The sequence below is a fragment of the Streptopelia decaocto genome (assembly GCF_964273445.1).
Source record: "Streptopelia decaocto genome assembly, chromosome: 12".
NCBI classification, from domain to species: Eukaryota; Metazoa; Chordata; class Aves; order Columbiformes; family Columbidae; genus Streptopelia; species Streptopelia decaocto.
The window spans coordinates 7,097,971-7,237,741 of record NC_138667.1 but is presented as its reverse complement, the minus strand read 5'-3'; the positions used below and the strand labels follow the sequence as shown (position 1 = coordinate 7,237,741).

The window sequence follows — 139,771 nt, the reverse complement described above, 5'->3', positions numbered from 1 at the left end:
TTTTCCTGGCAGGGTACGGGGAAGAAGAACATGAAGCAGAGGCAGTGTGGTGCACTGAGGGGCTCCTGCCCAGAGCTGGGCTGCAGAAGAGGTCTGCCTGATTATTCTCTCTTCCTTTTGAAGGATGTTTGTTTCCCTCCTTCTTCTTTTTAGAGTTTGTTTTTTGAGTGGGTTTTTTTTTTTTGGTTTTGAATTTTTTTTTTTCCAGGAACAAGTGCCAGCTCAGAGAAAACTGACTCACCAGCGTGAACAAGTATTAAACCAGACACGTTTAATATGGAGAAGGGAAACAATCTCTCAGCCTCCCTTCTCTTTGAGGAAGCCCCTTACAGAGCGTCTCTGATGGCAGTGGTCCATAGGTGACAAGTCACAGCCCGTGCACACAGGTGTCCAAGCTGGGCTGGGCACACCTGGGGATGCTCAGGCTAGCGGGACAAGCTGTCTGCTGGGGTCCCCCCCTCACTGGTGGCCACCTCCTCCTGCCTGCAGGCTGCACCCCAAATCCTGCGGTTGCAAGCAGCGGCTCAGCCACAGGAGTGCTGCTGGGGCCCTTACGCCCAAGCGGCTCTGAGCAAGGGACAGGGATGCTCTCAGGGGAGCTGCAGCCTTCCTTGGAGTATATTCAAATCCCAGGGATGTCTGTGGAGGCCCTGATGGCCAGGAAGGTGTGCTGGGAGATGACACGAGACTTGCTCAGTGCCTGGCTGTGGAGGCTGCTGTGAGCCCTGGTTGGGAGCGCTGGGAGCTCAGGCACGTTTCCCAGTCTGGGAGCAGGGCTGGGCCATTCCACACAGACAGGACTCCTGCACTGAGCACAGCTGGCCATGGCTGCCTATGCTGCCCTGCAGCAGTCTGGGGACACAGGTGGAAAACCCATCTCCCAAGTAAGCTGTTGATGCCCGAACTGCTAAAAACCCAGGGCTTGTCTCCACAACCTGAGCTTTTCCATGAGGTGCCTTTCTCATCACTGGAGAGAAGACTTGTCTTGGGGTGAGAAAAATGCCCTGCTGGCTGTCCCCGTGTCTGCCTACTCATTCCTATCCCCATGACGGCTCCTCAGTGCATCTCAACATGCAAAGAGCCTGCCAGACAGGCAGGGATTGAGTGGTGGGAGCTAGTTCAGGGCTGAGGTCTACCAGTTCCTCTCCCTGCTTCCCCCCAAGCCTTTGCTACAGCCTCTCTGGAGACAAGGTGATTTTTTTTTCCTGCTGATTCAGCTTCGGGAGAAAAATGCCCTGTCTGCCTGTCGTGGCTGAGCTGTGCCAGGTGACTCAGTGCATATCTGGGGAGAATCAGCCTGAGCTGGTCAGGGAGCCTGCAAACCCCCTCTCTGCCAAACTGAGTGAAGACAGAAGGCCAGAAAAGGCCGTGATGGAGTGGGGAGCCTTGCTGGGACTTGGACATGTCTCCAGCTGCAGCCTGCGCCTTTGGGTGCAGGACGGGTTTCAAGGAGCTGAGGGAGGCACAACTGTTGCCAGAGGGGACTTGCACCAGGCTGCCTCACGCAGCCTGAAAACAGTGTTAACATTGATATATTTGAATCTCAATTCAAAATCTCCTCTTTGCAACAACCCCAGGCTTTTTAAGCATGTGGCTCAGTGCTGGCTGCAAACAGCTCAGCTCAGCAGCTGAGGTTGTTTTCAGGAGGAGCAGTTCCATTGCAGCCAGAGAGAGGAGAAAACTTTGGGCTGGACTCAGGAGGTGCCTGGTCTCCTATGGGGCTGGGGGACCCCAGCACTTCTGTAGAGGGGTCTGGGGAAGGTGAGGGAAGCAGGGGGACATGTGGACATGAGGGAATGGTGGTGTGGGGAGCCACTATTTTGGGGTTGCATCTTTAAAGAGTGTCAGAGGGAGGGGAGGGGAACCCAGCTCGGAAGAGAGCTGGACATGGGCATCCCTCTGTGCTGCAATGTGGCTCCTGCTGCTGCCCTGCCCCATTGCTACCTCCAGTCTCCCCCACTACCCTGAGCTATTGAACTGTGTGGAAAAATTAACAGCTGTGGTGTACCCCAGTTCCTTCAAGCCAGCACTGGTCAGTCTGGCAGCTCCCACATCCCTTCCTTGATCTGAGCACAGATCCAGCAACACATCAAGCCCTTGTTTGGGGCTGCTGGCCCCAACCTTTGGCACTGGGGATATACACAGGAACCATTCCCGGTGTCCTTCCCTCTATCCACCTCCTCCCAGTGCCACACAACCCACAAGCTGCCCAGTTACCAGACAGACAGGGCAGATCCTGCCCTGTTTGCAGCCCCTTTTCCTTACCACATCTCTGGGCTCAGCTGTTGCCTTGCTGTGCTTCTCTCTGCCTGGCTCCCATCTTGGCTTTTGCTAAGCGTTGGGGTCACGCACAGCGTATTAACACGCTTAGCCTTCACACACGACAGGGTTAAGCTGTATTCGCAGCCTCATATTAGTATGAGAAGGTGGCAGCAACCAGCACCAGACAAACAAAGGAAGAGATGGAACTATGCAAAAAGAAAAACACCTTTATTTTATTTTTAAACTCTTTCTTTAAAAATGTATTTGTAAAAGTTTACAGCATAAAAATAATATCTCATGATTATAAATGTGACATAGTACAAATCCTAAAAATACATCTGTAAACCTAGGAAAATGTTAACTCTTTGGTACCTTAGTCCGAACTCTGTTTTTCCTTGGCCCTCAGGATGTTCTCTGACAGACAGTGTGGAGGCAGGTACTGCTTCTGTTCAGAGATGCTGCAGAGTAACAGTGAGGTGCCAGAAAGCCATCCCAGCAGGACAGGGAGAGAGTAGAGGGCATGTTTTGGGCAAGCTTTGCGCTCCTGGTACAACCCATGAAGCAGGAAAGGACAGGAATGATGGGATGCTGCAGGCCTCCCACCACGAGTTGGCTTCCCTGCCTCCTCCCACCCCTACAGGAGTCACTGCTCCAAAAAGTCACTGGAGCAACACTGGAGCAGTTCCCCTGCCTTTGTCAAAGCCAACTGGATCCATCTCAGCAGGTCCCAGAGACTTCAGCCCTCTAGGTGAAACGTGGGAATTACGGTGGGAGCCCAGCAACCCATGTGCTTGACCACAAAATCTGATTTTTAACAATACCTGGCCTGCCCTGGGCAAGTCCTGAAGAAAATGTGATGACTCCACCGTGGCAGTCAGCCCTGGCCGCTCAGCACCGAGGCTGGGCTGGGATCTGCTGCGGGAAGGACCTGGAGCTGCTCTCTGCCCATGCGATGGCCCAGGGCAAAGGCTGCCAAAAGGCTGAGGGGCAACTTTCATGTGCTCCTTCCTCATGCTTGTGCCGCGGAGAATGGGGTTTGCCTCCTTAGCACATTAGCTGACATGTCATTTTAGAAAAAACCTCCAAAAAGAAGACATCTGTGAAATCCCCTTCTCCAGATCAGCCCGGCTTTACATAGGCAGATCTTGGGCTTCCCCCCAGCCAAAACCCAACCCGCTGCCCAGTACCCTGTATTTGAGGTGCTGTCTCTCCCCCAGCCCCGAGCCCTGACTGGGAAGAAGGGGAAGAGCCATTTCTCACTTCTGGCTTCCTCCTGGCTGCACATCTGCACTGCGCTTCTGCGTCCCATCCCCATGGGACTCCACCACAGTCCCCTTGGCAGGTGAACAGAGGCAATTTAGTTACAAGTGAAATCCGCTGTGCTCTAGATTTCTCAACACGACACAAACAAACACTAAACGTGACACTCTCACTTAAAAAAATAACAACACGCTCAAACCGAGAAGGACAAAAGGATTAAAACCTGTGCACACATCAGTCTGAGAAGCATCTTAAATGTGGAAAGAAACACTGGAGTGTTACATTAGTTTCTGAGATACACTTATGAAATGTATGTATACTTTATGTATGAAATAGTGACTGGCAGTAGGATTATGCATATACTGGTGCTGATAATGATGTAACAGCTGTAGAGTAAAATATAATCTACAAATAAAAGATATTGCACTAGAGATGGGCCCGAGCTGTGCCCCTTTTTGGAGGGCTCAGTGTGGGTCCACCTCTAAACACACCCAAACAAAACCACTGATAATTGAAACTAAAACCTCAGAAGGACCAGTTCCCTTCAGAGCCTCACCAGAGAAATTATGGCTACAAAAGTGGTGGGCCCAGAACAGCCGATGACTTAACCTGACCCGCACCTATTGGGGCCACACAGGGACCGGAATGTTGGCAGCAGAGAGAGAGGGAGCAGAGCTGGAGCTGGTTCCCCGAGCAGAGCACGCTTGCCTGGAGAAGACTTGCAAGGATTCTTAACAAAATAGTTTTGCTTTCCCCAGCTGCCAGCCTGTCCTGGCTGAGAAGACCCGCTTGCTGCAGTGGGTGTGCATGCCCTGGCAAAATGGTGATGGGAAAAGTTGGGGGAAGACAGGAAAGTACCACAAAGTGCAAGACTTGGCCCTTGCAATTACAGAGCCAAAGGCAAACGTTTGGTTATATCTCTTTGGAGCAGGGAACGGTACCATTTTACAGAGTCTGGCGTACCTACTTTAAGAAGGAAGAGGGAGGTGGGGATAGCACCCCGTCAGCAGCCAGAACAGGTTTTGATGCAAAGAATAATTGCAAAAAGTCTACAAATGGGCCAAAATGCAATAGGCATCCAAGTGTAGCTAATGCCCAGCTAATAGGACAGGATACCCGAGTTCCCCCAGCAGGGAGAAGAAATAGATCTCCTCTTTCAGGACCACGGAAACTATGTGATAGTGGGAAATTAGTAATATAATTAGTAATTAATCTGTACAAGAGATGGAGTTTAGTGTGGGATTTATGAAGTAAATAACCAAATGGCCAAAGGGAGGGTGAGGAGAGGTTAATTGATAGGGAAAACTTTGAGCTGGATGGAGGTAGTAAAAGTAGCTCTCCAGGGTTGTTCTTGATGCTGGAAGCATATAATATTTTTATTAGTCAGTCCAGCCCAAAAATGAAAGCTTGTTAACAAAATGTGCTGATGACCCAATGTCTGGAACAGCAGGGAGTATCTTGGTTAGAAATGCTGGAAGAGTAGAAAGACGTAGGAGCTTAGACTGGTCAGAGGATGACTCCAAACTACCAGTATGTTGTGTCTGGAAAAAGGCCAACATTATCCAAAACTACACCAGCCAAGTCAAATCCAGTACAGACCAGAACTATTAATGCCCTATGCGAGGTCTAGATTTGACCTCACCTGGAGTACTGAGTACTTCTGGTCATTTTTGTCGAAGAAGTACTAATTAAAAATGGAGCTGGCGCAGACAGGGGCTACTAGGATGATCTGATGTGCCATCCTATGGGCTCAAGTTGCAGTGACATGGACTCTAACAAGCACCTTACATGTTAGAATAATAAAGTGGTCTGATCCCAAGGATCTCATAAGTTACTGCTTCTCTGCAGTTAGGATCATTTCATGAGCTGTGGCCACAGAAGATGGCTCCTTCATTACAAGCAGGAAGAACAGAGCATGGAAAAACAGTTGTCATTCACAGTGTGTTTCCTATGGATGGTGGGGAATCTGACCACATGGGCTGAAAATATACTCCACTGGCTGCCAATAAAAGTGTTATTTCTTATGTTCACATTTTACCAAGGACATCAGCCCACAAAATATCTACTATTTTAGCTGCATAAATGGCAGCATTGCAATGACAGAAAACTTAAAACGAAGCAAGCTGTTTTGCTGAGAATTTCTGGCAGAAGTTTCATACTTTAGAAAAAAAAATTCTCAGTAGCTCTGAAGTGGCAGAAGCCCAGCAAGTTGCTGATTGAATTTCTGAATTTGTAAACCTGCCTGTGCAGTTTTTTCTGTAGGATGCATAGAGAGATGTGCATGAGAAGGGCAATGAAGGGGTTAATGGGAGTGGGGGGCATGCAGTGAACAGAGCTCTGTGCAAGGCAAAACTTCTCCTTTCAGAAAAAAAAACCCTGCTAGTTTCTGTAGTGTCAGACCTGTCATTTTGGGGTCCAGCTTTCATCTCTGCAGAGGCGTCATTCACAACTGATTTCAAAAGCCTGGCATGCCTCCTGCTTTGAGTCTCCTCATTCAAGTGCCAGCTGACAGCACGAGAAGTCCCAGGGGTGCCTGTGAGAAGCAAGGAAGGAGGCGAGAAGCTGGAGGAAGGTCTCTGCCTTTTTGTTCTTCAAAACACTTTCCAAGAGAGAGGAATCCTCCACGATTCCTCTTGCTCTGCTTGGTTCCACATGACACTTCATCCCCAGCCCTGGCAGTCTGCAGGTGCTGTACCTGGCCCTCAGAAGGTGGCAGGTTGTGCGATACAGTTCAGCTGTGACCAAAGAGCTTCCCAGCCTCTCCCCCTCTCTCTCTCTTTTTGTTGGTGTCCCTGGGTTGGTGTTCTGGCATCCTTATTGCTCGCCATGGTCTTGCTATGACGCAGGAGGGACTGCTGAGACCTCCCAGCCTGAGGAAGAGTGTTTGGGTGAACAGTCTATCAAAAGGGAGCCCTTGCTTCCCAAAGATAAGGCACAAAGATTCTGCAGCTGTCAGGGTTATATGATTGCCCAGCAGATGAGCTGGGCCTAGTGGCAGTAGATTAATGAATAGCCATATTGCTTCCTTATACTGGCCCTGGCTAGTGGATTAATATATTTGTTCCCTTTAAATCTTCAATGGAGAATTATTAGCTTAGTGACCACACAAACGACATGAACAACACTGGACTGCCCTCTTTGCTACTACAACAGAGTCATTGTGAGAGCATTTCGAGTTCCTCACATGTCCTTGGGGTCCTGGTGCCATCCTGGGCACAAAAGGTTTTAGGGTGTGACAGCGCCTGTAGGTGGGTGCAGAGCTGTGCCCCAGAGCCATGAGTACCTGTAGTGCTTGTGAGGCTCTATCCACCACAGAAGAGCTGTCAAGAAAGGAAAACAGTGATTCAGTATCTCTGAGACGCTGGCTTGTCTGTCCAGGACTTGGCTGTGCTTGGAGGAGAATCTACCCAATGTAGTCTTGATCTCCAGCAGCTGAAGGTTGGTGTTGCAAGTTCTCTACACCCCAGAAATGGGATCCAAGCAAGTCATCTGTCCCAGAGGCATTTCACAGAACCACAGCGTGGCTGGTACTGAGACCATCAGAGAAGTGCTGGTACAGAGGAGATGAAACTCGTTGCCATCTAAAGAGCATGGAGGGGGAAGAGGCTGGAGCATCATCTTAGCAATGCAGCAAGTGTCATGTCTTGTGGAGATCTAGCCCACATCTTCCACTTGAAAAGAAGATGTTGGTCTGTGAGATGTCTCTTTCCTGCAGTGGTTCGATCACTGAGGAGGATGTGGCAGTGATCTGGAAGGTTCCTAGCACTGAGCCACCTCTTTGCAAGGTGGAAGGGGATGACAGTGGGGAAAAGTCTCTAATTCCCCACCCAGTGCTGGGAGATGCGAGGGAAGGAGGAATGCTGGGACAGGTGGGGATATCCCCAGGTACAAGCACGAAGCATGGCTTTCTGCAATGTCTGGGTGAGCCCCTCAGCTGTGGGGCCGTGGGGATATGCAGACTCAGCCCAGCCCTGACTACAGGAAGCTCTCCTCCACCTCTTGGAGCCCTGTGGTCAGCTCCTGGCAGCCTGCCTGGGGGTCACATTCCTGCTCCTCGTCCTGCCGAAGGCCCAGAGGGCTGTCACAGGATATTGTAGATGATGTGTTGGCCTCGTTCAGCGTAGAGCTGAAGGGAAACAAGAGACAGAGAGAAATGAGTGCCTTGTCCCAAGTCTCCTGGTGAGAGAAGATTTCCAATGGCTGAGAAGCACGTCAGTCTCCTGACAGCCTCAGTCTGAGTATCTTTCTACAGGGTGACAGACAATATCACTTGGGTCTATTCTATGATTCTATTCAGCCCTCAAACACAACATGCAGCCAGTTGGGCTCTGCAGACCATGTATCCCAGTGTGCCCTTCTCCTTGTAAGTGGTGTCTCTTGTCCCCAGTTGTGCCAGCTGATGTACATGGATGTGACATGACATCCTATCTCGGTTCACATCCCAGCTCCTCTGATTCGTCTCTGGCCCTGCAGGCTCATGCAAGGTTGCAGCACCTCAGCTGGGGATGACACTGCCCTTCTCTCCTGGTAAACCCACCCCGGTCTGTCCCACAGCAGAGCATCCCTATTTTCAGATCTGGGCACTCTGGGGATGGAACAACAATCAGAAGTGATATTTTTACCTGGCCCGGCTGATGGAGGCCTCCTGAGGGAGATCAGAGGTTGCCTCAGGTTTGGGGTCAGGAAGAGGGATGATATAATCATTCTCGCCCCCGTTCTGGTGCACGGCTGTGTAGAGGATGCTGCTGGTGGGGGAGCTGGGAGCGAGCCTGGTGTTGTTCAGCCCAGGGATTGTGGGTCTTGTGCGGACAACAGCGGGGTGGTCACTCTTCATGAACTCTTCATCCACCTGCTGGTATCTCTGCTCTCACAGAGAAGGTTACCAAAGAAAAGGGAAGGTCTTGTGAGTGGAGAGAATACAGTCATGTTGTGTTTACTTTCCCTGTTAGCTAGGGTTTTTCTAGAGGGCCTGGCACCTTCTAGCTGGGTTCATCTACCTTGACTCCACCAAAGACAGGCCATGAACATAAAGGAGAAATCATGGGCACAACTCCACAGTTCCAAACTACCAAATAGTTGGAGGCAGCTTTTTGATCTCCTGCCAGTTCTGATTTGTGCAGTTGCTGAGATACCAGCTGCCTGTCTGGTGATGCCAGTTGTCTCAGCAATGTCCCTGGGATGCCCAAACCACCTTCATTGCCTGTTCAGACTAATGCAACCTCAGTCACAGCAAAATCCTTAGGCACAGCAGCACTAAACACTATTCTCCAAACCCTGGTTGAGGGCCCTAACCAAAGCAGCATTCTCCTCAGAGCACTGAACCTCCTCTGTCCCTCCAGCATGGGGTCCTTTGAACATACCTTTCTGTAGCAATCCACCAAGAGGTTTCCCATAAGCACCACCAGCTGTGAGAAGGATGGTCTGATCTCAAACTTCTCCTCCCAGCACTTCTGCATGATATCGTAGCTAACAAGAGGGAAGGAAGAGCACTCCAGTGAGTGAGAGGGTGGGGAAAACATAGGCAGAAATGCTTCTGTAGTTTGTGCAGGGCAGGCCCAGGGCAAACATGTATGGGCAGCACTTACATTTCATCAGAGGCGTGAGTGGGTTTGGACATCCGATAGCCACGTTTGATGGCATTGTAGAACTGTTCATTCATGGGTAGTTCAGGGTATGGAGTCCCCCCTGTGTATAAAGGGAGAGCAGAAAATCAGGCTGGTGGATTGCTTGCTGCCCCCATGCCAGCATACATTTCACACCAAGGTTTCCTTTTTTCTTTATCTTTCCTGTTTCACTTAACTTCCAAATGGCAATGTCAGCATGGGCAAGGAGAGGGAATGAAGTGCTAATTAATGCTGGTAAGGTTGGGACTTAGGGATTAGAAATGAATTTCTATTGCCTCAGTTTGGGAAGGGATCCTGCTAACCTATTTTCAGAGCTATAGGCACCACCATGATCTCCAGGGCACTTACCTAGAGTGAATATCTCCCAGAGGAGAATCCCAAAAGACCACACATCACTCAGGGTGGTGTAGAGGTTGTTGAAAATGCTCTCTGGAGCCATCCACTTAAGCGGCAAGAAGGTCTAAGAGGAGAAAAAAAATGGAACAAGAGAGTCAGCTTCATCTCCGGCACTTGTTTCAACAGGTGAGAGTCTGATACCCAATTTACAAGCAGAGAAGACCCTTCACAGCTGCCCATCCGCTCAACACATCCACTGACGTCTGCTGTCAGTCACTTCTGAGAGGGATCGGTTTCCTTTTTCCTTGTGCAGGATGAACCCAGCAGGCAGGAGGAAAGAGTGGATGTGCTACATCTGTTTCCAACACTATGTGCCATGGTGAGCTGTCATGAAGTGTGTTCTCTGTTCCCTAGTTCTTGGGGAGTTCGGGGGCTTGCACAACTTGACCGCAGCACTCCTGAAGGGAACACAGGCCCATCTGGACTTCGGAAACCTGAGACTAAGCTGGAGACAACTATGGGATGACCAGAAAAGCCAAAGGACACGTGCACCTTTTCCTGCTCTTTCTCACTCAGAGTGAAACCCAAAAAGAAGCCTTCACCAGCTTGTATGCAGCACTGGCTGTGCTGTTCCTGGGATTCTCTTGCACAATGAACACCAAAATAATCTCCAGGAAAGATTGCAAAGGGGCCCAGTTTCATTTCCCATTTTGGAAGGAAAAGCAGCTATGCCAAGGCTGGACTGGAAAACCCCAGCCCCTCTCTGTCAGAGGATCTCTCTGCCCAGGCACTGAGTGCCTGTCTGCCATCCCATGCAAATGGGAGAAAGCAGGAGAGAAGTTAACTAGTTCATAGAGTAGATAAAGATTGGGGTTTGAAGAGCCTGGCTTCACTCTCAGCTCCCCCAGCCCCACCTTGTCTGTTTGGGAGTTACATGGTTGCTTTGCTTGGGGTTGCGTGTTCCCAAATGCCCCAGGGAGTGGAGTGGACACACTGTTGTTGAAGTTACAGGGAAGGTTTCTGGGGAAGCCAAATTACAGCCTCATCCTCTCCTGCCTCCAAAGACTGGAGATGCCTTTCTGGAAAGCAGCTGCTCGCAGGGAAATGCTTCCTCTTGCCCTGTGGTCTAGCGGTTAGAGCAGAATTCTGTGAATCTCTTCCCAGAGCGGCCACTGACTCGCTGCAGCACTGCCAGCTGCCCAACCTCGCTCTGCTCCTGCCTGCTGCTCTGGACCAGGCTCAGTGCCATGCGGGGAAGGGATGCAGCTCTGCTGCCAGTGATGCCCACACGGGGGACAAGCCTTAGGTTTGCTGCTACTGCCCAGGTTCTTCTGTAAGAGCCTGGACACATCAGCATGCAATTCTGCTACTCCAAAGCATGCAGAGCACATCAGGGGCAGGATGGTTGGCTGCTGACATTGTCTCCTGGGAGTCCTGCCCTGTCACAACCCTGGGCACAAGGATGGACATGCAACTCCCAGGAGAAGCATGTAGGTGGTGCCAGGCCCAGAGCCCCAGGAAAAAGCATCTTGCACGGCTCCTGGTACTCACACTGCCTTTGGAGATATAGTTGGAATCCCTCATGATGTCTCTCGCCAGGCCGAAGTCACATATCTTCACCAGCTTCCCCTCGCAGATGAGGACATTCCTGGCAGCCAGGTCACGATGCACACACTGTAGGGGGGGACAGGGCAATGTCACTGTGAGGGGCCCCCAGGCAGCCCAAGGAAGCAGCCCAGCTCCAGCACTAGCCCATTTCTGGGGCTGCAGGGACAGGAGTCACCTCACATACTTTGGGGCATCTCCTCCATCTCTAGGGACAACCATGGCTCAAAGCCTCTAGCAGAGCTACCACATTTTCTCTTCTGTGCTCCATGAGGGAGCACTGACCACGCACTTTTGATGATCAAACTGTCTGACTGGAGCCAAAGAGCCAGGAATTTCTCTGCACACATCACTGATGCCATCCCTACCCTGTCTTTTACCCTTGCACTGTGTGATGTTTCACACAGACTAACTATATTACTGCTTGCCCTGGGCTAAACCAGACCTTAGGAAATTCCAGAGCCTGGTCCTTTGTGGTGGCTTAATTTCCACTGAACAAGCTCTTCTGATGAGGCCTGCGGTGCAACAGGAGTGTCCATGGACAATAGTAACTCTGCTGTGGAGTCCCTTGTGCTTTAGCGTGGAGATGCCATCACTGTTTGGTCATTCTGGCAAACATGAATGATGTAACACCACAGCTGTGCTGCACAGGGCTTGGGAGGAGCTCAGAGTCAGGGAATTTGAGGTCCGAAGCTCAATCTAAGCCAGGCTTAGCTGTCACATGCAAATATAGTCATGCTGATGCCTAGGACTATGTTTCCAAAGAGAAGTGGTCAGCAGGTCTTCAATTGCATGGCCACTTCTCCCACGAGGAGGTTGGCATGAACAGAGGGACAGCGAGCAGAAGCTGACCACAGGACACAGTGGATCACTGTTGGCCTCCACCACCACAGGCAGCACAGACCAGCTGACATACGTACATTTTTGGAAGCCAGGAACTCCATCCCATTGGCCACCTGGAAGCTGAAGCCCACCAAGTCCATGTAGCTGAGGAGCGGAGACTCATTTATCAGTGTCACTCGTTCTGTTCTTTCAGGAGCTAGAGGACAAGCGGAGATAGACGTTGGTGTTACTCGGCATACTGGTGGGCTGCCCAACGGTGAAGGGGCAAAGGGACAGAACTGGGAGCTCCCATAGTGAGGGCATCTGACACCACTGCTGGAGTCATCCCAAAGGTGACTTTTGCAATACAGACCATCTGTCTCTGCAAGCAAAGACATCCAGTGCCCAAAGTGCAAGCACCTCTCCCTCCCACTGTGGCTGAGCTGTTACCTGACGGGGAATAGCTGTCCAACTCATATGGGGTGCCGTAGTTAGAGGACTCAATGTCAGCATACTTAATTTCACCCTTCATGTCAGACATGGGCACATAATCCAGCGAGTCATCCTTGCTCATGTCCATGTAGCCCCCATCGCTCTCAACAGATACGGAGAGATGACTGTCGGGGAAAGCAAAGAGGCTGTTCAGATCCAGGGGAGAGGAGAAGAAACAGGGGATGAGGACGACGATTTGCAGGAGGGCAATACCTGAACCCTCAGCCCCACACAGCAGGGAAAGAAGCCCTGCATCATGCAGGGTGGCCAATGAAGTGCAAATAGCAGTGGAGACCTCCTTCCACTACCTGAGAGCTCTGGTGTCCTCAGTGCTAGCTTTAAACAGCCCTGCCATGGTCCCCTGAGGGTCTCCATGTCTCCTGGCCCACAGGCTGAAGCTTCTCATGCTCACCTTGCCTGGCAGAGCACAGGCTTGGCTCAGCACAGGAGCTCAGCCCTGGGGAGGGCAGGAAGCAGGGCCAGGGCCATGCCAGCTCCACAGGTGCCCACAGGACAGGAGAGCATGAGATCCAGGCACGCAAAACCCTCCACCTTGGCTGTGCGTGTTCCCAGGCTGGACAGGACTGGCCTAGAGAAGGATGAACTGAGCAGGCAGGACATGACCCTCTGTCCACAACAAACCTTCTCATTTTGGATCAGCAAACACCTGCACCCTTGAGCATCTCTTCCTTGAGTGATCAACAACTGCATCTGGGAAGCAGCATCTTGAGGGTTTCCATGTGCCAGTGCTGGGCAAGGGAAACCTGCTGCATGGCCAGAGGAATGGGCCACATTCCCATGGGCTTGGGAGGCTGCACTTAGTGCTTAGGAGGATCTCAGCTGCATTCAAGCAGAAATGCAGGGGCCAGCTGTTCCGATGTCCTAACACTCTTCTATTTTACTATTGTTTGGTGTGCTGGAAGGAAATGCTGCTTTCTAACTTCCCATGGGACTATTTCTCTGCGCTGATGTGCCTGCATCCCTTACAGCTGGCAACTGGATGAAGGACTGTTCCCTTGTAGCACCTCTTGTGCAACCACATTCCTTCTAGCTCTTCTCCCTTATGCACAGTAGCACACGACCTACCCTGAAAATGCAGAGCTGAGGTCCCCAAGGATTAAGACATGCTGGGAAACCCTTTGCCTCTGTACTCCATGCATATCTATAGTTATAGCAGTAAAGTTAACGATGCCAGGAAATATTCCCAACTGGCATGGAGCTGCCAGCATGTGTGCTAGCAAACTCAGCCTCCAGGACACACAGATTGCCTCTGCTAACTCCACATCTGCCAGGAGCTGTTTGGAGATGGCTGGTTGGCACATAGATTGGTCTCACAAAGCAACAGAGCATCCAGCTGTGTCCCAGTTCTGGGCCAGCATTAGTTTTACGGGTCTGGAGGAAAGGTGGGTACCCTTCCTGGCAGCACCAGCCCCCCTCATTGACGGAGGCCAGGATGGGGTAGGTACCAGGAAGGAGGAGAGTGCTGCTTTCCAGGTACCTCTGCACATGGTCCTCCTTAGGGGTGTTCCCGTACAGCTCTGCCTCTCGCCGTGCCTTCTCCCCATAGGACTGCAGGAAGGTGTGCTTGTTGCGGTGCAGGTAGTCCACCAGGTCCCCATAGCGGCAGTACTCAGTGATGATATAGATGGGCCCTGGTAGGAGAGAGCACCTGTGTCAGCCCTGCCCACTCCCCAGAGCAATGAATTTCATCCCACAGTGTCATTAACCAGGTTGCAGGATGTCTAGGCACAGCCAGAGGGAAAAGCTGCCTTTTCTGGTACCAACTGATTTTGGAATTCAAAATTTGTGTTTGTGGAGGGAGGTGGGGGTTAACAGAAACATGTCTTCTCAGTTTCAATCAGGTTGTAAAGAAAGGATTTATAGCCCCAAGAATCTTCCCTAGGGGGAGGGTGAATCGCTTCGCATCAGAAAACAGGAATTATTCTGAGGACAGTTCTCCTCCTCAGCACAACCCAGGACAGCAGAGGGATGAGACAAGGCACACAGGGCTCAGCTACCTCCTTTAGTGCAGGCCCCCAGCAAGTTGACGATGTTGAGGTGAGGTCCCAAGTGGCTCATGATCTTCAGCTCGGACATGAGGGCTTGCTTCTCGCTGCTGCGGGCAGTGGCTGTTGGAGAGAGCCCGTGTGAGTGACAGGGGGAGGAAAGGAGTGCGTGGGCACTGCTCAGCCTTGTGGCTTTGGGATGGGGGAAAGGGATAATGTGAGGGCAACTCACACTTGAGCATTTTGACTGCCACTTTCATGGTGGCCTGTGAATGGCTCAAGCCATGGGCTGTTGCCTCCACCACGCGTCCAAAGGCACCGGAGCCAAGAGTGCGTCCTGCAAAGAAACAGTGAAGAGACAAAGTCGGTGATGGTCCTTGAGGAGAGGTGAGGAGATGATCTTGGAGAAGACAAGTCTCCTGTCTGAAACCACACCAGCCTCACTACAGCCATACCAGTGGTCATGGAGGTGGTTGTGAACTGTGATATCTGGGGTTGGGGCTGCTTTCCATCTGGCTGGGAAGGGAAGGAGCTGCCAGCCACATGAAAGGATAACCAGGAATAACCCAGTGCTTCATGCCAAAGGGGGCAGCTAGCTTTCCATCATGGTCCCAAATGGTCCCCCTCTCCCAGGACCACATCGTATCTTCAAGGATCTTTGTGCCTTTTCTGGGTTGTCTCTTTTGGAGATCCCAAACCTATCACCCCCAGCAGCCAGGACCCTAGAGGGTCCGTCGGTGAGACCTGCACAGGCTTTACCTAACACCAGCTTGTCCCTGGGCACCTCCCAGCTGGAGTCGTAAGGGAGCTGCATGGGATCCACGTAGATGTACTCGTGCCCATCAGAGCTGACTGACTCGATCACCTTCCAGCGGATTTCATAACGAGGTTTCTGGAAAGGGGAGCAAAGGGGAAAGAGAGATCTGAGAGACTGAGGGTCAGGGAGGATGTGGGGGATGTGGATGGGCGTGGGGGCGTGGGGGATGTGGATGGGCTTTGTCAGGGAAACTTTTGTCCCTGCAGCCACTGTCTCATTCCCAGTCTAGCCTACAGACTGGGGGGATGCAGGGGCCGATGGAGGGCCATGGTGCCTGGCATGGATGGGACATTATTAGGCTTATGCCAGCAGCAGCTCACAGCTTTGCTTTTTCCAGCCACTCTGACATGCAGGTACCACTGTGCAAGCCTGGGAACAGTCTCCTCTTTTACCTTCTGCCACAGGACGATCAGGATGATGAGAGAGATGACGGTGAGGACCAGCAAAGCCAGGATGACAGAGATGATGACCACTTTGAACGGCAAGGCTACAATGATAACAGGGATAGCAATGACATTCTTCCAACCCTGCTTGGCCCAGGTACCCCGGGGAAAGGAGGGGTCAGCAGCACAGAGGGAGCCCTGCACCCTTCTCCTTTCCTCCTCTAGCTACCATTCCCCAATCCTGCTACACACTTTACCCCCAGACATTGACCCTGAGCCCTTCTCTGGCTAGGGGTAGTCCCTGTCCTCTCCTTCTGGGCAGACCTGCTGGCACTTGCAGGACTATCAGCCCAGGGTTGTTGGGGTGATGGGTTGTTACAGCCTGCTGAAGGGCTTGTTGCCTTGGGAGAGGTTTGACCATGGGAAGGTGTAAAGAGCCAGAGGGATGAGTTTGCTTGTGGGAGAGCTGGCAGCTCTGGGCCTGGGCATAGACCATTCTTCGTCATATATAGGATGTTCAGCGCATGGACGTTCAAGTCCGTGGCACCATCTAGTGACCCACATACTAACAACAAGACACTGGGGACCTGCTCAGGCACTCTCATCTTCCCATCTTGCCACCCCACCACTGGTGAGAAGATGTCCATGGCCAGGGGACACATGGGCTCCAGACTCCTTCTGGAGGATCCTTTCCTTCTCAGCTCAAAGTGGGCTTCATGTCAGGCACAAATAACCAGGCTTCCTGCTCTGACAACTGCAGACATCAGAGGACAGTCCTGGTTCCTAGCACCTCCAGACTGGAAGCAGGGAGAGAAAAGCCTATCTCCCCACCACCAGCTCAAACACCTCCCACAGCACTCACCGTGTGGGACCAGAGTGATGTCCTGGGAGCTGGCACCCAGTAAGTTTTGCACGGTGCATCTCAGGAGCAGGGGCTCATCCACCCTGTGCAGCTGCAGGGTGCTGTTCACCCGGTACACCTGCAGCTCCACATGGTACGTGGCGTTAGTCTGCAGACCGATCTCCGCAGACTCGTTCCCCAGCAGCCGGGTGGGCTGCCCCTTGGTGCTGCACCTGGCCAGGGGAGGATAAAGGCACCTGAGAAGCAGCTGGGACCACGCACTACCATGGTATGCCTGGACATGTGGCCCAGCAGAATACAATAAAATAACAGCCTATTATTCTAAAAAATGTGAGAGCCCAGCTGTTCCTATGGGCTCCATCCCTCCACGTACCATTTGATGTCGCTGCAAGTAGACCAGCTGATCTCTGGCTGGGGCATCCCTTCGGCAGAGCATGTTACAGTCTGCTCCCCGCTGCTGGCACTGCTGTTCTCCTTGAGATCTATCACTTTGGCTGGCACTGAAACCAAGAGACACTGGTGAGAATTCATCCTGCACTTTGACTGCAGGATGGAAGGGAAACATGATTCCCCTTTACCCCTCACATGGCTTGGGTGTGAGGGGATGGTGAGGTAGGACTCATCACAGCAATCATGTTTCATTTTTGAAACCTAACAGCAAAAAGAGAAAGGTTTGAGGGGGTCATGGAGGAGACGTGCCCTCACGTAGCTTGCTAGGAGAGCGGAAGTGAGCACAGGGGAGACCCATGGACACCAGAGCTGCCCACCTGAACCTACATCTACTACCTTGGGTCAGGGCATGAAGGCCAGGCTTCTGATGTCTGCACTTCCTCCCTGTTACCTTTGCTTTGAGACCAACTGTGACATATTTCAAGTTAGCATGTTTCTGGCTTTAATATTCTTCCTCTGTCCAAAACAACTCTGTGGCAGTCAGAAGAGTGAGGTCTTCAGCCCAAGGGTCCTGCAGCAAAGGCTGGAGCCATCCCCTGAGACTGTCCCCACACTCCTCAGCCCCATGCTTGCAATGTCCATACTCACCATTTATCTGCAGATGGAAGGACAGTTCCTGCTCATCATCCTCATTGGAAGCCCGGATGGTGTAAAATCCTCCTTCTTCCTGCTTCACCCGCACCAGGACCAGAGCCGTCTGGTACCTGGAGGAGACACAGTCCCAGAGTGATGGGTGTGGGAAAGTACCTGGGGACTGACAATGCTCTGAGACAACCAGCTCCTCACCCATCTGGAGCAGGTTCAAAATCCACTCACAGAAAAGCATTCAACCACAAACCATGTCCAACCAGGAATTTGGAGGCTGCTTTGTGAATTAACCCTTCCCTGCACCCTGGTGAAGAATGATGGGCCCTCACCTGGTTTCTGACAGGTTCCTGCTGGTGATGGTGAACTCGCTGTTGCTCTCCATGGTCAATGTCTTGTTGTTCTTCAGCCAGACGATGCTGGGTTGTGGGTAGGCCTCCACCTCCACCTGGATGGTGCGGCTCTTGTGGACCTCAGCATACACCGTGCTGGGCAGGCGGGTGTGGAAGTGCACAAAGCCACGCTCTGAGAGGGAGCAGGAGGGATAGGGGTTTAGAGAGACAAACAAGCCCATCTCCAGCTCTTTGGGCAAACATAGATCTGGAACAAAACACTCTGAATAGCCAGAAGTGGTGGGGCAGCTCCAGATCCACCTCTCAGGGCTTTGGGCTCTTGTCTGAGGGGAGTGTGGGTGCAGAGCCACACTGGAGTGGAGCAGCTCATGAGGCAGGCAGCATGCGGGAAAAGGCTGTTATCCCGTGGAGATGGGGCAGGTTCCCTCAAATTACATGAAAAGACAGATGCAGATGGGAGCTGACAGTGTGACCTCACATCACCCTGGCACTGCACCATGCAGAAGAGCTCTTATCCATACCCTCAAGTGTCTCAAGGTGTCACAAATGCAATGGTGGGAGATTTGGGATGTTTTGCAGCCAGGAAGTGGGCTGGAGTGACATGGGCTGAGGGTTGTTTTTTTGCCATGGTTACTTAGGGTGGAGGGGAGACAGCTGGAGGTGTTATGGAGAAAAGAGGGTGCCACCCTTGGGCAGCCTGCCTGGACACCCATGTGGTTTGCTGGCATTGGGTGTGTGGGCAGCAACATACCGATCACGTGGACCGTGATGTCTTTCCGGTCCGTTTTCTCGTGGTAGCCCTCAGAGACATTGCAGACATAGGTCCCACTGTCTTCCAGTTCTGCATTCTGGATGATGAGGATGGAGCGGATCTCGTGGGTGGATCCGGGCAGGAAGTCGGTCACCGGCTCCACAGGCTTCCCTGCCTGCACAACAGGGACAGGAGATACAGTCTGAGAAGTCAAGAGCATGTTCTGCCATTGGAGCTACAGAGCCGGGCTCACAGGGAGGGAGGAGGAGAGGGTAGAGGACCTCAGTCTGGATGCAACAGGAACAGGGAACATGCACCGATCAGAGGCCAGTGAGACAGACAGCCCTGATCCAATGATCTCCCATAAAGTCTCCCTGTGTAGCAGCATCCCATAGCTTCTGCCCTGGGGCGTAGCTTCCTATGAAGCTTTACTTAGGATTTTGATGAGTGGTTGCCATGGGACATTTGGGCGAAGGCTGGACCTGCTGAGCGGAGCCCATGGGGCTGGAGCACTCACTTGTTTGCGGGGATAGTCCCAGTTGAAGTTGACCAGCTCATTTCCGCTCACTGTGCACATCAGGGTCACATTTTCTCCCTGCCGCACTATGGTCTGCACTGCACTGATGGAGACGTTCACAGATGAGACTGTGGGAAAGGCGAAAGAAAGGAATGAATAATGAGGGAAGGGATGAGTGGGCACCCACTCTGTTTATCCTGAGTGAACTGGTCCTCTGGAAAGTCTCATCCCTGAGAGATGGAGCTGGCACTTTGTCAGAACCCATTCTCTAATGGAGACAGGGCTAAATCCAGCTCCAGGTTGTTCAGGAGTATTGCTAAGGAGACAGGGGGAGAGCTTTGCTGTCCCCTGCCACTGGGCTGAAGGAGCAGCCACAGCAGGGGCAGAGGTATGTTAAGACAATGGCAGCTCACCCTGGATCCTGTAAACATAGAAGGTGTCTGAATCCACCTCCTGGTCATCCACAATTGTTCGGCAGAAATAGGTCTTGTCCTCAAAGAAGCCTTTGAATCCCTGTTGTGGGTCATAAGCAGCTGGGATGGGATTCTCCACCTTTTTCTCATAGAGGGTCACCTGCATCTGCGGGTTGGTCACGCGGCATGGGATGACAGCCTCTGTGTAGCCCGTGATGAAGATGAAGAGCTCTTCAGAGGTGATTGTGGGGAGGAAGACTAGGGAGGGATCTGTGGGAGAGAAGGAACAGTGGTTTCAGAAAGCTTCTGAGATGCTGGAATGCTTCTTCCCTTACTCCCCATGGCAAAGGAGGGCTGCTGTGTTGTGGACTTGCCAAAGTTCTCCTGGGAGGGTAAGAGAGACCCAAATGCTGCTGCCTGACACCATTGCCTCCCCCACCACTTGTCCCAACACACCACACACAGGCCTCTCCCGTGACCTGGCATACCAGAGACATGCCATGGCCAGATCATCTGCAATGAGGGCTCTCCTGCCACGGCAGGAAGGATTTTGGGAGGCCTGGTGCTTGTAGACAGAATGATTATTCAAAGCCCTCTTCCTCTCAGTTGCTAAACCCCATGGAAATGCAGAGACAAGGTCATGCTGTTCCCTACCTGGAACATAGATGTAGATGGTTTTCCTCTCTGCTGGCTCTGGAGCCTGGTCAGGGCTGTAGGTGCACACGTACTCCCCGGTGTGACGGCCCGTCACGTTCCTGAGGGTGAGGTTGCTGATGAAGATGCCGTCCCTGTGCTCCAGCAAGGCAGCGAGGGGCTGACCCTCCCGTTCCCAGGCCAGGGCACCATCCCCATAGCAAAAGAGGGAGAAGGTGCTGTGGAGCCCAAGGACGAGCTCAGCATCTCCGGGTTCGATGTGCAGCCCGCTGCCGCTTGATGTTACCTCCAGCAGACCTGGGAGAGGAGTGAGATGAGACCAAGTTGGATTCCTCTGAAATCCAAGGAGAAGCATGCTGGATCACAACCTCATGCTGATGTATGTGGTCTGTAGTGTCAGGCTTTACGCTGAAAAATAACTTCCCTGGATTTGTCCTCCTTGGTGCAGCTACCCCCGACAAAAACATGCTCTCCTTGGAAATGTCCTGTCAACCCAGGCCTTGGGGGTTCATCCATTATAAGTCCCAAGACACAGACATCACAGGTTTAGCAACATTCCATGTTGCCCTGTCTGTCTGTGGAAATGCTGAGTGGAGAAATCCCAGTTTCATGCTTTCAATATGTCTGCCCCATCCAACCTTTCTGCAAGGTGAGTGCACCCCCAGTGCCACCCAGTGCTGCCCAGTGTCATCAGGTGCTGAGGAGCAAGAGGGCGGCTCTGAAACAGTGGGTGTGAACAGAGCTGTGCTGGGGGCAGACGTGCCATGATACTGTTGTGCCAGCTCAAGGGGCATCCTTGGTCAGGACAAGGCTGGAAATGGGGGTGACCTGGTCCTCCTGCATGTGTTTGCACCTTCAAAGGCTGAGAAAGGCCCCCATTTAGGGGGTACAGGGGAGAGGAGGAGATGAGGCAGTTCCCTGCTCTGTTGGCTGCCTCTCACAGAATGACAGAATGGTTGGGGTTGGAAAGGACCTCTGGAGATCATCTGGTCTAACCCACCTGCTAAAGCAGGTTCACCAGGGCAGATCACACAGGAATGTGTCCAGGCAGGTTTTGAATGTCTCCAGAGGAGACTCCACAACCTCTCTGGGCAGCCTGTTCCACGGCTCTGGCACCTCAAGGGAAAGAAGTTTCTCCTCTCCACAGGGACAGTGTCAGATAGGACACAGACAAAGCTGAAACAATGTCAGTTTACCACAAATTGAAAAAGGAATGAAAGTAAAACCCTGCAGGAAATCCTGCGGAAGCAATAGAGCAGACAAGGTCTTCCTGAACGGCTCCCCATGTCTCTCCCAGCCTCCTGGCTTCATCCTTTGCCCAGATATCCCAGTGACACTGAGTCATGTGCTTCCCCACACGGTGTCCCCATGGGTGGGCAACATAGTTGGGCACAGCCCCCAAGGACTCACAGCAATGCCGTGAACAGCCCAGATGCAGTTAGGTGCCCTGTTGCCTTCTTGTGGGGGGTTTATTGTATATATGGAGTCTGACCAAATCCCTCCCGCTGTGGGGGTGTCTGTAATGTCCAGCTAATGTGGGTTCTCGGGTGTCTGCTGAGGGGTGAGCACACCTAGCAGTGTCCCCTCTGCAAAGGTCCCCTCCTGCCACCCAGCTGTGCATTGCATGAAGCAGGCAGGGACTTTACATCCACCCTGCCGTAGGATTGGGTCAGCATAAGCTGAGGGACCTGAGTCATTAGGAGGGGTGGATGCTCCTGGAGTGTGCTGTGTACCCCTGTGCCTCCCCACACCATCACCCCTTCCCTCCCCCTGGCCCTGGGATGAGCATCCTGGGGCAGCGTTCCCACCCTGGGCCCAATCCTGCACACACCTCCCCACCCGCAGCACTCACCGGTGAGGACAAGGAGCTGGAGAGATGCTTTCAGAGAGGCGAGCAGCATGGTGGGCTTCACAGCTGGATGGCCAGATCCTGCCAAGAGCAAACCAGAATGAGCACAGCACTGCCGGCAGAGAGGGCTCCCACATCCACCCTGGGCAAGGGGGTCCCTAAGCCCCCAGCTGAGCCCCAGACTCACTTCTCCACCTCAGAAACTTCCCATCTCTTTCCAGTTTTCAGCTTTTCCCTCCCAGGAGGGTGGTTGGTTCCCCACCGAGCTGGATCTGCAGGAGGAGCTGTTTCTAAAGCATCTCCCACCGGTAAACAGGGATTTTGCTGGAGGATCCAGGAGTTGTGTCAGCTCTCGCTCATCTCTGCTGGAAATGCCGCTCCCCTCGCTGCAGAGCCCTCCCTTTCTCCCACTCTCTGTCCCACTGCCTGCCTTTTTTTCTTTTTTTCTTGTTTTTCGCTTCCCTCAGTCCAAGTGAGATGAAATTTGCTAGAAAACAGATCCCCCTCCAGTCCTCCCACATTTTCTGCTCCTTCCAATGAAATCAAACAAGCCCAAAGAAACCTCCAAAAAAAAATGAGTTTCTTGTATTTAACTTTTAAGTATATATACTTTAAGGAAATATTTAGCAGAGTTTTTTCATTAAAAATTCCTTTTTATCAACTTCTCTCAATAAATCTTTTCACTTTCAGCCCTTTCAAGAAGTCTTTTCCACAGACCATTTTCAGCCCTCTCTGGTGCAAACTGGCAGCTCAAAAGACTCGAGGCCAGAGGTCCCTAAGAGCAGTGGGGTCTGTCCCCTGTGTAATGGGGTGACAGGTAACTCCCCCATTAGCGCCTGCAGGTATGGGGATAAGTATATTGGAAAAGCAAAATGAAGACACTAAGAAAGGGAAGAGTAAGGGGAAAAGGCTTCCTCTCTGCCCGGACAGAGTTGAGGGGAAAACAGTTCAGTAGCACTGAACCTGGGGATGCTCCTGAGTGAAGCTGAACTTCACGGCTCAGACAGGCTGCAATCCGGGGCCAAGCTCCCGTCCTGCTCTGGGCCACCTCCTCTCTCCCAGCACAAGAGGCGTTTTGGACCTATTCCCATAGAAGACCCCAAGGAAAAGCCCCTGTGATGCTGGCCCGGTGCTGAGGATGGCTAGTGGCAACCTGGGCTCACTGACCCAGCCTCAGGCACCGTCTCTTACTGAGCGGCTCTGCTGCTTCTTGGCCCCGGAGTGGCCTCCTGGTTTGCTTGATGTGAAGGAGGAAATGGTTTTTAAATGACGTGCGTTTGTCAGATGTTTTTATTATTCTCTTGCTTTGGCTCAACAAAAGTCTGATCTCCCAGCAAACCCTTCCAGGTCTCCAGCTTATTCAGCAGCTTCCCTCTCCCCGCTCCAGAAAACCTCTCTGTGACTCCTTCTCTTTTCTGCATTTGCCAGAGGGGATGAGAGCCCTTCTGGGGCAGAGCTGGGGGTGGGTAGGATGAAAGGACAGAGGTGAAATTCAGGCTGTAAATGAATGTGACCTCGCTGCTCCCTCCCTCAGAGCACCAGCCTGCAGGAGAGAGGACAGACAACCTAATCTCGCTGCCCCCCAAGGCACTGCCATGAGAACAATTAGCTTTGTTTCCCAGTTCTCCTTTACAGAGGTGTGTGATTCATCCATTATTCAATGTTCAAGGTTGCAAGGACAAGTGGGATCCTCTCTCTTCACCCCTCCCTGCCTGCATACACAAGCTGTATTCGCCTGCCCTCCCACCCGCCTCAGATCTCTGCCTGCCAGCACCCAAGATTTTCCCAAGCTCATGCCCAGCTTTGAGCTGCCTGCCCAGATTCACGGCTGTCACTGTTAGTCCTGCTGCAGGTGAGATTTTGGCTTCCTCCACCCACGCAAAGAGGTCCCTCACTCCACCAGTGATCTCCGCGGAATCACCGATGGGGCAAACCACAGCTTTGCCAGGGAGCTGGATGCAGGTGCATGGTGGTGCTGGGCTGGCACGGGTGTTCCTTCAGCAAGAAATGAGAGCCCTGCAGCCTCCGCCTGATGCCTCCCCCGTGTTCAGAGCTGGTTTTAATAAAGCTGCTGGTTTTGCAGAAAGGCATTTCTCTCAGAGATGCTTCCCAAGCAGAGTGGGAGGGTGGCAACATCTCACAGAGAGTGCTGACCTCTCCCTTGTTTGTCTGCTCTGGTCAGGGCGAGAGGCACGCTCGAGATGCTGAGCTTTGCCTGTCCTGCAGGATGCACACAGAGCCTAGCTAGCAGAATGACAAACCTTTCTCTCCCTGCCACAGGGACACATGTGCTTGGACATGTGGGTGCACACAGGCATTTCACAAGGGATGCAACTGCACCCAGATCACCACCAGCCTTGAGAGCACTTGTTGTTTCCCTCCTCAATCGCAGCTTTTGTTCTCAGCAAGAGCAATAAGACGCACTCTAGGAGTGCCAGACAAGGAGGAGCTGAGGTGGGTGCAGCCCCACTCAGTGATCCAAAACCAGGCACCCAGACATTATCCCAGCCAGGGACTCAAACACAAGCACCTATGCAATGCCCAGCTGCTTCGGACTGTCTCCTCCCAGCCCTGTGTGTCAGCAAGGTGCCTTGGACCCCTCAGACTCCCACATCACTCCCGAGGGCCAGGACCTGTGCATCTTCAAGGGACCATTTGCCTCCACCCATCCTGGCACACACCTGGAGGCCAGGGAGGTCCTGCAGCAATGCCACATCCCGTGCCCTTTGCTCAGCCCTGCAGCTTTGCAGCAGCCTCCCACCCTGCAGCCACCAAGGTGAAGTCCCAGCTCCCCATCGCTGTGTTACATCCCCCACTATCCTCTCCTCCCCACCCGCACGGGTACAGACTTTCTCTCTGCCCCTCTCCAGCACCGCAATGCAAGGGCCAGCTATCCCTGGCCTGGCAGGGAGCTTTTCTCTTGAGCTGCACTGTTTATTATTCTAAAAGAGGAATTTGGCTGGGAGAGGAGACAAGAGGTCAGCTGGCTTGCAGGGAGGCTGGGCTGGCTGGGTGATGCAGCCCCACGCTCAGCCCCACATGCCTGTGTGGTGGCTGTACTCTCCTTGGGGACACAGGTCCATGGGGCCACACTGGGGCTTTGCTGAGTGCCGGGGGGAGGACGGGTCCCCCCAGCCTGCTTGCTGTGTCTCTGGTTGCCTTTGCACTGCCGCCCGGTTAGGCTGGGAGCAGGACACTGAAAACCTGGGAGGGTTTTGAGTCCAGATGAGACACAGATACAGGGTACTGTCCCTGCCCCATGACACAGCCACATTGTCTGTCCTTATCTCTCCTCTGTAATCACATCAGCCTGGCGGGCTGGATGCATGCCTTGCTGCAGGATTGCGCCCGGCAGCCGCTTCTCCTGCATGTGCCAAGAGCTGCATGGAAGGCTTGCAGGCAAGATGAGGGAGAGCTGTCCCAGCTCTAGGGATGCTGGGTTCCCCAGCTCTCTGCTGAAAGGAAAGCATCCCATAGCCAGGCACCATGGGGGCTGGCAGGGTACCCACTGAAAGCCTGTTTAAGCATCTCTAGCTTCATGCTATTCCTGTGTGTTGCATGGGGTGATGGGATAAATAAGGCCCTCCCTGCCATCCCTGAGCAGCAGCGGCACTGTGCAGAGGGCATCCCAGGCTACAACAGACCATGGAACCTTTTATAGATGGGACACAGGTGAGAGAGCCAGACCACAGAGGTCAACACCACAGCCAAGGCCATGCAGCAGGACCACAGCTGCACCAGGACCAGGATTCAAGTCTCATGCTTCCTTGTCTCATGACTTCGCAGCTTCTCCAGAGCAGCCCGCTCCCATTTCTCCTGCATCCCAAGCCTGATGACAGCTGAGCTTTCTCCTCCACCTCCTCTTCACTCCCCCACTCGCTGCTGCGAGCCACAGCCGGCGGCTGATGCCTCTGTGACTGATGAACTTGGATGGGAATTTCTGTGGCTGGAGCAGGGTTACACCCAGCGCTTTGGACATGAGGAAGAGCTGTATCCAGCCTCTGCTGGGGATGGGCCCAGCTTTATTTCTGGAGGAGTACTCCTTCAGCCATCTCTGCCATTCCTTCCACCTCATAGCACCTTGCTCAGGAGCTCAAGCATCACCAAACGTTATTGATTCATTACCATTCCCCCACTCCAGACCGATCTCTTGCTTAAGGATGCTTGTATGCCAAACACGCCTTTGCTAATGCCCAAAATATGTTGTGTGGGCTCAATCTTGACTATTCCCGGGTAACAAGGCAAGAATTTCCTTTGACTTTGCTCATCATGCCCTGCCAGACCTCTGAGCCCACTTCCCTCTGTGTTTGCTCCCAGCGTGTGTATGGTGCAGTGCTCCTGGCAGAGCATCCCAGCAGGCATGGCAGCCCATCTCCAAACACAGATCATGTGGGACAGGGCCATTTCCAGCCCTGCAGATGCCTTAAACTGAGGGAGATCTATGCAGACAGGTACTCACGCCAAGGAGACCCTCCTGATCCACTGCCCTCTTCCCGAGCACACCTAGACCACATTTCTCACCTCTCCTCCGCAACCATTAATGCCCTGTGGAGAACCAGCATAGGCATCTCGCAAGCACCCCCAGAGCTGTGGGAGCTGGGAACAAGCCTGATGCACATGGCTGCCCTGATAGCCACCTTGGAAGGAGCTCTGGCCCCTACAGACCATCGATCACCAGCAAGGGGATGTGCTGTCTGCTGGCAATCAGTGTGCACAGTCCCCTCTCAGCAAATCCCCTTTGCATTTCCAGGGGCAATTCCTGCATCTGTTGCCCAGCATTGCTCTTGTCCCCTGGCCATGTTCCCCTTGCCCGAGCCTCTCCGCTCTGGCAATGCTGGGCAGAGGTGATGGCTGCCATTCCAGCCCATAAGGGCATCTTGGCTGGTGGCAGCATGACTGTGGCAAAGGAAGGAGCGGAGAAGCAAAGCCAGACCTCTCACACAACCACTGGTCCTTTCTCTTCCTCTGCCTTCCTATTTTGAACCCCTTGTCTTGCTGGGGCTGTGCTTCCACGCGCTCCCACAACGCTTGCCGGCCCCGCTATCCTGCCAAGCAGGCCAGGGACATCTGGTGCAAATTAGCGGGAAGTACAATATATTTTATTTCTTTTTTGTCTAAGCACATCTGAGTCATTAAAGTGAGATCATGGGTGCCCGTATGCAACAAAATAAGCCCGTATAGATCCCATGATCTATGCCACTTGCAGCCAGGGAGTGAGGGCTTCTCCTGGCTGGGGGGGCACCACCCCCCCCCTTTTGAAGGCAAAGAGTTCCCCAGGCAAAGGCTGGTGACCCCTGAAATCCAAGCCCTGCCTGTCCTGCAGTGAAACTCCTTGGCTTGTCCTGTTTTCCTCTGCCACCCTCCCCCTGGCCTCTGCAACTGCTTCTTTCCCACCCTTTAATCTAAATAAAACTGTGCTTTTTTTTTCTCCCTCTCTTGGCTGGAGCTGTCCGGAGTTGCAACATCTCTCCTCTGGGGTCCCTCGGCTCCCATGACACCGAGTTTACTCACAGACCAGATGATCATCACAGAGCCCTTTTTCTTTTTCCCAGCACATGGCTAGAATTAGGCAGGGCACACACATGGGGAGCCTGTCTTCCCAAGGCCCATAAACAGCTGCTGATAAAACGCAGAGGTAGGAAATCTGAAACCAGGCTGAGGAGCAGAGGGGCTGGGGAGTCCCTGGGGTCCCACAGACCATTCCTGGCAGGGCTGAGAGGTCCTGAGGCTTTACCCAGGCACTGGTGAGGCCAAGGGATGCCGAGAGCCCTGGGTGCCTGTTTGCAACGTGCTTGGGTTTGGGGGTTTCTTTCAGTCGCACCAGGCAGCATTGCAAACACCTAAGGCCCCTGAGCAGTTTTGCCAGAGCTCATTGATCTGCAAATACATTATTAAAGCCACAACCACTGATCCCTGCTATGGATCAAGCTCTCTAGATGGTCAAAGCAGGGGTAGATGCCACCTCTGGGGCAGTATGAGTTCAGAGCCACCATGCCCTTACAGGAGGATGGCTCTCCTGTCTGCTTCTGCTGCAGACAGCAGGGCTGGTGTGACCAGAACCCCTGTCCAGAACCACAGACCCTGGTCCCCAGCTTTGGTGTCACCTGAAGAAGGTGTTTGTGGTGATTCTGGTCCTGCAGCAGATGGCAGGACACAAGCTGGCACAGCCAGCCTCCTCCAGCCCAGTCTGCCACAGGTTGTCATCAGCTCTGAAGGCATCTGCCAGAAAGCCAAAAATGAAGATCGTGACTCCAGAGCAGGGGGGAAGGCTGCTGGGAAGGATGACAAGTCCACATGGAGCCCCAGGAGTGTGATTCAGCAGCTCTGGGGTCAGCCATGCAAGGAATGGGGTGGGGAGGCAAGCCCCACACAGCCCCATTTCGGCTGCAGACACCCTCCCTCTCTGAGCACAGAGGGACCTCAGCATCCATGCACATGATCCAGCACATGTCCAGCCATGGGCTCTCCGCAAAGTATCGCTGCGAGGAGCTCTCACGGGGGGACGTGGGACCACGGCGAGCCCTGCTCTCTCACCCCTTATCCGCCCCGCTTTCTCCCTCTGTTAAGCCCATGGGAGACAGAAGAAACGAGTGACCTATTTAGTGCAAGTTCAAAATAAAATGAAACATCTGTTTGGAGAGTTGCCAGCGTTATAAATAATCCCCCAGCCCATAGTGTTGGTATTCGTGGCCCTTTCGGCTGCGCATGCTCCCCCGCTTCCGCTGTCAGAGGAAAGGCTGAGCCCCAGCGCCGGCAGTAGCTGCTCCCCCGAGCCGCGAGCTTGGCCCAGGCTGTGGGAAAACCCCGGGCGAAGACCAGAGCTCACCCGGGGCTGAGGAAGGAGGGATGGGGGCGTTGGGAGGAATGGCTGCCCCGTGCCGGGAATGCTGATGTGGTGCCTCGCTGTCCCTTGCTGCACACCCTGGCCAAACCCCACTCCCCTTGGGCTTCCCAGGGCAGTGGGTGGGGGTCAGGGCCATGGTGATGCTGGGGCTGGCCCATGGTGGTGCTGGGGGCTGGCTGGTGTTTTGGAGCATGGCCCTGACGTCTGGTGTTGTGTGTGACTGGGGGGTGTTCACCAAGGGTATGGGGAGCAGAGCTCTGTTCAGCCTTGGGGTAATGACCCCCAGGGGAGGCACAAATGTGCCCCTAGGGAGCATTTCAGCCTTTCCCAGTGCCCTTCTCCAGCAGGATGCTCTAAAGGACACAACAGAGCCCAGCTGGGACTGACCATGACTGTCCCCATCTTCTCCATTGCCCCAGCACACCATGCTGCTTCTCAAGCACACAAGCAACACAAGTAATGAACACGGCTGCAGGACACCCAAACCACAGGCCAGGACCCACACAGCTCCCTGATTGCTTCACCACTGGCCCCTCCAACCAAACAGCAAAGCCTCAGGGCTAGGGGACAGCAGGGACTTAAAGACCTCTCTGGCCCCTGCACCCCCAAACTGGCAGATTCAGGGGTCCCAGTTTGCCAAGACATGGGCCTGGGTAGGGCTTACCTCTCTGAGCAGAGTCCATATGCTCACCCACTGCTTTCCCCACTGCCAGCAGAGTGGAAAGGGAAGCAGGGTGGGACCAAGGGTCAGGCATTATCCTGGCGGCTCCTTCCATGTCCTGGCACCCCCAGGGCTTTCATCACTCTTGTGCCACAGCTGCCAGAAAACCACATCTGCCTTCTCACAACAACTCAATAGAAGCACGCTACTAAAGTATACATGACAATAAAAGCATTTCCTAGCACGTTACCATCTCCACCACCTGCTTGTGGCCACTATTTGAGGGTGGATCTAGGGTGGGGCGAGAGCCAAACATCCCAGCTGGCTCTAATTAACCATCAATCATCAGCTGCAAGGGCAGGGTGGTAAAGGCAGGAGGAGAAAAAGAGTGCTCCTGAGCCCTAGTAGGATATAGAGGCTTTGCAAAGCCCCAGGAGCATTCAGTGTTGTGGTCTTACCAGCCCCACATCCAAGCAAAGGATAAGCAACCTGATCCTCCTCTGAAAATTTCTGTGAGACATAGATCTTCTGAGAAGGAGGAGACAATCTGCTTGAATGCGTTGGCTCTTCTCTTCTCGGCTGCCTGCAAAGCATCCGAGATTAATTGCTTTGTTCTGGGGTTTTAGGCTCTCGTGGCTGGGATTAGGCACTCACCAGCTCTGCGGTCAGGGCACCCTTTGCCTGTCTGTGGGACCTGGAGAGGAGCCTGGCACCATGGCCAGAGTGGGAGAGAAGGGGGCCAGGCAGTGCTGGGGTGCAAAGGGAAGAGGCTGTTTTCAGAGGGGTTGTGTTTGATTTGGCCCCGCTACTTCTGAGTTCCTAAGAGGGAGCAAAAGGCAGCTGCTGGTGCAGCTCTTGGTGCCAGGGGCTGATCCTGCCACCTCCTCCATAAGCCCAACTGTGGGGCGAGAAGACCGGGGTGGTGGAACCCAGTGTCAGCACTGCCGAGACAGCCAAACCGCAGCGCTGGGGACAGCCACCCTCACCCTGTGCCTGCCCACTAGGTCAGACCCCAGCCAGCAGGCACACACTGATGGGGCTCTGGCCCTCATCTCCTTATAACAGGTCCTGGGGGCAGCGATAGAGCTTTCTGGAGTGGGAAGGTACAGAAAGCCAAGCACATCCCACAGGTTGCATGAGGGATGCCTCCCTCTTGGATGATCTCTTCCCACGTGTTCTGCTGAAGGAGCACAAGCCGTGGTCACCATCCTGCACATAGGGTCCTGTATAACCTCTGGTGGCTCCTCTCCCTGCAGTCATGGAGCAAAAATCAGCTCCCCTCTGCTTCCAGGCTCTGCAAACAGCCCCTGCCCCCAAAACCCCATGGATCCTCCAGAGGAGAAGCCAAGGCAGGAACCAATGCCAGGGCTGGCAGCTGCCAGCACCCCTTGCCCCTCCAGAGTGTGGGTTTAAAATGGGCACCGAGTCCTGCCAGGAATTCACCTCGTTGAATCAGACCATATTCTCCCAGGCTGGAAAGGGAAACTTGGCAGCTGCCTGCAGGGATACAGGAGGGGATCCCTCTGGCGATGCCGGCAGCACTCGGCCCCAAGGAAAGCGGGGTTTCTGTTCTGCCACTGTTTGCTCGGCAAAAGCTGAAACCGAGGTGACTTCCAGTTTGCGAGCAGAGAATGTGCTTTCAGAGAGCGAGGCTCGAAATGGTGTGTTTTCTGCTGGCCCTGGTTCAGACAAACCCACAAGCAAACATATTTTTTTGTATAAATAAGACAGTGTGTCTCGCCAGTTAAAGCAATTCAAACATGAATGTAGCAATTTAATTGGTGCCAATTACTGTGTCTCGGTAGCATTAAGATTTCAGTCACAGACTCTTGTGCATGGTAGAGGAGCCAGAAGGGAGAAGGCAGAGAGACTGGCAGGATGGGGCCTCACACCAAGGGGCAGGTTTGCCTGTCACCTGCTCGTCTCTTCCTTGCTTTGGGAGCCACATCTCTCCGAGCAGCCCTGGTGCTGCCCATTGGGATGTGCTGAGAAGTCCCCTTCCATAACAGGAAGAAGGTACATCCTACCCCATCTGTTTCCTAGTTTACAGCCTGTGGTTTGACAGCCAGTGCAGGGCCCTGGTTACAACCCTGCATTCTCCAACCCTCCCCTGCTTCTGCACCCCAAATCCTCCTGCGAGCCCCATCACACATCAGCTCTCGCTGAGCCCAGGGAGGAGCGTAGGGTGGGTGTCAGCAGAGACCTGGAATGATGAGCAGATGTCCCCACAGACATGTCCTGGAGGGGACGAGTTCTCCACGGTGCAGGACATGCAGAACTCGTACCACACCAGCCTGGCTTTCCTGGCAGCAACCTTTCCGTGGGGGATTTTGTGAGCTGCCTTCTCCCTGCACCGGCTCTCCACACCTGGCACTGCAGGGTGGTGGTTGCAGAAGGAGGGTACGAACACAGATAAGGCCATGTCCCAGCCTGTGTCCCAAGTGTGCGCCCAGGGATGATGGAAAACCAGGGTGTGAGGGGCAGCACATCACTCTATGTCTCCTGCTACCAGACTGGGTGGGCGTCAGACCTGTGGGACCACCTTGCTCAGTGCATGACCGTGTTCCAGCACACCTCTGTGCATCCCCGGCACATGTCCCTGTCCGGCTGGGTCTGTCCCGTGTCCCCTGTGGTGCTGGGAAAGCATTGCATTTCCAGGAACAGGCATCTCGGTGGGAGCGGAGCAGGGCAGAGGTGTGCTTGGCTCGGGGAACCTAATTAGGCAACCGGAGAGAGGAGGAGGGGAAACAGCCACCCCTAAAACAAGCCTTGTTATGTCCAATTTGCCTGGTGGAACGGAAGGAGCCTCCTGGAGCCACTCCAGCCTCTCAGGAAACAATACCCAGTCTATACCCTCCCCTTGCAGCTCCTCTCCAGGGGATTTCTTTCCCTTGGTTAAAGTACAAACAAACAAACCCCATGAAGTGTTGGGCCCGGATCGTCCCTCGCAGCGATAGGATGCATCCAGCCAGCACCGAGCCCCCATGGTCCCCAGCAGCCCCCAGCTCTGGGCCAAAGGCAGCCCTCGCTGTCAGCCCTGGTGGCTGCGCTCCCATGGGATCTGGCCACTGCGCAGCCCCTCTGCTCCCTGCCCCTTGCTGCTGCATCCCCGGAAGATGCCTTGCCAGAGACAGACCCTATGAAGATCATTGCAATCCCATCCTGCTTCAGCATGGCATCAGATACCAGGGCCAGAGGGATTTTTGGGGACCATCTGGCCCCAGCATGGAGTCAGGTGCAGGGGTCTCTGCCCTGACCCTCCAGACACCTGTCTGTCACTTGGGTGATGCCATGTTTTTTTCTTGCATGGCATCGCACTTATGGTTAGAGAGCATTTCCTAATCTCAGCTTTCCCCTGGTGCTCGCTAAGACAATTTAATCTTTCCCTAGTGCTGATGAAGGGCTCAGTGCTCTCCTCTTCCTGACAGTTCTGTTCTGAACATGTTGGAAATCCTGTCACAGACCTATCAAAAATGAGGCTGAAAGAGATCATGGGGTCATTGCCCTGCTGCAGTGTCCACATCTCCTCAGCCAGAGGTTTTCCTGATGTGTCCTTTGAAACCTTTAGGGCTGAAGGCACCCAGCCTCATGTCTTTAAACTTACAGATGTCTTCCCTAAAAGCTAACTTTTTTCTTTGCAGTGACCTTTCCTGTGCGTGAAGACTGTGCTACCTTCCCCCAGCGCCCAACCAGCCCCATTAACCCCTCTCCCAATCCTTCACAGACTATTCTGAGCTTCTCATCACCCACCATGCTCACCCCACGTCTTTCCACTCTGGGCACATCCTTGCTGAAGGGCTTGGCATTGCTCGCTGGGGAGGACCCGTTCCCCCCACCCATGTGCTCAGCCTGCTTCCCACATGTCCCATGTTGCAGGTCTGCCTGCACCACTCCGCAATCTGCTTTGTGTCCACTGTAGCCCCCAGGTCCTTTCCCACCATACAAGCTGCTGGGCTGTCAGCTCCCAAGATGATGCACAGCGCTTTAATATTTCCTTCCCAAAGGCAGCATGCCGTCACAGCTCGCTGTTGCCTGGTTGACGCTGGACTCCTCTGGGATCCTCCCACGCTCTGATCTGCCTGCACACCAGCTGCCCACCCAGCGTGGTACCAGCCTGGAGTTTCATACATGTGCCAGAGCCCCACCAGACCCTACAAGAAATGCCCAGGACTTCGGACAACAAGCTGTGGCTGACTTTTCCCTGGCTGCAGAGTTACATGCATTGCATGCACACATGCATTTATGCAAATGGTTCACTGTGACTTGATGCTTCTCCAAAACAGTAATCCCTCTTGATGGACCAACTGAATTGAGGTTGTTTTCTGGACACATGAACACTGTCCAGGGATGAGAACTGCCACCAGGGCCACAGCACACCTGAGCCTGTGTGACAGCAATGTCAAGGAGTGACTTCAAACCTCATGTCAGACCATGCCCAGGGCTGGGTGCAACTGGGATGGGTACCTGGCAGCTCCCCTGCTGAGCCAGCTTGGCATGTGCCCTCTGCCAGGATGAGCCATGTCTTTGCCACCAGCTCTGGCTGCCTGAACGAAACGTGTCCCTTTCCTAAGAACATGAGGTGAATAGACATCTTCTCCCTGCAGCAAGTTGAGGGAGAAATGACCCTTCAACCAACCTCTCAGTGGCCCCTGGGAGACTTTGGGACTCAACATTGCTGGTCTTTGTCATCAATGTGATACCCTCTGAAAATATTTGGGACTGGAAAGACCCTGCAAACAGAGTTGCATGTCAAACCAACTACTTATAGCTATTTGCACACCGCTTTAGCAGAAGGCTCAAGTGTTCTGGGGCAGGGATGGAGGGAGCAGCACAACATCACCCTCCACCACAAGCCCTGCTTTGGAAGTCTCCCTGTTGGCAGGTGAGTGCAGGAGCTGGATGCTCTGAGCCCACAATGGCCCCAGTGTGAACACCAAAGCCCCACAGGCCATGCAGCCCCCTGTCCTCAGGCTGTCAGGGCTACCTGAGGTAGCACAGCTTCGCTTCAGACCAGCTCCAGCCTAGGACAGCAGAGAGGTTGCCCACATCCGTGCCTAGAAGGGTTTTGCCAGGCTCTTCCCTCTCCAGTACCCGCTGAGCAGGGCTTGCAGACATCTCTCAACACGCTGGCCTGGCCCACGGGGACAGGAGTCCCACCAAGAGCAGAAACCTGAGGGACGCGGTCTTAGGAGCACCCTGTGTTTAGGGATGACCATGGATGTGTTCAGACGGTCTGGCAATACAGTAACACTGCTCTGCAGCAGTGCACACATCTCTAAAAGATGTCTTGCTGTGGGGGGTGAGCAGCCCCTTCCCCAAACACACCACATGCTTCCAGCAGCCGCTGGGCTGGGAGAGCTGGGGTAAACCCCCAACCCAAGGTGGGACTGAGAGCTCCCCAGGAAAAAGCAGAAATTACCTGGGTCCCATTTCCTCTGCAGGGGGGTCCCTCTGCCTGCCCTACAGCCACAGCGTCCCCTTGGCTGGGACAGCTTTTCCTGCAGGACGCTGCAGAGCTCAGCCACTCTCCCCCAAACACCACCTCCCCACGGCTTACAGGGGTGTTTCGGGGTGCCAGACCCTTGAAAGGGGGCAAAGTCCCTTCCAGAGCAACAGGGCCGGCTCAAGGAGAGGGTCCTTGGGGTCCTGCATCACCTCCAGTGCGAGGTTTCCTGGCTGGAGCAGAGCGGGAGGATGAGCCAGCACCCGGGTGGCGACTCGAAGGCTTACCTTGGGCAGGGTCCCACCAGGTGACTGCTGGTGCCGCAAGTCCCACAGGCGCTGGCGACACAAAATTCCTTCGTCTCTTCCTCCACACGCTATCTGCTGCCTGCCGAGGCTCTCCCTGCCCTCCCAGCCCTCCCCAGTTGGCAAGGCTTTTCCACTTAAAGGAGAAAGAGAGGGAAGGGAAGAAATGAAGTGGGGGGGAGGAGGGGGGAAAAAAAAAAAAAGTAAAGTCAAATAAAAAGGCGAGACGAGGCTGTGCCAGGGCTGGGCTGCAGCCAAGCCCTTGCTCTGCTCCTCTAGTGCATCTCAGCAGCGCCCTGGGCAGCCCCCAGCCCACCTGGGAGGGGGTCCGGCCGCCCCGGGCACAGGGATGTGCACGCGTGTGTGTGCGTGTATAAATAAAAGAGACCTCGGGAGGAGGAGAAGGGGGGAGTTGGCCTCGCCAATGAGGAGCGGAGTCCCTCCGACTTCCTCCCTCCACCCTCGGCAGAGACCCTTTGCAGAGCAAAACTTGTGGTTAAAGCCCGGCAGACAAGCGCGATGGGGAAAAAAGTAAAAATTAAAAAATAAAAGTAGGAGAAGCCCAAGTGTCTGCAAGGAGAGGGGAGTTTTGCCGCCGGCTGCCGACGGGGAGCGGCGAGGGCCCGGCAAACGGGAAACAAAAGGAGCCCGGACCGGACCGGCTCTCGCCTCCTTAAACCGGAGGGAAAGCGCTGCTCTCTCCCTGTGTCTGCTTTCAATTCTGGCCCTTTTCCCTGTTTTCTTTTTTTTTTTTTTTTCCCCTCCCTTAAGCACCCCCTCCCGTTTTCTTTCTTTTTTTTTTTTTTTTCTTTTGCTCCCTTTCTCAGGATATGAGGGGATGTTTAGAAAATCCACTGCCCACGCCAGCAGCTGACTCATGTTTTTATTAAAGAAGGCCTGTGCTGAGCCGACTCTGCGTATTCCCCCCGGACGCCTCCCCGGGCCGTGCCGTGCCGGCTCCGTGCCTCCCACCCCACTGACCCCCGGCCGCCCGCGGCCACTTGGGGACCGCCAATGTGCCCTCCCAGCCCTGTTTTTTACTTTTTGGAAAGGGGAACAAAAGGTCTTGTGTGACTGGGATGCTGTGGCAGAAGGTGGGTTTGGTTGGGGACTCGGGGCCGGTTGAGCTGCCAAGGGGCACAGGACAGGGAGAGGTGTCAGGAGCTCCTGTTTGCACCTCAACCAGGGCATCATCTCAGATGTCCTGCACCCCTCCTTCCCGGGGGGGTGGGAGTTGACTAATGAACCTGCTTTAAATCCTCCCCATACCCTGATGGGTTCAAATAAATTCTCTGAGATTCTGTCAATAGGAAAAACATTATCATTTGGCCAACAGGGAATTTATTTGCAATTAGTTTCGGCATTATAACAAGGTGCAGAAGATCTTTGGACCAAAACTGTCTTTTCACTCATCAGTTCTTGCCACCATTTACATCTTGGGGATGTCCTTTTGTCTGATCCAAACAAGAAAAAGTGCAAAAAAGCACTGGCTATCCTGAAAAATGACTCTCCTGGAAAGATACCTTTCTCTCTTTTTTTTTTTTTCTTTTCCAAGAATGAAAAAGTCCTTCCCATAAAGACAACACTGCTGAAATCTGTGTTCCTGGCTTGTTTGCAAGGCAGACTCATTCCCTCCTGCCTCCCTAACGAACACCTGCGCAATGGGCACAGCTAATGATTCCTGGCTGGATAAACCCAGGAGATTGCTGCTTATCACCCATTATCTTGGCGTTTTCTTTGCACTGATGAAAAACCAAAGGGGAAAGTCTTTATTCTGTGCAGCCATGGAGGGCAAGGAGAGCCGGGCTGCAGCATCCCTGGTTATCTGCATGCAACAAATGGCATTTTGCATGAGGGTCCTCCTGGGTCAACTCCGTGCCCGACGGGGTCAGGCAGCTGGGCAGGTACGGCCCGGGCAGGGCAGGGGACATGGGGCCTGGCTGGGTCTGGGAGGAGACGGGGACCAGGAGAGGAACGGTGATGGAGAAATGGCCTCCCAGAGCTGGAGGGGCTGTTGCTCCAGGCTGTGTGGTGGGGTGAAGCTCTGACACCCCGCTGCTCCGCTGTGCCAGGCTGGATGGGATCACTGACTCCAGATGGGGGGACAGCCAAGTAAAAGGGGGCTCCAGCAACCCGCCCAGAGCCAAGACAGTCTGTCGTGCAGAAGAGAAGTAGGCAAGCGTGAGAGTGGCTCATATGGGGGGCAGGCGGCAGAGGGGACGTGCTGTGCACATGGCCCCTCCTGACACTTTTCTCAAGGGATAAAGACATGTTTGACGGATCCCTCCACGGAGACACGTGGGCTGCTGGGAATTGCTTGGCAGAGCTATTTCCCAGCAGTGTTCCCCCTCCAGGACAGCATTGCTGCTTGCGACAGAGCGGGAGAGGGAGAAACCCTCTGGTGCAATCCTGCTGCGACCCTCGCTCCAGGGACAGGCTACCAGGAGCTGATGCTTTCCCAAGACCCAGGACACCCAGTGTTCAGCCCTAGAATGTCTGTGTCTGTACTGCACGCCAAACCCTTCAAACAGGCTCTTAGAGGGGGATTGACTGGGAGCCCATGTCCAGGCATCCTAGGATGAGCAAGGGGTGGATAATGTAGCACAGACCATGCTGGAGGGCAGAGCATCCTGATCCTGAGGTGGGACATATTCCACTCCCTCTCTCTCCTCCAGACAGATGACCCCTATGCCCACTCCTGGGCTGGGAGCAGGGACAACCTGCGCAAACATAACCCTCTCCCAGGAGAAGTCTGCAAAGACCAGAGCTCGTTGTTTTGGGATGCTGGGACAGCCCTGGAGAGCCCACAGCATCCCTGCAAGCACATGGCAGCCTGTGCTGTACGTCCCCAGGGAGCACCCAGGGCTCTGCACTTTGTTTTGGAACAGCACGTCAGGGTCACGGCAGCTCCTGGGAAAGGCCAGTTCAGAGGAAGCGCCAAAGCCAGAGGGACTCGCTTGTGCAAGTGTGTGGGTTTAGGGGAGCAGCTCAGCTACTTCTGCCTCATCCCCCTTTCATTGCTCACCTCTATTTTTGGTGCCTACACTCCCAGTCGTGGTACTTGCAGGACTTAGTGATTCCCCTAGGGCTGGGACAGCTGCAGTGTGGGCTGTCAGAGCTGCTCTGAGCTGAGATTTCCAGCCTCAATAATCATCCCTAAGTGCTAGCGGGAGCTTGAGGTCATGCAGCGTCTCTGGTGGGGACAGCAGCCACTGACGTAGGAACACTCCAAGGTATTAGGACTGCTCTGGTGTCACATGGATCAAAGCAGCTCTCTGACCTATTGCCCCACACCAGGCAGAGCTCAGCTATGGGGAAAATCCATATCCTGTGCCCACTGCGGAGAAGAGATGCCCAAGCCAGATTGACCCAAGGCGATGGTGGGAATGGCCGTGCTGGAGTCAGTGATAGGTCCTGTGTGTTGGCAGGTGAGAGGCAGGTAGGAAGAAGAAGCAGACGTCCGCCTTTCCTACTTCTCTGAAGGTTTAACAAGGGCCAGATTCACCTCTGGCTTCAGGTCCTCCAAGCCTTGATTGCCTCCAAGTCAGCCCAGGAATTTCAGCATTGCTCTGGTGTGATATTGAGCTGCAGACCACAAGAGAGGAGCGATGGGTGCTGGGGAGCACAGCACCACATTTGGGCAACCCATCCGGTGTGACAGCTTCCAGCACTTGCTCCTGGCTGGATCTAGCTCTTGGGCCTGGGGGAGAGCTGCCTGGAGGCTTCATCCAGCCCTTTCCAAAGCTCTGTCCCAGCCTCTGGAGGAACCACCACCCTACACTACATGGTCCTGCTTTGCCAGGGTGGTGGTGGGTGACAACAGCGTCCAGAGAGGAAGGGGAGACAGAAAGTCCTGGGATCCTTCCAATGACCATACGGCTGAGCACAACGCGCTGGGGAGCATCCCAGACCACAGGGCATCCTGCAGCACCGTGAACGCTGGTCATGGACACCACACAGCAACAGTGGTGTCGGGAGGTAGCACTGAGCCATATGCCATACAGTGCTGCGTCTCAACAGATGCTGGCCTGTCCCCTACATCCCCCGGGTTCGGGCACTTGGAGGGGACACTAGCCAGCGGCAGAAGACGCTAGCCCGCTGCCTCTCCTCGCACTGGGACCTTTCTGTCCCCATCCTACACACTCTTCCTAACCCCCACAACTAGCCTCGGTATTAAATGTGCTCCACAGAGCCCTGGGAGGCAGCGACAGGCTCCTGGGTGAATACTAATAGCGATGCCGTCCGGTCGCCCCAGACTTTCCCACACATCTGCAGTCACTTAATGTGGGAACTGTTAACCCTCTGCTTACGCAGTGCCTGAAATGTGGTGAAGGAGTGAAGCATGGCCAGGATGCTCCCGCCAGGCCCCAGCCACCTTCGGGACCCCATGTCTCTTGTCGCAGGCTGGGTTGGGCAAGATGTGCTCAGCGCCTATCGGCTGCATGGTGAGCACCCAGCTCGGTGCAGGGGGAATTGCATCACCAAACCAGTGAGAGCAGGGGCCCCCCAGGCGCTGGAAGGCAACAAGAGATGCCAGTGTGTACCCCTCTCCCCAGTGCCCTCTTGAGGATAGTCCTATCATTTGTGGCATTTGCATTTTGCCAGGAAAGCTGATCTAGATCCCGCAGAGTGAAACAGAACCCTGGGGAGGGTAGAGGGGGGGCTGTACGACAGTGCTGGCAACACATCGATTTGGGCTGGTCCAGCACCGACACCTCTGGGGACCAGCTCTGCAGAGCCCTCCTCAGCACAGTGACACAAGTGCCAGCAGAGATGTGGTTCAAGCACCTGGGAAAAGCCAAAGGGCATGTGGGAGTCTGCAGCGGGGCTGATGGAGCGGGGGCAAGGCATTGTCCTCTGCAAGAGGGTTGCATCAAGAGGGTTGCCAGAGAGGAGGGGATACTTTTGGGGCATTCGTTGGGGTGGCTACGCTTGCCCCATCCTTCTCTTGCTCCCTGGGATGCTGCTCCAAAGGCGTAATTCAGGAATGATGCAGAAGATATTTTCTTTGCTTTCCCTTTCCTCCTGCAGCAGGAGAGTGGCAGGAGAAGCTGGGGACTGGGAGGAAGGTGTTGGCTGGGCTGGGGTGTGCATGGCTCCATGCAGCTCTGGGATGAGCTGGTCTGAGGCCACAGGTTTGCCTTTGGGAGCAGCAGGAGCTGGGGTGAGCGGAGTGACCATGGGCCCATGTGGGTGCTGGGGAAGTGGTGGGGCAGGAGGAGCGAGGGGAGGCACCTACTCAGCCCTCTGTGGGCATCTCTCTGTCCTGCTGAAACCATGGTGGGGGCCCAGAGCAAGCCAGGAGACAAGGCAGGACTCAGTTTCCTGGGGTGAGTGACTTCTCCATGGAAGGAAAAGGTGGTGGGGTGGTGATCTCATCCGCAAACCTGCTCCATCTGTGACAGCTACTTGAAGCCTGGCCCTGGGGGCCTCCCGGCCCTCCCTTCTCCAGCCTCCTGCTTCCAGGAGATGGCATCACTCGATCACGGATAGCAGAGCCCGGCCCCAGGGAGCGGCTGGGGAACCCTGCCTGCTCTTCCCCTCCACTGCATCCGCCTAGTTTCCAGCAGGAATCTCAGGTCTGGAGGACTAGAAGGAGCTTCCCTGGCTGGGTTTGGTGCAGGGGGCTTCTGGGGTGGACGGAGAGGGTACTGCCACCTCCCTTTATCCAGCTGGTGATCCCTGAGGGCTCTGGCAGCCCTTGACCTGCTCACCCATGAGACCCTGGTATGGGTGGCATCCTGGGGCACCGAGTGTCCCCAGCAGCACCCTTCAGCCCCAGTCTAGCAGCTGGGAGCCCAGCATAAACTTTGCCAACCATAATCCCCCCCAGCAATAAACAGGACAAAGAAAAGGAAAAGAGGGAAGTTATAATTAGTGGAACTTTATGGCCTAATTGTCTCCCCTGCCCCCTCTACCCCACACTGGGGAAGCTCACAACACGGCTGTCAGCAGGCACCTGGCGATGCTGCACCACACTGAGCCCTTCACCTGCCGTGGGGAGGATGCAGGTGTGGGGTGCTGACCCCTGGACCCCAGTCCCCACCAGCTGCCTGAGCCCTTGGCCATGGCTCCACCAGCTGGGAAAAGGGAAAAGGGAACCCGGGCTGCCCATCACTGCCCGCTGGAAACAGCCAGCAGCAGGAATGACCCAGCATCCCCTATCCCTGAAATGCAGCTGTCCCTGGGGTGGGACCCAGCAGCCACTCGCATCCCTCCGTATCTCCCACCATCCCCTCAGGGGAGATTTTCTTCTTCTTTTCTTTTTTTCCTACCCCCCTGAGCCAGCATCAATTTGCTCGCAGGAGGAAGAGTAGGAGGAAGGTGGCCTTCACATTCTTGTCTAAACAAAGCCATGACTGTGTTGAGACCTTGGCAAAAAAACAGGGTAGATAGGGTCATATGGCACATCCATCAATCTGAACTGCAGCATGAGCTGGGATCATCACTGGATGGGGTGGTCGGCTTTGTCACAAGGCAGGGAGCTGGGAAAAGGCTGGGTGGGGGGCAGGGGATGCTGGGGGGCACAGGGAGGAGAGGATGGCCAAATCACTCACCTCTCATGTTACCTCTGGCCGTGCCAGGTCTCAGGAGGCAAATTCAGGGTGATGTCAGCTTTGGGGGTGATTTCCCATTGCTGGGATTTTATTCTGCTCTCATCTTGCAAGCCAGATCCCCTATCACTTACTGTCCTCTTCGATCTCATCCTCACTCCCACCTCCTTGCAAGGGAGTGGATGTGGCATGAGTGTATCCAATGATATACAATATTTTCATCCAGTTTCATCTGGAAATTGAGCTGCAGCAATGGCATGAGGTGCCCAGGACTGACACAGAGATGCTGCTGGTCCACAGCTCTGGGGTTGGGGTGGCTGCCCCATTACGGTTCCAGCACAGCATGTGTGATTGCAGGGTGGGAACGGCAGCAGTCTGACCTGTGAGATGGGTACAGCCGGCTTTTGCAAAGTCCACCTTGAGCAAACAGATGACAGCAGCGCTGCGGGGGCTTGGGGACACTCCGATCCCTCCACAAATGTGGGATTGCTCAGGGCGCCGTGGGGAGGGAGGGCTGGGGTGGCAGTGAGTGGGGCCCTGGAGAGCACTGGTGTCTGGGTGCTGTCCCCAACCCACTGGCTAATGCTGGGGACATCTGCCACCGGCTGCAGGAGGGGAAAAGCAAGAAATGGTCCTGCACCAAATGCACTGAGTTCCTGGATTCAGGGAGGCTTTGCTGGTTTTGTTACCATTTTCCTTGTAACCCCACACATCTGGGAAGCAACTCGACACTGAAACACTTCCCAGGTTCATATCAGGAGAAAGATCTGAAAGTCTCCTGTTTTATTCCATCCTCTTAATTTTATCCTAAATTTTGTTTGTTTGTTTGTTTTTGTTTCCTCGGTATTATTTTATTTTTTTCAGTTTCTTATTGTCAAATTCCAGGATGTTTCTGTCCCAGGAGGGTGAGGAACAACCAGTCCTTGTCCTGCTGATGTTTCCAGCAGGACAAGGGGCTGGTGTGGAGAAAAGGGTAGAGGTGGCCTTGAGGAGGTGACAAAACACCCTCCTGGAGCCTCTGCAAAGCTGTGCTTTGGTTTGAGGAGAAAAAGCCAGACTACAAAGGACAACTGTGACTAAGTGGTGGTGGCCAGTGGAGCCTCTGTGTGACACCGGTGGGGAGGGGGATGTTGGCTGGGAGGAGGCTCCTGGCTGCAGATAATGGGTGTTTCTGGCTTGGATGACACAGAGCTGACCTGTGGTCCCTTGTCCCCCTCCAAAGCAGAGGTGTGTCTGTCCTGACAGGTGACAAGTGTGCGATCTGTGCTGGAGGGTGTTTCTGGCTGGTGGCCACCTCCCGCCTTGCAGGCAGAGACACTGCATGAGGGTCCTGTTTCTGCCTGGTTTTCCCTATCCGAAAACATATGGAGATGGTTTCACTTCTTTAAGAGGGAAAACAGGTGAGAAACTCCTCTTGCTGCAGGGTCATGAGCCCCTTGGAGCCACGTTGGAGCCCAGGGGCTCCCTGTTGGGTGGGGGCGTTCCCCTTGCACACAGCTGGCTCTGTCTGTCCTTCCATCCCGCTCTCTGGGGCTGGGCTGAGCTTTGCTGTCAGAGTTGGAGGGGTGGGTTTGGCCTTGGATGGAGTAGATGTACGGGAACCTAGAGCCTCCTCTTCCCACCAGGCCCCCTTTTTCGAATGAGGCAGATGTTGCCACCGGATCTGGGAAAGCACCACACCGGAGCGAGGGTTTGGTGTCCCCCAACATGGGGACAGGGCTGATGGCAGGCACAGCCCAGCTTGTCCCGTGCCCACAGACGGCAAGGGCTCAGCACAAGGCATCCTGCTTCTGGGGTACGGATGGCTGCAGCGACAGGGTGGGCACTCTTGGGGCATTCTGGTGGGTGACACCCTGGATGCCCTAGTGTCCCCAAAGCCAGCTGCTGCAAAGGGACCATGGCCAGTGCATGGGGACAGCTGTGGGGTGGTGACAGCAGAGGGGACGTTGGGTCTTCGGTGCTCCCCAAGGTCACCCACCACCTCAGCCACCCTGCAGCCGGGATGGGAGGTTTGAATTCACCCCCCTCGCCCTGCTGGGGTTCCTGCACTTTGAAATGCAAACCTGCCTTTCAATGCAAATGCTGCAAGAGGTTGGGCCCAATAAAAGCCGATGGGCAGGGAGGTGCCTGGCCCTGGGACACAGCTCCCCAAGGCGCCCAGGTGAGCGGCGGTGAAGGAGGGGCGGCCGCCTCCCCGCCAAACCCAACCGGCCCGCAGCCGGCGGCACGGCAGTGCAGCATGTGTGCGGAGCCGGACAGGGAAGATGTATGTAGGTTATCTTTTGGATAAGGACACCAACATGTATCCCAGCCCTGTCCGGCATCCCAGCCTCAACATCAACCCCCAGAATTATGTGCCGGGGCCGCCCCAGTACACGGACTTCGCCAGCTACCACCATGTGCCGGGGATTAACAACGACCCGCACCACGGGCAACCAGCGGCCGCCTGGGGCTCTCCCTACACCCCTGCCAAGGAGGACTGGCATTCCTACAGCACCGCCGCCGCGCCTTCCACCGCCAGCCCAGGGCAGTTTGGATTCAGCCCCCCAGATTTTAACTCCATCCAGCCCCCGGGCTCTGGACTCCTGCCTCCACCCATCAGCAGCTCGGTCCCCCAGCTCTCCCCTAATGCCCAGAGACGCACCCCGTATGAGTGGATGAGGCGCAGCATTCCCAGCACCAGCAACAGTGGTAAGGAAACCCCCAACACCGCACCCCTGCGCCTTCCTCTGTGCGGAGGATCCCTGGGCTTCACATCCTGAGGGGCTGGATCCTGCTCCCATGGCTCTCCTGGCAAGGGGACAGCACGCTTGGCCTGCCTTCGGCATGGCCCTGGACCCCAAGGAGCAGGGCGATCCCACTGCTGAGGTGGCAGGGGCTGAGGTGGGCAGGGAGGGGACTGGTGTTGCTAGTGGTGGGGATTGTATGGCTGGAAATTTGGTTTCCCTGGCCAGTCTCTGTCCCTGCAGCCCTGCCCTCTCCTGCCACCACCACGCTGGATGGGCAGAGCTGGAGAAGACCCCTGGGGTCCCACCAGCCCTGAGGGGGGTTGTGGACGGGGTGTCTCATGAGTGCAAGGGGAAGCGTGTGGGGCTGCAGCTGTGAGCTGGTGTGCAGCTGCATGTGAGAGCCCATGTATGGGGGGTGCATATGCGTGTGTAAGGTGCCTTATGCCGCGTGCATGTGTAGTGTGTGCATATATGTGTGTAGGGAAGGTATCATATGTATATATGTGGAGGGAAGGTGCTGCATGTGCTATGTGCATGTCTGTAAGGTGCTATAGCACAAGGTGCTATAGGCTCTGTGTGCATGTGCAAGGTGCCATAAGCAGCATATGTGCATGGGGCTTACTGTATAGACTGTCAGTGAGAGCATACAGGGAATGCTGCACACTCACTGTGTGCGTGCAAGGCGGTGTGTGTTGAGAACAGTGCAAGGTGCAGTGTGTGTGTGTGCGTGTGTGCTGTGTGTGCAAGGTGCAGAGTGTGTGTATGATGTGTGTGCAAGGTGTGGTGTGATTGGGGACGGTGCCACGTGGAGGGTGCATGTGGGTGCTCCCGGTGTGACACGCCATGTGTGCGTGCACACAGCGTGTGGGTGCCATGCACCGCGTGAGCGGGTGTCCCCGCTCCTGTGCCTACCGCTGGCTTCATCACTGAGTGGCTGTGCTGTTCACCTAGTCCTGTCCCCTTGTCCCCAGGGTCCTGTCCCCGCTGAACTCCTGACCTAGGGGTAGGGGGGGAGTGTTTGGGTGACCCCAGCCCCTTGCCCACGATGGCCGGGGTGGCCCTGCTGCCCACTTCAAAGGCTGTGGGCAGATCCCCCCTTGGGGCCAGCCCAAATTGACAAGAGCTTTGCTTTGTCATGGAGATGGTGACCGGCTCCTTTGGCAGCGAGGTGAGGTGCGGGGCCCTTTGTCCTGCCCTGCCCGCGCCCTTTCATCTTCCCCTCCAGGCTGCGACTGCTGCTGCCAGCCCAGCCCGGACCCATCCTGCCCACAGCAAGACCCCCTGCCCGCCGGGCTTGCCCGGACCCATCACCCCTCTCCCTCTCCTGTGCTGGCCGTGAGCTCCGCAGAGCACTGCTGAGGCCAAACTCGCTACTGGGATGGCTCTGGGTATCTCTTGGGGATGAGTTTGCTTTTGGTTACTGCTGCTCCATATCCCCAGGATCGGGGCCAGGGCTCCCAGTTTGCAAAGTATCTTTAATTTTAGGCTTGTTTCTGGTACCCCACTTGCCAAGTCCCGTGCAAGTATCCTCATGCAAGGGGGGCTCATGCAGAGCTGCCTGGGGTCTCTTCCAGCATGGAAAATAGCTCCTCGTGTTCACCGGATCCGTGTGGCAGGGATGGGGATGGGGCTGTCCCAGAACGAGCAGTGGCTGTGGTGCAGCAGGCAGAACGTCACGATGAATGGAAATAAAACAGCTTCAATCTGGGAAGAGGAGGGGAGAGGCAGGCTGGTATTTCCTGGCCCATTTTAATCACTGAATATACCTATTTAGGAAAAATGCCTCCCCCTGTACCCAGTGATGGGGACCCACTGGTGTGCTGGGGCTGAAGGCTTCGCTCTGCTCTGCAGCGGAAAGCGGGTGTGATCCTGCAGTCCCCCCAGTGCAGATGGGACCCTGCCACATCTGCAGGTTTTGTAGGTCCGAATGTCTCAGTTTCATCTGAGGAGAGAGGTGGGGGGGAAAATTAATGAGGGGAGAAAGACAACAGCACACCTTTCCTCTGCATCAAGGACATGGTTTTACACCCAGCAGAGGGGCCGAGATAAAACGGGGGCTTGAAAGGGCCTTTGATTGAGTTAAATGACAATTGAGTTGATTGAATTCTGGAAAAATATCATTAGTTGCTTAGTTTGTATCTCTTAGATTAAATGCATACAAAGGGAGAAATAAGTCAGCCTTGTTCCCCTTGCATGCAGCCGAGGAGCTGCCCCAGCCCAGCCCCAGAGATGCAGGGATGGGTGCTGGGGTGAAAGCCACATTCTTATGGTGCTTCCCCAGGTTGGATGACCAGTGAAGTCCCTTTTTAAGGCACTTGCAGATTAAGGACCTGTCCTCGTGTCTCTGGTGGGTCCAAGCCCAGCACCGCTGGTGCCAAGCGGCTGCAGGATTTGGCCGCAGTGGGACCATGTGCTGAGAGATGCTGGGATGCAGCCTGTGTTTTCCATGGCTGCCTCTAAATTAAAAAAATAAATAAAAAAGAAACCTTTCTCCATTGAGCTTGAAAGGGAGTAGGGCAGAGATGGTTTTGACATAGATAAGGGTGAAATTCTTGGATGAATTGTTTTATTGAAATCAATAAACTGGACTTTAATCAGTCTTGATTGATTAACTACCTATCTCACCGCAGTGGGAAAAGGAAATGAATACACGGACTTTTTTGCTATAAATATCAACAGTTTTATTGTGAATGCTATAAATCATAATGCTTCAGAGGGTTGTAAATTAAGGTTCCCTCTCTGTCTTGCCTTGTATAAACAGCTCTTGGCCGCAGTTCGAAAGCTTTTGGGAAAGAGCTGTGTGGTGGTAAGAGAAAATGTTATGCAGGGAATATGAATGTGTTGGGGCTTCTGCAAATGTGATTCAGAGCCTGAGAAAAATCACTGAGAAATCTCCTAGTGACTCACTGCAGAGTCAGGCTTTACAGGGGGATGGTTTAAGTACCCGTTGCTAAATGCGTGTGTGCTTCACCCAGCTGAGCCAAGATAACCCTGCAGCAGAAGGGACTGTGACGCCAGAGTGTCGCTGGAAATCAGGGGTTAAAGGGAACCAAACTGGAAGATGTCCCCAGGCTTCACCTCTCTCTCCGATGTCACCTCTTTTTCTGCTCATAAAATCTTCATAAGCAGCATGTCAGAGCCTCATGCTTCCTCCTTATTCACAATTATTTGCAAACTTCCCTGTGAATTGCACCCTGGCTCTATAAAAAGCTCAGGAAGGCGGCTGGAAACAGTGGCTGGCTGAACTTTGAAATTCACCCTCTGCTTGTTAGTTATGCAAATCCTCAGATACTGCCTCGGGTCTGGCTTTTAGGTCACTAATCGAGCCAGTGCCACAGTGCTAAATATTGCAAGTGAAAGTCCTATTGGGGCATCCCTTGGAATGTGCTTTGTGTGGTGTCAGTGCCTGTGATGCCCGGGCAGGTTGTGGGGTGATGGAGAGCAAAGAGCAATGCTCCAAGCATGGGCACGTGGTGATTTGCTGGGTGTGCAGTTTTCCATCTCAGTTTTCACTCTTTCCAGCTTGATTTTTCCAGCTCTATTTGTTCAGCCCTAGTGAGGTACATGAAAGTTGGAAGGAAGAGTAAAAAACCTGTTAGTGAAACAGAAACGTTTTCCCTGGATAGGCAGGGTACATGCTGTGCACAGTACATTTCAAGATGATGGTGGTGGCTGTAGAATGGTGCATTTCCCTGGTCAGTCCTTGCATGGGGGACCTCTCTTCAGGACACAGTCACTCCCTGTGAGACATTTTGCTTCTCCAGGTGCCTCCATGTGTGCGTGCGTTGAGGCCCATCAGTCTTCTCCCCTTGAATTATTAACCCACAACCTGCTCCTGGCCCCAGCTGGGATTTATTGACCGCTTAGCCTGCTGGCCAAGGTACAGGCCTTTCAAACTTTCCTAAAATCGACTTTCCTTGAACAAAAAGGGCTTTCCTGAAGCACCGGCGGTACCTACGTGATGGGCTTGGCTGGCTAATACCCTGGGATTAGCACAGGAACGCTTTAAACCTCTGGCCAATGGCAGATGTTTCCTACAGAGAACCCTTCAAGGACGCCCATGCCAGTGCTGTTAGCTTTGCGATCGATGGATAAGGGGCTGGATCCTTCCCCCTCACTGCCCCACAGTGAGGATGGGCTGAGCCCTATGAGGCTGTGAAGGGGGAGAGGATCCCTGGTACACAGCCGACCCCACCACTGCCTCACCATCCTCCTCCTCCTGCTGCAGCCCAGCCAAATCCAGCCAGGTGGCAAACCCAGATGAGCTGGACCCAAGCTCAGTGCCATGGGGCTGTTGTGAAGGTGACACTCTGAAGCGGGTGGTTTCCCACCCACTCGCCACCCCAGCACTCCTCACCATCCTCTGCTGCTGTGGTCTTTGACCTGGCGCGGGAGCCTGGCTGGTGACGCTCATCTCGGTGCTCGTAAAACCATGGGAGCAACTGAAGGAACCTGCCAGTTGCCAAAATAAAGGGTTGAATCACCGCAGGGCTGGGAAATGCTTGCTCCAACGCCCAGCCTCAGGCTGCTGCCCCTGAGATTAAAGCATCTCCTGTTGTGTTGCTCCATGTCCGAGAACATGGGGTTGTATTGGGGATCCACCACCTCACTGCAACCACCAGCAACCTGCTCCTCATCCCCTTGGGGTTTGCACCTCCTGGGAGGAGGAGGAGGCTTGCAGGAGGGCTGCCTTCACCCCACGTATGTGGGCGTGTGTGCAGAGCTGGCTCCATCCCACGGTGCCGGCAGCACGGAGCCCAGCCAGGGCCAGTCTGTGCTCCCGCACACCGGCCTGTGCTCCCCAAATCCGGCTCTTTGCCCACGTGTTTCTGCCCCTCCCCAGCAGCTGGGCTGTCCTGCACGGCTGTGCCAGGCACCAAACTCCAGTATCTGCCTTCTGTCACTGCCAGTCCCATAACCTACAAAGATAATGAGGGTTCCGGAGCATCTTCCTTATGAGGAGAGACTGAGAGAGCTGGGTCTGTTCAGCCTGGAGAAGAGATGACTGAGAGGGGATCTCATCAATGTTTATAAATATCTCAATGGTGGATGTCAAGAGGATGGACCGGACTCTTTTCAGTGGTGCCCAATGACAGGATGAGGGGCAATGGGCACAGACCGAAACACGGGAGGTTCCATCTGAATATGAGGAGAAATTTCTTTACTTTGAGGGTGCCAGAGCCCTGGAACAGGCTGTCCAGAGAGGTTGTGGAGTCTCCTTCTCTGGAGACATTCAAACCTGCCTGGACACATTCATGTGAGATCTGCTCTGGTGAACCTGCTTTAGCAGGTGGGTTGGACCAGATGATCTCCAGAGGTCCCTTCCAACCCCAACCACTCTGTGATTCTGTGAATCTCCAGGCAAGCAACCCCCAGCCATACACACAGCAAAGCTGTGGGGCTTTTTTGGAGGCATAGAGCTCAATTCTCTGTGTTCAGAACACAAGGAATCAATCAGGACAAGTGATGTGTATTTTTAAGTGATACATAGACAGTGCATGACGTACTGAGCTGAATCAGGTTTTATTGCCAGTGGGTGCCCACAGGAGCACCACCATTTGTTCTGAAGTCTTTGACACCAGGAAGAAATCCCCAGGTTGGGTCATTGTCAGGCGAATAGCCATGCAAGGAGCTACCCTGGGTACAGGAGGGTTGTTGGGCTCCTTGGAGAGGCTCCCTGTGCCTGCGTGCACAGATGAGTCCTGCCTTCAGCCCCGCAGCTCTGAAATGCCTGTTGCTCCCACCTGGAGCAGAGCTGGGGAAGCCTTGGGAGGATCCATTGCATGAGGGTTCATCCAGCATCCCCTCCCTCCACAGTACAGACACATTAAATGTACGGTGCGGGGCGGGGGGGAGTGTGGCAGGGGTGGCTCCTCTCAACCAGTTTTTGACACCCAGCTGTTGTCTAAATCCAGTGCCCTTTGGCAGAGGAATGGTCTCAGGCAGGGATCTCGGGAAGGATTGCCCTCCAGAGGGGTTTGTTTCTCGCTGGCGGTGATGAAGGAAGCCACATGGCTCCGGTCCTTTGCCCCACACCAGTAGTCCCATCCATCACCCCTCTGCTTCCTGTGGTAGAGGAAAAATAGCTGACAATATTGAAGCATACATGGGAAGGGGGAGGCTTGTGAAAACCCTGATCTGCTGATCTGCTCCCAGCATTCAGGGAGGATGGGGGGCTCAGGTTTATCCCCCCTCACTGGCCACAGAGGAGGTTGTGTGCTTTGGGATTGGTTGCTGGAGCTGGAGGGAAAGGGAGGGAACACGCGAGTGTGGGACAGGAGGGGCAGAGGGAGGGATTTGGGGGCTCAGCCCCTGCCGCTGTCAGTGCAGACTCTGGAGTTCCCATTTCCAGTAGGTTTAGGGACAGTGAAATGAGCTGGGCTGTTTGTCCCAAGCGTCAGCATCACCTCTGCGTGGCACGGCTGCTCGGCAGAGGGAGCATTGACCCCTCTGCACAGAAGCAACTGGAGCACATCTGGCTGCCAGATGGGGTGACTCCAGCCAGCCAAGAGGCTTCTGGGCATTGGGAGCTGACCCCAGCCCTCTCCTGGTCTTGGTGTCTCTGTTATGGGGCATCGCTCTGCCGGCAGCCCTCCTGTCTTTGCAGTGGGGGGTTCCCCCCCTGGAGCTGCAGGAGAACCAGAGGGTTAAGGTACACAGGAGTCCCACCAGTGATCAGAGCCCACAGTGTTGACCCTGGGACTTCACTCTGGTTTGCATCTGCTTCTGTGCCTCAGTTTCTCCAGCCGTAGCATTGCTGAAGCTATGCCAGGGGTGGGGGGAAGTTTTCCCTGATGTTTTCCCTGGGGAGGAATGGCAAATCCTGATAAAGCACTGAATCCTTCTGGGATGGGAGGATTTTATCCTCTTTGCAAGTGGTTGTCGCTCATTCAGAATGAAGCAGCTTTATCATGGGGAGGAAGCACCCACCCTGGGTGGGGGGACAGCCTTGCACCCTGTCTCACTGCACTTTAACTCCAGTGTGGACAAGTTTTTTCCCTGGTGCTCCCTGATGATGTGACTTTCACATCTGATGTTTCCCAGCATTAAAATATTGTAGTGTAGCCATCTAGCATGGAACCAGACACCCAGTACAGACAGATGTGGTTGTATAGATGGAGTCAGAGCATCACCGGGAAGGTGAGACCACACCAGGTGGCTCCGGGAGCACGTTGCCCAGACTTTTCATGCCAGTCATGCGAGAAGCCGGCGTGCAGCGGGGCGTGCAGAGCCGCCGAGCCTCCGTCCCCCACGCCAGCACCTCCCGTGCAAAGCAATGTGCAATGTGCCCGTGTCCCCAGGCCTCGGGGACCTCTGCGGCTGGGGCGCGACAGCCGGCACCGTGGTGGACTCTCATCTCGGTGGCTCTGGTGAGCGCGTTGGGGCTGTCGTACCCTGGCTGCTCTGATCGGAGCCCTGATGGCTGCGTAGCGGCTTCCCAGGGAGCTGCTGCTGCAATTTGGAGCTGCTTTGACCTGTGAAATAGAGACCTTTAGAAAAACATGCAGGTTTATGCTCCTCGCTGCTGGCAGCTGTGCTGCTCCCGCTGTGTCTCAGGGATGGGGATGGAGCCTGACCCCCTCTTAGCTGTGCTGGACACACCGGCCTGGGTGAGTTGCTCTGTGGAACTGGGGAAAAGACAAGCTCTGGAACACAGTGCCAGGTCTTGTTCCTTCACTACTTTCTGCCTCCTCTCAAGGTGCCACTGCCACCCCATGGTCTTTTTTTCTCTCTGTTTTGGAACAGCCCTTTCCCCTATTCCTTTGGGAATAAAGCTGCACAATGCCAGCTTCAAAATACTCCATCACCCTACAGCCTATCTGTTAGGCTGTTTGGGGCAGTTTCTTATTGAAAGCCATCCTTTGGGCAGGCCAGGGCTGGAGAGGGTGAATTACCCGTTCCCTGGCAGCCTCTGCCGTGGCCATGAAGGTACAGAGGCCAGAATGGTGGGAACAGAGATTTGGTTTTATTTTCTCTTCCCCTGCCAGGCTCCAGACCTGGTCCAGGGCAGGAGGACCAGCATCCCCATCCCCGGGTAGGGCTGCTGCAGGGAACAGATCTGGGCTGGGGGTCGGGACCCGTCCCCTTTCCCGTGTGTGGGTGCGTGTGCGTGCACACTCAGGAGCGCGTCCTTTTGGGTTTGCACAGCACATTAAAGCTATTCCCTTATCTAATCGCAGCTCAGGTGAGTGCTATTAGGGTTATACATTAACATCGGTAACGATACCCTCTCCCCATGCAGCCATTGGCCCTGCCTTGATCCCAAAGTCGAAACCATTCCCACTTGCCCTGCGAATGGCTCCTTTTGCCTGCCAAAGCAGTACCTTTGCCTGGTGTTCTGGGGACAAGCAGAAGGGACTTTAAATGCATAGCAGGATTGGGAAGGGCTAACAGCTGTGCATCACCGGCACCCTCTTTGCACTCCACGCACCTCATTCGCACAGCAGCTCCGGGCTGTCCTGGTCCCATCCACCTCTGAAGGGCTTCACTGGAAACACAGAAGCAGCTCCATCCCTCTTCCATCCCTCTGCTTGGTCGCACTCCCTGCTGCAGCGCCAGGGTTTCCCCATAGGTATGAGGGGTCCCCATAAGGAGCTGTGCTGGCTCATCCCAAATTTCCTCTTTCCTTTCACAAAGCCATAAAAAGTCTCCAGGAGAGAGCTAAGTGTAACCCAGCATTCATATTCAAGGCAGTCGAATTATTCATTGTCAATAGTATTTCTTGCAAATCCCTTTCTTTTCCTTGTGAATCACCCACGGTACATTCCCAAATTCAGCAAACACCACCAAAACCAGCAATGATTTGAGATGAATAACTTTCCATCTCTGGCTTGGTGCTGAGCCCTCTGCTTTGAGGCCTTGCTACCTGATCTTGGGCAGCGAGAGACTGATGCCCTGCTCAGATGGCAGCTGCTTGCTGGTGTCTGCCAGACCTGAGGCAAAGAAGAGGCTTCATGAAGGATGAATGGCGAAGAGGGAATAACAAAGAACAAGCCGTGATGGATCTATTTACAGCTGCAGCAGGAAATAATAATTCTTGCTGAAATTCGTGACATATGTGGTATTCACAAACCGCCTTATTTCTTTATTCTTTAACTTTTTTTTTACTTTATCTGTCAATTCATTTGCTTTTCAGCTGGTTTTTCTCTAAGCAGTGGTATTCAAATAGCAATATCACAAATAAGATAATTTTAATGTCATTATCTCTTCAGAAAGGTTTTTGCTTTCAAAAAAGAAAAAAAATATATATATGAGAAAGAAAAGAACTTGTAGGAGTCCCTGAGCCTGGAGCAGAGACAGAGGGAGCCCGGTTTCTCATGGAGCTGCTAAACCCTGCATAAATCTCTGCTGGTGCCTCTGGTTTATTCTGTAACTCCCTGGGAATCGCTGTGTTTGCAGATTCCACATGGGTCCCTCCTAGGCTGGGATGCACAAGTCCTTCTTGTGCTGATGAACCCTTTGCCTGCGGGGTGATGAGAGGTGGCAGCGACCCCCTGGGTAGGGGAGGGGTCCCATGGGACAGTGAGGGGAGAGCGTGGGAAAGCGTCCCGCGTGGGACAGATGCCCCTGGCACCGCTCCAGCCCTGTGCTGTGCCAGAGAGGAGACCAACACCCAGCAACGCTGCTGTAGCTGAACGCTGTGCTTCAGCCTCGTGTCTGCAGCCATCGCCATACACATCTTACTCAGTCAAATTACCTTTTTTACCCCACTTTTACCTGCAGAGTCACACTATGTGGCCAGAGGCAGGTTTGCTCTCAGAGGTGGTGAGGAGGGATTTGCTGGGCTCCCCACTCTCTAAAGCAATGACCGAATTCATCACACCCCTCAAATACCAGGCAGTAGCAAAAACCAAGCCCTGGTGCTAGTAGATTTGATTTCCATTCCCTTGCATCTGCCCTCCCCTGTGGATCGCTGGAGAGCTTCAGTGCTGCTTGGGACCATGCTAGGACCCTTGGCCATCCCATACAGCCCCTGGCATCGCGCCACTCACATCATGCTGAGCACATGTCAGCACCTGCTGCCAGGAGCAAGGGTGGGAGGACACAGAGAGTGACACAGTCACAGGGCACCAAATTGAATTTCAGGGCTGCTGCTTTTGTGCCTGGGAGCAGTAGGGTCAAGTCCCACCCCTCCTGTGCCCACCCCAGCTCCCACATGCGCCCAGGGTTGCACACATACACTCGTGCATTTCTGCACATGGTTTGCTCAGTGGCCAATAGCAGGAGCTGGACCTTTGCTGGCTCTTGCTTATTTAGTAGAAAAACAGCTGTCTTTTGGCATCCCACAGGACAAAGCAAGGGAAATTATCCCAATGGAGCTGCTGTACCACTCGCAGCGTATCATGGCCGCGGTTTGTCCTGTCTCCGATGCTCTTTTACATTTACCTTTCAGCATCAGAGGTGGCTTAGGAAAGTCCCTGTCTTCTTGCAATGGGGAAGCAGGGGAGAGACATGTTTAAAAATAAAATTGAGTTGGCTGAGAAACAGATTTGCAGCCTGAGGATTGGAGGTTTGCTGTGTGGACATCCTCTGTTGTCTGGTTAGGGTTGAGTCCACCCTGGAGTCTCTGAAGCACAGTTTTGCTCTGCACCAACCAAACTCCTGCTTCCACCAGGATGATCACAATTTAATAATATTGCTGAGATGCCCAGATGTCCATCAGATTTGGCTCAAACTGACTGATGTGCCAATGAATTGTTAGGAGGAATGGATGAGCAGGATGGCAGTCACACAAAGATTCCGTTTCCCAGGGGAATCAGGCTGCAGGCGAGGGTATACGGGTTGCCAGGTCGCTAGAAATCCCTCCACCTACCTCTGCAGCAGGGATGGGCCGTATCCTGCCCATGCTGGCACACCCCGGGCAGCCCCAGGGAAATCCACAGAGCTGTTCCGGGCTTGCTCCTGCCCCTCAGCAGAAGAAATTCAGAAGATGCACAAATGTGTCTGCCAGGCAAACAAATTGCCATGTTCCCAGATGGAAGGACAGTGGCTGCTCAGCTGAACACACAACTCCATCCCTCCCGATACCCTGGAACGGGAATTTGCTATTTCGGGCGGAGAAGCAAATATTCACAGCTGTGTTTATTCCCCACCCATGGGCTGTTCTGCAGAGGATAGCACCAGGGACTTGTCAGCAAACTGCCAGGCATGGGCATCCTTCCTTGAAGTGCCACCCGCATCCCCCGGCACAGGCAGAGGTCAAGCCACTGGCTCCTGCTCCACCACTCACCCCCTGTGTGTGCAGGTTGATGAAGGAGCTAATGGAGAAGCCTGCTGAGCTATTTGTGACTATATTTTTTGACTAGAAAGCAGCAGGTGCCATTTGCAGTCCCACAGGATGTGCATCCATGTGCATGGAGATGTGGAGCTCTATGGCCCCGAGCTCTGTCCAGATCTGGGGTGGCCTAAGGCAAGATTTGGGCTGGTATTGGCCAAGCACCGCTGGCCCATGGAGACAGTTCCTGAGAGTGATTGGGCACCATGTAGGCTTTCTCCAGAGCAACTTTAAAGACTGCCCGGAATGAATAAGTGCTGCCATTCATCTTAGCTTTGTGTGGGGATGAGAAAAATAACCCTCTTGGTGACAGAGAAATCCTTGGGTTTTCCATCTTGTCCCTGTCCTGATCTGAGTGCCTGCAAGTGATTGCACCTTGGGTTTGGGCTTTGTGGCAAAGAGCTGGGCTTCCCTCAGTCCTCCCAGGCTGTAATTTTTCAGGCAGCTTGTCCTCAGCCCACCACAGGGCTTGCAGCTCTTCTCCTCTTAGTCCATCTTCTTGAGATGCCTCTGAATCCCTCCTGCTCTTTCCACCAAACAATTTCATAGAATCACAGAATCATTTTGGTTGTAAGAGACCCTTAAGATCATCAAGTCCAATTATAAACTAAATCTAGCACTAAACCATGTGCAGTGCCCAGGTGCTTTCCAACACGAAGAAACACCCCGATGCTACCCAGGATGTGCATTAAATGTAGTAGGACCCTCACAGCTTCTCCTGAGCTCGCCACAAGCACCTGTATAGCTCCTCCATCCTCTTGGGGATGCTCCTATCCCCCCACTGCTCCTCTCCATCCCTTTTCACCCCCTCTCTGCTCTCTCTGACAGGTAAGACAAGGACAAAAGACAAGTACCGGGTGGTCTACACAGACCACCAGCGCCTGGAGCTGGAGAAGGAATTTCACTACAGCCGCTACATCACCATCCGCCGCAAAGCCGAGCTGGCCGCTGCCCTCGGGCTCACCGAACGGCAGGTCAGTGCTGTGGTGTCCCAGGAAAACCCACATCCTGGGTGGAGGTGGGGCTGGGGAGGGGAAGGGCTGAAGCCCAAGCAGGCAGAGGTGGTTTCACCTTGCTCCGTCTTCACCTTCTCTTCCAAACCCCAGGATGCTCTCCCTGCCCCAAGGGTTGTCATCCTCAGCTGCATCCGTCACTGCCTTTGTCTTTCTGCAGGTGAAAATCTGGTTTCAAAATCGGAGGGCGAAGGAGAGGAAGGTGAACAAGAAGAAGATGCAGCAGCAAAGCCAGCCCACCAGCACCACCACACCCACCCCGCCGTCTGTTGGCACACCAGGACCCATCGGAGGCCTCTGCAGCAGCAGCACCCCAAACCTCGTCTCCTCGTCTCCACTGACAATCAAGGAGGAGTTCATGCCTTAGCCCCCTTTACCAGCTACAGACACCAAGAGATAAGCACTATGCAGCAGAGCCCAGCTGGTCCGTGTGCTCTGGAGTGACAGCCCCTTCCCAAAGACATGATGGCCCCTGAATGAACCAACGGAGCAGCAAGTGAAGCTGGGCAAGGTGGCACCAGCACCTTCCCAATGGGATGTTGTGCTCTCTCCTATGTAAATACCATAGGTTAGGTCATATTGCTCTCCTGTAGGAAACACACACTGGTCTGGTCTCTGGTATTTGCTGCCCAAAGCAAGATCCTTAATGTCAGCAGAAGGAAGGGAGTGGTGGTGGAGGATGGCTCGCCTATGGTGCTTCAGGTGGACACTTCCTTCAGTTCTCCTGGAGATCCTGCTGCCTGGTTCTTTTTGGGGCAATCTGAACAAGACTGAATTAGAAAACAGACCTAGCTGGACTCAAGGCAAAAGAGATTGCTGCTGAGCTGGTCTCCTGGATCTGCTGTGCCAGGAAGGGGGTGCCGAAGGCAGAGTGAGTTGGGCTGTGGGAGCCAGGCAGGACCCTTGCCCTCAGGGCAGGGTGCAAGAACCCACCCCAGGCCATCCAAAAGGGCCGATATCGTGAGAGATTTGTGGTTCTCCTCCAAGGGAGTGCAGCCACTGTGGGTGCCAGGAGCTGCTGCAGGGACAGGCAGGGGCAGAGGAGGGGCTGGCATGTGCCCTGGTGTTGTGCGATGGACAAGTGGTTTCCAGAAAAAGAGGAGTGGGTTTTTCCTGTTTTCTTCAAAACCCCAAGGACTTCAGGTTCTTCTCTCCCCTCCTCCAAGCACGGCACCACCTGCTGTGTGTCCTAGGCCAGTATCTGGTAGCCCTCTTTTCCTGCTGGGGATCTGCAGTTGAATTGTCCCTTCACCCTGCTGAGTCCTGACGACTCTACTGGCCCAGGATTCCAAAGCCCAAAGGCCAACAGGGCACGGCTGGGACATGGGAGGGTGCACGTCTCCTGCTTGGGGCTGTGCTGGGTGGTCCTGAGCTGCAGCTTCCCAAAACCAAGAAAGGGATGAGGGTGCACAGGCCTCATGTGGTAGCTCACATGGCCTTTCCCAGAGCCATTTCTCTGAGCTCCAGAACCGTGGAGCAGCAGACATGTCCTCTGCTGCTTGCAAAGCACCCGGCTCAGCCCTCTCATTGCACCCAAGACTGCTCGTGCATCGCATCCTTCAGCTACCCTGTCCACTGCCAGCCTCACACTGCTCCCAGCCCCTCCTGGCCCAGAAAACAAGGTACCCAGGCAGGCTGCAGCTTTTGCAAGGAAGTCCCTGCCATCCCACTGCACCCACAGCACTGCTCCAGCTCTGGTGGGATTTGAGTCTCCCTCCCATAGGGGCTGGTGACTTCCCCCTGGCCACCACTGCCAGCTGCGCTTGATGGTGAGGATGAGTGTTTGCATTGGCTCAGGACTTTGGCTCAGTTTTTGTGTATATAAAGCAGAACTGGTTTACCTTCTTATTTTTTAGGCATCAGTGGAAATAAAAGTGAGCAGGAATCCTGCACAATCCTGTTGCTGTCTCTTCCCAGCCCGCAGTGCTGCAGCAGGGGAAGGATGCCCACTGCAGGGTCGCACCAGTGCTGATGTCCCTGGGCACAGCCAGGGTTGGGGACGAGGGGTCCTGCCCAGCCCCACCAAAAAGTGCACACGCGGATGTCTCGATGAGGCAGCCTTGCTCCTGTAACACACAACATGCCCATCCTGCAGGGACATTGCCAGGGTGACATGTCCCACATCGTGGCGTGGAACAGCCACGTACCATCCCTTTGGCACCAAGAGGGCTGGTCGTGCCAGGCCACCCGGTGGCTGCAAACTGAGGGGAGCTGACGAAAAGGTGAGGCTGGGCTTGGGCTGGCAGAGGCCAAAGAACAAGGCCAGCTGCTCACCGACGTGGCCACCTCCCATTGGCGTCTCCTGGCCTCTAATCTTGTTTTATGGCTGTTGATGGGATGAATATCCTCCTTGTCCAAGAAGAGTAAACAGAGAATGAGGATGTGAGATAGCACCTGGGACAGCTGGCATCAGTGCCCAACGCTCTCCTCTCTCCTTCCCAGCCGTGTCACTCTGGTCCTGCAGGGCACTGAGCAAGGGGCTGCTCTCAAATACTTTCTCAAAGCAGCTCCTCCAGGCCCAAAACATGCCAAGCGTTCCCTGGGAAGAGGTGAGGACGTGTGTACTGAGATGCCCACGCAAAGCAAGTGGCTGTGGAGGAACACTTGATGCAGGATAAAGTCCTCATGGGTGGAGGAGATGGAGGAGCAGGGGCAGGATGAGGTGACATTGCAAAGAGAGGGACAGAGCAAAGGGTTTTTTGCTGATCTTGCAACAGCAGCTGCACCTACTGCTGCACCCTGGTGACCCCGTGTTCACTGGCACAGCATCTGGGCTCCCTGTGGCATGGGACCACGCACCTCCATGAGAGGCATCAGGAGCTAAAACAGGATGGGCAAGGTAAAGGAAATGGAGACAGTGCCATATAGGAAAAAGGACAGGACTGGATAGGCCACCCGCCCAAATTTCTGGGCTGGATGGGGACAACTGGGATCCACTTCTGCATTGACACTCCATCATGGTCCCCACGCTGGGGGCTGGCTCCTCCACAGGCATTCTACTCCCTCGCTGGGCCTCACCTGCCTTTGACATCCAACTTCGTCATTGCCACATGGGGACCAGCCAGTGGGATCCTGCCCTGACAGGGGATGGGGTGGTGACAACCCAGACCTGGGCATCAACATCACTAGCAAGGACTTGCTCAAAGGGGAAGCTTGAATGGGAACAGAGTTCTGGGAGAGATGAAACATGCTTCTCCCAAATTCACTCGCTGTGTTGGGGTGCCCATGGGTGTGTGAGAGGCCACATTGGAGGGAAGATGCTCTGCCACCTACCCAGAGAGGCTGCGGGTGCCGTTGACAGGATGAAATTCCAACTGATACCCTAATCTGGCGCCTGCCTGTTTGCACAGCAGGGTAAAAGTCCAGCGAGCCGTGGGCTGTGCCCTTGGGTCCCTGCCGCCCGTGTGTGCACAGGGAGCCGACGTTGGCGGGAAGAGGCAATAAATGCACCCACACGCCCAACCATCCCTTCCCCCAACACACACACACACCCCTTGGCTGGGTGACGAAATGCATCTGCTGTGTCCCCACTCCCGTGTCCTCCCCTGCCTCCTTCCAGCCGTTGTTTGGGCAGGGTTGAATGAACCCTGCAGGGTCCCCCCCGAGTGCCAAGAAAGGGGCTGGTGGACTCCATGTCCCCACCAGCTTGGGGACCTTTGGTCCAAACCTCCTAGACACGTGTCACTTTGACAGTTGCACCCCCTGCAGGTGACAGGCACCCAGTTTTAGCACCTGCAGCAGCTGCCTCCTGAGTCACACAGCCCCACTTGGAGCCTTGTCCTTATGGGGCAGCCTGGCCCCATGTCCAGGGACCCTGGGGACTGTCTCCAACAAGCCCCTGCAGTTTCTTCCCGTTCCTTCCTCTGCACTTCCCACCAGCTCCCGCCTGGCTGCACCCCTCCTTGGAGAAATCTTGAAATCATCAAAATAAAGCAACGCACACCAGGTGGCCGAAAACACTGCCGGCCTGCCAGCAGCCTCCAGCATGGCACGCTTCCCGGCGGTGACTAACCAGAGCGCCGCTGCCGTTGTCGCCTTCCTCGTGTCTCGCGGAGCGGATCTGGGCATGGTCCCATCTCGCTGTCAGCCGCCTTCTCGCCCCTTCCCGGCCAGCTGCCACCAGGATGCGGGGTGGGCTGTCCCAGCAGGGTGGGCAGAGGGGTTTCCCCAGCCTGGCTGCTGCCCTCTCTTCCTACAAGGGCAGTGCCAGCTCCTGTTGGGTACTGCCTTGGAATGGGGAGATGTGTGCTTTCTTTCCTGCAGCCCTACCACCCCATTGCGCCCACGCTTTCGGCCTATGAGAAGAGAAAGGTTTAATTGATGTCTCAGGGGTGGCTCGGGGGTGGGATGGGAGAAGACAAAGCTTGCTAGAAAATGCCTGTGAGCCCCATGTGTGTTCCCTAGTGCCAGGCATTTGGGGATCAGGGCACGGCGGCAGCTGTGCAGCACTGCCATTCTCTGCCTGAGCTCTCCTGGGTTTTCTGGGGTCTATGGACCACGCTGCTCCTCACAGGGGGGTCCTCTGGTTGTTTTTGCCTCTGGTGGGTGCTGTTCCACAAAATGGGTCTCTTGCTGATTCCAAGGTGATGCCAAACTTGAGCCAGCTCTACAATGAGATGCTGGAGTACCCCAGCTGCCCGGGGTGGGGTGTCTGCTGCTCAGCAGTCCCAAACAATGGAGAGCTGGTGGTGCTACCACAGCAGCACCAGCCAAACCAGAAAAGGGAGCTTCGAACACAAAGCATCTCACTGGCAGCGGTATCAACATGGACATTTCAGGATAGCGTCAGCACTGGATGTCTCTGCTGCTAAATACTGCTCTGGAGACTAGAAGACGGGGGCTTGAAGTCCACCTAGTGAAGGCTGGGTGGTTTGTGCAGGGCTCAATCCATGCTGGCAACACGGGGCTGGGGCAGCTGTAACCAGGTGGCACCAACCTCTCCCCTCCCATGCTGTGGCCGTGGCTGTGGGACACTTCTCTTTCAGTGGATCCCAAGGGAAAAAGCCAAAGGGGTGATTCAGATCACACAGGCACGAAAGGCAAACAAAGCATCCCTGCCCTGAGCAGGAAGGGTGAGGCTGGGACAGTGCCTGATGTGGCTCCCAGCCACCAGCCTGGCCAGCTCCCGGCTCAGCATCCCCCAGCAGCATCCTGGGAGAAGGAGAGGCGATGGGTAATTCCAAGGCAGGTGCAACCTGGATGGGTGAATTCCCAAAGACTTTTTTTTTCTTTCTTTTTGTTTTTTTTTTGAGGAAGATGTGTGTGAAAATAAGATGTTTGTTGGGTTATATAGTTTGCTCCTTCCTCCTTTACCACTGGGAAATCTGGATAAATGTTAGCTCTGAAAGACCCACTGTGCAAACACATTGTGTTGGATACTGCAGAAATGTGCCTTTATGCTCAGGATCTATTTCCTTTTGGGGAAAGTTTTCAGAAGTGCTTGAAGGGCTGTAGGAGCACGACTGCTAGTAGATATCAGGGAAATTTCCTTTTGTGTTGGGCAAACTGGGTCCCCTCAGCCTCAGCCCTGTTATTGTCCTCCACATCCCCAGTGCTGCCTGCTCAGCCTTAAACCTGAGCAAAGCAGCGGGGGACAGGTCTGGGGCAGGCTGGAGCACCATAGGGCATCTGTAAGGAAAAGGGGCACACACACCCTGAAGGTCTGGACAACAGGATATTGTCAAGGGAAAGAGGCATTGTTGTGGGTCCTGAGGCAGACAGCAGCTCTCCTGGTACCACACTGCCCCTGGGACACGTGTCCCTCTTGCAGCCCCGCAAGGGACATTTCACACCATGAAAGTGAGAGAAGAACCCAAGATCAGCTCTCTGCCACCTCACTGGGGATTGGACTGAACATGGCAGGGAAAAGCCCACATGGCCCTGGGCTTTGGGGCTGTAGGATCCCACGGGTGACTCAACAGGGACGTCTGAATCCTGGGGATATGACCTGTGTTTTAGTGCCGTGCCCATGACATGCTGGACGCAGCTACCCACCCTGGGGCCTGCCCAAGGATTGTTCTTGCCTCCAACACAGCAGGATGAGCTGCTCCTACCCAAAGGGACCGACGGCTGCTGAGCATCCCCCTCCCCTGAGCTGGTGACTGGGTTTGGGCCGCATGGGGAGAAGCCACTTCCGACATACTCAGGCTCTGTCTGTGTCCTGCTATAAGAAAAACCAGCTCAGAGCTGGCTGGAAAGATGCCGGGAGCTTCTGTCATCTGCACTTGCACTACTGCCACCGTGCCTGCTGCACGTGAGACCCCTGGGATGCCCAGTGGCAGGTGCCTGAAAAGTCAGGTCCATCGCTGGGAGACCTGACACATCGTGGCATGAGTAAGGCAGCAGCCGTTCCGCCTCGCTGCCCCGGTTGGGGGCTGAGGTCCCGGACCCCCCTCCTCAGCAGGGGTGCGGTTGACAGACAGCCCTTCTCCAGCCTGCCCAGAGCCGTCCCTCCTCCCTCCCTGCTCAGCACGCAGCCATCCTCAACTCCAGGCAACCCTTTCCTCCAGCCCCGCTCCCCCCGACCCTCCCCTGCCCCCCGCCCAGCCAGCTGGCAGGCACCTCGCACCCTCCTTGCCTGTTATCGCTTTGCCCGCTCCCCCTTCTCCTTCCCTATCACCGGAGAAAGCGAGAGGAACAAGTGTCGGAGCAGGGAGCGCATAGCAACAGGATTCTGGGATGAAGAAGATTCGGCAGCAGCATCTCCGGGAGGTGAGAGCTGGGGAGGGGGGGTGCCCCCCAGGGCTGGGAATGGGGGCAAGATGTGCCCATCGTCCCCCAGTTCCCAGCCCTGGGAGACTCTGTGTGCAGCTGGCAGACTTTTCCTTGGCAGGGATTGAGAAGGGGGATAGTGGGGGGGGGGGGATCATGGGGAGAGGGATGGGGGGTATTTTGCCTTGCTGCAATTAGCAGATGACAGTGGCCCTGTGCCCACTGCCTGCTCCGGCTGGTGGGGCGCTCCCCCTCATCCCTCCCCTGCAGTGATTCACGTTGTGTCTGGTGGCTGTGGGTGGGCACCGGGGACAGAGCCGATTCCCCATGGCATGGCTCCCTGGGGACGCTGCTCCCAACAGCCCTGGGGACTCTCTGGTCTTGGGGGATGCTGAGGGTTTCCCCTCATGCCGTGGTCAGCACAGGGAGCTGGGCAGTTGATTTCCCACCTGCAGCTGGGGTTGCCTCCTCCTCTACAGTATTTAAAGAGGTTTGGGTGGTGCTGGACTCTAAACTCCCCTTTGGCAGCTGACAAAGCTATAAACCCTTTTTATACCCTGCTGGAAACCCTTTTAAATCCAGCTTTCAGGCTTTCCTATCCTAGATTCCTCTACATTGCCACTTTGCTTTTACCAGGCTCTCTGGGTCCCTATCTCCCCCCATGTCAGAGTGGCAGAGGCTGGCAGCCACAACTCCTTTGTGGGGACATTCTGCTGCTGCTGGCAGCATCCCAGGCAGCAGCCTGGTGCTGTGAGCCCCCCAGGCTCTGCCCTCTGCCAGACCGTGCCCACAGGGCAGGGTGACACCAGCCTGGGCCAGCCTTCAGATGGATGAACCCAGGAGAGTTCCATCCCCGCCAGGAAATTCCAATGATATTGGGACATGACGTAAAAAGCCGGCAGTGGCCTGGTGAAAGCCAGCAGCTGTCTGATGGCCCAGACAGCCTCAGGGCTGCCTAGCTTTTTCCACTGTTGTTTGGAGGCATCATCTGGCTCTTCCCTCTCCTCCTTTTTGCTGCAAATTGCTTTTTCAGATGACTTTGTCACTGCATGATCCGTTAAAAGTTGACTTTTCCCCTTCCCAAGGCTTTTTGAGATACTTGCAAGAATCTCTCTCCTGTTTAACATTTATTCAGGAATTCATTTAGTCCCACAGCAATCAGCTGGAATGAAAAGCAGATGTCTCCGGAGTCATTTTCCCCATTCCTAGTGCTGCTTGGGACCCCGCTGTCCTTCATTACCAAAGTAATACTCTTGCTGAGCTCTAGAAGGAGAACCTGGTGCTCGCAGCAACCCAGGAACTTGGGGCCACCATACCCAACGCTGGTGTCGGGCTTGCCCGGAGCCGGCCCCAGCTGATGAAGTTTGCACAGCCCCAGCTGAAGCACCTGCCCCAGGACCCCAACAACCCCTCCCTCTCATTATGATCTGCTCCCTATCTGTAAGCCGGGCATTTTAATCCTTTTCACCAGGCATGTTTTAGACATATGGAAATTCCTGTTTAATAGAAAAGATCTTCCTCAGGCTCTAAGGAATTCAGGTTGACTTTTGCATAATAGTGTTGCCAGAAGAGCTGAGTGGGTGTTTTTTTATTTGTTTGATTATTTATTTGTCAGGGTTATTTGGTAGAAATGGACGAAAGCCCATGGAGACCAGTGATGGGAGCCAGGATATGGGCTGACACTCCCCATTCCCAGTCGTGCTGCTGAGCATCATCTTCCTGTCTGCCACAAACTGCATCCAACCTTCTCTGCCACTTCCTCAGGGTTTTTGGATGAAGGGCCATAAGCTTTTACAGCTGTGCATGCTGCCTGTGCTCTGAACATCGCTGTAGTGAGTTTGCTTCAGCCTCAGCCACCTCCCACCCTCCAGTTCCCCGTGCTGGCTCCAGCATCGCTTGCTCCGTCTCCTGGCATGTGCTGGGGGAAACCGATGTTAGCACAGCCCTTTGAGGGGCTCTTCCACACCACAGAGATGCTTTATACGTTTCACTTTCCAAGAGATATTGCAGTTGAATTAATCTTTAGGTTGTTTGTGGTTTTGGTTTGTTTCTTTTTTTTTTTAAGAGATTAACAAGAAATTCTAACTAATCTGAGGTGACTCACACTTTACAGACGCACTGTGCTCGCACATGGCTGGGATCCGCAGGGGGGAAATCTGGCATCGAGTGACATTTCTGCCAGTCAAAGGTTGTGGTCCATGCACAAAACGCTGACAAAATAACTCCACAATGCCAGTCTGAATGGAGACAAAACACGGTGAAAAAGTAACTTCAATACAGCTGGCTTTTCATGGATACAGCTGAGTTCTGCACTGGTTTAAGTAAATCAGTTTACAGAAAATAATTAGCATAGTACAATCTCCTTATGGAAGCCAGCTCTTATCTTGGCAGAGACTGAAGTGCTTTTTCTCCTCAGTGACCTTTGCTTTCCTGACTTCTTTGGGAGCATCTTCTGGTGAATAATGGGAAGTGATGCCGTGTTCAAAGAGGACATGGTTGCCAAGGGAGCGGTTAGTCCTTGTCTGTTTATAACAGTGAGACGGGAGCCCAGTTTGAAAGATGGCAATTGATGGTGGAAAGCACTAGAGCAATATTGTAACACTAAAGCACTTCAGCTGCTACTGAAAAAGAAAATTCCTGTTATGACAAAGGCTGAAAGGGAGCATTAATCCCCAAAAAAGGGCTGGAATTGAGCTGGTGTGTGAGATTTCCAGCAGTCTGAGGCAGAGGTGTGCATCTGTCTGTTATTTGGGATGAAGATGGGCTGGAATCCTTAAATACTGCATTTTGCAATTCATTTTAATTTGGGTAAACAGGCCAGGTTTTGTGACTTCTATGGAAAGACTACGATTTAGGGTATTTTGGGGGCATTGCAGTCATGGAGCAGCCTCTGTGTGTGTTTTCCAGCAGCATCCCTGGCCCATGCCTCCCCAATCTTTTTTTGTGGTGGAGACTTAAATGTCACTGTCCTTGGGGTCTACCCCACTCCTAAGCAGTCTCTGCTTTCTGCCCTGGGCTCCCAAATTCAAATTGCAGAGCTCCAGCTGAAGATATTAATAAGAGGGGGCAGTCATCAGCAAGACACAAATGACAAAGTGTATCCCATGGCCTCTGAAAAAGGGGACTGAGATGGGGACCAGGCTGTGTACAGTTTGGAAAAGGTCCTGACAGTTCCTTTCTTTTTGCTGCTTCTGAGTTGACTTCCAGCACCTGCATTTCCTCAGGTCACGCAGCTCCATCCATCCCCTTTTGCAGCTGTTTAGGATTCAGGCAGAGGTGTAGGAATTAGGCGAGAGGATTTAATGATCTCCCAGCATGCCTACTTGCTATTTTTCTCTGATGCAAACCCGGAAAGTGAGAGCTCCCTGGGCAGTGTGAGGGACTGGAAAGTGTTTTTGGGGGGAAGATGAAACTGTGGCAACCCCATAGCTCCTGTCCCCACCTGGCAGAGACCTTTGAGAATACAGCTTTGATCTGCCGAAACTTTTTGTGGGGATATTGCAGAGCAGTTTGTCCATTGCCTGCAAACACAGGTTGCTGCAGGTCATGCCCACTGTGTGCACTGGGTTAATTAGCAGGCATGGCCATGGTTTGGAGAAGTTGCTAAGCTGGAGAGCTGTGTTAAACAGCTGCAGGAGGGCTGTCGGGTAGCAATGGTTTTATAGCAACAGTATTATATTTAGGTCATATTTTGAGCTTTCAACCTGTGCTTCTGAAGCTTTTCTTCTGGCCCTTGCCTTGTGATGGTGGCATCCAGTGGAAATGGGCTTTTAGTGGTGGGTTTTATTGTGACGGCTTTGCTCAGGCTGTACATTTCCGGTTGGATTTGGGAAGAGTTTGCCCCAGCTTGTCCTGTCCCTCAAGAGGTTTGCGAGTCAGGTGGAGACGGGTTTGCCTCTGTGTTCGGTGCCTTCAGGCTGTGAGCAGCACGCATGTGGAGAAGTGAGGTGCACCCTGTGAACGGGGGGAGTGTGTGGCCATCAGTAACAGGTCTCCATGGGAACCGGCAGCAGGAGCATCCTGCCATCTGGCCAGAGAGGAGGAAGAGGAGGAGAGGAAGTGGCTGCCACCTCCCTGGGGGTTTGCAGCAGGGCAGCGCTGGGCTCTGCTCACCAGCCAGCTCTGATCGGGGCCGGAGGTTTGCTGTGGGCTCTGAGCAGACTTGCACGCTGGTACCTGGGGACGCACACCTCCTTCTGGCTGATCTCTCCAAATGCAGACCAGTCTCCATCAGCCTCATCCCCTGGGCTCATTCTCTACAATTGCATGAACTGAGGGACACAGAGATGGATGCTTTTAACTTTTAGGAGTCCAGGAAGAAGGGGAGGCTCCCAAATGGGCTCCTACTGCCCTGGTTCTGGTGCTGTTAGCAGAAACCACAACATCCTTCTGTCTCTGTGCCTCAATACAAGTCAAACCCCATATATCCTCAGGCAGGGGCACAGCAACACACAGCAGCACAGGGTAGGATCCTCATCCCCCCGCTTTTTGCTGCCCTGTCTTGCTGAGGGGATATCTGCCAAGCCTTTCAGCTTTGGTGAGTGCCAGTGGGATGGGAGCTGGTGGGGATGCCCTCCCCACTCTCCCAGAGCCAGGAGGCTTGGGAAATTCAGACAGACCAAGTATCTCATTGCAGACCTGATGTGCAGACACACAAACACCAAGGAGCCCTCTTGGTGCTTCACCCCAAACTAAACGTATTGCAGGACTTGCACCTCCCTCTTGCAGAGCCGAGTCAGCTGGGGAGGGAGGGAAGTTGTTAATCCCCTGTCTGGTGAAGAGCTGCCTGTGCCTCACTGATCCAGGGCACATTAGGGAAGCTGGGAGGAGTTCCCTCAGCAGAGACAACTGGGAGCATGTCTCTAAATCCCCACAGTGCCAGCTTTTGGCAGCTGGAAAAGTGTGAAAAACACACGGTGCATTTAATGGCAGCCGAGTGCCCAGCAAGGCAGGGGCTCGAGGTGTCTCACTCCCTGGCACGTTGGCGATGCTTCTTTCCCTACTGTCCTCAGCCCATGATCTGCAGGAGGTCAGGGAATTTTGTCACGGACCCTTGAAAGAATTCATTGGGGAACAGGGGTTGCAGGATGGGTCCTGGCACCCCAGGGTGAACCTGGGCCACCTCACCTCTCCCAGGGGAGCTCTGGCCATGTGGGATCACATTTATCCCCTTTCCTTGCTCAGCGGGACATCCAGCTGGGGTGGTCCTTGGAGAACTGCCAGGATGGCGTGTCCCCAAGGGACAAATGTCTCGGGGGTCACAAATTAACACCCAAGCTCCGAGTGCTCTTTCCCTGTCTCCTGCTCTTTCCCCCACTTTTATTCCTTCCTCCACTCCTGTCTGCCCTCTCCCATCCATGTTTTCTCACCCAGCCAGTGACACCAGAGCTCCTGGTGAGTCCCAGCAGCCAGGATGGGGACCTGGGCTCCGAGTGTCCAGAAGACAGAGGGAACTGGACAGGGCGGCTGGATTTCCTCCTCTCCTGCATTGGATACTGCGTGGGCCTCGGAAACGTCTGGAGGTTCCCGTACAGGGCTTACACCAATGGAGGAGGTACTCACTCATCCTTTGGATTGGCCACATCTCTCCCTCACTGAGCTAGTCTGGTGGGACATGTCTCTAAGAGATACCCCTTTCCCTTCTCAGAGCTGGGAAGTGGTGTTTGTTGTGGGGTGGAAGCCCCCTCCTGCCCCCCATTCTTACCCTAGGGCATTAAACACCTGCACTCATGTGTGGAAGGGGCTCACCCAGACCATATCTGCACTCATGGGCTTGGAGACATTCCCAGCTCCATGCTGGACTGAATACCACCTGAGCATGCCCCTTGGTTTCCAATAGCTTCCTGGTCTGGTGTCCTCCAGGACCTAGCCGGACCAGCAAGTGCTTCCCAGGCATCAAAGGAGGGGAGCGAGCCTTTTGCAATACAACCATCCAGCCATGGTGGTGCAAAGTGCCCAGAGTAACTGATTGTCTCATGTATTAAAAACTGGAGAATTTCACAGTATTTGCAGAAAGTTCAAGGAGAAAAGAGAGTAGGGGATGAGGGGGAAGCACAGCACCAGATGAATCCCAGCCTCTTCCTCCTTCACTAATGGTGACCTGCTGTCCCTTGCTGTCTTCCAGATTTTAGCTTAGATCCCTCAGGGCCACAGATGTTAAATCAACTTTGTTCCCTGTCATAGATGGGCTACGGGTGCTTGCTTTGTGTTATTTTACAGTGTTTTTCTTGCTCCTTGTAGGAGCTTTCCTGGTTCCTTACTTCATCATGCTGGCCATCTGCGGGATCCCCATCTTCTTCATGGAGCTGTCACTTGGCCAGTTCTCCAGCCTGGGGCCACTTGCTGTCTGGAAGATAAGCCCCCTCTTTAAAGGTGCGTGAGTGAAGTCCAGAGCTTCTGTGTGGCCTCTAGAAGAGCTGCTTGATCAGGACATGGACCAGCAGCACCATCCCAAGACCCTCAAAACTCTTATTAGAATCAAAGATTAAATCCTTGGGGAAGGTGGAGAAGGCTGGACCTCTGGGTTAGCTGTTTCAGTAGCTGCAAGACATGAGTGAGATCTGTCAGTCTCCAGAGGCTCTGGATGTCACAATAAGCTCTAGAAATTGTATGAAAACTATTAAGCCTGCTAGCATACAAAATGCAGTATAAAAGCTAAGCAATGACTGTTAAAGACAAAGGTAAGAATAAAGTGTTCAAATAAAGGTCAAATCAAATACTTTTACTCTTAACATTAAGTTGGAGTAAAATAATCCTTGTGATGCAATAGGTCGTCAATACAGAGACGGCATGTCCAGAGGGCATAATGGCAATGAGGCTCCCCCAGGTGAACTTCTGACTGGTTAAACATTTGGCTACTGAGATCCAGTATCTCACCCTGGTTTTGGATGTGCTCCACTCCTGAGAGATGGCTCACTCCTCCTTTATCCTCTCCTTCCTCCAGGTGTTGGCATGGGCACGATCCTCATCGTCTCCCTGGTGGCCATTTACTACAATATGATTATTGCTTATGTTCTCTTCTACCTCTTTGCATCCCTCACAAATGACTTGCCCTGGCAGCACTGTGGCAACTGGTGGAACACCAACCTGTGCCTGGACCACCACATCATCAAGGCGGGGAACACCACCTTCCCCGTCAACATCACCAACACCGTCAGCCCAAGCGAGGAGTACTGGAGGTACAGAGGTCAGCCTGACCTGGCTGTGGGGACACGGTTGGCATCCATCCCGGGAGAGCATGGAGGTGGGATGAGGGGCGAAGGTCTGTGCTCTCATGGCATGGTGGGCTCTCATGGTAGGTGCTGTGGGTGCAGTGATGGGCTGTCCTGGTCAGCTGTGAGTGATATCTCAGTTTAGCTGTTGAGATCATGTTTCTGGGATGTGGGAGGTCCCCATGTTCTACCATTGCTTTGCTGGCCTTGCCAGGTTCAGAGAGGGTCTCTGGGAGATGGTAGGGGGTGCCTGTGACTGCTCATTTGTGGTTCTCCTTTCACCCCAGCCGGTACGTCCTTCACATCCAAGGGAGCTCTGGGATTGGAGATCCCGGGAGGATCCGCTGGAACCTGTGTCTGTGCCTGCTCCTTTCTTGGACTATTGTCTATCTGTGCATCCTAAAAGGAGTCAAATCCTCTGGCAAGGTAAGGGCTGGTTAGTCTCTGGGGGATCTACAGTGATGTCCATCAGTGCCTGCAATTCTCTGCACATCTGGGAAAGTGAGACCCATAAATGACATGAGCTGGACACAGTTCAATTTGGAGATGACTTGTGCACCCAGACACAGCGGGGCTGACACTACCGGCCCCGCTGCATCCCAAGGACCCCAGCTCTTCAGGGTGATGTGATGTCCCATCCCAGGGACAGCTCTGCTCTCTCTCCCAGCTGGCTCTGCTCTCCTGCAGGTCGTGTACTTCACCGCCACCTTCCCGTACCTCATCCTGGTGATGCTGCTCATTCGTGGTGTGACCCTGGAGGGGGCCTGGAAGGGCATCCAGTTTTACCTCACGCCCCAGTTTGATCACTTGCTGTCTTCCAAGGTTAGCAGGATTTTGTGCAATTTGTTCAAAACACAAAAACGAACCTTCTCCCGCTACTTCCAGCATGGAACAGGGGCAGATCCCTCACTCAGATGCCTTTTCTGGCCACCCCTCAACCTAAAGTCCTCCCTCTGTTTGCTTCCAGACCACAAGTATTTGCCTTTCAGCAATCTGTCTTTGCTGCACACCTTGTCTATACTGCTCTTCCCACCTGGCCCAGTGCTGTGCCTGCATTTCTGGATCTCCATCGAGGGGATGGCATCCTCACCACCTCCACTGGGTACCGGGACCATGGGCAGGATTAGCCCAGCCCCTGTGATGGGCTGGGAGGTGGTGACAGGTGCCCATGGTGGATCTGGCTGTTCTGTTTTTCTCAAGCACTCCCAAGCAGGGAGTTTCCTTGTGCCAGCAAGTACTGGTAACAGAGACCACCTAGTTTTACAAGGGCATTTGATTCCCCACTGGGCTGTCTCTAAAACACTCTTGTTAACCCTTCCACTATCCAGCTGACCCACTATGAGTGGTGAGCATGTCAGCAAGGAAAGGGCTTTGTGTGCCTGGAGGGCTAGGGAAGATACGCCAGGGGCTCTGGGGAAGCCTATTTTCAGCTCTCTCTTCCTGGGAGGGTGTTTCCAAACATCTGCTCTCCTCAGACCTGTTTCGTTCCCCCAGGTGTGGATCGAGGCAGCCCTGCAGATTTTCTACTCCCTTGGGGTAGGCTTTGGGGGCCTCCTCACCTTTGCCTCATACAACACCTTCCATCAGAATATCTACAGGTGGGAGCCAACTGTTGCATCATAAAAATTGTGGGTTGTGGGGAGCCATGAAAACCTCAGTGGGTGGGTTCAGAGCCAGCAAAAGCACAAGGTGCAGCACAGGGTCACCCAGCACTGGCTTTTGCCCAAGCACCTTACAGATATGTGACAGCTTGCACAGACTTAAGGGGAATGGAAGCATCTGTGGAAGAAAATTCTCTTAAACATCAAGGCACAGAAAATGACTCAGAAGTTTGGGGCTGAAGGCTGAGGATGTTTGAGGCTAGAGTTCTGCATGTTTGTGCTGTTCTCAGCATCTGTTGCAGGTCACCAGCAGAGAGAGGAGTCTGGGTGTTGGGCATTTGGGCTCATACCCTTGTGCAAGCTTGGAAAGAACCCCACAAAATGACCCATTTCATACACTCCTTTTGACTCTGGAAAGCACATGCCAAGGGAGACCCTGGAGAACTGCAGTGGGTCACCTTACTCTGGCACCTGGGGCCGGAAATGCCACTGTGAACTGGTGTGGAGTGGGAAAGAGATAGCATGTTCAGATCATCTTCTTTCTCCTCTGTAGGGACACCTTCATAGTGACCCTGGGCAATGCCATCACCAGCATCCTGGCAGGGTTTGCCATCTTCTCTGTTTTGGGATACATGTCCCAGGAACTTGGGGTCCCTGTTAACCAGGTGGCGAAAGCAGGTGAGGCTAATGAAGACCCTTTCTCCTTCTTCTCCGAGGAGCAGACAGATCAGAGAAGGGGTGGTGTGGGGCAGCTCTTTGATCCTCTATAGCACCTTCAGCTGCCAGAGCGAGGACACAGGATGGAAACACTGGGAATCTCCTGCCCTGCCAGAACTTCCCTCCTGGGCCACCTTCCTGGAGAAGTTGCAGGCTCCCTGTGCCCTGCCATGGCCAGGATGTTGGGGAGATGTGTGACAAACCCACACAAAATGTGAGAGCCAGCTGTGAAGCTAATTCAGGCCATGGGATGGAAGGTATCCAAGGGTGTCAGTGTGAGGGATGGAGCTCTATGCTCAGCAGGCCACGGGGAGGAAAAGGGGCAAACCAGTTCCTGCTGTGTAAAATTTGAGCAACACCAAGTGATATCTATTATAATAAAGGCCTGAGCAAGGAGCAGGTTGGTGCTCTTGCTCTTCTTCACCTTCTGCTACAAGACCCCTCCTGCCCACCTTGCAAAAGCCCTGCAGCTCCCCATTGTGGTGCAACACTGCTGGGCTCTCCTCTCCTTCACCCTCCCGCCATGTCCAGTGCTGTCACCCTCTTTTCACCCTGCTGTCCTTTGCCTCCCCTAGGTCCTGGCCTGGCTTTTGTGGTGTACCCCCAGGCCATGACAATGCTCCCCCTTTCTCCATTCTGGTCTTTCCTGTTCTTCTTCATGCTGCTAACCCTGGGCCTGGACAGCCAGGTAAGGACAGAGCCCACCAAGCCAGCCACAATGCCCAGGCAGCCCAGGGGCTCAGGGGACCTCTTCTCCTTTGTGTGCAGTTTGCCTTTATGGAGACCATTGTTACAGCAGTGACCGATGAATTTCCCTACTACCTACGGCCAAAAAAAGCTTCTTTCTCGGCTATCATCTGCATTGCCCTCTTCCTGATGGGGCTCATCCTCACAACGGAGGTGAGAATATGGGGCTGGATGTGTCGTGGGGACTGACTAGGGCCTCATTTTAGAGAGTGCTTAGAGCAGGGGCCAAGTTTGTATGTGTGTGTATTCACATCAGCTAACAAGGTGGAAGAGAGATGATCAATGAGCGTGGGCTTCCTGGGGATGTGAAGTCCAAGGGGACCGACACAGCATTATTCCTGTCCCCAGAAGGACAGTGATGTCTCCTGAGGGTGCCTGACAGCTGTCTTCCCCAGTGTCCCCAAGAGGCATAAGGGGACATGTCCCAAAAGTGGGAGGACATGGGTGGGGGTTTGTTGTGATGCTGGTCCCAGAGATGCTGGCCACTGTGCTTTCCCTCCCCAGGGTGGGATGTACTGGCTGGTCCTGCTGGATGACTACAGTGCTGGCTTTGGTCTCATGGTGGTGGTGATCACTACCTGCCTCGTGGTGACACGTGTCTATGGTAAGGGGGTCTGTCCCCACAGGGGCACAGGGAGGAATGGGCTGTCCATATCAGAAGAGGGATTTAGAGGGAGAGGTCGGTGAGCCAGCAGCCTTTCAATGGAGCATGAAACGCCTCTGCTCCCACCACTTGTTTCTTTTTGGCCATCAATGGATTCACTTGTCTGGAGATACTTGGGGTGATGAGCCCAGTCCCTCAGACAGCACCAGCTGGGATTTGCTGTTCAGGATGCAAACCATCACTTTTGATCAGTGCTGGGCAGTCTGGTACAGGCACCTGGCTCTGAGGGAGGGATCACCACTTCTGCGTCCTTCTCCCTCTCCCTCTTCCAGGCATGAAGAGGTTCTGCCGAGATATCCACATGATGCTGGGCTTCAAACCAGGGCCCTACTTCAGAGCCTGCTGGATGGTCCTGTCCCCAGCAACAATGATGGCAAGTGCTCAGCTTGGCATGTTGGATGGTGCTGGAGAGCCACAGTGGTACCAGTATTCCTGGGTGACCTCCCAGTGTGACAGGTCTCTCTGCTGGCATCTCCTGCCCCAGTGACTGTTCTGGTTCTGCTGGGAGGTCTCCATCGTCTCCAGGCCTTTTTTTAGCATGGGACCTTCAGAGGGATCTGGGCTGACCTCACTTCCCATCCGCAGGCTCTCCTGGTGTACAACATCATCAAGTACCAGCCCTCTGAGTACGGCAGCTACCGCTTCCCTGCCTGGGCTGAGATCTTGGGCATCCTCATGGGAGTTCTCTCCTGCCTGATGATCCCCGTGGGCATGGTGGTGGCTGTTCTCCAAGAAGAAGGGACACTGTGGGAGGTAGGATGTTCTGGGGCCCAGAATTGCAGGGGAGAACCCCAGAAATGTGCAGGGGTGACAACAAGCCCCTGCCAAGCCTGTATCTCCTGGAAATTTTTGCACTCTCTCTCCTGGAGGTGTGTGTCTCCGTCCCTCCTTGCTGCCCATGGGGTGTGGGAGATGACATATCCCAGGGCATTTCAACTGTGTCCCCTCCCAGGATGCCAAGCAGGTACCAAGTCATGCACATCCTCTCGCCAAAACACACTTAACGTGGCTTGCCTTGTGGGGAAGTACACTGTCCCCAGCATGGGTGGGCAGGGACATGTGGGACTTTGCACCCATTTTGCAGGAGCAATGACAGAGGGAAGAAGGCAGCTGCTGGGCTGTGTAGGCAGCACAGGCAGGATCTGAGTGCTGAAAGGCTTTGCCCAGGAGCAGGTTACAGGGTTTCTGTAAGCTCACAACCATAACAGCCCGGCTTTGTTGCTCTCCCCAGGCTGGGAATAGCCAAGCAGCAGAACTTGCTGCTCTCCCCAGCCAGAGCCCAGACTGGCCACCAGGCACAGTGATGTGGCCAGGAGCCACCTTGGCTGAGGCTAACCCTTTGCCCAGGTGGCCCTAAACCCCACCACAGACTGTGACCCTACAATAGCCCCCAGCTCCTGCAAGCCCTCCTCACCACCACCCACAGACCACACTACCTCCCCAGCCTGCAGTAGGGCACTTATATAGACCTCCCTTCCCAAAAAGTTTCAGCGCAAGCTTCTGGTTCCATCCTACCCTCATTGGGGGGTCTTCCGCTCCCCCAGGGCTGGCAGAGAACACCGTCCTCTGGGAGGGGCGGGTGGGCTGCTGCGGGGGGAGTGGATCAGGTGCCAGTGCAGGGTGCCCATGCTCCCCATATCTGTCCCCTCGCAGCGGGTCCAGCAGGCCAGCCGTCCCGCCATGGACTGGGGCCCATCGCTGGAGGAGAACCGGACCGGCATGTACGTGGCAAGCCTGGCAGGTAGCCAGTCCCCCAAGCCGCTGATGGTCCACATGAGGAAATACGGGGGTATCACCAGCTACGAGAACACAGCCATCGAGGTGGACCGGGAGATGGAGGAGGATGAGGAAGAGGAGTCCATGATGTGAGGAAACCCAGCACCCTGCGGGCTGTGGGGGGCTCATTCCCCCCTAATTTGCACAGGTTGCACTGCGGCACTTCAGGATGGCTCAGGGGGTCTTTTGGGGAGCAGTTGGGAGCTGCCGACCCTGCCCGTCTCCTCACTACCGCCCTGGCCCCACAAGGATGGAGCTCCTGCCCATCCCAGTCCCCTCGATGTGTTTCTGTTCAGTGTGACAAGCTGTGTGACGTGTCCGTGTGTTTGTGTGACAGTGTCTGGTGAAAGTGTCAGGGCTGCCCCACTCCTACCCACATCCTCAGCCCTGCCCTCCCCATGCAGGGATGCTTGGGCTGCAGCCGCCAGGGAGGAGCAGGTCCTCTGAGTTGGTCTGTTCTCTGCTTGTGTGTATTTAACTCCAATAACCCACAAACAAGTGTGAGAAAGGACTGTAATATCCTCTGTGCCCTAGGGACAGTGTGTGCTGGTGTGCTCACATGGAGGTACGTCAGCAAAACCAGTGTAAATCAGTGTCCTGCTAAAGAAATCTGACCTCATAAATGAGCAGCTAAAAATAATTAGAAGTGGGGGAAAGAAAATGCCTTGTAAACAAACCAGCTCCAGCCTTTCCAAGCTTGTAGGTTCCCCATGGACCTCGGTGGGTCAGGGCATCTTGCAGGGCTGGGGGAAACTGAAGGGAGGGAAGAGGATGATGACCTGTTCCCTATGTGTGCAGGAGGACAAAGGACGGGTCTCAGCTTGACCCAATGTCAAAGGAGGACCTGTGCCCATCCCAAAGGGGAATTCAAGGGTTGTCCCTAGGCCTGGGTGCCACTTTTCCCAGGGAAAAGCAAAGGGCTAGGTTTGAGTGACTGTGTGTAATTTTGGGATAGCTCAGCCTAGGGCCCATGTCCCAAAGCTCCCATCTCCTGCTGATGCTGCTGGCCGGGGCGGGGCGGGGGGTGTCAGTGAGCTCCTGGTTGGATTTTATGGACCGGTTGCTGCCAGTCCCCATTACCACAGTGTCATGTACACCTTCTCACATGTGTCATCAGCTCACCATTAAAAAACAGTGTGTGACACAGCCTCTGCGTGGGTTATTTGGGGGGTCCTCAGCAGCAAGAAGGGCATATCCAGTGGGGTTTCCAGGGATAACCCCCTGAGATTTGTCCTGCAAATCTCCATCCTGGTTAAGTAAAGGTAAAAAACCCAGGATAAAGACAAAAATTAGGGCTTATGTCTGGATTATGCATGTGGCCCTGTTGCACTGGGCTATTAATCCCATGGGCCATGCAGCCCTAGGTCCAGCACCATGAGCTGAGCCTTCAGGATGAATCCTGGCATGAGGCTGTGTGGTAACCTATGGTGGAGGAGATGTAATTATTGCCTTCACTCCTCTGACAGTGCAGGGCCAGCTCCGACACCACCTCCTCCTGCCTGCCCATCTCCCTGTGCCCAAGGATGCTGAACTCCCTCCCTGGCTGGCTCTGCCCTTTCCCTGCAGGACCACCTATGCCTTTCCACATCCTCCTCACCATAGCCCACCATGGCTGCAGTCTGCAGGGGTGATGGGGATCCCCCAGCCCCAGCTTCTCTGGGTGTGTGGGGCTCTGGCAGCACGACCGTGCTGCAAAACACCTTCAGTCGCTACCCCCTGGGTTAATCATTAGAGGCCAGCCATAAAAGTGTTGCTGATGGAAAGTTCAGGCCATGGTGGCTGGGGAGTGGAGAGGGCCTGCCATAAACGTTTATGGCCCCAATGAATCCCTCGCTCTAACCTTGACACTATTTACTGAGCAGGAGGGCTCAGGAGGTCATGGTGTTGCCCAGCCATTGCTGTGGGTGCTGGCCGGGGAGCTCGGGCTGGGCTGGCCCTGGGGGGGCACACACGGGGGTTTGCATGGTGTGATGGAGCAGGTGATGTGCTCAGGCATTCTTCGGCTGAGAAAGCTGCTCTGGTCTCTGTACATGTCTGACCTTGTTTACTACCTGTGTGTGGTCCTGCCATATTCCCCCAGTCCCCCCACTAACCGCAGGATCCTCTCCCTTGGCAGCTGCCATCAGTCTGTACTGAGTACGGAACGACGGGAAGGATGGAGCAGAGGCTGCACTGGGGGATGTGTTGGGGATCAAAGCTGACAGCAGCAAGTGGAAACCCAGGGCAAAAAGTGCCAGGGCAGTGGCACAGCCAGAGCACATGTCCCCTGGGCCATATGTGGCTGTGCACAAGGAGGTGTGGGACTTGCTCCTGGCAGCATGTCCTGCTCCCACGGCCAGCAGTGCATCTGTATCCCACACCGCAAGGTGGCCTGAGGTCCAATGCCATCCTTCCCATGTTCTCAAAGGATGGCAACCCCTCCCACTCCTGTCACTTTGCCCTCCTGGCATGTCCCGATGCTATCCTGGGGAGCCCTGGACGTCCCCCCAGGATTTTGGCGAGACCTTCCGGCAGCCCCGGGGTGGGTGGCGGGGGGACAGGGACAGTGCCGGGAAGGGTGCCTGGGTCTCTGTTGCGAGCTGGGGACAGGGATGACAGCAGTGGCAGGAGCGGTCTGGTGCTGACACCTGCTGGGGCCGCGGCACATGGCAGGTCGGGGGTAGGGGGGACACCCCCGGCGAGCAGCGGCACCGCGGCGGGGTCCGGGTGTGCTGGGCAGGGACGGGGACCGTCGCCAGCCGCCCCCCGGGTACCACCTGCCTGCACGGGCAACGCCCGGCAGCTGCTCCTGGGTCACCCCCAAACCTGTCCCGAGCTCTGCTGAGGGGGTCTGTACTCCGCACCTGGCAACATCTGCTCCCACAAACCTTCTCTTGTTGCCCAGTGGGTGAGAGCTCGGTCCCCACCACCCAGCCAGCCCCAAGCAGCTCACGGGGTGTCCCAGACACCTGCAGCACCCAGACCCCCCTCCCTGGGGAAAGGGCTGGGTTGGGCTGAGCCAGGTCTGGGGGTGACATGAAGCCCCAGGCTCCCCCGAAGCCCCAGGGATGCTGGTGACCAGGGACATGCAGTGCCCGGGATAGCAGCACCTGCTGCCCAAGGCTCTATCCCAGCCCCGATACTTTCGAGGACAAGAGCGCAGGGACGGAGGGACAAGGCAGCGGCAGACGGTCTGAGTCACTGCAGTGACGGAGAATCATCCGTTTCCATGCTCAGAAGTCGGTAGCTATTTATTGCACTTGAACACCAATAATAAAACTGACACTCGCCCTCCCTCCCGCACCCACCCCACTCCCGGACCCCCCACTGCCCTCCCCAAATAGAGCATCCGAGTTGAGCAGTGATCATTCTGTTCACAGCCACAGGTTCCAAAAAACAAAAACAAAACCAGAAACAAAGCCAAAACAGAACAAAAAAAAAAAGGAAGAAAACAAAAGAAAACCCACACAAAAGGAAACTAAACCACTCCCTCCCCCCGCATCAAGCTCCCACTGAATCCAACACGGTCACACTGCTCAACAGTTTGAGTGCACTTACAAAAAAGATAAGAGAAAGGCGTCAGCTGCAACCGTACGGACTGACAGACACGAGGGGATGGGCAGATATCTGTCCCCAGGGCCTGATTTTTTTGTTACTTGACAAAGCTTGGTATACTCTTAATAATATATTTTTTTTGCAATCATCTTAAATAAATATTTCCATAGAGACTTCCTGTAAGTATATATATATTTTTATATATATAATATATAAGAGAGAGAGATATCATTTTTTTCTTAAACCACTGTTAACGTATTTTCCCTGCTTGTCCAAAAAATATTACAAAAGCCCTAAAATTGTGCAACAGTTAGATAAAAGGGACAACAACCCAAAGAAGGAAGGAGCTGCTCAATACAGCCCCCTTCACCGCCCTCTCTCACACTCCCTATTGACCTGCAGGTGGGAAGGACATTCAGCCAAGGTGCAGGGAGCTGGTGGGGGACAGATGGCAGAGGGGCCACCAGCCCCTCTGATATTCCCACAGCCTGTTCACGTCCGGGTTTTCCTGTCTGCTACGGATGGGCTGGGACCTGCACCTTTGGAAATGGGTAACGGTGAGATCTCTACTGGTTGTTGCATCCAGAGAGGGATGCACACCATGAGATGTGTCCTGCAGTGCAGAAGAAGGGTTACCTTGGCTTCTGGGATGAACAGAGGAGGTGGTTATGGGATCTTCTGCTGACAGACACCTCTTGGTCCACAGGGCTATGGTTGCCCTCTCAAACATGGCACCTCCCCAGCTATCCTGCCATGGGCTGCAGAGCAGACCAGGAGCTCAAATCGGGAGCAGATGGCTGCTGCCGCCTACTCCAACCTCTGGGGTTCCATGGGGGCATCAACTCATGGAGGGCAACAGGAGGGGAGGCAGATTTGGGGTCAGACAGGGGTTGGGCAATTATTTGGCGGGGGAAATACACCTCTCCCAGCTGTGCCTGGCCAGGGTAAGGGGCAGAGCATCTGTTCCTCCAGCAAAGAGCAGAGGCCCAGGAGTGGCCTCTTCTTCCAGAGCAGATGCCACAGCAAGACCTGAGAAATGATGATGTTGCAGCTGGACCCAGGAAGCAAAAACAGGTGATTCCCAAGCCCAGCCATGGAGCTGGGAGCCTGAGACCACCACAGCAAGTGCTTCCACTCAGATATCCCCTGTGGTCTGTGAGAGGTGGAAGAGATGACCAGTTTGGAGGACTTCTGATTTTGGTTTGACCGGGGTGGTCAGGCAACCAGATGAGTCGGATTCTGTCTGTACTAGGAAATGAAATGTGCTGCAGCCTGATCTCCAGCCTTGAGGCCAATAGGGACAGGAGGTCCATGGTGGTAAACTCCATCCCAACAAGGTGGCCTTGTCCATATTGCTTATCAGGAACACACCCTGCACCTTGTCTTGCCCAGAACAATGGCAGGAATGTTGGGGCGATGTCAGTTAGCACATGCCAGGGATAGTGCCAACCGCTTAAAAGTACAGACATAACAGCAGCACCCCTATCTCTGTGACCCAAAGAAGGATACTGGCAGTTGATGATTATTTTTTAGTTTTCCTGCAAGTTTAGGAGAAATCAGGAAATGTGAAAGAAGATCGAGACAGAAGCTGTTCACCATGACTACCGAAAGAAAGGGTGGTGGTACATCAGTACTTGCTCAAAGATGTTCTGGGAATACAGGAATCTGCTCTGGAGAAGCAGTGTGAAGTGGGGAAGATAAATCAGGCAGAACAGAAACCTAAAGTGCAGGTGCTTAATGCTGCCAGCGTGGGCAGGTTGGGAAGTTGGGTCTTCCTTGGTCAGGCTTCAGCTTGACTGGAAGACTAGAAGGAGTTGAAACCCCAGACTCTGCTGCTCTTGGAAAGGATCAGGAGCATTTTAGGTGTTGCAATGACATCCAACTACCTCCAGATGAACCTGTCCCTGGAGAGATGACCGTAGAGAAACCTCAGCGAGGATGAACCTGTCCCTGGAGAGATGACCGTAGAGAAACCTCAGGGAGGAAAAATCACCTCCAAGAAGACACCTCAAAGCCTGCCTGCAAACCAAGATGTTCCTCCCTAGCAGTGACTGTCCAAAGTGGGCTCTCAGTGAAAGGAGATTGTACCTACCCCAGCAACTCATCTGCCATCCCCAACAAACCCCACTGCACCCTGTGTCCCAGTCCTTTCTCCAGTAGCAGCTGCTGGAGCAGCTTCACCCTCACAGCCCACCCGAGGTCCACAGCTACCAGCAGCTCCAAAACCAGGCTGAAATGGTACATGCTCTACAGCCCCCATGCAGAGCCCTGCTGTGGCCTCCTCCTCCTCATCCATCTCACACCAATCCCCCAAAATATTCCTGATACCTGGAAAGCCTGGGCATCAGGAGATGGATGAGACATTCGCCATGGCTGGCTTCAGAGCCAGCTCTGGAGAGGGAGAGAGAGAAATGTGAAAGAGCTGAGTCCTTCCTTTAAAAATGAAAAAAAACTTCAGCACTACATGACTACAGGAAGAAAAACAGATCTGTAAAAACACCCAAACTCTACCTTAAAATCTAATCCTCTCCCTGCATGGATTTCCCTGCTTTGGGGCCATCTCTTGCAAGACAACACAGCTCCACGGTCAAACAGCACAGGTCCACCAAGGGCATGAGGACGCGCATTTGCACACGTGGAGCATCTGTGTGATTTGCCACCAAAAAGGCATCTCTTATTCACATCACCAGTAACCATCAAACCGCCAGCACAGCGGGACCCACCAAAACATCTTTCAGGGCCTGTTCATGCCCCAGTAGTTTGGATTTCTTCCTCTCCATCCAGTGGGAAAATATTTTTGCAGTCTGCAAAGATGCGGCTGTGTTTTGCACAGCAGCTGTCCCTGCCTCCACAGAGAGCAAAGCATTCAAAACCACAGAAAAGGCAAAATACACGCTCAGAATTTACATGGAGGAAACATTTCCTTTTTTTTTTTTTTTCTCTTTTTTTTTATGTCCAAAACAAGCGTTTTTTTGTTCATTTCTTTGTTTTTCAACACACACACCATCTAGAAAGTTAAACGCCATGCAGATGAAGAGAGTGCAGCTAGAAAGTCCCCCAGGGCAGCAGCGCTGCAGGAGCCTCAACGAGCAAAGAGGTTCCAGTCGGAAAAAAGGTAACAAGAAATGGAAGAATTGCCAGACAAATACCCACCCTCGGACCTCTACCCGATAGCAAAGAGGTGAGACCAAAATTCCCCTTCCCGGCCATGTCTTCTGTCCTGAAAGCCACATCCTGGTGGCTTCCCAAGAGCCACCGCCTGGGTTTGTCCTGCTGGAAGACCCGTGGGGTGTGGGAAGGTGCCCCGGGAGGGGGTGTCCCGGGAGGGGGTGTCCCTGGGACACGGGTGCCTTCGCCTGCCCGGTGCTGTGGGATGGGACAGGACGGGACAAGTCGCCACGGCGTGGGGTGGGGGCTGGCAGCCACGGGAGCCCTGTAGAAGCATCACAGCAGCACAACCCCTCTCCAAAATGTAAACGCAACAAAAAAAAGCAACCCCTGCAAATCCCCCCACCCTGCCCCAGTTGAATGTTTCTAGTTATTACATAAAGATCCATTTCAGCAAATACTCAAAATCAAGATACGAAATACACGGTAGGTTGTTGGGGTTTTTTTCCCTATAAAAAGGCATGCGCTCAAAGTAGAAGACAGCTAAAGGCTTGTTTGTTTTCTTTGAAGCACAATCAGATTCTGCAGAGTTTTGTTACTTTATAAAGCTTGCATTCCTCGTTGTCGCTGGAAGGAGTCGTGTGGGTGATGGAGATTTGCGGCCCGAATTGGTGGCCAGCTCGGCCACCCCCATCCCAGGCTGGAAGTGGGGAACGGGGGGAGCACCAGGTGCTGCATGTGAGGGGCAAGGGTGGGTGCTCGGCAGGGCTGGGTGCCGGGGTGAGGGATCCAGACTGGGTGGAGGGTGGGGAGGAGGGTGAAGGAGCAATGCTACCGCCATGGCACATCTGGGAGAGCCCCAGCTCCCGGCTGTGCTGATGCGGTGCCGGAATGCAGTTGCCTTTTGCCTCCTCTCTTCTCCCAGTTCCACTGGTCCATGCTCCGAGGAGAGAAGGGAGGAAGGAGGGAGAGCATCCCCCTCGGCACGGCAGCCGCTCGGAGCCAGGGTGCCAACCTACTCTCTCCTGGGAAGGAGCTTGCTTACACTCCTGGGAAGGGAAAATAAACAGATAGCCTTTACTCACCCATCCAAACACTGCCCTCCTCACCTGGGGGCACATGGAATATGGAATTTGCAAAGGGTTTAAATCGCAGTTCCCCGGCCAAGGCTGCTGGGAAGCGGGAGCTCAGGTCAGGAGCAGGCAGGAGCCATGGCAGCAGACAAGGACCTCGATAGCAGCAAAGCAAAATCCACCAGTGCACAGGGAGGTTGTGGCACAGAGAGGCTCAAAACTACCCCCCTTCCCTCCTCTTCCTCGGGGGGGGTCCCAGCAGAAGTGGGGATGGAGGTGGATGGGTCCAAACCAGTTCAGGAGATGTGCGGGGTGATGGCGGGTCCCACCAACACCATACAGCTGAGCAAGGAGGCTTTTACCCCAGCACACGATAACTTGTCGGCCAGATACTCAGGTTTAGGTTCATGGTTTCTCTTTTCTTGGTTCATGCAGAGGAAGGGGGCCCAGCGCTACGGCCCCAGCGGGGTGGGGGTTTCAATGGGATGCTTGTGCAGTGCTGGCAGGGCCGTCACGTGTGAGCGGTGAGAAGCAAGGGATTATTCCAGCGGGAACCAAGCAGCAGAGCCAACAGCCAAAGTCCCGTAGGTGAAGATGTCGGAGGAGGTTTCCTCTTGGTAGTCAGTCAGTGACAAATCCCACACGGGCAGGATTGCGCTTCAGCTGCAGAACACAAACCGGACAGAGAGGGAGTTTGCTTTGACCATCCCTTTGTCAGAGCATCCCTCTCCCCATCGCCATCTCCTCCCCACTGCAGTTCCTCAGGGCAGGATCCCACCCACTTTGCAGCCTCGACCATGCAAGGAGCCCACACCATCCCCTCTGTGTCCCCCTTGCCCCATCCCCAGAGCCTCACAGGGCTTACTGCGGTAGGACCGAGGGTGCACCAGATCTGTGAAAGTGGACAATTTGCCATTTGCCATCCCGGCGGTGCCAGATGCGGGTCTCCTCGGATTGGGCGGTGCGGGGGATCCCTCCCGCATCCACGTACTGCGTGATGCGGATGTAGGCGATGCAGGCGGACTCGTCTCCCATCAGGTGAATGTGGGGGTTCAGGATTGTTGTGTGCACAGGCTTGCTGTTCCGAGACCACACTGGAGAGGGGACAAGTGCAGGCAGCTTGAGGCAGGGGAAGGAGTTTGGGTGGCTCTTGCCCAGGTCAGGAAGGGGAGATGCTTGGGTTAAGCTCTCTGCTTGGAGGGACCGAATAAATGCTGCATGGGTGTGTTCAGGATGGGTCCATCTAGAAAGCAGCTACCCAAACAACTTCTCTGCGTACAGCCCAGCCTCAGCTGACCTAACAGGCTTGATTCACCCCCTGCTGGGATCTTCCAGATCAGCCAGAGATGCTCCCAAAGCCACATTTACCCTACTCTCTCCAGCAAGCTGATGGAGGTCAAGGCACAGCTGGGCCTGTGGGAGATGGGAAGAGTCCCTTGGGAGGCAAGGGGGCTGCTTACGGTTTTCGAAGTAGAATCGGTGGAAATCCAGGCCTTCCACGAGGTTGCCCAGAGCCTCAGGCTCGAAGGCAGTCATCCCAGGGTCGCACATCTTCCTGGGGAGGTGAGAAGGGGAGAGAAAAGGGAGAGTTTGTTTCACTGCCTCAGGCATGAGAGCTGGCAAAACCCAAACAGTTCATGCTCAAGACAACTCTCCCTCAGCCTGAGACCAAGGAGCCTCTTCACCAGTGAGCAATTTGAGCAGAAGTCTGACCTCATCCCTGCACTTTGCATGAAGCCTATGCCACCTCACCTCTAGCCCACCAATGGCAGCCAGGAGCCCAGTGACGCAGGGTGAATTCTCCATCGGCCACCATCTCCAATTAAACCTCCAAAACCACTGCCATCTTCTTCGTAACAAAGAAAAACAGCAGGGAAAAACTCATATTCTCTGCTCCATATCAAAATATCCCTGCCAAGATTCTCTGAGGCAGGGATGAAGACCTGCACTCGCTCAGAAATCACTAATTAAATAGGCTTTGGACACAGAAGAAACATTCTCTGAGGAGCATCAGCTCAGTGAGTAGAAAGCAGTTACGCTTCCAAGCAGCCTGCAGCAATCTGGATATAATTGATACCATGGATGCAATGTTCCTTCTTCCACCATAAATCACATTTACAGTTATTCGCCTTTCTGCAAACCAGGAAATGGGCTCATCCATGACAATGAGACCAGAGAGATGTGGTCAGCTGAGTGTGAGAGAAGCACCAGGTTTGGCAAATGGTGTCTCCCCCTTCACTTGTTTGGTCTACATACCCCACCACCATGTCAACCTGGTCACCCAGCCCTGGGCAGCAATAAAACCTCCCAGGTTGTGTTGTCACAGTGAGAGCACCCACTTCGGGGGGCTGAGCCCACACCCCAGCCGAAACCCACACTGGGCTCACTCACGTGTAGGACTCAAAGTCGCCATTGCTTATTGCTTCGATCAGCTGCTCTGTGACTTTAATGATTTCTTGCTTCCGTACTGTTGGTTTAATGAGAAAAATAAAAGGAGAAAACAAAACAAAAGTGCTGGTGCTGCAATATCGGTGAGGTAACTTTTTCTCATTAGAAACAGACAGTGGGACATTGGGGCCCACTGGAAACTGTCCAGGGGAAAAGCAGGAGAGGGACTTCGGAGAGAGATGTGGGGAAGGGCTCTTCATCCCCATAGAGGAAAGACCTCCAAAGTCAGGGCAAAACTGAAAAGTCCTAAATAGCAAAAGAGTTAAATCACTGAGTGGTAAACTGCCCTCAGTCCAGAAAGGTGGCACAGGCTGGTCTAGGCTGCAAAGCCGTGCCAAGCCAGAACTTTCTACCCCGTGAACTCAGAGCACGGGCCAGCCAGGGCAGGCTGGACCAAGGATGCTATCACCTCCCTCTGAGATGGGAGGAGAGGGTCTCAGCTGGGGGGACAGGCAGCTGGGTGATGTGGCCATGCACCCCGGGTGACACAAGGAGGGACCCTGCGAAGGGCACAGTGCTGTGCAGCTGCTGCTGGGGAGCCGGGGTGCTGCCAGCTCAGCTGGGAAGGGATCAGGCTGCGAGAGCCGGTTTTGCTCCCAGGGATGCGGGAGGAGCTGCCAGAAGTAATCCTGGCCTTATTAAAGAAGCTCTGCTTCAAATGCAAATCGGCGTCATGCCTGAAAGGGAGCATGTTCCCCAGAGTCCTTCAGAAAGGAGGAGAGGCACCCCTGTCACTTCCCCAGCACCACCCGCCTCCGCCCCCCCCTCTCGGGGAGCCCTTCTCCGGGAGGACAAGCATCCCATTAACTCTCATGTCAGGCCAAAGTCCATCTTGCTTTGTGCTGAGATTGCTTCGTTGAGAGACTTTACAAATTAGCACCAATAAATTATTCCCTGGGTTATTCTTAGAAAGCTGGCTGTGGCAGGCGGGAGGGAGGGAGGCAGGGATTTCCCCTGGAGGCTTTTATCCAAAGGGCCATTTATTTTGCAGGAGCCAGCGGCTGGGCTGCTATCACTGCATATTTCTGCCATTTCCATGCCTGCTTTCATGGAACATCCCCGGTTTTGGCAGCCCCCACCCTCACCAGCAGTGCCCCAGCTCCTCATGGCAGTGACCCAGCAGTGAAACCACCCAAGGAGTTAAAGCAACTTCTGAAGGGTCCCAAGGGAGCACAATGGTGGTTGGTTTCACTGCAGCCAATATCTTTTCAGGGGTGGCCCCAGGGCACCCCTCCAAAACAGTTTGCCCATCCTCCTAGGTGCCCTTGCCAGTACCTTTGGTGTCTTCGTCCTCGATGGTGGTGTTGGTGCTCTCTGACGATTCCTGAGCAAAGAACAGAAGGGAGAGACGGGGCGGTGAGAGGGGTCTTCTCCCCACGCCAGATGGAGCTTGTGTGTTCGACAGCCCCCCGAGTCCGACCCCACAGCGCTCGACTTGTGCCAATGGACAGAAACCAAGGAAAACGCCAGCAGGTCCAACCCGTCCTCAACCACAGCTCTGGGGCAGCGCTGGCAGAGCCCTCCCTGACCTCCACCCCTTGTAGCCAAGGGCACAAGAGCTGGGCTGTGGAGGGTCTCGTAGGAACGGTGCTGCCTTCCCTACCGATGCCTGTGGGGACAGAGAGGGGGGCAGGTCCAGGGGGGTTTGGTGGGTTCCTAGGAGTGGTGCAGGAGGGGCAGGGAGAGGGGCTGTGCAGGGGTGGAAGACACCATGTTGACTGTACGATAAAGAGAGAGAGAGATGTACAAATTAAACAGCGAGGAGGAGCTGGGATGAGAAAGAGGGGACTGGTGTAGGAGTGAGAGAGACCACACTGACCGCAGGGTAGGGAGAGAAATGTACAATAAAACAGAGTGCTTCCAAGACCCACATGGACCACCGAAGGCTGAGACAACAGCTCTTTCAAGAAACAGCTGAGCAACTACACAGATTTGGGGGTGAAGGGGGGTACTGACCCCCCATCTCTCTCCAGGAGCCCCATCAAGACGACTCTGCTAGCGGAGCTAGAGCAATGGCTCTGCTAGCTCTTCCCAGCAGAGCCTTGCTTTTGTATTACCCATAATACCCCGATGGAGGTTGGCAAGGTGTCCCATGACCATACAGTCCCCGCAGAGGCATGGAAGATGTTTCTCCAAGGCTCCTTGGACCGATGCAGCCTGCAGACCTGAGTCAGGAGAACTGGGAGAAACGGCATGAGAACCCATCAGCAAGAACCAGGGCTGGCTTCCCATCAGGTGGCCAGCAAGTGCCTGCACCAACCCTGTTAATGGGGTTTGTGGGTGATACGGCTTTGAGGACGTTCCCTCCAACCCCGCTGTCCCTTCTTCCCTACCCCGAGGTAACTTCCAAAAACAGGGGAAGCTGGAACATGTGGAGAGGCCCAGCAATATCGGCATTGAGGAAGACGAAGGACACTCACCATTAACTGAACGCTGGAACTGGACTTTCTTTTCTGGAAAAACAAGGAGAAGAGATGGAACAGGAAGAGACACAGAGTGAGAAAGGCAGAGGGCGGCACGTAAGAGGCAGCAGCTCCTGAGCCACCCTTTGTGGTCCTCGTGGAGGGGCAAATGAAAGGCGCGAGGGGGCAACCTGGTGCTCCTGTGGGGACGTTCTGCTAGCTGCCATGCTGGTGGTGCCTTGCCGGCTCCCTCCCCGCGTTCCTGCTGGCACCTTTCTCTCCTGACCTGCCACAATCTCTGGTGTTGCTCATCCCAAGGACCTGCCTAGTCCAAAAGGGAGTCACCGACCACTTTGGTGGCTATGTGACAAGGCCAGCAAGCTCACAGGAACAGTAGTGAGATGCTGAAAAGCTAAGGCAGCTCCACCACCTGTACAGCCCTGCACCCGGTGTGAATGCCCTACTGACATTTGCAGACTCTGGAGCTGTTCTGGGAACATCTGCCCATGCTGCTGACTAGTGTGGAGATGCTCAGTTAGCTTTGGGCCAAGACCAGTACTAAGCTGGCTGTTTTAAAGCCAGCATGGCTATTGCTACTTGAACTTGCAAGGCAGACACACGGTGTGGGAAGCTGTCCTGAGCTCCAGTGCCTTAAATCAGGACAAGTTTCCTCCAAAGAGAAGACCTTACACATGCACATGGTTATCTCCAGCCTTGACCACTACCACCAGGCTTTAAGGCTTTTGGGTTGCATGACCCCATAGCCACATTTCTGCTTACAATCTACTACTGCTTCTGGACTTTCCTGTGCTCTGCTCCCTGTCTCCATCTTTCATCTAGCCAGGAGACAGGGGGATGTGCACACTAGCCTCATGCTCTTTCTCCACCTCCAACTCCCAGGGGATAAATCATAGCAGGTGACAGGAAACACCAGTGTGCAGGAATCAGAAGCTGCAGTAACAAATGACAAAGTCTTTTGCCAGCATATTTAACAAGGCACCCGCTCTGCAGAGGGAAAAGCAGCACACACAGTGCAAATCTCTCGGACAAATCCACGGAGCGACCCGTTAGGGTACACAGGTGGGCTGCAGTGTAAAAACTGCTGATATCCATCCCCTCTCATTGCTCCTTTCACAGCCTAACTGGCTCCCACCAGCATCATCACCAAGTTTCCCTCTCTGCCGGTGCAGCTCTCCACTTCCTCGCTAGGTCCTATGTTAGTTCTCACCCCTCCTTCACAAAAACAACAGATGTCCTGATGGGCAGAGTGAGCTGTGTTATTTTGGAAGGAACCTCATGAGAAACGGAGCTGCTGGAGTTGGGCTGTCTGTAGAGGGGGCTGACAGCCTCTGCTACCCAAGGACATGAGACGGGGCAGTAAACTGCAGAAATTTCAGACGCAACAGAATGCAACACAAAGCAGTGATCGCATCGAGTCTGGACATACAGTAACAGGATGCAACATGGGGCAGTGAGCTCATTAATTTAGGACGGGACAGGATGTGACATGGGGCAGTGATTTCATTAGTTTACAATGGGACAAGATGTGACACTACACAGGGCAGTGAAGGTATTGTAGCTGCTGGGACCAGAAGACTTCCCACAGACCACAGAGCAGGGATCGAAGGGGATTTTTGGTCCCACAAATGCTTTTAGTAAGTGAGAAATCTCCTTGGGAGGGTGAGTTTTGAGCCCTTTGAGCCTAGGCTAGCACCACCCCAGTGCTGAAGGAAGGGCTGTGAAAGCAGCACCAGCTACCTGTTGCCCACCTATGGAGCTTTGGGTAGGAACAGCAGGGGTGGCTGCCTGGGACCTGCCTGCTTTCATGGGGATGGTCAGTCGAGCAGGTTTCTCCAAATAGGGACCCAACTCTTCCAACAATGAACCACATCACATGGCTTGACTTACAGCCCTGCTCTGAGCAGACAGGACCGTTCCCTTCTCACCTTCCCACCCATGGCAGGTTTCCAGGTTCTTGCCTCACTTTTACAGCAGGATAGAAATAAATGAGAACCATTCAGGGATGTCCTGGCATCTGCCAGCTGCCCATGGTGGGCCATGAAAGCTTCTCCTGGAGCACCCAGTGTCTCTGTGCCCCAGTGAGCCAGTTATGCTGCAAGTGCTCCCAGGATGAGCAGGGGAATAAGAGGTGGGAATGGTAATGCTGAAGGTGCCCAACAGATGCAACCTGCTGGGAATGAACTTGCCTGTACTTGGTCTTCTCCTCCTCTACCTTCCTGGCCACCTAGCCAGGCTGTCTCACCTCCATTTGTTGAAAAGGGGGCAATAAAAAAGCAAACTCACTCTCCAGAGCCCATATACCCTCTTGAGCTGAGTGTTGGCTGGTAGACTGCGCTCTGGATGAGGGCTCACTCGCTGCTCCCTGCTCATCAGCAAGGGGCTAAGGACTGAGGATACACACTAACCTCTCTGATCCTGCTCTGAAACCAGGCCCTCCTTGCTGGGTTTCATTGGTGTGCCAGAAGGCTGTTTACCCAAACTAGGTATTTTGCTATGACAGCAAGTGCCCCTCTTCCCAGGGTAACCTCTGCCCTCAAAACTAATTTGAAGACCTAGAAGGGCTGGCAAATGGTCTTCTGTCACCACACCATCCCTGTGATGATGGAGATGAAATTTAAGGCTGTCCCTTTCTGCTGGAAACTTAGATTCAGCACCATTCCTGATGAAGCTTCTCCATCCTCCAGTCTCTCCTTCTACAGCTTAAAAATGCATCTCCTGATTGCTCTCACCTGTGCTCCAGCAGCCCACACAAAGTCAGCTCTACCTGTGGTGTCACTTCTCAGGTGACTTCCAGAAGCAGCCGGGACCTCAGAGCAGCAGAGGACAGGCCAGCAGTGGCTGGCAGATGGGTTGCTGTGACTCCTGTGGGACCTGTCCCCTGTGTGTCAGCACTGTTGTCCAAAACTAGCGATCCTGTCCTGGAAGCCACATGATATCCTGACATCACAGCCCAAAGCAAAGTCCTCTCATAGCAACGCAGGCAATCAGCTTCATGTTGCAGAATAATGCTGCATGGCCAGAATGGTCTGTTGTAGAGCTGAGCCCAGGTTTGGAAGGTTGTGCATGGTCTCAAACCTTGCAGGCTTGGCCTGTCCCAGTCGCTGGGTCTGGAAGGAGTGGGAAAAAGACAAGCCCTCCCCAGACCTCTGGCTCCACTGACCATTTGGACTGAGAAACCAGCTGAGGGCTTTGCTCTTCCAAAACCCCGTGCCCTTTACAGCCCAACAGCTGGGTCCCTATGAAGGGACTGGAGGAAAAAGAGGAGCCATGCTGCTGTTGAGGTCCTAAAGTTCTGCCTGACACCTTGCACCTTGCCCTGCGATGGGGGATGTGACCACGTCAGCTCTGCCCTGCTGGGTGGTCACTTGTACTCATGAAGGGAAGAGGGAAGGAGAGAAAGACCCTCACATGGGCCATTCCTTCCTTCAGGAGGAGTTTGACAGAGCTCACCAACCACCACATCTCCGTATCACCAGAAGAAACTGCTCAGCAGCAGGATTTTGCTGTCTCCAGGAGCCACTTTGTCCTAGAGAAGACCCATGGCCCCGCCTGAGGACTCTGCAGCCTGAGAAACTAGGTCCACCAAGCACCGGCTTGTTTTTAGAGCATCACCAAGCCATTTGCTCTGTCAAACATCACCAAGTTCATTTGCTCTGTCCACACTGGGCACAGGGGGCTGGCAGTGCAACTGAGAGGGTTAAAGGCACCATGTGCCCCCCAGCAGCACACCAGCCCTTGGGGACAGGATGGGGCAGGAGCTCTGGGGCAAGTCCAGCCCCGCCACCAGCCACAGCCCCCGTGGCAGCGGGACATGTGCCGGGGCGAGTGGGAGATGTGGTCGCCCATCTCACCAGATGGCTGCTGTCAGGCTGAGGCAGTGGCTCCAGCCTGCAAAGCTGCCTCTCTTTGTCCCCTGTCCCCTCTCCTCGCCCAGCTGCTCCACTTCCCCGGAGGCAGCAAGGGGTGAGCACATTTTGCAGGCAACGAAACAGCAGTGAATTCCCCCCGCGCACTGCTCCAGCACCAGCCTGCTCCCCTCGCTCGCCGCACTGCCAAGCCTCCTGTCCTGGAAAGAACCGAGCTGGTGGCACAGGGACACACCGGGACAACTGGGCCAACAGCTGCCCTTTAAAGCGCAGGGTGTCACGGGGACCGCTGGCACAGTATGGAGACCCCCGGCACAGCACGGAGACCCCCATCACCTCCCCAGCAGCGGCAGGGCAGGTGGGAGAGGATGGGGAGGGAGGGACTTACCTTCACGCCATCATTCTTCTTGTTGCCACCACTTTTGCCTCCTGGAGAGAGGAGGAAGGAGGTTAGGAGAGCCAGGCAAGGCACCAAGACAAGGAGGCCGAGGATCAGCAGCATGGTGTCGGGCGGCAGAGCAGTAGGACCCCGCGGGACCAGCCGGTGGCTTTTGTCCTCTCTCTAGCAACCCCTGGGAGCTCAGGGGTGACCTCGCTGACACCGTCCCGTCCTGCCCCAGCAGCTCCTGGCCAGAGGCATGACCAGTCTCCTAACGTCACGCTGAGTCCTCGGGGTGGCTCGGAGGGGGCCGGTGGGGCTGTCCGGCGACAGGCAGGCTCCGGCCGGGGGGTGCTGGTGACCGAGCACGGCGCGGTGCAATGGGCTGCCCGCCTGCCGCCCTCTAATTTTAGCCCCATGCTGCCGGGGGATCATGTGCTGCCGGCCGGCCAGCCCAACAGCTGCAGCCCACATTTTGACAATGATGAAAAGCAGATGCCTTCCCCAGTGCCCACCTACCGCTGCTGGCACTGCCACAGCCCCGGGGCTGTGCAGACACCCTGCTCCCTCTGTCCCTCTGGAGCAGGGTGGGATCTGTGGGGCTCAGCCCCACATGGGATCCCATCACCCACCAGCCTCTCAGTGCTCCTGGGCAGAGGAACCAGCGAGCCCCTGGGCTGCGCGTGGGATGAGCAGCACTACAATAGATGCTTTTGAATTTCCTGCTCTTTCATGCTTCATGTCCGCTGTGTCAGCCAGCGCAGGGCCTGACACCAGATCCCCCCAGCTGCTGATCTCCTCCAGCCCCCCTCACTGCCCACAAGTGCTAAATATGTCAGCACAATCCCCCCACAACAAATGTAGATACCAACCCTGGCCGTGGCCCTCTCCTCCAGCACCTGGCCAGGCCATCATCCCTCTATCTCCCCCCTGCCCACCGACTACACCTGACTCCTGGGGCACCATAGCAAAGCACCCCGGAACACCCGCTTAACACCAAACAGATGCCACCAGCCCCCTCAGCTGGCATGCTGGGCTTGGCTGGTTTGTCACCTCTGCCAAGGCCACCCCAAGTGCTGGGGAGGGCTGGAGATGACAGTGAGCAGATGAGCCCTGCAGTCACCCAGCTTCTCTTTGGTGCTGTGCCTGGGAACCACTTGAACTCGCTGGTCCCTGCCTGTAAAATCCCAGCTGCAGGGAGGACAAGGCGGGAGGGACCCAAGGGACCCCACTGCCATCTGCCTGCAGTGCCACCCAGGGACCTTTCTGACACTTTCCTGGTGCAGATGATGCTCTCCTGGAGCCACAAATGTCCCCAGGAGTCCACAGAACTGGCTTCCTTGAGCCCCGGCCACCCCCAGCACCCATGTCCCCACCCTGGCATGATCCAGACGGGTGGGCGCATACAAACCCCAAAAACCTAAACCTCTGGGAACCACTGCACCTCAGCCAGACACCTTTTCTCTTGCATCCTAAGCCAGCAGCCAGGTGACCTGGCGCAGACCACCACCCAACACCACAGCCCCAGGGGCACCAGACTGCAAACTCAGAACCCCCATGAGACCTGGGGGTGAAGCTGACTCTCCAGGGACCCTACAGGTTTGTCCTGGGCACCCTGCAAGACAAGAAGGCAAAGTCCCAGAGACAGCACCTACCGGAGAAGTTCCTGGTGGCTAGCATGGTGGTGAGGATGGCTCCCTGAAAGACACAGAAGGCAGAAGGAAAGGGCATGCTGGGCCCTGGCCCCCCCGCACCCTCACCTCTTCCCCCAGCCCTCGCAGAGGAAAGCTCTGCTTATCACCTGTCCCCCGGCCACCTTACTGGAAGGAAACTGGTCCACGTGGTGATATTCTCCTCCTGACATCAAAAGCAGCCCTTGGTACCCGACCCCGTATGCCCAAAGCCAGGGCATTGGGTTGCATTCTCTGAAATTGCCTTACCTCCAAGATTAAAGGGATATTAAATACGCCCAGGGTGCATTTTGGTCTTGTTGGGCCCTGCCCTAGATGTAGCATGACTCCGCTGAGCAGGTCTGGCAGCTGGTGGCGAGGGGAGCCACCGGGAGCGGAACCGGATTTAATTGCAATTAAAGCCATGCCAGCTAAGAGCAGCAGGCAGAGATTTTTCATGGGAGCCACGCAAAGATCACCAGTGCAAAATAATGTTCATAAAAATGCTTCCCCTTTTCCAGCTGACTCTACTAACTAGTTGCTCTGCGTATAATGAGATTAGTTTGGACTAATTGCTTACAGTAATGGATTAGTATTTTGAAGTGTATGCCTGAACTAATTTGATTACTTGTCTAGCTGAAAAGTAATAATAGTTTATAGCCAGTTTCTTTTCTTGATAATGTTATTAGTAGCCTGCAGCTGTACCGCTCTGTGCCACGTTGCGTTCAGGCCTGGAGCGCTGATGGCTCTGACGGTGGTACAGATCAGAGCTGCCCCAGTCTGTGCCACCAGCTCTGGAGGAGACATCACGATTCCTAGAGCCCGCTCCGAGGCTGCTGGTGTGGGTGAGCCAGAGCATTTTGCCTGTCTGTGGGTCACTTTGTTCTTTCACTGCAAAGTGGTTTGGTCATCGGGCAAAGGGGTCCCTCTCTGCCTCTCAGATCCATGTCCTGCTCCAAAGAGGAGCTTTCTTGACACTGACTCCAGTGGGAAAGTCCTCAACCCAGTGCCCAGCAGCTGTGTGATTCAGTGCTTCCCTTCACCACGGCATTCCTCTAAGCACTTGGGAACCCCAGCCAGATGCAGCCACCATCCCGCTCGGTCTCTTTTGCCTCCTTCACAACAGGGATCCCCAACTGCCCATCACCCCCGTACTGCTGACCCAGAGACACCACCCTGTCCTTTCCCACTCAGGGAACAAACCCCTCAATGACCTGATCATGCATCTTGCAGCCAGCTTGAAGAGCATAAGAGTTACCTTCAGCTTCCTCCGGGCATTGAACTTCTTCAGACAGTCCACCGTCTCCTGTCTGTGCATGCATGATGCCACGGTGGCACGGTGCTGGGAGGAGAGAGACCCAGCTCAGAGCCGGCGCCAAGGGGGAAGGGGGTCCCCCAGCCCCCCCTCTCACACACGCACCCATGTGCCATCTCCTGCAGCCAGGACATGGGCCAGAACTGCCTGCAGCAGCAGACAGAATTTTAATAGGCAGCAAGAGATCACAGCTCTGGAGTGAGCAGGATCTGCTCTGATGGTGGGGGGGTTGCAGGGAGAACTGGCTGCCCCTTGAATTAACCCCTTGACTGACTGCCCACATTTAGCACGTGCTCAGGGTTTGCAGGTGGTGTGGGGTCCCAGGGTTAAGCCTGTGGACTCCTCCTGCCTTTAGGAGCTGATTCAGAGTGAAAATTGGCAGCTGGAGCAGTGGGGTGCAGTGAGGAGTGAGGGGAGATTTCTGCTGGGGTGTATGGATGGATAAACACAAACCAGCTCCCACCTACCCCAAGAAAAGGTGCCCCCAGTGCAGTGTGACAGCAAGAAACCAGCCTGTCCCAACCAGAGCTGGGAATGTGTCTCCCTCCCACCACCAGCTCCTCCAGGACATGCTGTTTGCATTCGCACTCCGGGCTTTTCTCTGCTGTAAAGCCTTGGGGAAAAGGCTGCTCTGAGAGCACTGGGAGGAATCATGCCAGGAACCATCTTCCTGGGCTGGAGAAAAGAGCCGACAGCATGTTTGATAACACCTGCTCCCCAGTGAGATGTTCCCCTCCCTTGAACCCCCACATCTCTAGACCTTCAACCCCAACAAGTGCGTGCCACCAAACTCACTGATATCCAGGGATGCTTCAGAGCCTCTGCTGCTGTGATGCGCTTAGATGGGTTTATGGTCAACATCTTGTTGATGAGATCTTTTGCTTCAGGAGTGACCGTGTCCCACTCAGGGGAGGGGAACTGCGAAAGCAAATAGACCAGGATGAGAGATGGCAGGAAGCGAGGGAAGGAGCAGAAGTCTCTTTGCACTTGGGCTGCTTCTCTTGAAACCCTTTTCTCCTGTCCATGGGAGAGGTTGGAGAGACAGCAGCAACTTGAAAGAGTTTCCAGATGGAAAACTGGATAGCAAGCATGGAAGGAGAAAGGTGGAAGGTCAAGGACAAGACCTATCTGTCCTGCAAAGTAGATCTGAAATGTGCCATTGTGTGCACCTGGGCATGACAGCTTGGCTAACCCCTGTGACAAGAGCAGAGGAAAGAAACTTGCTCCCATCTGTCTGAATTTGTCCTCCTTACTCTTCTAGAGCAGCAGTCTCCAAGACAGGGATGGTAGGAGAGGGGGGAGACTGTGAAAGGGGGAAACAAGACAAACCCACTCACATCATAAGCCCCAGCCTTGATCTGCTGGTAGAGTCGGTGCTGGTCTTCATCCCAAAAGGGTGGGTACCCAACCAGCAGGATGTAGAGGATCACGCCTGCTCAGGAGACAAGACATGGGATCAGTGAAAGTTCATTGCTGGAGGTATAAGCAGAACCAGCCTGGGGACTGGACCAACCCAAGCAGAGAAACTGAGAAATTAGGGGAAATGGAGGATTTGCTCCCTACTTAAAAAGCAGAAGACTCGCTGGTGGGTCCATCTCCATGCTGAGGTGCTCAGTGGCTGGAGAGATATGTGGCTATTCCAGACACATGGGGCTGGCAGCCAACACACACAGCCTCAGCCTGAGTGTCCCAGCAGGGCTGGATGATGCCTCCTCTCCATCACGGGTGGAAGAAGGCTTCCCTATGGCTGCAGCTATGTGGAGCCATCACCTGAGTCCAAGGGCACCACAGGGGACAAGGGCCAGCATCTCCCCTCTCTGGGGGGTCTGGGTGCATAGCAAGGAGGCTGATCCTCCAAAGAAGGGTGCCACTGGACTGGAAAAGAGGGTGTTTCTCTGTGGATAGCCCAGGGTACTGTGCCACCTCCATCTCAGGTAAACCCTCCTCCCTGACCTCCCCCAGACATGTCTAGTGACTGCAATTCAGAACACGCTGGATGAACAGCCCACCACATCCCACACAGACCAGCCCAAGCTGTATCCAGCATTTTAGCCGCACTCGGACTTACCGCAAGCCCACAGGTCCACAGCTTTGCCATAGGGATCCTTCCGGAGCACCTCGGGGGAGAGGTATCCTGGGGTGCCAGCAAAACCTGGGACAGACAGCCTGTCACACAGTGCCAGCGGGCAGCCCCTGGTGCCGGCCAGGCACCGCAAGAGCCGAGAGCCCTGGTCCTGGCACACAGTGACCCAGCGGGACAGGCACCCTCCCCCGAGAAACCTCTATGACGCTCAAGAGCAGAGCAAACTGCAGCTTTCTGCCAGCGGCCAGCAAGAGCAGCCAAATCCCAGGCCTGTGCAGAGGGCTGGGGTGCTCTGCCATGCACCTCGAGCACGTGAAAGAGGCTTTGCTCCCCTGTGTTTGACCCTGCCACCAGCTTGTCCAGCTCTCCAGGGCATCCTGGTGACTCACCCACTCCCTCTGGAGCGGTTTGCCTGTGCCCTGGATCAATACCAGGCTGTTTCTAGGGGCACAGCTGGAGCCATGAACATCTTCCTCCTCTGTGTTTCCCAGGCTGGTGCTGCTTGGGTGCTCTCATAACCCAGGATTCAGGTCCTGGGAATGTGTGTCCCTCCTGGAGCACCCCCAACCAAACACACCACGTAGGGCTGGAGGATGCCTCACTTTGGGCCAGTCCTACTCACCAAACCATGCTTGCTGGTCCCCCTCCACCTCAATGGCAAGGCCAAAGTCAGCCAGCTTGACAGCAGCACCCTTCAGCTTGGATGCCAGCAGCAGGTTCTCAGGCTGCAGGAAGAGATGGGGGTTGGAGAGAGATGAAAGCCCTCCCTGGGCTCTGCTGTTGTGGGGGAGCTATCCAGCACAGCACAGAGGAAGGTCGGGGCTCTAGATATGCTCCCTGGCTGGTTTATCCTGCTGCGTGTCATGATGTCCGTGGATCCTTAGAGGATCATGAACTACAATGCATGGAGGGTGTTGGTCTCTTCTCCCAAATAACAAGGGATAGCACAAGAGGAAATGGCCTCAAGTTGCGCCAGGGAGGTTTAGATTGGATATTGGGAAAAAATTCTTAATGGAAAGGGTTATCAGGCTTCAGAACAGGCTGCCCAGGGCACTGGTGGAGTCACCATCCCTGAAGGGGTTTAAAAGACACAGACATGAGGTTCTCAGGGACATAGTTTAGTGCCAGTGTTAGGTTACCAGTTAGACTCTATGATCTTGAGGGTCTTTTCCAACCAAAATGATCCTATGATTCTACAAGAACCTCCCTACACCCCCTCCATCATGTTGTTTCACCCCGGAGCTGATCTTTGCTCTGGGGCTTTCCAGGAGCTCCTACACATCACTCCTCCCTGTTGTGTTTCAGCTGCCCTGGAGGACCCTGGGCATCACTCCACAGGGTTTTGCATCATAGATGGAGCCCACATGTTCTCCTACAGGCCCTTCCCCTGCAGCTCCTACCTTCAGATCCCGGTGGACCACCCCCATCTGGTGGCAATGCAGGACGGCCTCCAGGATCTGCTGGATGCAGTGGCTGCGGGAGAGAGGAGAAAGCTGAGCACAAGTTTCTGGCGAGGCAGAGTTTCCTTAGACACTTCTGCTCAGCTGCATTGCACCCCCCCTGCCCCATCCCCATTGTGCTTCCCACCAGCATCCCCCTCCACCAAAAGCCACCCACACAGAGAGAGCAGTCGTAGCCCAGCAAGACCCCAGCAGAGCTGTTGGATACCCAGCCACAGTGAGCAGGAGCACAGGGCCTATGTTGGAGCCCATGGGGTCCCCACAGAACCAACAATGGGGAGCTGGGGAGTGGTGGGGGACACACAATGCCAGCCCAGATGTGGTCTGCAAACCCAGGCAGAGCAGATGTGCTCCTCAGACGTAGAGCCAACCTTCACTTCAGCCCCATGTCCCCAGCTCCATTAACACGGGTGCCTCTTGTTGTGTCTGTTCACTTTATATCTAGTTCATTAAACCCCAGCTCTGCTGCATGCGTGAGAGAGGAAGGGAAAAAGACTGAGGCGATGATCACTTCTGCTCCAAAACAGCTGTGTGCAAGGCAGAAGGTCTTTATTTACATGTATTTTATTTTATTTGTATGACACTAATAAGTGGATGGGTTGTAAGTGGATTCAGTGCAGGCAGCCCATTAAATGAGACTGCCTTCTGCCTAGAAATAAGGGATATTTCCATGCAGAAAGAGGTAGCGTGGAGCTTACCATCCCCACTGGATGTTTGTGTGGGCTATGCCTCACTCAGAGGGGCAAAGCCAAGAGGCACAGTGATATCTGGAGACTGGAGAGGACCGGATCAACAATATGAGGCTCATGCTGTCCCCTGGCTGAGCTGCAAGGACCTGAAATGGTATCCAGCCCCCTGCCTCTGCTGCAGGGGACCCGGAAAGTGCCAGTGGGAGCCTGAGAGGGAGCGGAGCTCCAGCACATCCTCCTACCCAGCCCTGCGTGACTGCTCCTCCTTAGTGCTTTCAAGTGCTAAATACCACATAAACACTTGAAAATTACTGAAATGCAGCTGCAAGGCGAAAAGGTGAGAACTGCTGAGTGTCTGTGCTATCATGCTCCGGCCTGGGCTTCCCCCCTGCCAGCCCAGGGACACCTGCTGTCCCCCATCCAGGGACCCACACTGTCCCCCCTCCTTTGCAGGGAGGTCAGGAGCCAGTTGTGCCACCAGCCCGGCGAAAGAGGATGCTGCAAGCAGTGGCCGGCAGCTGCAGGGTTGCAGGGGAGGACTGGCCATGCCGTAACACACACACTTCTTGGCACAGGAGCTGAATGAGTTAAAAAGAGCTTTTTTTCTTTTGGCACTACACATCTGGTTTATGAGGATGTGCTGCGGAGCGGCTGTAAGATACCTCCCAGCACTCAAGGAGCTTATGCTGCAGAAAGCCAGACATGTAGGACCCTGGGAAGGAGCAGCTCTTGGGAGAAGGAGACAACTGCTGTCCCCTCTGTGGCCTGGCGCGTGTCCCTGCTCACCTGGCATCTGCTTCGCTGTAGTATTCCCTGGCCACAATGTCCTCAAAAAGCTCCCCGCCGGTGACCCTGCAAGAAAACGGGGACAGTCACACTCAGTCATCTCAGCGTGGCATGCAAGGGAGCTGGATTGATTTACAGCATGCTCAGCCCTGGCAAACCCCCCTGAAATGCTGCTGCACCATGCATGGGGGGAGCATTTGGGGTACAGGGCAGGGGCCTTCCCGCTGCCTGGCTTGGGGGACACAAGCTTGGTTTAAACCCTGCCTAAGAAAGGCTTGGGAGAGGTGGAGGATGGGGGAAACCTGCGGGGGGCTGTAAGGGTGCAGGGTGCATTGCCCCGGGTGGAAGCGTGCAGCTGGCAGTGGGCTCAGAGATACATTTAACCATTACTCACAGGTCAAATATCAGGTAGTGGTGGCCCTCTTCGGAGATGCTATCATGGAGCCTCACTGCAGCAGAGACACAAGGGTTACGGGGTACACCAGGATCCCACCTCACTCCCCAGGAATGCCTCTGCTCCCCTTTGGGCACAGGCAGGAGCTGGGGAAGGGCAGAGTGGGGCTATTCCTCCTCCCTCCTCCTCTTGCTACTGCTGTTGGCTGGGATGGGGGGGTCCCCACTTGATGGGGGACCCCAGCTGTGGCCCCAGGCTTGGACAGTAGTGTAAGGCTCAAAGGTCATGTCCAAATCAGGGACTGCTCGGGGCTGGTGCCTGGCCGAGGTCCCAGGCAGCTGCTGGGCTATCTTGGGTGCCAGACAGGCTGCGGGTGCCCCCCGCCCAGCCCTCGCCCCATCGGGAGAGGTGCCCAGGCGCAGGGAGAGCTCAGCCAGGACGCTGGGCTGCCAGCCCTGGCACCCATGGGACTTTTTTTATTTTCTGCTCATGACCTTCATTTTCTCCTTGTGAGGTCTCAGGTTGGGGATACCCAGGAATCACCGCGGGATGAGTTTCCCTCGGAGGAAGCGCTTCCCCCGTCTCCTCCCACGGGGCTGGTATCTCACCCCACACATCACGCCAGGGGCACCCTCTCCCCTCGGGCTTGTCTCGCCAGGTACAGCCAGGTGCAAACTGCCACCCTGCAGCTGGGCTGTGGTTATTCAGGCTTAGATCCCTGCTCATGGCTTAGCAGGCAGATGTGCAGCCAGGTGACAGGCACAGAAGCAGGTAGGATGTATAAATAAAGACTGGTCCGGCATCCCCTGGCCCACACTGTATATGTTTAACCTTTCCTCTCTGCTCACCTGGTTTTAGTCCAATACAACTTTCAATATCTTTGAGATCTTTGGAAGCCAGAGAAGAAAATAAGACATTCAAGCGAATGATTTAGTAGGAATTTTTGTTCCTAGTCCATTTTACCACAGCTAAATCACATGAACCCTGTATGGAAACATCCTCCAGACTTGAGTCTGAGCTGGGGGAGATAACAAGCCTCAGTGTTGAGTGCAGACTCTGTGCTGCGTTGCTTTTATCTCCCAGGCCAGCAAACACCACTTAATTGGTCCTACCCCTCCCTCCAAGCTTGGTGAGCAGATCCAGGCGCTGCTGAGGACACGCTGCCAGCAGCATCACGTCACCCTGGCCAGGGCGAGTGGCAGAGGAGGGTTACGGAGCCGGTCAGCGTCTTTCCTCTTGGTCTCTGCCGTGGTCTTGTCTACTGACATCATTTTCTCATCTTATTCCCTGGTTACCTTTCCCAACTGCTGGTCACCATAGACATCCCCTGCACTCCAACACAGCTATCTGGTCCCTGTTTTTCTCTGACACATAATCCCAGCTTTTCTGCCTTCGTCTGCTGGAAGAAACACATTTCCTCCTGTTTTATCTCACCCAAGAGGGATTTGGGGTATTGTGCCTGGAATCCTGCAGGAGCCCAAGTGCTCAAAGGGGAATTGGTGAGTTTGGTGTGGACAGGGCTAGCATAACTATAGGCAGATGGTCCGGATACATCCCCTGCTTGGGGGAAGTCCCAATGCCCGTGGCTGCCAGGAGCTGAGAAGGTATAAGAAGGAGCAGATGCTCTAAATATAGCCTGGTCCTGAAAGTATCTGTTGCTGACCATAGTCAGGAAGAGTTGCAACAGCCAAACCACTTCAGCTCAGCACCCAGAGCCAAGGCAGGAGCAGGATACAGCTCTGGGACTGAGGGTACCTGGAGCTAAAATTCCAGGACTAAGTGTAGCCTAAGTTTTCTCGATAAAGAAAGACTTCCCTGCATGGACTCACAGCTTTGGGAAATGGCAACTCTCCCTAATCCACCACCTGGTGCCCTGGATGTGCTGTGGGGTCCTGGGGATCCAGACCTGCCCTCGACATGGCTTTTCTGTGCAAAGCACAGGTTCGTTTCTCCAAGCTCCCCTGCATCATTCCCCTGGAGACAGAGGGACCCCACCTCACTGCACAGAAAATGTGAGGAGTCAGAAAAGCCCCTCAGCACCAGGGAGGGATGGAGGGGGATTTTGTGCCTTGTCTTGCCTTGCCCATGCCCGTGGTGGCTCCTCTTCCTCTCGTTACGGCTGGTCTGCAGCAGCACAGCTCGTTCCAGCTCCTGGCTGGGTAATTAGCCGCCCTGTGCTGCATGCAAGGGAAGCTGCGAGCCCAAATTCCAGGCAGCAGGAGCAGTGGGGGAAGAGGGTGCGGAGTCGGAGGGCGGAGGGGAGGGGGTAGAAAAGAGCCTTCTGGGTATAAATAGCAAATTGGGCTCGTTGGGATCTCATGCTGTTAACCCCTTCCAGCCCTGTGCAGCAGGGTTGCTCCAAGCCTGCCATCTCTGCAGGTCCCAGCCAAACACTGCCGTGGTGCAGGGATGGGGGGAAAGGTGCAGGGGGCTGAACCACAAGACAAGGTGTTTCTGTCCCCAGAGACCCCACCAGCCCCACAGGTGGTGAAGAGCGAAGGGAGGGAGACAGTGGTAAGGAAAAGCTGGGGCCAGGCTGGGAGCCCGGAGAGCTCCACCTGCATGGCCCAGCTACCATTCTGCAAGTCTTTCCGGGGTGGATTCCTCAGTTTTTAGCATTTCTTGTGATTCGTGCACTTTGCAGCATATTTCCTTCAGGTGTCAGGAGTCCCCACGTGTATTTTAGTGCAGAGGAAAGGCCCTGGCTGCTGCTCCGACCCAGGGAGGCAGCTCCTGTGTGGGGCAGAAGCGGGGAAAGGATGACAGACAGATGCTGTGGGGTCCGGTGCCCCAGCAATGCAGGGCAGACCTGCCACACTGCCGTGTGCCTGCGGCAGATGGAAGCCGACAGGCTTTTTCCAAACTAAATTATTTATATGTCTGGTCCCGGTGGCCCTGGGTCTGGCACCCTGGATCTGCTTGCAGCAGTTCCTGGGGAGGGACGGATCCAGGACGCTGGGAGCAGTGAGGAGGGCAGGGAGGACCTCAGCCAAAGGGGAAACCTGGCTGTGGGATGTGAGGGCTGCAGAGCTCCTGTCCTACCCCCAAATGCTTTCCCAAAAGCTGCAGGATCCCACGCGGGTTGGCACATCCCAGGGTGCCACATCCCCAGACCAATGGCCCGAGGCACTGCCAGACCATCCCCAGGGACCCACAGCCCGCACCAGCATCACTCCCAAGGCTGGGGTTTGGGATTTATTTTTTTACTGCAGTTTTTTTCCCCTCCCTTCTCTCTTTCTCCTTCTGGCCTATTTTTGTCTTTTGCAGGGGCTCAGGAGTTTTCCTGAAACAGCTTTTCCGAAGGAGGCTACTCTCAGATGGACGGTCGGTGGGAAAGTCTTCGCTTCCCCCCGCCATCGCTCCTCCCACACGCCCCGCGCTGCTGCTGCTGCTCTGAGCTGCAGCCGCTTTTTGGAGCATGCAGAGGAATACAGCACCCGAGCGGGGGGAGAGGAGTAAAAATAGTCCCTTGCAGCCTACTGGGGCCCTGCTTCTCCCTGGGGGAGCTATGGCCGAGTGGGTTAGGTAGGACTGACTTCATCCCCCCGTGCTCAGTGGGGGCCTTTCTACTCACGACCCTGACTGAGGATGTTGCCTCTCGTGAGGATGAGGAGGCATGGTGTTGGGTGGGTTGCTGCCAAGTTCCTTCTCCATCTCTGGGGTAGTAGCTGGCGTGCAAGGGAAGGACAAACAGCCTGTGCTGCCCTGGGCAGCGCTCAGTCATTGATGGGGACACCCCAGCACTGGCAGGGACACAGGGGGACAGGCAGGCAGTGGAGCTGGGCATGGAGCACTGGCAGATTTGCCCAACTCCTCTCCTGGCACATGGCGGGGAGCGGAGCATGCTTACCGATGTTGGGGTGCTTCAGGAGGCGGCAGATCCGAGCTTCTCGTTCCAGCTTCTGGTGATCTGAAAGAGGCAACAGCCCTAAATTAGGGTTTGGGGAAGGGAATAAATTGCTCTGTTGGAGGAGCTGCCAGCACGGGAAACCTTGGGGGGACAGAGCAGTTAGCAAGGACCAAACTCATCCTTTTTTGTTTTCTGCTAAAGAATAACAGGTCTGGGGACACGTTCAGCACCAGGGTGAGAGGGATGATATCCCAGCACGGATGAAGCCCCCAGAGAAGCCCCCAGGCATTGATGCCATGGACAGTGCTGAGCTTTGGATAATCCCTCACCCTCCTCTCTCTTTCCTCTTTGCTGAACAACCCCATATCATCTCCCACATACCCCAGAGCTGCCTGAGTTATCACTGCCAGCAACGCCTGCTCAGTTTTCTCTTGTTCAGCCAAGCACAGGCAAACAGCAAGGACATTTCTGGCCCTGCGTGGTAAAATTTGAACAAAGATGGTGCCGACCAGCGAGAGATGTCAAGCTGTAATCGGGCTATCTGCTTCACCCTCCCTCTCCATCCCCAGCCATTTCACATCAGGTCTTTGCTTTCCTATATCACAAAACCCTGGCTCTGAAACTTTGCTTCACTGTCTCCAAACAGGCAACATGGGTCCCTCTCCCTGGCTTTTGCCAGGCTCAGGGATGTAAGAAAACAGAGCTCTGGGCAAAGCGAGTTGAGCCAAAAAAGCCTCCACTCTGGAGGAGCTCAAAGTTAATTTTCAAATAATTTTGTTTCTTTTTTCCTGTCTCTGTGCTTTTCCCCCTCCTTATACCTGACCCAGCCACCCTGCACGGAGCTTCCATGTGTGGAGGCAGAAACCTGGCAGCCGGGAGAAGTGAGGATATAATTAGGGATGCTCGTCTCTCAGCGCTATCGCTGTTACCTTGCAGGTTCACACCCCAGAGTCTCGCTCTGCATCAAACCCAACCTGGGTGTCTCCGACCGCCGAGATGCGAAGGCAACGCAGCCCCCTCCCTGCAGGGGCTGGAGCCTTCCCCAGGGCTCAGCATCCCCTGTCCAGTGGCCGCGGGGCTCAGCACCAGTGAGTGACCCCAGGACTCGGGGTGAGTTTTGCAGCCTGTGCTGGGATCCATGAGCTGAAGGCTGGGACAGCCTTGGTGGTCTCGTTCAGCTCCCCGCAGTGTTTCCCCGATTCTGGGGGAATCTCTCCAGGGTGGGATGAGGTGGCGGGGGGAGGTTGGGGTTTAGGCTGTTGCTTTTTGGAGCCAAAGTCCCTTGTGGGGTGGAGGAGAGAGACAGGATGGAGGGACAGTATGACCAGTGGGGCAAGCACTTCTCTGGGGAATGGGAGAGCTGCTTTCTGCCTCTTCTTCTGCCCCTGCCCAGCAGTGATCTCAGATGAGTCACTGTCACTCTCTGCCTCACTTTCCCCATCTGCAGTCTGGAGGCTGGGTCCAAATGCCTCATGGGGAAGGCCAGCATCACTGGTGTCCAGTAAAGTTCACAGGAAAGGGAGGTGAATGTGACCCCCATGTATGGAGGTCTGCATACCGCTGCCCCATCTCTTCCCTACCATGAGCCCCATGGCTTGGTTCTGGCTCCCCAGCTGAGCTGTGGCAGCAGCAGAGCTGTGCAGCCCCCCCCGCCGCTGCCCCCACTTTGTACCTTTGCAATCTGTCGCCACCAAAATGCCTGCGAAGGCAAAGCCCAGCACAGGCAGCTCGGTGGGGAACGCTGGGAGGCTGGTGGGGTTCGGTAAGCCAGGGAGGGGGTGGGAGAGCGGTGAAAAACAAGCAAAATGGGAAATGGCTCAGGGGGTTGAAAGGGTGGCAGAGAAGGGGGTCCCTCCAAAGGGGAAGGGGACAGCACTGGAGACCCAGTGGCACCCAGCAGGGACTGGGAAAGATGTTTATCCCTGTGGGGTGAGGGCTGGGGACCCCTGCCCATGGACCTTCAGGGACTCCCCAGTAGTGATGCCCCAGCAGGGCGAGCCCCCCTGCTTTCTGCTGGCCATCGAAGAGCCAAGCCGTGCGGGTGCAGAGGAGCTGCTGTGCCTGAGAGTGTGTGATCCCTGGGGACACAGCCCCGGGTCACCCCAGCTCTTTCCCTTGGCACCCTCCGGAGTGCAAGCACCCGGTAGGAAAGGTCCCGGGGAGGGTGGCCATCACTCGCCCCAGTGCCACAGGCTCAGCAAGGGGAAGAGCTGCCTGAAATGAGCCTCTCGCTGGCCATGGAGCAGAGGCAGCGAGTGTGCTGGGCGCTTTGCTCTTCCTGAGCCTGTGTAGGTCCCGCTCAGGCAGAGCTTCCCGGCTGGGAACACACAGCAAGGATGGGCTGGGCGCGGGCCAGAGCCCAGGGCTGCGGCTCCAGGTCTGCATTCTCCTCCGAGCATCACGTGAACACAACCCCTGCATGGGGTACAGGCTGGTGGGGAACCCCATGATTGTGCAGATCTCCAGGACAGAGCTTGCAGGGGCTTTGCACATGGACAGGATGGCTCTGCCAGAGCAGTGAGGCAGAGAGACAGATGAACAGAAGGACAGGGGGATGTCTCTCAGGCAGAGAGACCCTGACAAGTTTGGGGGGTGGCTGCTGTGGGTCAGAGCATCCTCCCACCCACATGGCATGTCTACCTCACAGCGCAGTGCCGCAGGGGACAGCGAGCCATGACCACAGCCCCTCTCCTGCCCCACAAATCCAGCTTATGCTGGGACCCAAACCCTATTTCTCCTCCAAAAATGACAGTTTTTCTCCTGCTGGCTACCCATGTCAGCAGCCACCAAGATGTCTGAAGAGACCTTGGCGATGTTTTGCAGCTCCTCTCACCTTTGCCCTGACTCCTCCCTGTCCTTCCTTCACATGTGACAAAGCTGGTGGCACATTCGGGTGGAGATGTGTCTCTCTGGGGATTGCTCCCAGCCTGGGGAAGTGCTACCCCCCATGCCACCACTGCAGACATGGGGTTTTCAAGACTGTTAGCAAAAGCAGCTGGTGATTTCAACCAGCAGAGAAAGGAAAATCACCCCGGCGAGGTCTCTCCAGGGGACAGACGGACACACAGCCGCTGCAGGGACGGTGCAAACCCCAGAAAAGGATGGTGAGGGACAAACTGCCGAAGCAGGTGAGCGGAGGAGGGAGCAGAGGGAGGGTGGCTCAATCTGCTCCTGCAGGCAGCCCTGAGAAGTGGCAGGTGTTGGCTGCCCCCCCCGCTGCCAGCTGCACCGAACCCCCTGCCCCGCTGCCCAGGAGCCTTCAGCCTTGGAGGACGGGGATGGTCCACATCCCCGAAGAGGGGCAGGAGCTGGTGTTGGGGGGGCTCAGTGTCAACACTGAGCTGCTTCGGCAGCACTGCAGGAGGGAGACAGCAAAGCAGTGGTTTAATTTGAGGTCAGAAAGGAGTTTTGTCACTATTTTCTGCATTTCATTTTTGCCTTTGGAGGTGAGCAGTGGCGTCAGGGATTGAAACAGAGGGAGGGAGTTAATTAAACCCGCCCGGCAGGGTGCTTGCTCCGGGCACCCATTCTGCGCTCCCCAGCCAGGAGGAGCCGGGGACACAGCAGCTGCTGTCTCAACCTCTTCATCCTCCTTCTCACAGCTCCTCTTACAGATGCCGGGGGGCAGAGGGGTCCCTGCCTTGGGGCAAGGGCTGGCTGAAGCTTTTTTGTGCCTCAGCTTTGCCCAGCCAGGACAGACCTGCCAGCGTCTCTTCTGCAGCAAACCAGCCAGCGTGCTCCACCAGAGCGAATAATTAGATGGCAGTGAGGGGTGAGAGCCCATCTCCAGAGAGAAACAAAATTAGCCCCCCACTCAAAGGGCCTTCCCATTTTGCTGATGTAGGTACACGAGTAAGGAAACCCATAGCCCCTGGAAATGGGGATGGGGGTCAGCGGGGGCCTTCTCAGGGAGATGAGGCTCCTGAAATAGTTGTGCTACCCAATGCCCAAGGCTGGCAGTAGTTAGAATTGCTGCAAGGCCGTAACCATGGTTTTGCTGTGATGTGGCGTGCAGGGTGGTGGTGGGGTCTCAGGGAGAAACATGGGGTCCTGCAGCTCCCTGGGCAGATCGGGGTCTGGGAGCCCCCTAGAACCCTGGTGCACCCCCAGGATCAGACAGGATGGGGTGAACAGCCACCAAGATGTCACCTCAGGATGCTCACTCCATCCATCAAGGAGCTCAGTGTGTACTGCAGTGGAGACCAGGTGGGATTAAGGGGGTTCCCCACCACACATCAAACACCCCTCACATTGCAACACATTAAAGGCATTGTCCTAGTGCTGTGCAGAGATAACGAATTCCCCACTCTGCAAACCCCGCTCACCCAATAAAAATGCGCCCAGCATTACCTCGAGCAGACAGCTTCTTGGTGTTGATGATCTTGGCCGCATACTCTTGTCCTGCCAACACCTTCACGCATCTCCGGACGATGGAGAAAGCACCCCTGGGAAGAGAAGAAGCCAGAAGGAGAGGTGAAGGGCTCGGTGCAAGCAAGGGCACTGCTCAGCCCTGACATGCCTGCGGGGAAAGGGGCAGCCGCAGGGACCTGGACTCAAGGGATGCTGGGGACAGGCACAGGTACACCTGGGGATGAATGCAGGATTGACCCCTCTGTGCTCCCCTGGGACACTCTGGGCATTGTGTAACCTTTCCTCCTCTCCCTCCCCAGCTCTGCCCTGCCTGCCCCCTGGGAGAGAAGGACAGTGATTTCCCAGGGTATCAGCTCCCGAGGGACACCAGGCTGGCTGCAGCTGCCATGCAACACTCAGCCGCTTCACTTTGGTCCATGTGCGTCTCTTTGCACACTCTAGAGTTTGCAGTCACAGAAGCACTTTGCAGAAGCAGGTGCAAGCACCAGCTGTGGGAGCAGGTGAGCAGTGCAAGGTCCCCCCCAGCTGCAAACTTGTCACACAAGCAGGGACAGCCCAGGGGACTCTGCAGAAAAGGATCACTGGAGCCAACTGGATGGGGACTGATGCTGCTGTGGCTTGCACACGTGTAGAGCCAACGTGCAGGGGCCTCCTGAGGCCTGGCAGGCAAGCAAGCACGGGTGCTTGGGATGCTCAAAAAAAGCCCCTCTGCCCCCATCCCGCACACCCTGAGCCCTGCCAGCTCGTTGCACTGAAAGAACATGCCGGCGCGATGCTGGGAGCTGCAGCATTGCACACACACGCACGCACCCGCGCGCTCCAGCCCTGCTGAGCACAACCTTTGTACCAGGTTCTCTTTCCTGCCAAACCCTTCCAATCACTAAAATAACGACTATCAAGAGCAATTCCACCGCCCGCCCCACCTTCCCCGTGTTCCCCGCTGCCCCGCTCCCACTCCCTGCTGAGGAATAAAAGGCCTCAGGCTGGCAAGCAGCAGCGGATAATTGATTTTATTGGTGGGGGCGGGTGGAGACGGGCAATTTGGGTTTGCGTGTGATCTTTAGGAGAACATACGAGCGGCGGGGTGCGGAGGGATGGGGCTGGAGCCCCGGCGGAGCCAGCAGCCCACACACCCAGCGCCACGGCGCAGAGCATCGCTCGCGGCACGTGCCAGGCAGGAGCTGGGGAACAGCATCTCGGTGCTTCCCCACCTGCCATGTAATCCTGGCTGCTGAAGAGCCCACTTATTAACAGCCTTGTACTCTGAGGGGGGAGATTAATTGGAATATGGGGGAGAAACACTTTGTATCCAGCTTGCTGTGCATGGGGGAGATGGGGGCCATCGCCAGCCCCACAGTGCGGCTCTCCCCATCCCACCAGGAGCCCTGCACTGCCCAGGGTTTGGGGGTTCCTGTGGGTCTCTCCCACCCAAATTTCCTCTTTTTTACCTAAAGACATGCTGCTTTTGCAGTGCCAGGAAAGCTCACAGGAGTGAGCGCAGCAAGCAGAGAAGCCCCCGTGCCCACCGCCCTGGCCCGGTGTTTCTTACCCCAGCCGCAGGGTTTTGCTGCAGGATCCGACGTGGGGTTGGAAGGATGTAGGTGTCCTGGACACCCCAGAGACTGAGGACCCCCAGCCACTCCTAGTCCCAGTGCCCACAACCGCTCACTCATCCCTTTATTCGAGGTAAAGTGAACAGCAGGGAAGGGGGAGGCACGAGAAGAGGGATGTGGCACCCCCACCTGCATTCATGGCTTTTGGCTCCTCTGGACCTTTTTAGCAGAAAGCAAATGTCTATTTGTACTCCATGAAGCACAAGCAAGACCCTGTAAGCCTGGAGGGTGGCAGGGACACGAGGCGATGTGTGCAGGTGCAGGATACCCAGGGGTACAGCACACTCTCCACGGCCCCACCTGGTCGGGTTCTTCAGGGGGTCTGCACTGGCTGGGAACACCCCCTGTTGGGTGTTTGACTGTGATGGGTGTTTCACAGCAGCCGAGCTCTGCCCCCCATGCCAGGCTGCTACCGTGCTTCCCAGCCCCACATGGGATCTTCCCAGCCCAGGGGAAACCCTCGCCTTGACTCCATATGTATCCAGCATCTCCTCCCCTGTGAACACCAGCATCCTCCCTGCACCAGGGGCTTGCGGGGCAGTGCAGGAGCGCAGGGGGTGCCAGACAGAGAGCTCAGCCCCATCTTAGTGCAAGAAACCCCTTTGAAAGGAGAAGTGTCCTGTTCCTTGGCCATGGGCAGCAGTGCAGATCCCTTCCCTCCCGGGGCGCTGGCTATTTGGATGGGGCTGACTCCATGCCTATTGGCAGCTCAGGGATGGGGCATTCACCCCAGATGAGACAGCATGTCCCCATTCAAGCACTGGATGGCCACACCACCCGCAGGGCCATGGGTAGGGACCATGTCCATGTCCCCCCGACAGCTGCCATTTCGGGGTGACACTGGACCTGCAGCCCAGCAGCCAGCCCTGTCCCTCCAGCCCCAAGCCCTGGATATGGTCCCAGCCTTGCAGCTCATGTCCCTTGGTCCCCCAGGCCAAGCATGACCCCGTGCCTTGTCCCCGTGGCCACCCCCCGCCAGCCCGAGCAGCGGCTTTGCCACCGGGATGCTTCTCCCTTTTTCACACCTTCCCTGCCAGCGCCGGGCTGCGCTGCTGCCGCCCTCCCTCCCTTCAACACCTCCTCCTCCTCTGAGGCATTTTATCTCCTTTCTAGAGAAGAGTGTGGGCTGGGGATTTTTTGTTCCTCTACGTTGTTGGGGTTTTGTTGGGGTTTTTTTGTTGTTTTTTTTTTTTCCTTTTTAATAAAACCCCTCTCCTGCAGCTCCAGGAGCGGAGGGGCTGGTCGTAACACTCGACACCGTAATTATCTCCAGCCTCTCCCTGAACCTGCTGCGGGGGTGGATTTGGAGGCATCGATGGAGCTCCACTTCATGTTTGTCCTACCTGGGGGGCCGTGGGCAGGACCTTCTCCCTGTCCCCCCCATCACTCTGGTCCCCTCCTGCAAGCATGGATTGCAGGGGGGATTGTAATAGCCCCTCACTTGCTCAGCTTTGCCAGGGCTGCCACAGGAGCAGGATTTCCCTGGCTCCATGTTCCTGCTTGGGACAGATGCCTTCCCCATGCCTGGGGGTGCAGGGATGTCCCATGAGCAGGTTCTGCAGACACCCCTCCCATCTCTGCCCCTCATGAAGCCCTGACGTGATGCTGCTGTTAGATGTGTGGCATCTTAAACCCCTGGCTTGCCCAGATTTCAGGATGGGTGACAGCTGAGGAGATGGCAAAGGAGCACAGTGGGGGCAGGAGCCTGTCACCCAGCATCTCCTCTCCTGCCAGCCAGGCTCAGGGGCATCCCGTGTCCCCACAGCAGACTGTCCTGGTCCCTTGGGGATGGCAAACTCAAGACGGAGCCTTTCTGCTCCAAGGCCCTAAGGGACGCCTCACCCTTTCGGGGTCTGGGTGGGGGACAACCGTGCTACCCACCCTGCCTCCCCCTGCCAGGACACCCCCCCGACTGGCACTGGGAGCATCTCTCCGGAGGAGGAATGCCGTTTGCTGCCGCAGCAGAGCAGAGGTGCAGCACTTCGTCCTGGTTTCCCTCTCTAAGCCCACGAAGCAGAAATTTTCCCATGGGAAACCATTGATTTTTGAATGTGCCAGGATGCGCTGGAAACCATCCTGGTGGAAAATCCCCGACAGGCTCCACAGCACTTTGACCAGCCCAGAGAAGCCCCTTACTGGGGAACACGCCTCAGTGCCATGGTGGTACCTGCCCCCAGAGCTGAGGGGAAAGCTGTGGGATGCTCCGAGCTGAGGACGCTGCCCCGAGCGCCCAGCTGAGCCCCACTGCTCCTGCATCCCCCGGGAGGTGGGCTGGGCTGGGCTGGCTGGGGTGCAATGCTCGCAGAGGGCTGGCAAGCCACTGCACTAGCTTTGCTCCTTGACTCCTGAATGTGTTAAAATGCATCTGTGGAGGTGGTTTTACACAGTGGTGCTGGGTGGTGTGGGCAGCCCCTGGGTCTGGGTGCTTAGCCTGCCATGTCGGTGCCAACCTAGCAAAACATCTCACCCTGAACGCCTCTAGGAGCCCTCCTGGTCCTCTCCCACTGTACCTGGTCTGCAAGCCCCCTGTCCACATCCCCACTGCCACATCTGCCCAGCCAGGGCCCAGCAGCCTCCCTGCAGGCAGCCAGCAGCTGCTGCCTCCCCTGCCCACCCCTGGCACCACCGCAGAGCCTCAGAGACCAGAAAAGCTGAGAAACCTCTGGAGAAAGCAGGTCCCAAACCCCACCTTGCCACCAGCACCCCAGTGTGTGCCCGCTCCCCCACATGCAGCACTTCCTGGGACTGTCCCCACTGCAGGGACCTGTTCCTGGACCGGCTGCTCCCTCGCAGCCACCCTGACACTGAGGGGATGGATGTGCACATCCTGGCAGCGGGGATCCACTTGCCTCAAAGGACCTGCACTCTGTAGCAGCAACCTGATCCCCCCCGATTTAGATGAGGAGTACTAGCAGTGTTCAGCCTGGCATCAAGTCCTCCCCTGCTTCAGCCTCTCCGTTTCTCCATCTTTGTCCTCTTCTTTCTCCCTCGCCCCCATTTCACATGCCCACACATGCGGGTGCATATTTCGGCGCAGACCACCCTGTGCTCAGGCGATGTGGGGCTGGAGCCCATGGGTGGGCACAGCTGCTCCTCTGAAACACGGGTACCAGACACCTGGCACAGCACCCCGAGTCCCCCACCACGCTGTGGCACACACAGCTCTCACCAAGCCAATCCAAGGGGAACGCGGCCGCATGCCCCAGATTTACACACCAGCTCTGAAAGAGGGCACAGAAACCAAAACACAGAGGCGCACGCTGCTCACTTCTGCACCTGTTTTATAGCCGCATGCCTAGGGAGATGCGGAGCATCCCTCTGCCTCACACGGAGGACCTGAACTCCTCCGCACCACCCTGGGGTGCTCAGTGCCCCCCAGGAGCACTTTGCTGTGCACAGGCATCTCTGTTTGCACACACACACGCACACACACACACGCTCCAATTCCAGGCATATGCAATGACACCCAGACCTGCCAAGCCCCCCTGGCAGGAGAGTGGGGTCAGGCAGGGCTGTGACTCACCCCTGGGGCACTTGTGCTGGGACAGGGGCAGGGGGGAGAGCCTCCAGCTCTGCCTAAGGGCCACCGGGATTCTCCCGGGGCTGCCAGGCAGGCTGGCTCTCCTGCAGGACTCACCGAACCCCGGTGAATCTGCACAGAGAAATTCCCTAAAGAAATGTGAGGGGTGCCTGCTCCTTTGGCTTTCCTCCTTGGCTGTCCCGTCCCCCCTCCCAGCTGGAGAAGTTCCCCAGGGAGCTGACAGCATTCTTTTTTGGGAGCAGCTTTTCCATAAGAAAGGCAGTCACCCCCTCTCTGGGCAGCTCCAGCCCCCCGGGGTGACCCAAGCCCACCAGCCGAGCACTCATCAGCAGCCACCCAAACTCAGGAAGGGACAGAGCGGGCAGGGCTGGGCAGCCCCCATCCTAACCCCAGTCCCCCCCCACTGCTCCCCGGTGCGTTTGCTCTGTGCCTGTCTCTTTTCTTCCATCTCCTCTGGCTCTTCCCCACTTCCAGCACCCCAGCCCCGTCTCCAACTTACTTGCCCAGTTCCTCGAAGAGCTGATACTCCTCGGTGAAGCGGTTGCAGGTGATGGTGGCCATCCCGAGGGGCTGGAAATGCTCCCTCCCCAGTGCGGAGTTTGGGGCAAGCAGCTCTCCTCTCACTCCCTCCCTCTCCGTGTGCTCCCGGGGCTCTCTCCTCACCGAGGTAAATAAGGGAATATGTTTGATTGACAAGCCCGGAGATAATGATGAGGGCAATTTGTCTTCTCAGCTTCACAAGCCTTCGTCAGCATCCCCGTCCCCATGGCGACCACCACTGCCAGAAACGCCCTGTTTCTGTTGCCAGGGCAACTGCTTCCCAAACCCGCCGCCTGCCCATGGGGACCAGGCACCTGCTGGGGACACATCCTGGGGGCTGCCTGGGGGTCACCTGGCTGCTGGGGGCGGGGGTGGGCAGGGGGACAAGTCTAAAATGCAGATATTAAGGGCAAATTAAAGAATGTGGCAGTGGTAGAATAATTGGGGCAAAAAAGGTTTCCATGGAAACCATGGTTTCCATGTTGCAGGAGGATGCTGTCGCCCTGGCAACTGCTTCACCCCCCCAAAAAAATAAAAAGAAAATACAGGCCCTGCTGGTGCCCGCAGCAGCATACCTCTGGGGCCCGGGGGGCTGCTGGGGCGGGTGGGAGCAAATGGAGCAGAAGCATGTCAGGAGAAGATAGAGTAACCATGGCAGGTCCCCAGGGCCTGGCCCCGATGGCTCTGCTGGCCGCTCCCCACTTTGCCCACCAGCTTTCCCCACAGACCCTGGGGCTGCCATGGGTCCCCCATGCCATGGGGCAAGTAGCTTAACCAAAAGCACAGCTAGAGGGGGAGCAGAAAGGTTGTGTTCTGGGGTGCTGTATCCCTGCAGTGAAAAGTGGGGGAGACTTCAGAGTGGGGTGGGAAGAAGGTCTGCCCCCCTCCTCCTCAGACTTTCTGCTGTTGAGTCGCCTCTCTGCTGGGTTTAGCATAAGAAAGCCCAAAAGGCAATAAAAGTAGAATAATGAGTTCCAAGAACTCAAGGGAGAAGTTTTCCTCTGAGCCCACCTTGCTGCCAGCACCCGTGGCAGCACCCGCTGAGGACTCAGCACCCCCTCCTCCATGTACACCCCCCTCACACCTCCCCACCTTCTGACTGTCCAGCAGAGCTTTCTTCTGCGGTTTTGTCCCATTTATGGATGATTTTGCAGCAGAAGGAGCCCCTGCTGCCCTGGGAGAAGGGGCTCCCACTGCTGGCTGGGAGGACATTGTCTTTGGCAGCTGAGATGGATTGAGTTCCCCTCCAGGATGCCATGGAAGGGTTAAAAGGAAAAGCAAAGCCTCTAACCAGACAAAAATAGGGAGAAATCTAAGAGAGGAGAGAGAGAAGGAGGAGCGGAGAGAGGGAGAGAAGAAAGGAGGTGGAAGTGGAGGAGGACAGCAAGTGGCAGAGTGAGGAAGAAGAGGGGGAGGAGGAGAAAGGTCTAATGGCTTTTCCATTAATTGCACCATTACCCACCTTCATCCTCACCTTGCATCCCCGCATCCAGCCTCGTGTGCCCACATGGCACAGCCTGTGGCCCTGGTTGACAGGACAGGGAACTAGTTCCCACCTGTGGATGTGGCATGGGGACAGGACCACAGTCCCTGAGGGCTGGTGACTTCCAGACCCACCCTGGCTGTGCCACCACTTGGGCAGATCTGTGCCCTGGGCATATGATGGTCCCCAAAACACAGCCCTGCCCGTGCTCGTCTCTTTCCCATCCTGCTCCCACACAAAATGGGGCTTGAATTGGCACCCCTGGGGCTGTGCTGCAAGGTGGGGGGCTGTCACGGGGAGCTGCCGTGGGGGCCAGGGCAGCTGGGTGCTCGGGGGAGCCCTCTCCTCCTCCAGCTTTTTGCTGCCAGCCCCCAGCAGCCCCTCAGAGACGAAGGGTGAGAAGAAGGACCGCGCATGCCCGAGACCCACGGACACCCGTAGGCAGCTGCACACACCCACCTCACTCCTGCCTGCGTGTCCCCGTGGGTGTCACAATGTGACCTGCCCCCGCTTCCTGTGTGCACCCCCACGCCAGCACCTGTGTTCAGCCCCACACGTGTGACGCGGCCTTGCACCCATCACCAGGAGGAGGGATCCATCCCTTCCTCGCCCCAGGGCCCCTGCTGCACCCCTGATCCCTACACCCCGCACCCCTCTCCCAGGGCAGGGGATGATGGCAAAGCCCCCCATGGGGTCCCTGCCTCCCTCCCCAGGTTTCTTCTGCCTGGCAGAGGTGCAGCTCTCCAGGAAGGTTTCCTCCCTTCCCGTCCTCCTCTCTAGTCCTTTTTTTTCCGCTTTTTCTCGGCATTTTTCTCTCTCTGAGGGTGAGGGGGTGTCAGGCTGCTGAGTGCTGAACATGTTCTGCTTTGCTGATGATGTTTTCCCAAGCAGGAATCGCTGTGTGGCTCTGCTCCCCAGTGCCTGGGGACAACCCAAGGGGAGCAGGAGCTCTGGGTGAGACCTTCCCCCCCCAGGCTGGGGACTCTCCCATCAGCTCCTGGAGAGAAGAGCAGTCCCAACCCTCTCCAGAGGCCTCAGGAGCCTCTTTGGATGTCTCTCCTCAACCAATGTCTCTACCCAGCCACCCCAAGTTTTGCTCCTGCAGGGCTTTGGAGAGCCAAGCTGCTCTCCTGCTGCCGTACTGGGGTCTGGCCGCCTGATGGAGACCTTCATCCCCAGCAGCTCCTCTCCATCACCAGGCTGTCCCTCCAGAAATGCCTCCTGCCCTCCCCACAGTTGCTCCAGCTCTATCTGCAAATATTTAGTTTCTGCATCCCAGCACAGGGCTGCCCCAGACACCTGAGCTGTGATGCCAAATGCCAAACGCACGGGAGAGGCAGCTGCCCCATGGGGCTCAGGGAGGACCGATGTGTTCCTAGGGGGCTGTGTCAGGTCCCCCTCCTACCAGGGGACAGGGCTTGCATGAGCCTCAGGGAGCTTGCAGCGATGTCTTGCATGCAAAACCAGCGGGGCTGTGAATTCCATATTGCAGAGATCCCAAAATTACTGGGACAGTTTCACACGCAAGCTGGGGTCTGGGGGATGCTCAGTTGCTGTCCTCTGGGAAGCTAAATTTGGGGTTATTTTTAGATGAAGTTTATAAATACCATGGTAAGGCAAGCTGATTTACATTTAGGGTTGTGTTTGCAAATGTGCCCTGTCCCTGCGGGCCCCAGCTCTTGCTCCTACGGCCACATAAAACTGCTTTCAGCTGGGACCAGGTGTCCCCAGGGCCACTCTCCTGCTGACATCAGGATGTCCCCAGAACCACTTTTTCCCCAACACCAAGGTCCATGTTCAGGGACTCTCCTGCAGACGTGGCTGTGAATATGTGGGGACCCCCAGCAGGCACTGGGTACCTCCCTGAGGCCGTCGTGCTCTGGTTATGCCGGGGGGAAAAAAACCTCTGCAAAACCACACGGACCCCTGGAAGGAGAAAGGACATGACTGCCTGTCATGAGATACAGCCCCTTGCCCAGAGCACCCTCTCCCCAGCATGGGGTGCCCAGGGTGCCCAAGGTGCCCTGCTGCCCTCCCACCATGGCAGTTTGCTGAGATGTGCATCCGCTTTCCCGCATGGGGCTTCTTCCCTTCCTTCCCCTTCTAGGACTGGAGAGGCTCCCAGATACCCTCAATCCTGCATGTCCTAGCCTAGCCCAGCCCAGCCCAGCCCAGCCCAGCCCCATTCTGTTCCACTCCCCATCTCCATCCCATCCCAACTCCATCCATTCCCATCCTCAGCCCCATCCCCGTCCTCATCCTGTCCACCTCCATCCTATGTTCAGATACAGGGAGACTGGAAATGCAATGAAGGACATCTGCTGTCCTCAGGCTGGAGTCTCTGCACCCTCCAAGCACCCAGTGATGCTCCTGCCTACCTTTCCTCTTTCTTTTGGGGGACTAAGACTTTCCTTCAACTGCAGCTTCTTGTAAAAATTCAGAATGCAACTTTTTTTAATTAAAAAAAAAATAACACAGACCCAACACTCTGGCTAGGGTGACTGCCGGAACCCAGCATCAGCCCAGAAGATCAGAAAAGGGGAATGAAGCAAGACCAGATGAACATTTTCATGGGGATATTAGTAAAACTGAAGGGAGAAAAATCAAACATGTTTTCATGGAAATTTCCATTTTTGAATGAAAAAAAAATAAAAGCAGGACTAAACTTGGACATGTTTATATAAATATGGAAATGAAAGCCATTATCCGCGCCTTGTCGCCGCCCCACGGCCAGCCCCACTTTGCCACTCCCTCCAGCGCTAGTTAGTCCTTTGCTGTGACTCGTCCCTTAGCCGCCCCGCAGCCATCACCCCCTGCCCTCCTCCGGCTTAGCCCACAGGAGCCTCCTCTTCTTCAGCAAAGTGTTACTTTATATTCAGCAACCAGTTGGCTTTGCCAAATGGCAGCCCTGCTGCCGATGAGGACACCAGCGGTGTCATCTTGGGGACCGGGCTGGCCAAGTGAGGTAGTTCAGGGATGTGCAGCATCCTCCCAGGGCTCGCCTCAGCCAGGGCGATGCTGCACGGCCAGGTCCCCGTAGAACGATGTGTTAAGGGAGCCGGGGGTGGAGATGGGGCTGATGGAGGAGCTGAGTCCCCTTGTGAAACCTGTCCCTGATGCCACTGCAGGGGACGTGCCCGCAGGGATGTGGGGGCTGATGGGGTGGTGATGGGTGTGCACAGAGCCGCTGGGACCTGCGCACATGCTGCCACGCTCCGGCTTTGCCAGCTCCTTCCCATCTTTACAACAGGAGGCCTCTCTATTCTGCCTTGCTGTCAGCTTTTTTTTTTACTTCGTTTCTATAGAAAATCCCAATTCCCCCAAATAATCCAGCTAAGAGTAAGAAAAAAAAAAAAAAAGAAATACAAACGTGTCATTGCATTCTCTTCCCGTCTTCGTCCCTCACTCACACACAGGGTTTGAAAGCGCACTGAAAGGTATTCAGCGTGCACGCTGCCAATTGTCACATCTTTCAATGACAGATTTTAAATGAATGTTATTTTGCAAGGGAGAAAGAGGGGGGAAAAAAAGGGAAAAAAAAAAAAAGCCCACACTGCTCATCCAAGAGCTGACAAGTCCTAACGGGCCTCATTTTCCAGAGACAAAAATAACTATTTTCAAAATTCACAGCAGGGCCTTCGCCTACACACACTGCACCAAGAGAAACCTGTAGAGAGAAATGTAAAACACATTGTGTAAATGGAAATGCACCATGCATCCAAAATGCTTTTAAAGCTATTTACCCTCTTTCATCCTCGCCAGCTCTCCTCGGAGCACACGTACGCACACTTGCTCCCCGCCGAAGGCGCGGGGGCTCGGTGCTGTGCTCCTGCGCTGCCCAGCCCCCTGCAGTCGCATGGGCTGGCTCCCCACAGCGAGTGGATCGTGGAGAGGTGCTTCCCCTCCAACACATGCACTGCTGGGACAGCAGTGGCCATATGCAACGTCCCTGTGTCCCTCACGGCTTCAAGGTCCTGCAGCTACAGAGCGGCACATCAGCCTCTGCAGAGATCTTCATGAGATCTTCCTTCTGCTCCAGGTTCCGCGGCAGAGACGTGGGGATGGGGACAGCCCCAGCCCAAAGAGATGGCTGGTTGGATGCGCAGGGTGCATGGGGCAGAACATGGGTGCCTACAGCCATGCCCATGGCGGGGTCTGGCCAGGCAGAACTGCAGATTAAAGGATCTGCTGGGTGGCTGACCCATATGAAGCCCACCAGACCTTGGGACAAACCTGCCTCCCAAGTGTGGGGCTGTGAAGAACTATCTGTCCTCTCAGTGCCTCCAACCACATCTCCGTGGGCCATGGCTCCTCACTGGTGCTGCTCCTGGCCCCCCAGGCCAGCAGAGAGGAGAAGCCACAGCCCCACATGAGGTCCATGTAGCAGCAAAGCTGAGTCCAGTCTTGGTGGTCTCAGGTCTGACATCCATGGTCAGGAATCCATCCTTCCACAAAGAAGTATAATACGGACATATCATGGTCTTATGTCTGGGGGAGGCTCTCAAGTTCCCAGAGTAAGAGCAAAGGTGGCAGCTGCCTGGCAGCATGCAGAAAGTCAGGAGCATGTATATACGGGGACATGACTAGGGACAACCCGCAGACAGAGCCGCCAAGGCCAGCCACCCCTCTGCATTGCCACCCCAGGGTCCTGTGCCGCCTCCTGCCTTTGCAATGGCCAACACTTAAAGTTTGCAGTTGCCTGCAGAGCCCTTGAGAAAAGTGTCTCTGGCTTTGGAAGGGGCTGTGCATGGGCCCGCCCAGCTCAGCAGAGCCATACACCACCACTGAGACTGCATCGCCTTTCCCTGCCCACCAAGACCACCGCCCTGTGGCCACTGGTCCAGCCAGAGAGGAGAAATGTTTTGGGGTGAACTCTGGAGCAAGTGAAAGCATGAGGGTGCTGGCCACCTCACCGTCCATCCCTCTCCCTCACTCCCACCCCATGGCACTGCGGTCCCGAGCTCCATCCTGGCCAGGCTGGGTGTGTGCTGGGGGATTCTCCCATTAGATGCGGTTGGACATGAGCCTGGTGTTCAGCTTGCGGAAGAAGGAGCGCAGCTTGCAGATCTTGCATTTCTTCTTCTTGTTCCTACTCTTCAGGGGCTCCCCACCACCTTCCCACTCCTCTGCATCGTCCTCGCTGGCCCAAGGTCCCCAGGCGCCGCCGTTGAAGTCCGGGTGAGCCCGAGGGTTCTCCGCAGGGTACCGTACCGGGATAGCTGTCTGGTTGTAGTGCACCAACCTCATCAAGAGGGTCCTCACCACATCTGGGCGCTGCTCCGAGAGGTCATAGCGCTCATAGGGGTCGGCAGTGATGTTGAAGAGCCACACAGACTTTCTCAGGCCATCGGTGAGACGCTCCAGGTTCCACCAGCTCCCCGGGAAGTTGGTCAGGGTCTGCGGGGGGATCCAGTCGCTGTACCCCGGGTCACCTGTGAGGAGCTTCCACTCCCCAACCCGGATAGAGGCTTGCACGGCTGTGTTCCAGATGCCGAAGCCATCCTCCAAGGATCCGTACTTGGCATGGTTGTACAGGGGGTCAATGTTGTGCAGGATTTCAGTTCGCGGTGACTCCTTGCCCTCGCTGATGGCAGGCCAGACATTGTAGCCATCCAGGCCTGGGACGTTGCTCAGGTTGCCCCTGGCCAGGCTGACCAGAGTCGGGTACCAGTCTGTGATGTGAACCAGGGCCCAGCTGGTCCGGCGCTTGCGCTTGATCAGGGGACTGTGGACAAAACCAATTCCACGGACTCCCCCTTCCCAGTACGTCCCTTTGCGGCCCCGTAGTGGCCAGTTGCTTCCTCCAGAGAAGGTCTGCCCACCATTGTCAGTGGAGAACACAATCACACTATTGTCATAATAACCGTACTTCTTGAGGGCCCAGGTGATGTTCTTCACCGCCTCATCCATGCATGTCACCATGGCAGCATACTTGCGGCGAGCAACGTTGCCCATGGAGCGGTAGCGGTAGATGTACTCCTTGGGCGACTGCAGAGGTGTGTGGACCGCTTGGAAGGCCACGTAGATGAAAATGGGCTCCTTGGGGCTGTGAGATGCCAGGATCTTGCTGACACGCTGGGCATAGAGAAAGGTGGAGTACTTGCCACTTTGGTCCCAAGCCACGTCTTCCCCTTCGTGCAGGTCATAGCCACAGACGCCCGGCCCGTCACAGTTGTCATAGGTGTAGTAGTCCACATTGCCCGTCAGGGAGCCCAGGAAGGTGTCAAAGCCCCGGCGGGTGGGCAGACATTCCTTCTTGTAGAAGCCAAGGTGCCACTTGCCCACCATGTGTGTAGAGTAGCCGGCTTCCTGCAGCTTCTGGGGCAGGGTGACTTGGTCGAGGGGAAGGCAGTTGGGCTGCCGAGGGCGGATGATGGAGTGCTGCAGCCCTGTGTGGATCTGGTACCTGCAAGGGAAGAGGCAGGAGGAATCTGTGGTGATGGGGGGCAGCACTAGGTGGGGATGTGATGGTACTTTATGTACCACAGACCCCAAATGCATGCAGGTCGCCATGTCACCCAGCCCAACCCCATGGAGCAAGCTCCATGCCAGAGACAGGGAGCTCCTCATCCATCCAAAGGTACTAAAGAGATGCAAAAATAGAGAGAGGGGGCTCAGCAGACATCTCAAAAGCATACTGGGCTGCTCTCCCAGGATGCCACCAGCAGGTGCCCCACCGCTGCCAGCTCAGGGGAGGTGGCTGGGCTCTGCCAGGGCTGGGCAGCACAACAGGAGTTGTGCAGTGATCCCTGAGGGTTGGCAGTGCCCTACCTGGGTGTCCAGGCATCCCTGTCCTCTCCTGCTTTGCACAACCCAGAGATGCCTGGGATCCCTCTAGAGCCATCAAGAGAGAAGAGAGACCTTTGCCTGGACCCCAGTGGGCTCCACCAACCCCAGGCTGTAGGTGACCACATCCATAGGCACCTCCCTGGGGCCCACTCCTCAGCAGATGATCTGATTAAATTTGCCTCCTATGGTGAGTGCTGACTACCCAGCACTGCTCCAGGGAAAGTTTCATCTGTCCCAGGAGACAGAAGGGCTCAGGATCAGGGGAGACCTGACTGTGTTGCCTTGAGAGAGGGTGATGGACCAGCATCCAGCCTGCCATGGCCAGTGCAGCACTGAACACACGAGCAGCAAAAGCAGGGTCCAGAGGACTTGTAGATGCAAGAGAGAATGATCCTTCGACCCCGCAGCCCAGCAGCAAACCCCCACGGGCCAGTGTGACAGCAGCACGGGACTGCCTGGGGACACAGCTCTTTGCCCAGCAACAAAGAACCTCAGGGCCAGAGACCACCCTCTCCCAAAGTGATGTCTGTTACCCAACAGCATCCACGTTTTTGGCCTCGCCATGTACCACTATTTATCGCATGGGAAAATCAACTGTTTACTCAGGACACCTTCTAGAGAAAGTCAGCAAGAAGCCTTTCTCTGGAGGATCTCCATCTTCTGCCAATACACCGGGGTCTAGGGGTAAGCTGGGGCTAAGTCACACTGAGCTACAGAGGGGACAGAAGGGGGGACATGAGCAGGCACTGGCTTACCTGCCGGTGATCAGCTGGCTGCGGGATGGGGTGCAGATGGGCTGGATGTAGTAGTTCTCCAGCTTAACGCCCTCGGCTGCCAACCTGTCCAGCGTTGGCGTCTGGATATCCGAGCCATGGTACCCGACGTCATGGTAGCCCTGGTCATCAGTCAGGATGAAGATGATGTGGGGGGGCCTGGCAAAGGCAGGAGGCAGCGATTTCTCCATGGGGTCCATGGCCACATCAGCCACTAAACTGGGCTTCATCCAGTCCCAGGATAAATAGCCAAAGCTGAGCAGGCTGACGAGCGAGAAGCCCGTGAGGGCATAGACAGCCATCCCGGAGCACGCCACGCTGCCTGCCAAGGGTGCTACTGTCTCGGCATCGCTTCAGCTCCACGGAAGCAGGAGGTCCCCCCCTCCTCTGGGAGAGTCCCCTGACCTAGGGGATGGTCCCCAAAACCCCTGGAGCTGGTTTTGTGGGAGCAGCTCCCATGAAGGCACACTCACACGCACAAAGGGCTTAATCCGCCGGGGCTGGGTTGCCTTCAGTCAAAAGAAAATAACCCTCGCGCTGCTCCAATCACACACATCTGCACGGCAGGACGGGCTCCTCGCGGTGATTAACGGCGGCCCCAGAGCCGCTCACCAAGCGTCCCGAATGCTAGGAACACTCCCTGGCTTCTTGGTGTTTTCTTGCCAGTGTTATTTCTTTATAAAGAACCCCATAAAAACCCCGCTGGAGAAAGTAGCTGGCTTCTCCTCCACTCCTCTGTCTGCCTGGCTGTCCGGCTGGCTTGCTCGGGATACGACAATCCTTTTCTTCAAACTCCTGCGGAAGAGGGTGCTAAAGTTCAAGCCCAGAGGTGCTGAGCTCTCCTCCTCACCCTCCGGGGAACAGCCACCTTTTCCCACCCTCCGCTCCAAGGCAGAGAGTCCCAACATCTGCCCGGGACGTGGGCTAAGCCGCCAGGTTTATGGGGAGCCGCAGCCTCGGCCCCTCCCAGCTCAGCGGCTCCAGGAAAACGCTGGGAAACCCCGGAGCGTGCAGGGTCCTAAGCGTGGCGTTCCCCGAGCTGCCAGCTCTTCCCTCCCCGCTTTCCCTGAGACATGTGGGCCAGGGCCCATGGTGGGATGCTCAGCTGGAGCCCCCGCAGCATCCCGGTGGGGAGCACTTGGTCCCCTGGAGGGACTGCTGGGACCAGCTGCCCATGCTGCCAGAATCACCATCCAAACAAATCCCAGGCAAGGTGAAGCTGTAAGAACTTGTTAGGGCACCCCAAGTGTTGAATAAAACCACCCAGGGGCAGGCAGAGCACTACAGAGTGAGGTGGGTGCTGCTGCACCCATTTTCCAGCTAGGGAAACTGAGGCAGACAGAGGCCACTTGTGACAGCCAGGGGCAAGGTTTGGTGTGAACTAGAGGCCTTTGCCAGTGCAGGAGTGCTGGTCTGAGCTGAGGGTACCAGTGCAAGGGGCCAGGTGGGTGCCTTGATGCTTCAGGGGAGCTTTTGGGTGAGATGAGCGATGCTCTCATGTAATTCCTTTCGCAGGGCCAGCATTCACCAGGCATCAGGAAGCCATCACTCCTGGTCCCCAGCCTCAGCCTTCCTTCTGCCAGGTCCCCTCCATGTCCCTCTCCTGGATGCCCTCCATGGGCTCCCCCTGCACTCCCTGCCCCAGGCACTGCCCTTCGGCCACCTCCAGCCCCCCGCACCCTACATCTCACCACTGCCCCACACCAGCCCCACAGCACACCGGGCACTGTGGAGGAGTGGGCGGGAGGGAGCACAAGGCTCCCTGCTCCCAGGAAAGGCAAAGGGAGGGTGGGCTTCTCCCTCCTGGCTTTAGACACAGGCAAAGGGGACACAGACGGGTAAGCAGAGGGCCCATTTCAGCTGGGCCTCTGGGGCTGGGGGTTTGCAGGAGCACAGGGAGGTGTGCAAGGGGACAGGGGCAGAAGGCAGGGATGGGAGGCTGTTTTCTGCACCTTTCCTCAGTGGAAGAAACCCCCGCTCACCCAAAGGAGCACGGCAGGGTTGGGTTGAGGCCTCCAGTGAGGGTTAATTAATCCCTGAGGGTTCATCACTCATTTCTTCTGCCTGTCCTCTTCTCCCTTCCTCTCACTTCTTCCCAACGCTCGCCTGCCTCCTGCACCTCTCCCTTCTCTCCTCCATCTTTAGTTCTGAACAATCCACTTCTTTTGGAAACATCTGGGCCTGACTGAAGGGGGATAGAGGTGGAGGGTGGTTCAGGACCCCCAGCTCCTGGGTCCTGTGTCCTCCTCCACTGTCCCCAACAGACCCCTGCAGCCCAGGGAGACCTCTCTGTGTCTCCCCTGAGCTACCTGGGGCTGCGGGACTCCCTGAGCATCCTGACCCGTGGCCCTGTTACACATGGCTCCGTGCACACCTCAGACTGGGGATTATAATCACAGCTCCTTAGAAATAATAAATTTTGGGTGAATATCACAGACTAGAGAGGAAATTGGAGGTGTCAGGGCTGAGATGTGGCAGAGACTGTGAGTTTAATGCAGCACAGATCCCTGATAAACTGTGTCTTGTTTGGGGCCAGAGAATGGAGCAGGGAGGGAGGTGGGGGGAGGCAGCAGAAGGGACTCACCGGCTGCAGGGGTGGGGCTGGAGCCCACCCCCAAGGAGCAAAAGCATCGCCGAGCACATCCCAGCTGCATGGATTTGCTGCTGCAGCAGCTTCTGCAGCCACAAAGTGGGTCGCACCCTGTTCACATCTTCAAATGAAGAAGCACAGGCTGGGAAAGTCACCCTGAATTCGAGCTTCTGTTGATGGCTGGAGCTCAGAGCCTTGAAAGGATAGAAGGAAGGAACAGCAGGGACATGGGCACACATTGGCACGGGTATGGGACCTTCTGTGCCCATCCACGGCAGCCAGCTCAGGGAAATCAGTGGTGGGTCTGAGCTGGCCCCAGGTCTGGGGAGGAAACAGCGGGGTTAACTCAGCTCAGGGAGCTTTCCTAAGAGCAGAGGGGTGAATAAATAGTGAATTTGTTGGCAGTGGCCCTGCTCTAACAGTTCAGGGACAGCGGCTGGGTCACAGCAGCACATGGACACCTCCCAGGGAAGGGGGATGTACAGCCTGTGTTCTCCTGCAGGAAATGCTAAGAAGGTGAAAAGCAGAGAAGGGAATTGGGAAACCGCTCCAGATGCCATAAGAAACGGGGTGCAACAGGAGCCTCAAACCAGTCCTGCTGAAATCATCTGACAAGGAGGCAGGAGGTGGGAGCGGCTGGGAGGGAGGAGGACTATGACGAGGGAGAGGAAGAAATGACAGCTCTGGAGTTTCAGGGTCAGGACAATTTAAGCCAGCTGTGAGGCTACTCTGGGGTGATTAATGCGTCACAAGGTTTAGGGATGGAAAAAGTACTCCGGGCCTAAGCCACCCCCTGACGGCTCTTAATTCAAGGCAGTCACTTGTCCAGCCTCTCTCCAAGATGTCTCAAGAGCCAGGAACTTCTTCGGAGAGCTCCAGCGCCTTGCACAACACAGAGGTTTCCCCTGGCAGCTGGCCGGGCTGTGAACACTGAGCCAGCCGGCAGACCCTGCATGCTTTGGTCCTACATCTGCCCAAGCGAGGATGGCCCCGCTCACCTCGTCACACCAGCTGCTGTGACAAGATACTGAATCCCCCTCCCAGTCTGATCTGCACTGGTTTTCCAGTCCAAGGTGATGGGGAGCCCCACTGGATGAGCCGCGTGCTGGCTGTGGGACCAGCAGCGGCTCCGTGGGCAGAGCATCACCCACCCGCGCCCCGACCCAGAGCATCACCCACCCATGCCCCAACAGAGCTTCTCCACCCCAGAGCATCACCCACCCGCGCCCCGACCCAGAGCATCACCCACCCATGCCCCAACACAGCTTCTCCACCCCAGAACATCACCCACCCGCGCCCCGACCCAGAGCATCACCCACCCATGCCCCAACAGAGCTTCCCCACCCCAGAGCATCACCCACCCGCACCCCGACCCAGGGCATCACTTGCCCATGCCCAAACAGAGCTTCTCCACCCCAGAGCATCACCCGCCCATGCCCCAACCTCCACACAGTTGCAGACCCTTTCCAGCTGGGACTAAGCTCCCCATGCTGAGCAATCACATGGCAGCCAGGGTAAAGCCATCAGACAAAGTCCAATATGCTCCTTTTTGGTGCTTTTTAGCCCAAAGGCCGGACCTGCGAAGCAGCAACCCCTGACCAGTGCCTGGGCCAGGTCTCTCCAAATCCCTGCAGCTGGCAGAGCGCCTTGCATTTGCACAGCTGGTTCTCTAACCAAATATTTGACTATTACTTCTTTTTTCTTTTTTTTTTTTAATATTAATTTTATGTGGCCTGGGGCAAGAATGAAAATAATCACAGCCCTTCCTGCTTTTTCCTCCCCACCGCCCCCCGGCTCCAGCCGCACTTGCGTTTTGGCTCCAAAAGCGCTCGCTGCAAGCAGGGTTATGCAAACAGGCTGCACATATTTCTCAGCGGCTGCAATCTGCCACGAGGGCCACACAGCAAAGTTTAAACCTAAGCCTCAAATCTTCTTTCCCCCCCCCCCCGCCTTTCTTTATTTTTTAACCCTTCCTGGGGCTGGAGCCCGTTCAGCCCTCAATACTGGCTTTCTCTCCCCATCAATGGGGCATTATGGCAGGGGAATTATTGAAAGCAGAACTCCCAGGCTTTACAATGGGAGCTCTGTGCTAGGCAAATATTGCACAATCTGTTTGCACGCCGCTGGCTCGGTGCCCTTCCCCCTCGGCAGCCCCACTCCCAACTCACGCCTCGGCCTCCGACCTGTTGAAACAAGACCTTCAAAACAAGAAATATGAAAGGTTTTTAGTAAGTCCCCTCTCTCCTTCTTCAGAGCAAGACATTTGACCTAACAGGGCATCGGGGAGCCGAGCCCGGCCTCAGAAAAACACAGTGCGTTGCTCTCGCCTCTTAGATGTTTAAGGGTTTCCGCTCTACCCAGCCAACGTGTGATGCATTTACTTTTTTATTGGCATGATGAAAGGGCCTAGGCAAGTCTGGAAAAGAAGGGAGCAGTCCCAGGAACGGAGAGAGCTTGTTATTTTGTCTAGAAGGGGAGGAAGAAAGCTGAGAGGAGGGGGAGGCCAGGCGATCCACAGAAAAGGACAGAGGCTGGAGGCGTCGCTGGTCCTGAGCCTGGCAGAGGATGGAGCTGGAGGTGAACACCTCTCCGATGAATTTGAGAGCCTCCGAGAGGTCCCAGCTGTCATGAGCTTGGCCTGGAGATGGATCACAGTCCTGTCGCAGTCTTCTCCCTGCCATGAGTGTTCTTTGGTCCCCCCGCCGTCTTATCCTACAGGGATATCCCCTGCAACCACCTCCCCTCCCTGGTGTACAGTGGGCAGGCAGCACCTGGACCTGCCTCCTCCCCCCAGCCCCCAAAATCACATTTCTGCACTCCAGAACCTCATTTTCCCCACCTCAAGCCCAGAACTTCCCTGTCTCCAGCTGTACAGACCCTGTGGGGTAGAAGCTGATTTTCTAGCAGCAACTACTGCAGCAAGACCTTGACCAGATTACAGGGATGGGGCTTGGTTTGGGGAAACTCGGAGGTTTTGAATACACCGTAATTCCCTCTCTGAAAGCTGGAGCCAGGGGAGGAGAAAACAGCAAATATGCATCAGTTCCTGCTTATGCAACTCTCATCATCGTTAAAGGAATGAGGAGCGTTGCAGCAGCAGCCAGGACGCTGGATGCCAAAGCCACGGGGGGCGGCACGTTATGGGGACAGAAAGGCGAGCATCAGCCGTCCCTCTGACAAGGGCTCGGCAGCACCGGTGGATGCTGCTCTTGGAGCCAAATGGCCTTTTGTTCAACATCCCGCCTGGGTTTCTTGCCATTTGCGCACTTTAGAATAATACACCATCATCATCAAAACGCACTTAGATGCCGTAGCGCAATATTAGAGCCTTTTCTAATGTAAACCATCGCCTCGAACAACACATGTTGAGCTTGGCCAGGGTTTGTTCCTGATCAAAACACTGCTGCTGCCCTTCCTCCTCTCCTGGTCGCCCAGCACTAGCAAAATAAGAAATAAAAGCACTAAATATGAGTCAGTTTGTCTCTTAGGCTAAGAAATTTTTCTTTCATTTTTGGCTACTGATGGTACATCTCAATGATTCTGCAAATCCTCTTGTGAAAACGACTTCTATGCCTTCCTCTTCGCATTTGTTTTCCTCCTTCCCCTTCATTCAGGAGACTTCAGTCCACAAGCTCCCCTTCCTCGATATAATATTCCTCCTCTCGCCTTTCCCCACCCCCTGGGAAACTGCAGCTCGCCGCCTTCTCTCTCCAACGCCTGCCGTGCTCGCTTTGAAGAGCTGGAGACGAGCCCGTGGATTTGGCACTGTTTCTTTCTTCCCATACCTTATGGCAAAGCTTTCCACATTGCCTGGGTGCTCTCCCTCTTCGTCCTGCTCCCCTTTCCAAGCCTAAAATTCATTCCCTCCCGGAAGCGAGGTGATTCCCTCTGCAGCTTCCTGGCAGAGCTGCGGGGCTGGTGTGATGGCTGGAACGATCCCGGTTGATGTGAATCAGGGATGTGTTGGGATGTGGATCCTCATGGGATGTGGGGAGGATGTCAGGGGAAGCAACTCGAGTCTGGCTTTGCAGGCAGGACAGGCTGGAGGTGAGGAACCTGCCTGCGAGCGGCAGCATTTGATGGAGAGAGCACACTGGTCTGGTGGGTTTGTGCCTGGTCCCATCAGGCTCTCATGGCTCAGGCTCCTGGGTTGGACACTGCTCTGTCCACACACGCCTTCCACAAGGACTGATCTTTGCTAAAAAAATATATAGAGAAAAAGATTCAGCGGTTCCCTGGCCTCCAAGGGCTCTCTTTGAAGAAGAGGAGAAGGTCCCAAGGCAGTGGAAGGAAGGATTTAAGTATTTAGCATAGCTGGTTTCTGGCAGTGCTGCCATATGACCCTGACATTGGCTTCCCCAACCTATTGATTTTGGACTCCCCCACCTCCATTCCTGACATGATTTATCATGGGATACACAGAAACTCTTCAATCTTCAAAGTACGCAAGATGCTGGCATCACCTCCAACCTCACCCGGGCTGGGGAAGAAAGAGCAATTCTTCCCAACACTCGTCTAGCACATGTCCCTCCATCCCGTAGCCTCACCGAGCTGCACCCCAGCACCTTCAGTAGAGCCCCCAGACAGGCAAGGGCTGTTCCTCCCAGCACCGACAAGGTTGCTCTCCTCTGGAGACGGCCATGGCAGGGGGCACCCAGGGACCAGGCATGCTCCTGGGTCCAGGGAAGCAGCCCCAGACCCTCCACCTCCTTCAAACACCCTGCTGGGGTCCTGGCCCCCCATCCTGAACCACAGCAGAGTGAGGGACCAGCCACCCCCTCCCCAAGGCTGGGCAGCCTCCCGGCTCCTGCCTGCCCTTGGCTGCCATCTCCCCTTTCAGGTGCAACCTCTTCAAAGGCAGCCGGTGGGTTTGGGCTGGCAGGAGATGCGACGGCCAGCGGGCAGGACGTCTGCCCAGAGCTCTGCCCGCCACCCCAAGCCAAGGCATGGAGGAGGAGGAGGATGAAGCCCAGCACTCCCCAGCTTGGCTCGGGCGCCTGCCCCAGACAAGGAGCCCTTTCTCGCCGGGGGAGCTGACAGCAGGGCAGGGCAAGGAAAACGCACCAGCCGGGCTCACACCTGTAACCCATTTACCCAGGATGTGTTCCCTTCGCACCCTGGGGCACTGGCATGGAGGGGCCGCTTCTCCCCAGCACCAAGGGTTGTTTACCATCCTGGCAGGAGAAGAAGGCAGAAAGCTCAGGAGGGGCATTTCAAAGGGTTTTGCATCAAGGCTGGCTGCAGCGTGCCGCCGGAGCGGGCAGAGGGCAGGGAGCACGGCCAGACCCCGCGGCTCCCCCCTGCACACCCCGTCTGCCCTGGGCAGGGCTGCAGGCAGTACCCGCTCCCCCCTCTCAAAGGATCTCTGTTCTGCCAAGTGCTGGCTGGGGAGCCATTCAGAACAGGCAAAGAGCCCAATTAGACATCACATTACTTAATACAAAAGGTATCAATAATCCAGTAGGAGAGATGAGAGAGCTCTTTCTCGCCCAGAATGCCAAGAGCACAAATTGCCTTCTTGTAAGAGAAAGGTTTAATTTCCATAGAACATGACAGATTAAAGCACGAGTGGGAGGGTCCACTCTATTATTCATCAGTCTTCACTGCTAACGGGAGAGGGTGTGCTGCCTCTTTTGAAGTTTCTTCGAAGGCCCAGGGTGCCCACAGCCATTTCGTCGGGATGGAAATCGAGACACAAAGGGATGTAGCTTCAAATCCTCAGTGCTCATGTTCCCTCCTGCCCTGGGTTTGTAACACAACAGCCTTGTTGCTGCTATTGCTTCCCAAGATGAGTCAAACTAGAAGGTCCTTGTTTAAACCCAGAGATGTGTCTGATTTCAGGACCTAAACCAGAAGAGATGTTTGGGGTGATCCTGCTGCTGCATCAGTTGTGCCCCAAGCCTGCCACAGCTCCCTTTCCCAGCTGTGCAAAGAGCTCCATCAGCAGAGAAATCTAGGATTAAGCTTTGGAGATTGGATTCTTCCCTCCCAAATGGGAAACAAGGCAAAATAATAAGAACAAAAATTAGTTTCCATCAGCTGAATTTACTGAGGAGCACACTGGAGTATTTCACTTGAATGGAAAACTCCAGGAATGATTCTCTGGGGGCAGCACATTGCATTTGCAGCTAAACTCTGCAGGGTGAGATAGATACACGGAAATAACTTCATTTCAAAGCAGAGGGGCCTGGAGTAGCCTCCTCCTGGAGCCATGGGTCATGGCAAGCTGTATTTACTCCACCCGACCAAGTGAAGAAACACAATTACACAAACAGCACTAAACCCAGTGTGGGGGAATCCTGCAAGGAAACGTGGGCACCTGTCAACTAGGAAAAATATGAGGAAGGGGCTGGAAGAAAAGTCCTGGGCTGGTGCTGGGAGCTGAGGCTGAGCCACGGTGTATCCACCGGGATTCCTGTCGCACATGAGGACGGCAGATGAATGTGCTCCACAGACGCCGGATCTGGAGTGCTGTCCCCGTATTTCAAGCCCACCCATTACCATCGAGGGTTTTCTGCTCTCAGTCGCAGGCATAACTTACAGGGTGGTTGTTGGGAGGCTTAAAGTACCTATATCAATACTGCAGAGGGTGATTCATGATTATCTGCAGTAATCCAGAAGCTATACAAAATTGCTAATAATAGGTCTTCAAAACCGACATTTTAGTCAAGATAAAAAATGACTGGAACAAAATCCAATCATGCTTTGCTAAAACTATAAATGGAAAGGTATAACCCATATTCAGCTCCCCTAAACATCAGGCTAAATGAAAGCAGGGCTGTAGATCAGCCGCAGGATCCAAGTCAAAGCGGGGCTGGGATCCCGCCCCAGGAAAAGTTGATTCTCAAGTAGGCTGAAAGCAGCTCCTGAATCACTGTGTGCCACAACATGAGCTTAAATCTGAGATGACAGGGGAGATTTACTAACTGGGGAGCGTGAATCTGCCCTGGCAGCACATGATGGGCTGCAGACCAGCAATCGCAGAGCTGCCAGAGCGGAGCCTTCAGCTGCGGGGATGCGGATGCAGGGCTCGTGGTCCTGCTGAACACCATTTATTTAAGGCTGCCACGCGATCCGATGCACAGTTGCTAGGTGACCGGAGCCCAGGGCTGCGAGGATAATGTGCAAACAGCAGTGCAGGTCAGCCCTGGTCCAGCTCCTCAGCATCACCTCTCTAGGATGCATCAGGTTGTGGCTGCACATCCAGGGAGCAGCACAAGGAATGGGGCAAATACAGAGCTTGTCCATGGGGACACCGGGCAGGGCTGGAGTGGGATCTCTGCGGGCAGGGAGGCCACAGAGCCTTCCCCAGCCCCAGATCCCAAAACTTCTTCTCCCTTGCAGTTCCCACACTCCTCCTGCCTCCAAATGCCTGCTTACCCTGTTGGGAAATCTCTTCTCACCCTGCCTGACTTGCACTGTTTCATCTGCCTACGGATCGGATAAGCTGATAAAATGTGCTGAACACACCAAACGGAGCCTGTTCCCTTCATCCGCTCCTGCTGCCAGCTCATCCAAACCAGCGTCGCCGCGGCCAAGGCCTCGAAAATCTCTTTTGCCATTAACACTGCAACAGAGCGCGGTGTTTGCACGGCCAAAGTCAACAGAAAATTTGCAGGGATTTTTGTGGTATTGAGGGCAACTTAATGACTGAAGTCCCAGGCAGATTTACTGTCACAATTTTCACCGAGGACTGTAAAATTCAGTGTGTTGCAAGCCGGTCGTTAACATTGGCTTTGGGCTTTCACGGTTCTGGCTTGGGAAGCAGCAGCAGCAAACACTTCTGCCTGTTGATGTGGAACTGTAGGTAAGTGTAGGATCAGCTGTTCCCCACCAAACTCCACAGCCCCCTGTTTTTTTAGCATAAATAGCCCCTTTTCCATCTTCACCATCCTTCCTGAGGGAGGAGATGTTTTCTCCCTCCTTCCTTGGGGAGATCTTCACAGAGAGTCCCAGCAGGGTGAGGAAAGGTGGGGTTTAACCCCAACAGCAGCTCCTGGGAGCTGGAGAGAGAAGGAATATTTCTTACTTTTTTTCCTTCATAAGGCATTTCATAGTGACCACTTAAATGAAACCAGACTGTTCAGTTCAAGCAATTACTCATAAGCAGCATCTAATTACTTTTAGTATTTAAAGAGAAAACAGAAGAATCTCCTTGGAGCATAAACTCAGTGAGAACACTGCAGCTGCAGGAAGAGAGCCCGTGTTACCCAGACACGCAGCCTCCTTCCCATCACGCTGCACAGCTGCACCCCAGCACCCCATGTCCCTGGTCCCCAGGTGCCCCCCAAAGCACCCAAGGGTGCAATCACCCCTTTCTCCCCTCATCCAGCATAAGAAACAGATGGGAGCGAGGGGATTTGCAAATATACATCCCAATATATCATATCCATACATGTGCTGGTGCACGCACATGGTCCTGCAGCAGAACAAGGGGGAAAACGAAGCTGCGCTCCGTGGGAAACCAGCGCCGGGTCTCCGGCCAGGCAGCCTGTCCTTCCCAGAGAGACTGGGCCAGCTCACGCTCCCATCACCAGATAAGATCAGGGGCTGGCAGAGCAAACCATCCTGTCTGGTGTGCTGCAGGCTCTTCCCATCCCAGCGAGGGATGAAGTTAGGACGGAGCTGGCTGGAGCTCATGGCCGGAGATGCCGGCAAGCCCACACCCGCCACCCCGGCCTCCTGGGAGAGGAGAAGGATGAGACACTGGCTTGGAAAGCTCTCAGAGCACTTTAATCTTCTCTCGTGGACAGTGGCGGCTGTTCAGAAACATGGGCTGTCCCTCTAGAAGCAGAATTGCAAGGATAATCCTGCGAGAAGCCCCGTGCTCCCTGTCCGCACAGTGCTGTGGGGGGGATGCTGCATCCCAGCAGGCAGGCAGGAGAGGGCAGAGGCAGCAGGGACTGCTGCTTTTCCATGGGGAACGCCACAGGGGTTGGGATCTGCAATAGATTCCCCATGGGGCCAAAAGACAACCAGCAGCCCAAGTGCACAGGCATGCAGGAGCCTGCAGCCTGTGTGATGTGACATGCCCAGGGCCACCACCTGCTGGACCTGTGGGGACATCCCAGGCAGCCAGAGCATGGCTGGAGCAGGAGAGGGAGCATTCTCCCTACATCCCAGGTGGCATGGATGGTCCTGAAACATCCTTGGCAGTGGCACAAGCTGCCTCCATTCCAGTCTTTTCTGAGTTTGGAGGACCCCTCCACCAACCTGTGTCCCCAAGCCTTTGTCCCTTATCTTTGGAGCACCAGGAGCTCTCCAGTGAGCACAAAGGACAGTTACAAAGCAGCTCTCAATTTTTCCAAAATGACTGTAGAACATGGGGTTCACATTAGACCACCAATGGTGAGCAAGTGTGAGGCTTCTTTCCCTGCCTGCTACAGCGATTTTGGGGAGTTCTCTTTTCTTTTGGCAACAGGAACGGTTTGCTGATGCCAGCACCGATACTAACTAAAGCCAGGCAAAAAAGTAAAAAAAGTCCCCAGCTCCTCAGTACCAAGATCACATATCCAGTTAACCCTCTCTCCCATCTAGGACTTCAGCAAGGACTTCTCAAGAGTCTCTGGTTGCCCAGCTCAGCTTAGTCTCCAAGGGGCAATTGCTGTCCTTTGCTAGCTGAGGACACCTCTGAGTTTGTCCAGTGCCACCACAGCACAGGATGGGACTTTGTCACCCTCTTGTGGCTTACAAGGGCTGGCAGGTTTGCTGTGGCTCTGAGGTGGCCACAGTCCAGGCCCCCTGCTCCAGGGAAGGCAGGTGAACGCCTTCAGCCCGTTCCTTGCCCCAGCATCCATGCTTTGCCCTTTTGCTCCCAGGAGTTTCGGGGAGGCTGTTCCCCCAGAAGATTGGCTCTCCTGGCTTTCCCGCCCCATGGGTCACACATCTCAATAGCGATATATTGCCCATCTGATTCAATATCAGACAAGGAAGACCTTCACCTTGACTGGGATACTCCTGCTCACCACATGCTCCCAGTAAGCCATGGAAAGCATCTACGAGTCCTTCAGAAGGGGTTGTTTTAAGGCACTCGTTCCTTCTCGGTTTAGATGGCTGGAAATCTCCTACCCAACCCACCCAAATCTCAGCTGGGAAAACAGGCCACACCATCCTCTAAGACAGAGGGAGATTTATTCAGCTTTATCTGAAAGCCATTTCAACTATGTCCAGATTCCTAATGAAACTTGGATAAAACCCCAGAGATTAATAGCAGTGAAGGGCTTTTTCGGATACCGTGTTTTTTTTCTGTTTCCAAGAGAAACATCTATATGTGCTTTGGTAGAATCTCTGCGTACGTTTTTTGGCAGAAAAGCCAAAATAAATCCCTTCACTGCAATAACCCTCAAGCAAGATAAGGCAAGAATCTGTTTGCAATTCCCATGTATTGTTGTCATACGCAGATAAATGGGCACCTCTGGCCGTGCTGTCCCCTCCCAAGGCAGGGAGGATAGAGACTAACATCGCTGCAGGACCCCATCTCTGCTGCTCACATCGGTGCAGGTCCAAGCTTGCTCCTCTCCCACATTACTTCTACACAAGCACATGTGTATGTGATGTTCCTGCGTTAAACTTGAGCTTTTCTGGTACATTGAAGTCACATAAACCTTGAGAATATGGCTGGAGCCAGCATGGGGCTGTGTCCCCCCGGGAGCAGAGGCAGAGCACTCCATGGCCCACCTGGGAAGCCCAGGGGGTGACAGGTTTGGGTACCAGGAGCACAAGCTTTCTATCCTACCCGTTCCCTTGTGGGAGCAGGCAGAGTGGTCAGGGAATGGCTCAGGAGTGGTTCAAGGGGTGTCCGCTTGGAGAAGGACCCAGGGAGTTCGGTCCGGAGCCACCGGGCTGGCTCCACACTCATGCTTTGGGAGGATGAGGATGCTGGAAGCAAAACCATCACCTCAGCCTTGTCTGCACAAGCCACGAGCATCAGGAAGAGCTGGCACCACTGCGGCACAAGGCAAGGCTTGTGCTGGATGTGCTCGCACAAGGGCCTCTTGAAATAGGACAAGGGGTGACAGGTTTAAACTAGAGAAGGAGAGATTCAGGCTAGACATGGGGAAGAAATTTTTGATGCTGAGGGTGGTAAAACACTGGCTCAGGTTGCCTGGAGAGGTGGTGGATGAACCATCCCTGGAGACATCCCAGGCCAGGCTGGACGGGGCTCTGAGCAACTTGATCTGGGTGAAGATGTCCTTGCTCATGGCAGGGGTGGCACTGGATGAGCTTGCAAGGTCCCTCCCAACCCAAACTATTCTGATTCTAAGTTTCCCCTGCCTGCAGACTGAGCCCTGCCAAACGAGGGTAGACCCTTGAGGGGTCTCATGTCCCTTGTGGGGTCTGTCCTCAACCCACAGCCACTTGGACAAGGGGTGCAGGTCATGGGGAAGCCATGCTCTTCACAACCCTCCTCCCAAGGCAAAGCACCTAATGAACAGACCCCCAGTGACTGCCTGGAGCACTAATGCATCTGGCATCTGGCCACTCCCCTCCCTAAACCACTGCGGCTTTTTCCATCTTCACGAGCAGGGAAAGCAATCACCGCCATGGATGTGCTAAACGAAGCAAACACACATCAAGAGCCCAATAATGGTTCTCTCCTCCTGCCCAGCAGTCACAGCCAGGCATGAGGGGACCAGGAAGGGACACTAATGTACAAAGCAGAAACACTCAGAACAGGAGGGATGAATTCTCACTTTTTTTTTTCCCCTTTTTTCCCCTGTTTTCAGATTGCTGCATCTCCACTGCCGGCACACGGCTATGCCCACGCCAGGAGGGTGCTGGCAGGGGAGGGCAGTGGGACACGCTGCCACACAGCGACGGTCCTGGCAGGGTCCCCTCGTCCAGGTGATCCCTTCTGCCAACCTTCCCACCCCAGTAAGCTTTCCTCTCTTTCCCAGCCTCCCAGACACAGCACACAGGAGGATTTTGAAGCAAATTGGCTGGCTGTGGGTGGCAATTACAGTCTGGGACTGTGGGGCAGAGACCCTCAGGCTGGGGGGCAAATGCTCCTGGGTTACATGGAAGCACAAGTAAGATCCAGCTCTTCCATCGCAAAGTTGTAGGACACGGCCACACTAGCACAGCAGCTCACTGCTGAAAAATAAGAGGTTGCTCCTTCTTCCTCAGGGCCACTTAACCAGGAGCAAGTGTTTTGCTCTGGTCCGAATTTTGCTGAGAAAAAGCTTCTTACCCTCCTTTTCCTGCTGCACAGCTTTGGACTTAACTTAAAGTAGCAAATGACACCCGACGGGGGAAAAATAATACCCCGGATCTCTGGCTTCACGAAGGCAAACACAGCCCCTTCCCCTCTCCTCCCAGGTAGAGCTGCTGAGATCTGGATAAACACAGCAGAGCTGTTGTGGCTGTTGGTGTTGGCCGAGCTGTGGCGCGGGGCTGCCAGGCCTTTTAATGGGGATATGCTTCCAAACGAGAGCAAAAGCCTGGGGGAAAGCAGGGCTGGGATGGGGGTTGATTAATAATAACAGCCCTTCTGCTCACTGCATCAACATGTATTAGATCTCCTACCAAAAAAGAAATAAATAGCTTAATGCTACAAACTCTCCAGCACCAGTCCTGAATAACTGCCACACCAGTAGACACACAGTTAGACATAACCAGAGATACATTTCCAATCTAGACTGTTAAAATTAAGCATATTGCAACCAAATTTTAATGTCACGTCTTCTGCTCATTGCAGTTCT

General features: G+C 55.0%; 5 protein-coding genes across 5 annotated transcripts; 2 read left to right on the top strand and 3 right to left on the bottom strand.

Annotated features, from left to right (window-relative positions):
• Positions 1-2,469: 2,469 nt before the first annotated feature.
• Positions 2,470-35,994, bottom strand: PDGFRB (platelet derived growth factor receptor beta). Its single transcript, XM_082063289.1, has 23 exons — positions 35,277-35,994; positions 22,045-22,122; positions 20,193-20,489; positions 19,539-19,808; positions 19,126-19,253; positions 18,609-18,783; positions 17,837-18,029; positions 17,508-17,623; positions 16,843-16,969; positions 16,470-16,681; positions 15,617-15,711; positions 15,167-15,299; positions 14,640-14,744; positions 14,420-14,530; positions 13,900-14,053; positions 12,360-12,526; positions 12,008-12,126; positions 11,034-11,156; positions 9,495-9,606; positions 9,108-9,207; positions 8,883-8,988; positions 8,145-8,383; positions 2,470-7,648 (listed from the first exon to the last, which is right to left on the bottom strand). The coding sequence occupies exons 2-23, from the start codon at positions 22,091-22,093 to the stop codon at positions 7,498-7,500; spliced, it is 3,282 nt and encodes a 1,093-aa protein (XP_081919415.1). The 5' UTR covers positions 22,094-22,122; positions 35,277-35,994; the 3' UTR covers positions 2,470-7,497.
• An 8,118-nt stretch (positions 35,995-44,112) lies between these two features.
• On the top strand, positions 44,113-57,232 carry CDX1 (caudal type homeobox 1; the record flags this gene model as incomplete). The annotated part of the gene is made up of 3 exons (XM_082063408.1): positions 44,113-44,539; positions 56,681-56,826; positions 57,026-57,232. 3 exons carry the CDS (start codon positions 44,113-44,115, stop codon positions 57,230-57,232), a joined length of 780 nt encoding a protein of 259 aa, XP_081919534.1.
• A 6,311-nt stretch (positions 57,233-63,543) lies between these two features.
• SLC6A7 (solute carrier family 6 member 7) lies at positions 63,544-76,689 on the top strand (the record flags this gene model as incomplete). The annotated part of the gene is made up of 14 exons (XM_082063255.1): positions 63,544-63,576; positions 68,950-69,130; positions 69,817-69,948; positions 70,520-70,754; positions 71,075-71,213; positions 71,475-71,609; positions 72,282-72,385; positions 72,942-73,066; positions 73,681-73,793; positions 73,874-74,005; positions 74,357-74,456; positions 74,789-74,889; positions 75,102-75,269; positions 76,170-76,689. The coding sequence occupies 14 exons, from the start codon at positions 63,544-63,546 to the stop codon at positions 76,383-76,385; spliced, it is 1,914 nt and encodes a 637-aa protein (XP_081919381.1). The 3' UTR covers positions 76,386-76,689.
• Positions 76,690-79,622: 2,933 nt separating this feature from the next.
• On the bottom strand, positions 79,623-115,456 carry CAMK2A (calcium/calmodulin dependent protein kinase II alpha; the record flags this gene model as incomplete). Its single annotated transcript, XM_082063851.1, has 19 exons — positions 79,623-84,670; positions 84,873-85,101; positions 85,468-85,562; positions 86,399-86,474; positions 87,731-87,779; positions 88,876-88,908; positions 93,133-93,173; positions 94,779-94,821; positions 96,052-96,135; positions 96,904-97,026; positions 97,446-97,540; positions 98,177-98,260; positions 98,814-98,916; positions 99,592-99,664; positions 101,127-101,192; positions 101,521-101,575; positions 105,371-105,430; positions 109,721-109,815; positions 115,395-115,456. The coding sequence occupies 19 exons, from the start codon at positions 115,454-115,456 to the stop codon at positions 84,667-84,669; spliced, it is 1,470 nt and encodes a 489-aa protein (XP_081919977.1). The 3' UTR covers positions 79,623-84,666.
• A 5,944-nt stretch (positions 115,457-121,400) lies between these two features.
• On the bottom strand, positions 121,401-124,782 carry ARSI (arylsulfatase family member I; the record flags this gene model as incomplete). Its single annotated transcript, XM_082063675.1, has 2 exons — positions 121,401-123,324; positions 124,463-124,782. 2 exons carry the CDS (start codon positions 124,780-124,782, stop codon positions 121,923-121,925), a joined length of 1,722 nt encoding a protein of 573 aa, XP_081919801.1. The 3' UTR covers positions 121,401-121,922.
• Positions 124,783-139,771: the final 14,989 nt, after the last annotated feature.

Excerpts from the sequence above, each read along its gene's own strand:
- PDGFRB (XM_082063289.1), bottom strand. The coding sequence starts at position 22,093 with ATGCTGCTCGCCTCTCTGAAAGCATCTCTCCAGCTCCTTGTCCTCACC. Across the intron at positions 19,809-20,192 it reads CATCTACATCTATGTTCCAG|ATCCCTCCCTAGTCTTCCTC; the intron begins GTAGGGAACAGC and ends TCTCTCCCACAG. Across the intron at positions 11,157-12,007 it reads AGTTCCTGGCTTCCAAAAAT|TGTGTGCATCGTGACCTGGC; the intron begins GTACGTATGTCA and ends CCCCCCCTACAG.